At 40.9% G+C, this 144,179-nt stretch overlaps 2 protein-coding genes and 2 long non-coding RNA genes across 5 annotated transcripts; 2 read left to right on the top strand and 2 right to left on the bottom strand.

Annotated features, from left to right (window-relative positions):
- Positions 1-24,355: 24,355 nt before the first annotated feature.
- Positions 24,356-95,666, bottom strand: LOC121657923. The gene is made up of 5 exons (XR_006013791.1): positions 95,141-95,666; positions 89,161-89,351; positions 49,284-49,361; positions 27,896-27,986; positions 24,356-27,131 (listed from the first exon to the last, which is right to left on the bottom strand). It is a non-coding gene; the product is annotated as an uncharacterized LOC121657923 (long non-coding RNA).
- HTR2A (5-hydroxytryptamine receptor 2A) lies at positions 92,732-122,163 on the top strand. 2 transcript variants are annotated; one of them, XM_042014199.1, is made up of 4 exons: positions 92,732-93,380; positions 93,868-94,507; positions 98,558-98,758; positions 117,162-122,163. In XM_042014199.1, exons 2-4 carry the CDS (start codon positions 94,108-94,110, stop codon positions 117,974-117,976), a joined length of 1,416 nt encoding a protein of 471 aa, XP_041870133.1. In that variant the 5' UTR covers positions 92,732-93,380; positions 93,868-94,107; the 3' UTR covers positions 117,977-122,163. The 2 variants fall into 2 exon arrangements, with proteins under 2 accessions (XP_041870133.1, XP_041870134.1); XM_042014200.1 differs by lacking the exon at positions 93,868-94,507 and having other exon boundaries at positions 92,736-93,380.
- Positions 122,164-124,457: 2,294 nt separating this feature from the next.
- Positions 124,458-131,784, bottom strand: LOC121657952. Its single transcript, XR_006013804.1, has 3 exons — positions 130,162-131,784; positions 129,669-129,748; positions 124,458-124,869 (listed from the first exon to the last, which is right to left on the bottom strand). It is a non-coding gene; the product is annotated as an uncharacterized LOC121657952 (long non-coding RNA).
- Positions 131,785-131,824: 40 nt separating this feature from the next.
- Positions 131,825-142,731, top strand: ESD (esterase D). Its single transcript, XM_042014254.1, has 9 exons — positions 131,825-131,903; positions 133,340-133,415; positions 134,356-134,444; positions 135,991-136,089; positions 138,722-138,846; positions 139,187-139,306; positions 139,447-139,545; positions 141,276-141,443; positions 142,512-142,731. The coding sequence occupies exons 2-9, from the start codon at positions 133,348-133,350 to the stop codon at positions 142,590-142,592; spliced, it is 849 nt and encodes a 282-aa protein (XP_041870188.1). The 5' UTR covers positions 131,825-131,903; positions 133,340-133,347; the 3' UTR covers positions 142,593-142,731.
- The last annotated feature ends 1,448 nt before the right edge of the window (positions 142,732-144,179 follow it).

The raw sequence follows: 144,179 nt of genomic DNA, 5'->3' as shown, positions 1-144,179 counted from the left end.
ACCACTCTCTACTCCTCCCACCAGGGGCTGGCTGTGATTGTTGAAGAGGTCCCAGACATAGGAGCCCAGACTAGGACAGCCAAACAAAATTGAGTATATATTCCGAATGGTATTCATCGCCTCGCAGGTTATTATGCTATAGACATAATAAACCAATAAAGCAATTCTCATACCATTCCCTGGTTTTAACAGGAGTAATACAACAGGCAGGTAGTTCCCCATGTGAGGAAAAATATAGAGAGCAAGATACAGTACCCATGCAGACCAGCTGAGCACCATGGTGAATAGATTTCTGTTTATACAAAATTGTAATTCTGACTTTTTCTCAGAGCAGGCCCCACATTGGGCGCCAAATTATGTACTAGTTTGAAAACAAACCAGTGGGAGGCACTAAGTCAGAATAACAATTTAATGGAAATTAAAGAAAAAGGGGAAAAAAAAGGTAGAAGAAAACACTGTCAAACTGACAGAGTCAAGGTACAACCTGACACCCTGTTAGGCAGGGTGGTGGTAGCAGTCTGGTGGAATGGTGGCTGCAGTCCTCTGAAGCAGTGATCCTGTAGTAAAACAGTCTGCTCTTCCTCAGGAAGTCCAATGGTGGCTGTGTAGCTCCTGTCCTCTGGAAATCCAGTGGGAAGCCCGTCTCTGGTGTTCAGCCTCAGCTTATATCCACGATGGGATGCTTGGTTCCTCCCTCTGGGTGGAGCATCTCACAATGGGGTAATGAGTCATGAGGCAAAGTGTTGATTAGGCTCATTAACAGAAGATAGTCCGGAGGGAGTTATCTCTGAGTCAGGCGGCAGGACAATGATGGGCAATTAACAGAAAGATAGTCTGGGGGGAGGAGGCAAGGAAACACCGCCCCGCCTGATTTCAATGGCTGATGGGGATGGTAATAGAATACACTGCAACCCATGACACTCCTGTAGCATAAATGCCCGGCTCCTCTGTCAGGAGTAGCTGAGTAAGAGCTTAAGGAAATGGTGTAAAAGATGGAAACCACCTCCACAACAAGATACAATCAAAATTTAGGAGTAAGGTTCTTTCCAGAGGGCAGGGCAAAGGGCAATAGTCATAGGAGGCAAGCAAATTTGAAAGAAATGTTTTAGGATGAATGAGATGGAAAGTTTTCTGCATGTTGAGGAAAGATGTCCAGGGAAGTGTGAGAAGAAAGGGTAAGTGTAAATGAAGGGATAAGAAAAGTTCTGGGGTCACCAGTAAGGACTTGCCAGGAGAAGTGAATTTTAGCATTGTCTTAGGTACTCTATTCTGCCTTAGTGACTTATTACTCATGGGTTTGCAAGCTGCTTAACTTGACTACTATCCAGTTTTCCCCCTGCAGAGCAGAAAGAATCATAAAAGTTTTTTAAAAAGTGAATGGAGGGTGTTGCTAAATCTCATTCTGATTCAAAATCAAAGGGCAGTCCAAGGAAAAAGATTGTAGAGGATGGTAGAACCAGTCTATTAGATTGCTTGTCACAATTTAAAGGTCAGTCATGATGCTGGATTGTCAGAAGATTAGATCCTATACAGGACAAACTGAAATGATAAAATGACATTTTAAACTCCACCCAATGGAAATAGTGTCTTCTGTGAGCTGAGTGCCATCATTTCATTGTTGGCTTCATAAAAATTTCTTTCTTGGAGAAAGAAGTTAGGAGGGCTTGGATCAATGACTATGGCTCGAAAATCATATAAAGGCATAGCTGGTTTGCCCTTGAAGACCCAGTGGTGCAATGATAAAGTCAGTGGGTGGTATACTACTGATTTCCAAAAAAAAATTATCCTCTATGGTCTAAGGCAATGTCTGCATTTTACCAGATGATCTTGTAGATAGAGAGATCCAAACAATACTGATTAATCTCTTTCAAGTTGGGGTGAGTTTCCACTCCATGCTGACCCCTGTATCACCTTGGTCCTTGACCATATGGAAGGCTGATGAAGCAGTACCTCACAATTTTTTAACTCCTTTGAAACCAGGAGAGAAACAGGAAGTTTCAAAGGGAATTGGAAGAGAAAATACTAGATAAAGTCAAACTCTGAGATGTTTGAACTAAAGCATTTGTATCATACGTTTTGGGTGTGAATCCCTTACCTAAACATGAGATGCCTTAAGTACAACCCTGTCACTTAGCTGTTGGTAGTGAGGGCATGGACTTCCCTTAGGTATGGTGCCACATTTGCCAGTCCTGATAGAGGTTTCTGATGTTCTGTGAAACCTCAAAAGTCTCCAGGGCGTATGTGTGGACAACTGAGCAGAGCCCCTTAGGTCTGCAAAAGGAGGGGAATATGGATCTTTCAGTCTGGGGAAAAAAAAAGAAAACTAAAATGAAACTGCTTTTTGAAATCAGAATTATTTTTCTCTATTCATTTTCTCTGTCTTTTTCCAGAAAGAAATTGAAGATTTTTTCTTTTGGAGACAGCACAGTTTTACTCTGAAATAAAATGGTCATCAGGATTCAGAGTTAACAGCTAAACCAGAACATTTGTTTGTAAATTCAATGCATTTTTATTCTCAAATTTTAGACACCTAACCGGCACTTCTGGAATGTGAGTTATCCTCACACTGGCTCATTCACTAGGTACCTCTCTAGTAGTGCCTTTTCCTATTGTTTGATCATAAGACATGTACATGGGTGTAGACACCCATCTTATGGATGATTATTTTGGAGCAGAAGAGTTAAATCTGTGGGTTGGATTCCTTTTTTCTCCAACCATAAATATCTAAGGCAGAGCTATTTACTTCTGAATTAGTTACATTAGACTCCATTTGTGCTCCCTGGGGAGAAATAAGGACACAATTCATTTGACCTATTTTGTTCTAATGTCATTTGAGTAAGATAAATTTTGTCCTAGGTGTGCCTATTAAGGGAGGGTATGGTGATAAGAGCAGATATAAATGTCCCTGCTCTGGATACCTTAAAGTGTCACACTTTCAATGTGTTAATAGGTCTGCCTGTAGCCAGATTTCAGAGAATCATCAGGTCATTGGTAAGACGTGATTAACTGATAGTCTGGATGGTCTAAAGGGCAAGGTGATCACACATCAGCACTCACCATGGGCTGGCATTGGGCACAGCTAACTTCTATCTTCCCTTTGTGCCTCCCTGTGGCACGTCTGGCTTGGCAGAGGGAACAAAGGTGGGCAGAGGGCAGTGTCCACAGCAATGGACAGCTGCTGGAGGAAGGTAAACCTGCAGGTGACTGTGTCCCTGATCACAAAGGGTTTGATTAACATGGGAAGGATTCTCACCATTCACTCTCCCAGTTCCTACCAGCCAAACGGGAAGTGCTGTCCCCTCATGGCTGGCAATGATGTGCCTGGGACAGTGAAGTAATGGAAGGCCTCTGGCTTGTGAGAGAGGAGAAAGGAAGCAGGCATTCCTAATGTAGATCTGATGGCTGTGAAAAACCCACTCCAGAAGACTCTTTAGTCTGCCCCCAGTTCCTTCCCCTTTCAGTAGCTGTCCTGGAGATACCTTTTCAGCTCTCCTGACTCTGTTGTTTGTATAACTGCTGAAGATCAGAAACCTCCAACAGGGCAGCAGAAGTAATCATCCTTCACTGTTTTTTCCTTAATCAATTGCCATTTGTGCCTACAAGACTAAATTAACAACTCCAGCTGCCGGTGGATGCAAGCTGGAGAAAGTGCTGAGCACATGCAAGTTTTTAGACCTAAGCTGGAAACAGAGAATTTAGCCAGACATAGAAGATCTCTGCCTCACATAGGATACAGATAGTATTGATTTGGGTCTCCTTTCTATGTCTTTGCTCTATTTTTATTTGTGGGCCTTCTCACAAACAGAGCTCAAGAGAAAACTTATGAAAGTACTGGTCTGGAGCTTAAGGAAACACTTAGGGAAAAAATGAGGTTTTAGAGACCAGAATGGTAACACTTGTCATGGAATTGCCCAGGGAACAGCTCAATAAATGAAGTAAATTGACATAAAGTGTACAGTCTCAGTGGTGTATCTGTATAGATACAGTAAGTGACTAGTACTTAATTACTTCGTGTGTTTAAAAGGGAGTCTCTAACTATGAGAAAACTCCCCCTTAATCAAACTCTTTCCACTTTGAGATAAGCCAGGCCAACAGAGAAAGGCTTTTGGTGTTTATCAGCATTCCTATATAATATTTTTGCACTCCATTACCTATATCTAGCAATCAGAGATTTCAGATTGATTTCCTCAAACTCACACTTAGAAGAGAGCCTGCTTTGTTTCCAACTGGATCAGTCTCTTCCCCTGGGTCACTGTTGCTGCACAGGAACAGGGCAAGAACAAGAGCTGGTTTTCAGCTGAGAAGGGGAGACATTTTCTTTTTGGCAATGTCTAATTGGCAGGGTTAATTAAACTGTTAATTTAGGGTAGGCTGCTCTCCCCGGCCCCTGCCATGATTTTTTAAGTATGCGTCCCTGAAACTGCTCACTACACTATGATTGGCAGGAGTACCAGTTCTGGTGTGTGGGAATTGATTGGAACAGGGAGCAAAGGGAGAGCATGGCAAATGTGTGGACATTAGCCCAGAGCCATAGAATCACTTTGACTGGAAAGGACCCTTAAGATCATTGAGTCCAGCCATTAAACATGGTTTGCATTGCTTTCAAAGAAATATTATTAGAGATCTAAAAAATCTGAAATTCCAAATGCAGTTAGTGTTGCCATTCTCATTTATAATTTTCCATTCCTTTCATTATTTTAAAAATAATGGCCCAAGTATTAACACAGTAAGCTGCCAAGCCTTTCATTGACTCCTAGTCCTGTTCCACTAATCTCTCTTTCTCTCCCAAATTGCTCAGTGTGTAAGCAGAAAAATGTGCACACATCACTGTGAATGTTTCCTAGGCCACCCTGGGGGTTTACATGCACAGGGGGTTCTTGTGGGCTGCAGACCATCATGCTGTACTAGAGTTGGAAATTAAAATAAATTTACTTATAAAACATTAGAAATTGTATAGGTTAAAATTTGATTGTAACTTGCTTCCATCGTAGCATGAGTGGGCCCTGATCAAAACTTAGCACAGATGAACTTTAAATGAGTTCTCTTTGTTAGGAGGAACAGCTGAACAGGAGCGCAAACACAGAAAGAAGGATATCTCCAGATAAAAGTTGAGACACTGGGGGGCCTCAAGGCTGGCCCAAGCTGGAAGATAAGAACAGTAAATGGCCTGCCCATGTGGACATGAGAAAGAATCCACTGAGACCCCAGACCATAAATCTTCACTGGGCCAAGAGGCACATGCAGGGCATGAAAAGAGCATGTGAAGATTGGGAGAACAGACATTATAAAGGCCCAGAAGTTTCTTTGTTTGGGGTCCCTCTCCAAAGACAAACACCCTGAGCTGAATTAAACCAACTCACAGAACCTAGGGGCTGAACTCTTCTTTAACAAGCCAAGTATCCCTGAGTGGGAAGATGATTGGGGGTAAAATCAGAGAAAATTTTGGAAGTTATATTCATATTCTAGCAGAAGCTTTAAAAGTACAGAAATTATATAATGAAATGCAGTTCCTACACCATGGCTGGAATGCATTTGGCATGCTCAAAACCTCTTCCACAATGATACCCACCCCACACACACATAGTCTGCAACCTTAAGCACATGTTAAGAAGGATGAAATGGGTGTGGAGTTGAATGGACTGGAGACACAGCTGCCAGGCTCTGTTGAAAATGTTGCAGGGATGGGAACTTGATGGTACCAAGCAGCTGATAAACCACATAGCAGCTGTCAGATAATAGAGATAGGAGATACCTTGCTGCTGAACCAGCAGCTCTGGTGAAACCACTCTCCTTGGATGAACTTGGCTCATTATAAAATAATTGAAACACTAACACACAGCTCCATCCCAAAGTCACTCACCTTCAAGGTACGACCACCCCTCACTGGGCATGCACTCCATTATTTTATTGACTATATATTTAAGAGCAAAGTAAGAGAATTTTACACCAAGCAGCAACAAAGGCATGTGTGACTAGAGTCACTCAAGCTCCACCCAAATGTAAAGAAATAGTATAAAAGCAGGTTAAGAATAGGAAGAAGTTAGGAAAGACTCCACTCTAACTTCTGGGATCAGTCTAATGGACTGAACCTATGTCTCCCTCCATAGGGATGACTCTTGGGTGAGAACCCTATTCTGTGTGTGCTGAATGGTTATCTCGAGTTTTTTTTTTTGTTGGTGATTAGAGCTTGTCTGTGTATTGCTTTGAATGTGTTTTTGCAGTCAGTTACTATCAATGGCAACCTTTGACCCTTAACCTGTCCCAGTTTCGGTGTGTGCATTAATTAACAGTGTTACTCTGGAAACTATCAGGGTGAGTCCTTAAAGGGCGCTGCCAGTCACTGGCAGTGGATAAGGTACTCAGCTAAAAGTGTGGAGACCCAGGAGGGGGTTTGTCTTATGTTGTTGGTGTGTCCCAACCCTCCTCTCATGTGATGCCTCACTGACCTGGGTTAGTTAGCTCAGGTACTGTGCACTGCAGAGGACAAACTGCTCTCACTGGCCACATAACATCCACATTGTTGGAGTCTGCTGCTAAAAGTTCTATTTAATGGTACTAACTTTTATTAATCCTTCAAAGAGTTTTTTGGGAGTGAGGGGGAGGAAGGTTGCAGGAAGGGTCTGTAGGTACAGCTGGAAAAACTTTTGGAGATTGCCTGGAAGGAAAGGCTTGGTGGATTTTGCAACTGGCTCTCCTGAGCTCTTGGTTCATTGCATCAGAAGTAAACTCAGATAGAAAAGGGCTTTTCCAGTTCAATGGCTGCTGTGGAGAAGGCAAACATAACTTTTGGCTCTCATTTTAGTTCCCAAAGAACACAAAAGAGAGAAAGAAGAGCCTAAGGATTACCATGGGAAGAGATGACAAGTGACTCCCCCGTCACCAGGGCAAGTACAAGGCCAAAGGAAAGAAAACTCAAAACAACCCACATAAATTATCCCTATACACTTGTCCCTCAGCAACACCATACCATTTTGGCAGATTTTTTTTAAGCTTTCAATACCCATTAAATTTAGGATTCAAGTGGATCTTTTATAAAGAAGCTTATCTGAAAACTGATTTGGTGCACAAGCAGTTGGTTGGGATTCTGGGAGCATGTAGGAAACCTAACAGGAAATCTCTGTGCTAGAGAAATTAATGACAATGAGAGTACTGCCCAAGCAGGTATACACAAGCCTTTTTGCTTTCTCTGATTCATAAGGAGCATTTCCCCTCTCCCTGGTGGAAAAATATTTGCCAGCATTTCAATAAAATGTTCTTGTAGGCTGCTTTCATTAGTGGAGATGTAAGCAAACAAGGCAGTGGGTACTTTTAGCACACTGCTGGTGTATTTCCTTGAGGCACAGAGTGCTTGGCTAAAGTTACAGTGTGGTCCAAGACCTTCCAGCATACCCCTGTCTTTGAAATGACTGTATCCCAATGTGCATTCATTGCAAATCTTACCACTCCTACACTGATACTGAATTACTGCACTATATAAGCCAAAAGGTTCTTGAGTCTGTATACCTGAATGGAAAAAAAGAGTTTGATTACTTAGATTATCTTTGCCATGTCTGGTCCTGAAGGAAAATTGCCAGAAAAACAGATTGTCATCACAGTTTTTTTAAGGGTTTATAATATCTGTTTCACTTAACCATTTGGGATTTAGTAAAGTCATCTAAAGAAGAAAGATTCCACACTGTAGCACTGCACCAGATGGCACACAGGGTATTGGTAAGTGACACCATAAGAATGGTGTAACTGCTCATTTATTAAGCTCCACCCATATTTTGGAGGGGGGTCTTCAAGAGAGGCAGAACCTGATTAATTCAGATTGTCATTGATTGCCAGTGATTTAGGTTATTTATGTGCATTTACATTTAAAAAATAAAGAGATTGCAACAGGGTAACCATACAGCTTCCAAATTCAAGTTGAAAGGGTTTTATGGAGAGGCAATGTCATATATTGCACCAGCTTCTTCTGGGAAGAACAGTCTCACAGGTGTATGGGCTTTTATTCAAGCAAACTGCAAAACTCATACCCAAAAGCCTTTCTGGGTGTCACAAATGGTGTTGATGGGTCTGAGATATTATCACACCTTACCAACCAAGGAACAAAAGAACAGGCAGCTTTTCTGGAAGGCATGCAGGTGTACAAGTACTTACAGTCTTTTCCTTCAGGAGCAAATCTGATAATTTGGCCACTAAAACATAACCTTCAAATAGTCCCGTTAAAAAACTTTCTTATCAAGGTGAGAAGGTTAATATAAGTGCCAGGGAGAGGGCTTGAGAGCACTAGAAATACTCTTGAGGAGATAGAGCTCATCTTTGCCTCCACCTTGCCCTTAAAAGCTTTCAGCTTTGATGGATAATCAACATCCCACAAGATCCAAAGATACACAGTGCTTTGTGGCAGCTGCAGGACAAATCAAGTTTATTTTTTCTCATTCAAGCTGGAAGAGTATGACTTCCTCTTGTAAGAACAAGAAGCTTACAGAGGGGATGGCAGCAAAAGTCAATGGGAAATGGGGAAGTTAAGGAAAGGCCAAAACTCAGGAGAGTCACAGGAAGTTCAATGTAGAGCTCTGCTGATGAAAAGAACAGTACAAATAACTGGATATTTGGAAAGTTTCAGACAAAACAAGCATTGTTTTCAACAAAATTAGACTGTTTTTCAACTTGATAATTTTTATGAGCAGGTAGTCATTTTCTCCCTTTGAAACTCAGCAAACTCAAAAAAATAAAACTCTGGGACAACAAATTCAGTACAACTGTGTTATATATAATATTCCTAATCACCCACAATCCTCTGGAAATATTGCTATCATGGACTGCCAAAGACTATGTTAAGAGCATTTGATGATGAGGCATGGAAGCATTGGGATGCAAATTTAGCAAGCCCAAGGCTGCTTAACACTAGAGGATCAGCCAACAGGCCTGGTCCTGTCCGAACAAAACCTTACATTTTGTGGGGGTCGCTGTACTATACATAGGGAAGTGGATGGGGAAACTGATGTGGATTTCTCCTCCCATGGGAGAAGGCAAACCCATTCATAGGATTGTCTTTGCTCGAGCAAAGTTGTGGGTGTACTTGGTGGGTAATGTGGAAGGCTGGGGAGACCCAGTGTATACCTCAAGGAGATTTAAACTTGGGGAAAAAATAACTTGTGGTGCTAAGTTGCAAAAGAGTGTGACAGTGACCTGGGCTGGGCTGGTGTCGGTGCCCAATGAGCAAGTGTGCTGCTCCTCCTGTCCTGGGCACCCATCCTGATGGAATGGGCCCCAAGTCATGGCCTGTTTCTGAACATCTGGAGGGATGGAGGAAGCCCATGAAATGGGAGAATAATATCTATCCATGGAAGGATGGGGGATAGTAGTTAATGAATATGTATTAATATGTATATTGGGTATAAAGATAGTTTAAGAATGTAGTTTTAATTCTGTCTGGGTAAAAAGGGATTTCAGTAATGAGAAAATAAAAACAATGGAATATTTAGAAAAGACATAAAACTCTATGGGGTCTGAGTATGATGCAAATGGTAAGGGTGAAGTTTGTGTTGGGTCTGGCTGAGATGGAGTTTATTTTCCCTTAGCAGCCCTTGTGGTGCTGTGCTTTGCTTTGGTAGCTGGAAGGGTGTTGATAACACACCAGTGCTTTGGCTGCTGCTGAACAGGGCTGGCACAGCATCAGCACTGTGACCCCAACATCCCCTCAGCATTAGACTGGGGGTGGGCAAGATCCTGGGAGGGGACACATCTGGGCCAACTGACCCAAATTAACCGAAAGAATATTCCATACTATATGACGTCAGATCAGATATAAAAGCTAAGAAAAGGAGGAGGAAGCAGGTGAAGGCATTTGTCATTTACAATGTTTGTATTCCAGAACAACCATCACACATGCTGAAGCCCTGCTTCATGGGAAGTAGCCAGATATTGCTTGCTGATGGGAAGCTGAGAATAAAATTACTGGCTTTTTCTTTGCTGGTGCATGTGTAAACTTTCACTTTTGCTTTAATAAACTGCCTTATTTCAACCTACAAATTGTTTTCCATCTTATTTTCTCTCCCCCGTCCAGCTGGGAAGGGGGAGTGATAGAGAGGCTTTGTGGGTACCTGGCAGCCAGCCAAGGTCAACCCACCACACTTGCTGATGAATGTGTAAACAAAATGATAAGACCATGAAAAAAAAGAAGCACAAACTTTAAATTTGTTCCTTCATAATTTTCTTGTCTTTGGAGAAAGCAGCAACTTTTAAAGAATACTGGAAGAGAAAGACATGGATGATGAACTCCTACGGTATGTTAATCTCTCCTGACTCCCCAGCAGGTACAGTGATTTAAGTACAGATCTAGTCATTGTGATCACTGAAACTGTGGGTGAGAAAAGGGACAGCTATAAACTGACAGAAATGTTGTTCTTATCCTTGAAGTTATGGCTTTAGTAGGTTTGCTCAATGAGGAAGCCATCGCACACTGGTCTTTTGCAGTGTTCATTCAAAGCCGCACAGGTACTGCTGCAGCTGCAGAGCACCGGCCTCCTCGCCTTGCACGGCTGCTTTCCTACACGCCCACCTCTGCTCCCTGGGCTTATACATGCCCTGCTCATTTCTGTTAACACTGTTGAAGCACCATTTGCTTCCTGTCACGCCTGGACCACTTTGCTGCTTCTGGATTGTCTGCAAGCACATGACATGGCACCCTAATAGCACCTGGTTCGCTCCCTGCTGCTCCTTGTCCCTGTCCAGAGATACATGCACCTCATCCCCCTGAGGTCTGTCAATATGAAGTTCCAAAAGTTAAAGCTTTCTAGCAGCTCGCAACACTCACCCTCACCACTGTCACTGTCAGCATTGGGTGTGTGTGGTTCCTATTCACATGACGTATTTCCGGTCTGGAGACTGAGCAAAATAAAGAGCAGGCCCCCACTCCCCTGCAGATGAAGGGCAGATAGGTAAAGAAAGGAAGAAGCTGAGGGAAGTGAGATAAGGCCTGTGCAGCTAGAGCAAAATACACAGTCCTGTGAGCGGTAGAACAAATTAAAACTGAGCTCGTTGAGGATTTACATTTTGAGGAAAGTATTCCTATGCGAATGCTCTGGTTTCTAATCAGAGCTGAACTAACCCACCAGTCCTTTTTTTTCCTGAAATACCTAAAAGTACTTCTTCACTTAGGTGCCTATTTTCATGAGATATGGGGGAAATTAATATCCTTTGGAATTTCACTTCTCTTTCCCATGTGGCTGAAATCAGCCAATTCCTTCAAAACGTTACCAGGAAAAGGTAGAAATATATTGAGAACATCATTATGTACACCACATTTTCCATGGAAATTGGGCTAAAAAAAAGTGGATCTTTGCTGCATTTGGATATTTTTCTGTACGGAATCTGGCCCATGATATTTCAGAGTTCTCCTCTTGCCCAAAGACAAGGTTGTGCAAAGGAATGTGTAATTTTTCAAAGGCTTAATAAAACAGCATTGGAGGGTGTGGTGTGGGGGGTGTCCTGCAGAGTAAGTGCTCACGGAGGGACCACACCACCTATCCGAGCTTCTTTTCCACCTCACAGATCTGTGCCACTACTCACATCTACCCTCTTTTTATTGCCCATGGAGAACACATGCTTATCCTGCAGTTGTGAAACCTGAACACGCACCTTCCTCCCACATAACTGTGGTTAGTACAGCTCATCTGGTATTTACCTGCATGGTTTTATGCTCCCAAGGCCCATCTCACTAGGATAGTGATGCAGAAATGGAAGAACTGGCATATGCTTACTTTACAGAAACATAAATCACAGAATCGGTTAGGTTGGAAAAGACCCCTGAGATCATCGAGTCCAACCTGTGACTGACTGTAGGTACAAAAATGCTGTTAGCGAGGATTTTCTTGTTATTTTCTAAGTCCGTGAGAGACTTTTCTCTCTCACAGAAGAGGTAGCAGGGAATGTAAACAACCAGGCCACCTGCAACCTTGAAAAGTCTTCTTTATGGTATAGTAGAAAATATTTTGACAATGGATGTTTTAGGATTTTAGCCAATCACCCCCAAGGGGTGGCTGGTCCTTTGTCCAATTAGACTATGAAGAAAAAAGTCTATAAAAGAGTTTGTAAAATAATTAAATAAATCAATCTTGCTGCACAATTCCTGCCTGCTGGATCTTCTCCTCCTCCTCCTCCCTATGGCTGCGGGACATGGTGATATACCGTAGGAACCAGGCCTGCAGTAATAACCGACCACCCTGTCAACAAGACCATGGCACTGAGTGCCACGTCCAGTCTTTCCTTAAACACCTCCAGGGATGTTGTCTCCACCACCTCCCTGGGCAGCCCATTCTAATGTTTAATAATTCTTTCTGGGAAGAAATTCTATCTAATGTCCAAGGTAAACCTCCCCTGGCACAGATTGAGGCTTTGTCCTCTTGTCCTGTCACCAGTGGCATAGGAGAAGAGACCAACCCCGACCTGGCTCCACCCTCCCTTCAAGGAGTTGCAGAGAGCAGTAAGGTCCCCCTGAGCCTTCTCTTTGGCAGTCTAAACTATCCCAGCTCCCTCAGCTTCTCCCCATAGGACTTGTGCTCCAAACCCTTCCCCAGCTCTGTAACCCTTCTCTGGACATGCTCCAGCACCTCAGTGCCTCTGAAGTGAGGGGCCTGGAACTGAACACAGCACTTGAGATGTGGCCTCACCAGTGCTGAGTACAGGGGGACAATCACTTTCCTAGTCCTGCTATCTACAGTTTTTCTGATACTTTTAAGCACTGGTAGCAACTCTTTCTGTGTGGAACAATTCTCATAGTAAAAAGCCCGACAGCATGCTGGAGCATACTTAGTTTCATGAATTCTGGGGACCCAAGATATGATTGGGGTAATTTGAGAAATTCTTTCTTCTAAGGACTGGCTGAAAAGTTATTCCAAGAATAAATGCTCCCAAGATTTTATTCCAGGAATAAACTTCTCAGTCATATCCAGTAACAGGAAGCTGACTCCTCTTAGAAACTTACATTACACTATTGGGCAGAGAAAGCCAGTAAGGCTTTTGTGTCCACCCTAAAGTCCTCTCTGGGGTTAAGCAACAGTATTTTGGTTTCTGACAAGTCACATCTTTTGGGACGTTTCCTTTGTTGTTGAAGTCACAAATTAGAGTTTCCAAAAAACTTCAAGGAATACCTGGAGCAAAGTTGAAATCTGCTTTATAATGTTTCAGTGAGGATGCCATTCCCTACTAGTAATGTGAATCATACTCTGTGTGCAGTTGTGTGCATAGCCTGGACTGTGATCTTGCTGGTATGTGCCAACCTCAGAGTTACTGGCAAGAGACAAAATTATTGGGAGAGGGAGAATACGTGGGCAGTGAGTGGTGGGAAAAGGGAGTGAGAAAGATCTTTGAGCATGTTTCCCTTCATTCTTCATGTGGGAAATATGCCGTTTCCACATCCCATCTGCTTTTGCCAGGAATACATAAACTGTGTTTGATAGCAACAAGTACCTAGTAGTTGTGTTTTCATTTCACGCCCACATAAATGCCCATCAATAATAGGCATTTCTAAACATTTCACTGTACAGAGCTGGCATTGCAGAAAATGGTTACTAACATCAGTCAAGCATGTTTACATTCATTCACATGTCATAGGAAATCACAGTGGATGTGTCTGCACTGCAGGCAACTGCTCTGGAGCATGGAGGTACTACAGCTCAAGTCAAGTCCAGCTGAGACAGCAGTCCAGTGCCACTGCAAAGAGCTCAGTGCAAACAAGAAGTCATTAATAACACAGCTTGTCACTCTGAAGGGTGAACTGAGCTCAAAGTAGTGAAATAGAGTCACTGTGGTCTCTCCACAAGGCATTGCAGTGGAATCAATATGGGTTCTTGGCAGATAGAAACCACAGGGCTTGACACATTGGCCACTCCCGAAGTGGAGGCAGGGGAATTTTAGGGTTGGCTTTGCCTTGTTTAACCTTGAATCATTAACAGTGCAGTGTTTAGGCTCAGGTAATCGTCTGAGGCATGATTCACTTGCCTACATATAGTCATAAATTCTATGTTAAAAATCCTAAGGTATCCTCCTGCAGCCACTTTTAGGGAGTGTGAATCATTTGAGCAGATATGGTGCATCCCTCCAGTCAGTGAAGGCAGAAAGACATCTCTGATGTGGGAGTAATCCCTTGGTCGAATGGGTGTCTGAGGCACAAATCAGGGATGTGAACACAGGCATCCAGTGCTACCTGAGATGCCCCAAAGTAAACCTGAATTCTCACATAATTAGGTGCTCTAGGAAATCTCCAGTTTCCTAGAGAATTGAATTGTGTCCAGAGAGGAATGGGAGGAGTTTCTGCTTGCAGGTGCCTATTCTCTCACCAGCTGGAAAGGGAGACTAAACAACTGGTTTAGATGGGTTTTGGCCATCTGAAGTGGGTTGAGGTGAACCCCCAAGCATACGATAATGCAGAGTTCGAGAGCAGAGTAGTGTGAGTGCCAGAAACTGCATACTGTGTGTGCCACCATGGCAAACCACATCCTCAGCTCCACAGCTTCCTTTAGCCTTTGATCCCTTTGTTTAGCACCAGATACAGATGGCCAAAGAAGGCTCCTCACCCAGTGACTTCAATATCAGGGACAGCACTCTTGCCTTCAGTTACACACAAACACAGGGACAACTCGCCAAGATCAAAGTGTAAAGAAAGGGAGAACTGTGTTGGAAAAAATCCAGACATTTCACTAACGAGGCTATTCCTCCATTAATTGCATTAAGTTCTCTCAGGATTCATCTGTCAGGAGCAGAATTGGAGCTGAATGACTGTGTGTGACACAGAAGTTGCCAGCAAGTGAAATTACAGTTGGACCCATCCGGGCTCTGAAACTCTTCCCCATCAAACCATGCCATCAGCTGACCCATGGGGGACAACTTCACACCCAAGTAGGAGAGAGTAATGAGTCCTATAGCTCCTCTGCTACAGTTCTCAGGAGTATATGCACAATAGTTACTCATTTTTTATAATAATTCTGTTTATTTTATTGCTACCATACTAACACCTAACAGTTTGCCTGATGTCTACAATATACTCCTTCCTCCTGAAATCAGGTTATTAGTGCAGACCTGAGTGAAGTCTAAGGGTGAGATCCCAGCACTGTGCAACACAAAACTCCTTTTTTGTTGCCCTGTCAATGAATTTGGGACACATTTGATGGTGGAGGGACCAGTATCTGGTCTGATGGAAGAAAATACCAACGGCTCAGATTTCCCATGTTACCAGGAGAGTCAAGAGGAAAGGAAATAAAGGAGAGGAAAGGAAGCTTGGCAATAACAAAATGTATATTTCTCTATGAACTTGGATTGGACTGATTGTCATGTTGAATATCAGGAAAACACTGATGGTAGTGTCAAAACATAGTGATAATGGTAGTTTTGTTCAAGTGAAATAAGAAGGTCCCATCCTGAGTGTTTTGTGTCATTTCTACTCTTTGGAGGCTGTCTGCCAAAAGTTCCAATGCTCTAAGGTAAATTTTTATCACAGCAATGACATCTTGCCCAGTGTAAAGTAGATACAGTATTTGCATAAATTCCTAGCCTAAGCATCTTTTTTGTATTTCAGTGTACCACTCACCACCATAGCATTCCTCATTCAGAAATAGGGAAGACCCCTGCCTTTGTCTCTCCATGCCTAGAGCACATTAAAGCTCCTTTGGGATAAAGATCCTGCTGAAAGTCACTATGTTTTCACTATTTCATTATATATTCATCATGCCTAGTTATCCACAGTGCTTTGATGTATGTCAGGAGGCTGCATGGTATGTCCCTGTGATGGTACCTGTCAGAAACATCCGTTTCACAGCTGTCATATGGTATATGCCATCTGCTTAGACAGCTGGGCACTGAGCTTAACAAGAGCAAAGAAAAGGACAAGAAAAAGTCAGCAAGTTTTGGAGGAGAGACTGAGCTTAAAAGAATTTTCCCTTCTACACATAAGCATGATACAGGAATACAAAAATACAATTTTAGTCTCTCCACAAAAACTGCAGGTTATTCTTTCCTGCCTTAAAACATTCAATGTGTGCTTGTATCCACATCTCTTCAGTACATTGAAGATTACTGCAAGCAGTTAATCTACTCTTTATAAGTAGATCCAGTCAAGGAACTACTTCAATTTGCTGTTCAGTGGTAGGACTAAAGCAGTGGCACCAAAAAACACCTTAGAGAAAAGATATTGGTTGAAAGCGAGTAAATTCTGGGAAGAGCTAAGCATAAAATGCCAATTTCTTATGTCTCGGGTTACATAATGGCCCTTGGAAGGGGCTCAGCAAGTGTCAGGCGTATATGGAAATGACAGGGCAGAGCACTCAGGCTGCTTTCCATGACAACCAACAACAGCAGACTCCACTAGGATCAGCAGCAGGGCAGCAACGAGGCAGTTCAGGATCCACACAGAGTGTTGCATGTTGTTCATCCAAAGTGCTTCTCACTTGTTGTACACGCTTAAGGGAAGGGAACTTGGGGAGGTTTTTAAATTAAGATTTTATTTTAGAAGCAGCATTGGGTTGGAAGTGTTTTCTCCCTTCTGCTAGAAATCAATTAAAGTGAAGTCAACATAAAGAAAAAGAGCCCTGACAAAAATTTGAGAGTTCAAGACATAAATTTTAATTTTTAAGTTGGCTTAATTATTTTTACTTATACCATAGTGCAATTTGTTGAACTTCTGACAAAAAAAGTCTTTGTGATTTTTTTTTTTATGCCAGAAATGTGACATTGGAACTACAGAAAATCTTCCTGAACAATGAGGCTTTTGCCAAATCTGAATTTTCTGAAACAAAAAGAAAATTTTTTAACTAGCTTTACAAGGATCTTTTAAAGAAATACCAGCTCCTTATAGAAAAGAGGCCTCCAGTTTAGCCAGATCATAAATGACATCTGGCAGAGAGAACTGTCAAAATGTAGTTCACCTTAGGGGAAAACTGTCCAGATGCAGCGATATGTTTAATGACATCTGTTGTGCAAACCAGGATTACGAACTTAGATCTGTATCTGTTAATGGGTAAGACAAAAATTAAACTGAACTAAATGATAAGGAACAACTTAAGATTACAAGTTTAATTAAACAGGAGATAAATGGTTTTCCTCCTGAACAGTTGATTGAAAAGTGGGATCTGATCAGAACAAAAAAGAAATGTAAGCACATCAATATAAAGTATCTAGGAAAAATGTGCATTTGCAGCCCAAAAGCCATCTGTGTCTTGGGCTGCATCAAATGCAGTGTGGCCAGCAGGGCAAGGGAGGGGATTTTGCCCCTCTGCTCTGTCTTTGTGAGACCCCACCTGCAGAGCTGCATCCAGTTCTGGGGTCCCCAGCAGAGGAAGGACATGGACCTGATGGAGTGAATCCAGAGGACAGTAACAAATATGGTCAGAGGGCTCGAACACTTCTCCTACAAAAACAGGCTGAGAGAGTTGGGGTTGCTCAGCCCGGAGAAGAGAAGGCTCCAGGGAGACCTTAGAGCACTTTCCAGTACCTAAAGGGGGCTACAGAAGAGGCTTAAATTGAAAGAGGCTAGATTTATATTAGATATTAATAAGAAATTCTTTACTGTGAGAGTGGTGAGGCATCGGAACAGGTTGCCCAGAGAAGCTGTGGATGCCCCATCCCTGGAAGCATTCAAGGCCAGGTCAGATGGGGCTTTGAGCAACCTGGTCTATTAGAAAGTGGGGGGTTGGAATAAGATGATTGAGGTCCTTTCCAACAAAAACCGTTCTATAATCCTATGATCCTATGATTCTGTGAAACATTAAGTGACTCGAGAGAAAGGCATTACTGGTGCATTGTAAGGTGGATCAGTATGGATGTACCCTGATAGACCTCATTGGCACTATGATATTTGCCTAAAGCTTTGTGGACTGGCTCATACAAATGAAGGCCATAAGCACTACATGAAATTTTTGCTAGAGGCTGAGATAAATAACTACATTTTTTATGGTTTTAAGTTAAAAATCATAGCAATAAAAATCTGCTAGATCAGTCTATGAAAAAAGGAAAACACTAAAGCTGAGAGGACCCACATAGAAAGTGCAAAATTGAGAAAGAAGACAACTAGGCTTATTTATATGGCTTATTTACCCTTGTCTTTAATAATGGGTCAGATGAGAAGATGCATAATAGGAATGAATATTCAAAAAGAAAAATTCCAACAGACAAGGATTAAAAAAAGCATTGAAGTTCAGTGTCTGAAACTTTTGGAGCAGATTAATCTTCAGCCATGAAGTATTAGATTGTGAAATTACAAGTCCTGCAGCAAAGCTTTTCTAAATGATCCTATTCATCTCTGGCTAGTGCATTAGCATTAGAAATTAGAAAATACAGAACTTGTATTTTGAAAAGAGAAGAAGTACCCATGAAGTTACAGGACTATTAGCCATGTTTCCTATGTATGCAAGGTATTGGAACAAATTTCAAAAGGAAGACCACCTAACAAATTGGAGATAAGCAGAAAATGTGATACAATACAATCTGAATTGACAGCAATAGATTTTGGCAGATAAACTTGGTATCTTTCTGTGATATATTGGACTATGTTCAAATGAAGGAATGTGATAAATACAACCCAGCTGACCTTCTGCTAAGGCTCACACACATTCCAAGGACAAATTATTAATGCTTAAGGCAAAGACATGGGAAATTATTACGTTTAGTTTTAGAAAAACATCTGGCTCCAGGATAGGTAACAACAACTAACACTGAAGGAAGATGAAGCCAGCAAAATACAATGTGATCATGATCAGCCATTATGTCAATTGTTCACAATAACAGGGCACAAAAATAAATAATAATAATAATAATTAATGACACAAATCTGGGAGATGATGTTAACAGAGACGAAGGTTAGAATACCATATAGGAGAGACCTGATAATCTTGAGCAATGAAGCAATAAAAATCAGATTAAATTTAACATCCCAAGGTGCTAGGTCAGGCACACAGACACTAATAAAAGGATTTGCTGTAAGCTGGAGGCTGAACTGTGCCAGTGTGAGGAAAGGAGAAAGCCCAGACTGGAAATAATCATTCACAGTATGGCCATGAGTCATCAACATGATTCAGCCACACAAAGGTTGATGCAATTGTGTGACATATCAGGAATGATGTTTCCAGTACAGAGACAGATGAGAACAGTAAATCAATAAGGATTATACCTGGAGCATGACACAAACCCAGCCACTTACACTCTATATGGTCAGCCACCATAAATATCGATGGGGTAAGAGGATCTAAACAGACCTTGTTAGCCAAAGAAGAAAGAGGCAAAAAGGAGACCTGGAAATGCAGGCTGGAAATGAGTAATGCTCAAAGACGGTAAGGTACTGAAGAGACTTTCAAAAATCTGTCTGCTGCCCTTGGCAAAAAGGCTGTAAGGCACTGCCTGCAAGGGAAACTCCTAGAGGCAGAGTGCCAGGTAACAAACACAGGCAGAGTAAGATGTGCTTATTTTTGTTTAAAAGTGGATAGGATCTAGATTTTGAAGCTCTAATTCTCATCTCAGACACTTTTCTGTGAGCTTCCTCAGGGAGGGATCGTTAGCCAGTCATTCAGTCTTTTCAACTCCACTAGAAGTGAGTGGTTCAAGGATCATAGCTCAAAGTGGCTTTATGACATATGAGGGAGTTTGAAAGTTTTCCATTCTTACTCCAGGAAAGCCAAGTATCTCCCTTCTTGTTTATGCTTTGAGGATTAAACACTTCTCTTCTATGACCTGGCTCAATCTAACCAAATAATCTTGCTTCAGCCAGAGGCAGGGACAAACTGGACTTTGGAGCACTTGGAGTAGATTTTCCCTAGATTGAGGAAGGTTTTTGCTTGCAAAGTTTTCCTACAGATGCCATGCCCCTCCTCCTAGCTTCTCAGCAGAAAGTTTGACACGAAGTTGCCATTAAATTGCCAATAACTAATTTTATGTTGTGTTCCCTGGAATCATTTTTACTGATTTTGCTTTGCAAGGAGTACATTCTGAGGCTCATGAGTGACAATTCTTGTCACAAGGAGCAGATTTTTGATTAATTCTTTCTGCTCTAGATTAATTTGCGTGACAATCATTTGTGACAAAGATTAATCTTTCAAACAATTACTGTGACAATTTTCTACACAGAGACAAGCCATCACACTTCTGCTGCTTTACTCTGACCTTGTTTTGTGACTTTGGGAAAGTTATTGTTCTCTTAAGATTCATTTTATCTATCTAGACATCTATATAAGTCATCTGCAGAGTGTTTACTACTTGTCTCAGGACATGGGAACTTAATAAACTGTGAAATGATCGAATGGAAAAAGATGATTGGAAAACAATCTGGAATCTTCAATAAAAAAGGTAATAGCTGTAACTTCACAAATATTATCATGAAAAGCAAAACAAAACAAAAAAGAAAAAAAATTGACTGTATTTTTTCTGGAAGTTTTTTATTTGTTTGTTTCTAAGAACTGAGAGTGTTTTCATCAATTTTACAAATTTTAATGAAATCCACATTCAAAATTTCATAAAAAGAGTTAGTGAAGTGATCAAAGCTCTGCCTCTAGCAAATAAACAGTATTAATTACACTGAGCAAAATTAATCTGCTTTTTTTTTTTGGCAAAACTGCAATGCTGACTATGTAAACAACATTTTGAAAAAAATTTTCATTTAATTTTTTTTAACATCTCATAACCATTGGTCCACATAGTCACTTTCGAAGCCTGCAGATTCTCTTCTTTACATAAAAAACCCCAAAATAACCCCACTATATAGAGAGACGGGGTTATTCTTAGAAAGACACAGAAAGGGTGTGAGCAGCACGATGGAGAAGGCAATGTTTTCTGTTAACAGACTCTTGCTCTGTCCTCTGTTGATCATATTTGAATAAAAACCTGCTGTGCAGTTACCTTTCCTGTTCACATGCTGGTGGCCAGAGGGGCATCCAATTGCCTGCAACAGACACTGGCTCCACAGTACATTTCACAGAACAGCAAAGTGTTTGGGATTCTTCTCTAAAAACTACATCCACAGTGTTAAGGACTCTCTAGTGAGGACTGTCTCTTGCAGGCAAGGAACTTCCCACAGATTGTCTACATCTGAGTTTGTGAAGTTTTTTCTAAGAGGCAGATTTCATTAAACTGCAGGGTAGAGACTGAAGCTCAGACTAAAACAAGCTGAGAAGAACCTGAAGCAATCTTGCCCAACCCCAAGCCTCTCTTTAGGATGATCTTTGCCTCTCTCACTGAAGAGTTGCATCCAAAGGCTTGAAGGGGTGATGCCATGCCCTGGCTTTCAGGATGCCCCCACTGGTGTGTGCATCCTGAGCATGCAGGGATAAGCCACATTTTCTTCAGGGAATAAACTCCCATGCAAGAGCCTCATGATCAGGTTGTTTTTACCCCTAGGGAGGACCCAGATCCAGACATCCTGCATGAGCAGGTAGGGCTGATGACACCTCGACTGCAGACTACTGTTGGAAGGCTTGAACTGCAGGTCCCGTCCTAAGGAGTTCAGGGCTTCCAGTCCTGGATAGGGAGAGAAGGGTCCTAAATCAAACCAGGATCCATCCAACTGGTAGAGAGGCACCTGAATGCAGATGTTGAACTCGCCTCTCTGTGAATCTCAGTAGCTTCAGAGCTTACCTGAAATCTTTTATGGAGATGAGAGTCTTCTCTGGGAAGCCAGAGTTAGGGATAAATGTTCCATCCTCACAGGGACTTGTTAGCACTGCTTTCCTGCAGATTTTTACTGGAATAAGGCTATTACTCTCAGTAGTACAGTGTCACAAAGCTGGACAGGTACACCAGTGGACCACACTCTGAACAGCTCCAAAATATATGGTCAGTTTTGTGTTACCTGGTTGCACAGTCTCTTCCTGGCTTAAATATGCTCCTGCAGCTAATGGGACTGTGAGGAAGTCAGAAAAATCATGCCCAGTTACAAACCATGCAAATTTGGTAATAATAACAGAAAATATTGTGATTTGTGTGATACATCTGACACAAAAAAAGCCCGTATTTTCAACAAATCAGAGGTTACAAGCTGAAGGAAGCTATTTCTGTATCTCAGCTGAAAGTTAATGAGGCTCATGCAAAGTGTGAGCAAAGAAACGTGGTGGGAAATTAAAATCTTTCAAGAATCATTGTGTAGACATCTGGGTTTTCCAAAGTTCATTTACACTAAAGCTAATTTTCCAATGTAAAACCTTGGCAACTTTAAGCAGTAAAACATTTGATGCTGCTGATGTAAATAAGGCACTTAAAATTAAAGCTTTTCCTGTGAAATATTGTCTTAGTCCTTAATTCAGTTTAAAAAAACCAAGCAATGTATCTCACACATTTGAAATTCTGTAAAGCATTGTAAACTGCAGTTAAGCAGGAGACTGCAGATTAAATTATGGTTTGACAGGAAGCAGGTATGTGGGACATGATGGGAAGGAAGGAGGAATTTACTTCATGGAGAAATTTTGATGGGATGGGGTTACTGATGGAGCTCAAAAACCAGCCAGAAATAGCAGTGATCAGGGCACTGTGTCCACGGTGACTTTCAGACTCTTTGTGAGGCAGTCAGTGAAAGACAACTTCAAAGCTAAGCTGGATTGAAGTGAAATGATTCCAGAAAAGGAGAGAGGATTATCACTTCCACACTTTTAAGTAACAGTGACACACCTCTCGAATCTTGTATATGATCAGAACTTACATGCTTAAGACAACCAAAGCAGAACAGATAATGGAAATAGTTCGCTTAAAAGCTTTTCAGGGAAGCTGCTAGAGGTTACTTCACAATTAAAACATTTGTATGACCATGTCCTCACACATGCAGTGTTTATATGAGCAGTAGTTCATGTAGGATGGGTGCTGAATTAAGACTTTGGTCACACTGTACTACTTAACATAGACTCAGTGCCCTCACCAGCAGAAGAGACTGGTCGGTCATGCCATGGCTGACATCACTGCTTGGGTTCTTGGGCTGCTTCCCAGGAGGTGCTGATCTCAATTGTCAAGGAGTGTTAGAGTTTATATATGAAGCTGAGCTACATACACCCTGTATTGTCACAGTGAGGATACAAAGCCTGGGGCAAGGAACACACTTTGCCTTAGCTGTACTTCAAGCAGTATTGCTAAAGTCTGGCAGGTTTAGTTTTTCAAAACAAAGGCTATTTTCCTTTATAAAGGAGAATACTTAAAATATAAAGAGAAAGCTGAGATTGGCCAGACGTTTTAGCCTACTAATAAATCTTAGAGGATCTTCAGAGACCAGAAAAGAGAAATTTGACTTAACTGTCATCTAGAATATAGACAGAGCAAAAGTCACGCCTTTGTCATGCCATGCAGTCCTTCTTGCAGCTTGTCTGCTTTCACTTTGCAGTTGTTAAAATGTCCTTGTGTAGTTGTCAGCAATTGTACAGAGAAATAACTCCAGTCCCGTTGCAGTCCCTCAACACTAGACTATGACTTAGAAAACCAATTACTTCAAGGAAAAAGCTGTGGCTGTCCTAAGAGACACAAAACAAAGACCATGCTATGTCAGCCAGGCAGAATTTGCACAGCCCTGGTTTTCCTTGTTCAGCTGCTGGATGGGCAGTTTCTTAGGCTGCCCTTTGATTCCTTGACATTCTGAGGCTTTGAAAAGATATATGCCAAATTCAGAAGGAATTCATGAGAATAAGTCAAGATCACTGTCTATTAGGCCAGGTAATATCCCTGTGAAGAAGACCACTGTGGGAGACAGTACCCCCAGTGGATTCGTCCCATGGCAAATGCAGTTCCATTATGGCAGGACTTAGGACACGTTTAAGGTTGCCCCTAAGGCAGTGCCTAACCATTTGCTCTCCAAAGTGGCTCAGCTGTGCTTGATTTCTGCTTGCAGGGCTTGGAGCTAATATGTGCTTGGTAGATCCTGGGCAGCAAATCCACCAGCATCAGGCCCCATATTAGCTGTTCCTGGCCCTCTGACCTTTCCTTTCTTTTCTCTAGCATTCATAAATAAATAAAGACAAGCCCAAGGGAAAAGAGAACCAAGATAGAAACTGCTGAGCAGGATGACTCTACTTCAAAGGTAGTAAGGGAAAGCAGAATAGTCCTTTGTGACCTTAAAAGACACCATCATTCCTTCTCACGCTTCTCTTTCCTGTCTCCTCCATTGTCCATACTGATTCTCTGAGGACTCAAATGCTCTAGATCAAACCAAGGCAATATTCTGGCAAATAGAAAGATTAAAATAGAAGAAATCTGGTGTTTTTATTGTTGGTAGTGGTTTTTAGGCTTTTTGTGATTTGGCTCATTCTGTTGATCCAGTCTGTGGCACAGCCTCCATGCAATGCTACTGTGAAGAGGTTGGGGTTGATCTATATCCAATAAATTTGCCAGCAGGCAAATGTTCATGCAACTGTACCTTAAAGTTGTCTAAGCAATTAACATAATTAAGATAAATTCAGACCAGTACTTCCTTAGCTGCAAAAAGTTAGACTTAATTTTTCCTTTTGGAATCCTAGAACAGAAACACGCTGAAGAAAATCTTCTAGATTTTTTTCCCCAATTACATTATTTAGTCTAAAAAAAAAAAAAAAAAAAAGAAATAACTACAAAACCATCCCAGGAATCCTCATATTCAGATCATCTTAATGCTCATTTCAGACCTTTGTACTCATATTACTCTGTGGCCTTTGTAAGAAACGGCTGTAACTAAATTCTGTAAGAGATCTTATGAAAATAAAAGTGATTTTGCAAAACTAAAATCCCTAAGTAAGTTACTTTTACCCATTCCTTCTCAATCTCTCATAGGTTTCATTCACACACTTTCCTCTGTACTCATGAGTACCAAGACACCTGTAGCCAAGCAGTTTTGGACCATTTGTATGCAACAGGGAGGACAAAGATCATCAACAACTGTGGCCTCAACATGTATCTTGGGCTTTTGAATTGTCTTTTCTATCTTCTAGGAGTGGATGCTGTTTTGGACTTCTTGCCTTGTGATTTTGACTCACCCTTTGTAAATGTTAGGCAAAATTCCTGAATTTCACAACTTTTATTTTCTTAGCTTGATAAGCTGTAGTCCTGTTCTTTATCCACTTGTCAGCTTTAACTTTAGTTCAGTTTGTTCACATGAAACCACAGATACTGAGCTCAAGGGTGATTAACACATTCCTCTCCTTTTAAACTTTGCTCTGCTGTTTCTTCTGGTGCCTTTGCACACGTTTCCATTCTTACCATTCTTATTTTATTACAGATTTCTACAGTGCTAATGGAGTCACTCCTAACTTGGGACATTAGAATGGACAATTAATTACAGGCCCCCAGGATGACCAAATTAATGTGGTGATAACTGGGCAGAAGCCCACTGCTTTTTTTTGTTCAAGAACTATTAAAGAATGTATTGAACACGATGAAATACAAAGATGAATCTCATGCCTCACTTAGCACATTATCTTTTTTAACGTGCATACAACTATTCAGATAATTTGCCCTTGGTTAATGCTGTGAGTGCTGTTGTAGTCTCTTGAAAATGCATCCACACCTTCTGTACAGTATTTTCTAGTTCAGGCACACCACAGTCCTGCTCAGTTCTAGTGGAGGCAGATCCCTGCTGAAGCACTTGTGCACTCTGTTGTTCAGCCCTTTTCTGCATGATGTACAAGCAGGAGTCTCAAACAGCTCTTCTTAATCTCTGACAAAAATGCTTTCTCCTAACAGCAGGCTCATAAGCAAACAACAAAATGTCATTGTCAAAATGATTATAGTGGGATGACAGAATGCATCTCCATAGTAACGAGTGGGGTTAATGCCACCCCTTGCAGCATCACAGGCAGCCACATGAAAGTTTCTTTTCCTTTCTCAAAGAAGCACTCATGAAGATCTCAGTGGCCGCTCAACCCTGGGAGGTGGAGAGGCATCAAATGCCTCTTATGGCTCCTTAATGCCTGCCTGGAGTGGGTAGTCAGATGTAGTCACAGCTATGAGCAGCACCTGATGCTCCTTAAAACTGCTTTAAAGGAAGTAGCAGGACATAATAGTTCCCTCCATGAGCCCTCTTCTGTTCATCCTCAACAGAGCAAACACAGTCACATCCCCTGCAAAGTACACTTTGTATTTGCAGTCAGTTAATTTTAAATAATTCTGTGTTTCATTTTGGAAGTGAAATGTATTGAGTGGCCAGATGAGGATGTGGACAAGGACCTTTCCCTATCTCCCTAACCACATGTTTTATAACTAGCAACATTTTGACAGTTGCAGATCTGCTATGCTTCAGTAGCGTTGAAAACTACTAATTCCTTGAAATTCATGCAACATGAAGAGGCTAAAGTTTCAAGCCTTAGTTTAGCTGAGGTTAGAATTTTGCTCTTTTGGTGCTGTTTAAATCTGTTGTTGATCCCTCAGTTAGACTTTCAGCTAGTATAAAGCAGAGTAGCTTTAATGATTCCAGTACATCTGTGCCATTTTCTTCCCTCAGTACCTTGTCCTACTGTCTGTCTTGTTAGCTTTCTCTCAAGGCTCCTACGTCTACAAATGCTCCTTGCAGTTCCCATGACAAAGCTGGGAAATACATGCAGTTAGGAGGAAACATATCCCCAGCATGCACAAGCCTCCCCTCTGAACAGCACTACCAGCCTCCAGGTGGATATTCTGATCCCAAGACATACAAACAATTTCCATAAATGTCACTGCTGGGTACCTGACTCATTCCCCCAGGAACAAAGCAGACTTTCCAAAGTAAAGCCAGGATGATGCTGAAGACTGGGACAAATTTTCTGCTAAGTACTTTTCTTTGTGCTTTTCTGTCATTATATGTTGTAACTGCTGGAAAGAAAGTTGCTGCCTTGAGACTTGATTCTCCCTCACTTTGGTAGGTACCTGCTGGGGCTAATTCGTGTGAAGCCATGGCATTATGTACCTTGAAAAGATGGTATGCTCAGGTCTCCTTAGGCTCCCAGCTTTTCTGGAGAGTGTGTGAAGTAAAAGGATTAATGGGAGTCTGAGCTCTTAATATAACTCACATTCACAGTTTATGGCTTCTCCCCTGCAATACATTATTTCCTCCCTTTCCATGCAGTTTTTCAGGCAGAGAAGCCATGTGAAGAAGATTTACTTTTCTTTCAACATGAACTTTGCAGAAGTAAAAGCAGATCGTCTGTTCTGCATTTGCAGAAATGTTTTTTGATCTATGTCAGACATAGCTGTAAAAAATAATAGAATATATCTGAACAATAAAATGTACAAGCAACACCACATAGACACTTAACTCAGTGACAATACTACTAACAAATGTCTGATATTCCTAATCTGTATTTTAAGCAATGATATTATAAGGAGACAGTAAAATATCTATACAGAGAGATTTATATTTTTTAATATGGTCTATATTGATAACAGGCAGGTTTATTTTCTAGGCAGTGATTTTCACCTTAATAATTGTCTCATTTACTTTATGGCCATTTTATGACTGATAGTTTTGTGACTCCTATTACAGCACTGCTTCTGGATGTTAAACAATCTGATGTTCATGCCTTCACACCACTGTGAGTGCAGCTCATCATTTTCATTAGGAAAGCAGTAGTCTTAGAGATGGACCCTTTTACATTACTTCTACCCCAATTTCCTGATGGTAAAATTATATATGCTTATCTTGATTCTCTGCTTCTGTTTCTGCCCATTCACACTTACTGAACCTTACTGACTCACTTAACCTTGACTTAACCTCACTTATTGAACTGACAAATTTCTACCTAATTTGACAGCACGTTTGACATGTACAAGTATTAAGTTTTTCATATCTTCACGGACGTTGACAGCTGGATATGCGAGAATCATCACTTAGTAACGTCTCAGGGTACAAGATGAAGAATTCACATGTGATCCCTTCTGCCTGGAACCAGCTAACCAACCCACCAGTGCATGGTACCTCCAGCAGCATCACTGCAGTCATTGATTTTATACTCACCTCTCCATAAACCCAGAAACAGGCAAACTTGAAGAAGTGTTTGGGGTAATTGAAGTGGGAACTGGAGGAAATACAGGTGGGTCCGGGACGGCTGAAAAGGGAGACAAAGGAAAACAGAAAGGACATGAAAATGAAGGGAAGAATGAGAATATGGAAGCATTGTAGGGGCTGGCTGGAAGTTGGAAAGATGAGAAAGATGAGATCTATTGTTCTGGGTCTGATTAAGGATTTGGGGGAGACAGGATATTCCTGGGGAAAGGCACTTATAAAATGAAGCTGGAAAACTTATTGCAACCTTATTCATGTTATTAATCAGATTCTTCCCTTGAGTCTGCCTTTCCAGGAGGCAAAGTTTGAGGCTATGTGGAACAGATCCTGAGATCTTCCTTTCACAAAAAAACCTATTCTATTTGAAGCATTGTATTTCCTTTTTAAAGCTGTGATAGAACTGAACACTCAGGCTGGCTCCCATGGCTGGTCCAAGAATGCTGACTTTCACATAAACTTGGTATTGTAGTGCTTTGTTGGATTTTGTGCTTGTGAGTCAATGAAACAGTAATTTATCATCTGTTTTTGTTAACGTATATTAGTATACAAAGAAGAAAGAACAGAAATATTTTCAAGAGAAGGGAGAAAGCATATTGTGAAAGTAAAATGTAAAATTGCGGCCAGGCTAACCCTTGTTTGTGAGATTCTCCAAGGAAGCATTTTGTGCAAGCATGAAGTGTTCCCAGAGCAACACATCAGAAGCTTTTTAGGTGTTCTGAGTGATGGAGTTGCAGTGACATTTAAAAAACAGATGCATGGCAGATCATCTTTATACTGTTGACTTAGGAACTAAAAAACTTCCCAGAAAAGGTTCTGAACCAGAAGGGCTCAGAAAATTATTCGAAAAATTTAGTAGCAATAGATATGGTCTGAAAAAACATAATGAGTAAACATAGAAGACAGAAACATTAATTTAGACTAACTGTAATCTGTCACACCAATTATTAGTGCCTATACTCCCATTTTAGTAATATAATCACAATTCCTGAATAAATTTTTTTCTCCTAAACAAACACTTCATGTGGATCCACATAATTGTGTCATCTAATTATAAGTTTAGCTTCTCCAGGACCTCTTATTTGGTACTCTGTTCAATGGTAGAAGTGGGACACAACTTACAGAAACATATTGGAAGAGGAGAAGTAAAGGAAAGGCACAGAAAGAGATATCTTGCCTCAGTGGTATCAAAAAAATGAATTGACAGGAAGTGCTAGCAGACAACAACATAGGCCTGGCTTCTTATACATAGACCTTTATTCTCATCCAAAATTGCTTCAAGTAAATAAAATTTGAAGGACATGCTCTCAAGAAGTACACCTTTTACTTTTCAGCCATCTCTGTGTGATGTTTATTGGCCAATGTCCTCAGGGAGTTTTGAGGCAAGGCTGGAATGATACCAGCTCATTCCAGTCAGCCAGGCATAAAACTGCTCGAGAACTCTCTCCCCCAATTCTGAAAGAAGGATTTGGCTATCTGTGAGCTTAACCCAATTTTCCTGACAGGCTGAGAAAACAGAGAGGGCTTGGAGCCCTATGTTGCTGCACTTGGGAGCAGAACAAAGTGCACTGGTTTGGGTTTAGTTCAGGTTTGGCTACTTTTTGTGTGCTTTTCCACTGTTCCTTGATCTCCCTTCACCACTCCTAGGAGTTTTCTGTACCTCAGAGCCCCCAGATCTGACTGAACCTGACCTTAGGGGGCCTATGAGCCTAGTATCAGCTAGAATTTTAATCTGATGTACCCCACTGACACTGACAGTTTTGCTGGGGTTTTTTTTTGTTTGTTTGGTTTGATTTTTGTTTGTGTTTTCTTTCTGTTTTGTTTTGGTTTGGGGGTTTTTGGGTTTTTTTTGTTTGGTTTGGTTTGGTTTGAGGATTTTTTTGTTTGTTTGTTTGGGAGTTTTTTATTTGGGTTTTTTTGTTAAAATTTTTGTCTTTATTCTCAACTGAAGAGAAAAGAGCTGGATACACAAGCAGGTACTGAAGCACAGAAGAGAGGAAAAAAAGCATTAATTTCAGATTGTTCTTGAGCACTCTGTAAGTCCTATTTTGCATGTTAATGTGGGACTTTGGTGAAAAAAAAGCTTTGTGCTGCTCCTCAGCACTAGGAAAGTTCACCCATGTCTCTGTCACCTGCATGAACATCTCAAAGTGTCTTGAGAGTGGTCAGAAATATCTGGGTGAAAGGAAAAATTGTTGTTTCATGGCATTAGCAAAATAATCTCCCCATTTGTACAGTGTGTGTTTTGCACATAAATCAAAATGACCCTGTGCTGTGACAAATCTGGAACAGAAAGTTAAAGATGTCTGATAGTACTGCTACACCTAATTCCCCTCCAGATTTTGCAACTGTGGAAAGCTGGCTTCTGCTCTGTTCAGCTTGAGGATCATAGACTTCTGAGCTACCTCTTCCACTTCTTTCTCACCTTGTCTGACTTTCCATCAAGAAAAAACTTCCCTTATTACACCAGGGATATTCTGTGCAAACAACTCCTAATATTCACCTTATGTGTGTCCAGCAGTAAGTGCTTAGCAAGCTGTACTTAAACCCCTACAATGGCATGTATTATTAACCCTGTATTTTTTCAGAATTTTGGTATGCAGGTTTTCCCTCTACTTCTTCCTAATTTGCCTCTGAATGTGATCCAAAAAGGCTCAGAAACAGCTGAGCCACTTGGCTTCAGAATTTACTTTTTATCATGAGACCCTTCAGACCATGCAAAAAGAGGATTTATCACCAATCTACCTTACAAGTTTTTCAGAGCTCTGAAAATCATTTTTGAGGCATGTCTTTCTCACTTAGACAGAAAGAAGAAAATGTGGATGTTCTTCTAAACTAGAATTCACATTCAACGTGATAAATACACTTTGTGCTGGCATTATGCCATTTTAACATGTGGGATGCAAGTACTTTGCGGCTTAGGCAGACCACTGTGAAGAGGCTGATTCCCAGCCAGGGACACAGGAAAGCTGGTCTCAAAGGCTCCGTGCCTATACTTAGTGATGAATAGGAAATGAGATTCTCTAATCCATCCGTCTCTGATTTGGGTTACTTTCCATATTTCTAGTCACCTTGGGCATGTTTGAAGAGTGTTCATTATAATGAAATGTCCCACTTGCACTCACATGTATTACTTTGCAATAGAATTACAACAGTTAAGGACACCTGGTTATGCTCCTTAACAAGTCTTCTCAGCTCATCTGAATTTCTGCAAGCTGATCAACTGGTCTGAAGGTCATGTACATCAGTCTGTGACGCAACTTGTAAAGGGACAGCTGCAACTGTCAAATACTGAGATTATAGAAGTTTGTGGAACATTAGGGGATTTTTTTCTTCTCAAGGAGAGAAGGAAAAAAGCCTCTTAATCTCCTATTTCTAATGTAGGCTGGTGCTGGCACTCACTATTGAAATAAGCTAGAGACCCTCAGCAAATGCCTCATGTGAGTGAAATCAGGCTTCCTTCTGGCCCCATAGCCTGCCCAAAGACACCCTTGCTAGAAGTGACCTAAAGAGCTGCTGGAAGAAAGGGATCAGATATCTCTAACAGGGAAGTCTGTTGAGTTAGTAAACACCTCTGGTTAGGATAAAACTGTGAGGCCTTTATTATTGTTCTCTTGAAGATTCATGAGGAGACCTTCCATATATAATAAATGTGAATATTTTTTCTAAAGATATAGTAACTATTAAATATATTTGCACAGTAAAAGAAATAATGTCAAGCCACCAATACATATCATCTATTAATCTTGATTGCTTACATATCTGAAGTGCTTGCTTTTCCTTCTCCTGCCTTTGGTGCTAACATGTCTTCGTGCATTATTTCAGGTGACAGAGAATTACTGTAATTCTAAAAATAATTTATTATCTCCCAAGAGCAACGGTCATTTTAATTTGGAACAAATAAATGTCAAATAGTGGATGATGTACAGGATAATAATTCATGGGCAGCCAGCCAGAGGAGATAGCTGTAATTACATTCAAGTTCAGGATGACACAGACACCCGAAAGATGAAAATCTGAACGTTCTTAGGCAAGTTATCAGAGTTCATTTTGCTGCAGGATGTGCTGTTATCTGATCCCCTAATCCTGCCTGTGCCCTGAGCTCATCTCATGAAAGAAGAAAACCCACAGGAAGAGGGGTCCTACAGAAGTCCCTCTTATCTGAGAGCCCAGCAACCACCAGGCTAACTTTGTGGAAGGGACATGATTCATGCCCAGTGGAGCTGAAGCAGGTTCCAGCAGAAGAGAAGCTTCTTGGTGTCTATGGAAGCAAATTCATTAAGGAGAGAAGCATGAAGTGCTCAGGAGAACCAGAGCTCTTCCCTGGACAAAACTTGCTGGATAGTGTGGGACACATAAACACACCCTGTACTTCCACTGGTCTGCTTGTTTTTTAATCTGCAGCTTCACTCAGTTCACTAAGACACCCAACTGCAGTTTTGATAGACAGGTATTCAAGAGTCAGTGGAAAGCAAGGCTTCCTTGCAGCTGACAATCTTTGATTAAGCCAAATAATTCTCTTGGATTTGTTGACTGTATGTGGATTCATTGACTGTGTGCTCAGTGCAGGGGTCTAAACCCAGGCATTTTCAGTGCCACTTGGGATACACTCAGGTGTCTGAGACACCCCACTGGATCTGCCTCCTTATGACAGATATGGTAGAAGACCTTCATACCTTTGAATTTACCTTTGTAAAGCACGAATAATGTCAGGAAATAAGCTCTTGGTACCCAGGGCATAAAAAGCATTCTTAAAAAACATTAATTTTCTCTGATGTGCTATTCTCTTTTGCTCCTCCTTCTGCACAAGTATCTAATGCTTGTCAGTGCCACAGACCGTCTCCAGAACGAGACAGTTGATTTGCCTAATTCAAAAAGGTGAATGTTATGTCATATAGCCATGTTACTACAGCTGTAATAGATGCCTACGTCCTATTATTAGAGCTATGGAAGGGGATGAACTGGAAAATGCAGGCTAAGATAGGGCTTGCTCAGACATTTGGAGGCTTTTGGATTTGGGAAAAAATGAGCAGTTGTTTATTATATTACCTCATTATACAGAGAAATGCTATTTGTGAGGCTTATCTGAACATCCAGGATTTCTCACTATTTAAGGATGTTCTGGTCTAGATTTTCATTTGGCCCCATTCATAGCCACAACTTGAGCAACCTATTAATTTTAATGAGTAATTAACAGAAAAAAACCAGTAAAAAATAATCATCTGTACACATGTAATAACAGGAGATAATTCTTTAGGCGCAGAAGAAGCTTTTCAGTAAACCTGACGAAAAACTCACTTTCATATTGTGGAGGAAAATTAAGAATTTCTGGCTTAAGTGAAGCAAAATCCAACTTTCTGAGAACTTCGTAAGCACAGATTTTTTTCCTTTTATTAGAAGTATGTATATTACATGTTTGACCTATTGACAGGACAACAGAACTCTGCACATGAATAAGTAGAAAACTAGTAGAAAACTGCGAAGTACTAAGCAGATGTTCTGCTGACCTCTTCCCACTGGAATCTGCTAGCTGTGCTGCTTGGCTTATTCTCTCTTTCAGCCATCAATAAATCAGTATATCAAAAAGGTGGCAACAGAGGAAGCTTTTAACTAAGCAGTCAGAAATTTAATTGCAGAAGTTGGGATAGTTAAATGGAACCACATGTATTGCAGAAGGACTTAAACTTAATCCCTAACAAGTTTTTATAATGTTCATCATTATTTCCTTGGCATTCAGCACTTGATAATATGAAACTAGGAAAAAAGGATTTGGGATAAACAGGGAATGAATATCTTAATGCTGAAGTTCATTAGGCTAAGGAGTAATGTTCTAAAGAAATAGTATAAGTTTTATATTTTAATGACACAGAAAATGCCTAGACAGAACACCAGAAAAATGGAGACAAAAATTGAAGTTTCTTACCCAGGCACACCAAAAGAAAAGGAAACTTTCCACATGTGTGAACATGATAATCTAGTAAATTATTTTAATCCCTAAATCCTATGATACTCTTGTCAATAAAATAGTTGTCAATTAACCACGTGGCTAAAAGTTGTACTGGATATGTGCCTATCTGATGCCATGAATATTCACTATGTAGCCCTAGAAAGTATCACAATCTATCCTGCTTCTCTTCACCAATACTAAATAATCCCTGTAGTATTGTAAATGTGGAGGGGTTTTTACTACTTTGAGTTTCATGCTAATTTGTGTCATGCTCTTGATTCAGACCATATTAGCAGGAAATCTTTTAAATGTGCCCTGAGGGAACTAATCTGCTTTCGCATTGTGCGTTAGGTCGTACAGCCCCAAAAGCGTTCAAACCACAAAACCACCACATTAAGATTCAGTGCTGCATAAAATTGATTTTGTAGTCTGAAGCAAAGCTGGCCAAGGCTTCTAATCATGAAGGCATTTCTGAGGCTCTATCACCTGGCACACAAGCAATCCTAAGACGGTAAATTTAACAGGTATCATATTTGCATACTTGTCAGTTGTTGCCCTTCCGCTTTGCTCATTGAGCTTCAGCTGACTTGGCACATCTGCTTTTCCTCTTACTGCAAGCATTTTATCCAAGAGAGTGTCAAAGCTTGTGTTACTGAGGAAGACTCAGTGGGAATATTTTCGAGGTGCTGAGACCTAATAAAACATTTTTGAGAGTACCATCAGTTGGTTGCTAATTCAGGCAACTTTTATTATGAGTAAACAGATTACAACTTGAAGTTTGCTCTTTCAGTGTTAGACATTCCAGATTGAGACTGTGTGCTGGAGGACTGTGAAGACTATCAGACCACCATATTCAAAACGGTTTTCTTTCTCAGAGGAAGGATATCTTTGTTTGTTTCAAGGAGGCAAACCTTGCCTATGACTCATCTGTGTCTCCTCTCCCTCTATCCTATGAATTCAGGCACCTCATTAAGTGGAGAGGAGGAATTCTCATGCTGAGCAGAAAGGGATTTCAGGGCTAGGAAAGTTACTCTAAAAGTTGTTTTCTTGTCAGTCTTTTATCTTCTTCAACAATTACAGGGTATGGAAATAGCTCAGGACAGCACAAGAGAGGGATTTTAAATCCTGATGTTGCTATAGCTGCACAGAAGCCATCACTTTATGCAAACATTCCCTTTCAGTTGATTGAACTATGTACAGAGGCAAGTACATGGAATGTTGGTAAAAAAGTCAGAACTTGACCTAAAAAACTCTTATATTATTGGCCATGAGATAATATAAAGAGCTCCAGAATTCTCTTGCAATGAATTGCTAGATAACTGTCACAACACAATTAACATCTTACTTTTATTCATGCCAATTTTTCAAACCTGAATGTTTTTATTACTGACTTCAGGCTTGCAAAGCCTGTGTCCTGAGGTATAAGGAAATGAAAAAACTGTTAATAAAAAGGCAATAAATCCTCCTTGCTGAAGGAACACTCCCTTTCTGTATTTCCCTGAGCTGCAGCAGCAAGTCTCTTTCTCCCCTTTTGTACCAAGCCCAGTATTTAACTAGCAGCCTGCTACAGATCTTTCTGTGGTGTGGCATGAATTGGGGAGCCCTGAAAAATGGTCAAACCTCTGTCATGTCCTGTCTGCTTGTGCTCCTCTTTCCCCAGGAGGAACACAAGGTGAATTGTTCCTCCATTCTTCCTCTGCATCACCCCTCTGGTGATGAGGGGTGATGAGAATGAACCTCATCATGGTTTATAGAGAAAAGCATACAAGGTTTAAGCATAGGGTTGGACTCAGTACTAGAAGATGTACTCCTGAGATTTATAGTGATGAAGGTTGGAAGAGACCACCTGATCTAATGTGATCTATTTCCTGAGCCAGGAGCTTTGATACTGTTACCTCCATTCTAAGCTGGATCCCTTGGGACTGATTAAACACAGTCTTTGAGAAGGCCATCTCTCCTTGGCTGCAAAAAATGAAGCGACAGAGAATTTATCATCTCCTTTTTACCCCGTGGCTTATCAGCCTCCCTGCTAGAAGTTTGTGTCTAATTTCTGCTTTGAATTTGGCTTCACTTCCAGCCACTAGCTCTTGATGTGCCTTTCTCTGCTACATTAAAGAGCCATTCAGTAACTGGTATTTACTCCCCATGAAGGTTCTTACATGCTATAATCAAGCTGTCTTCTAATCTGTTTGATAAGATAAACAGATTGAGCTCTCACTGTTCTCTCTTTTTATTTCCCCTTCCAGACATCAAAACATATCTGTGGCTTATTTCTATATCCTTTGTAGTATTTCAACATCCCTTTTAAAATGTTGACATCAGGACTGTATACATTATTCCACATCAGTCCCAATAATGTCACACAGAAAGAAAAGGCAATTTCCTCCTCCTACTCACTATTCTGTTGTTTATACTGACAAGAATTGAATTAGCACTTTTTGCCTCTGTATCATACAGGAGCTCCTGCTACTCCATTTCCTCTTAGAAGACAATGCTATTTTCAGTCAGTGCTTTCCAGGGTACAGAAGACCTTTCTGCAAGAGTGGTTTGCACTGCCTGCTTTGAAATGAACAATTCTGTTTGTCTGGGATTTACCCAACCATACCAGCAGATGAACCTCTTTGTGGTTTTAGCAGTCCTGTTACTCTTGCCAGTATTTAGTGTTGCATCACTAGGGATTTTGTATTAGATTCCTAAAAAGGTGAGACTATTAAACACCATGAAATTTCTCACCGAACTCTACAGAAGCTCCTAGAAGTAGTCCTGTCTGATAAAGGCCCCCAATGACAATTTTTTCAAGGTCTTTGAGACAGACAAATATTAAGTTACTCATTATTTACTTTACTGATGCCCTAGAGAGCTCCTTTGCTCTTCACCCTGTTGTGTGATACTAAACTGAACAATTTGTGGAGGTCTGAATAATACCACACCTGTTCAATTGCCGCTGCCAGCAGAACTTGTAATCTCATAAAATAATGAGGACAGGGTTGTCTGAAAATAGCTAGATCCTTAAGGTATATTGACTGTCATTAATTACTTACATTCACTGTGTACTTATTCTTAGGTCAGCTGGTCTGCTACTTTGCCTGTAGCACATGTACTTAAATGGCTGTACAACTTTAAGGTCATTCCACTGAACATTTGAATATTGGCACAGGAGAAGCACTTTCAGGGTCTTGCACACTTCAACTGATATTGCAAGGTTTAGTGGGAAATTGCTCTGCTTACAAATGAAAAATATATTTATCATCTCTTGATTGCAAGTAGTGTAGGACTGACAGTTACAGGAATATATGTAATCTACATTCATTAATGTCCCAGTTTCAGATGGGATAGAATTTTCTTCCCAATACCTGTGTTTTGGATTTAACATGAGGACAACATTGATAACACACTGATGCTTTAGTTGTCACTAAGTATTGCTTACCCTAAGTCAAGAACTTTTTCAGTGTCTCATGCCCTGCCAGTCAGCAGGGGCACAAGAAGCTGTGCAGAAACATGGCCAGGACAGCTGACCCAAACTGGTCAAAGGGATATTGCATTCCATAGAACACCATGCCCAGTATATAAATTGGGGGCAGTCTGTCCACAGGGGCTGAACACTGCTGCAGGATGGGCTCAGCATTGGTCAGTGGGAGGTGAGCAATTGTATTGTGCATCCCTTGTTTCTCTTGGGTTTTAGTCTTTCTCTTTTTCCTTTCCATTAGTGGTGGTGTTGTTATTAATAACATTAATGTATTTCAATTAATAAACTGTTCTTATCTCAATGCACAGGTTTCAACTTTTTCTGTTTCTCCTCCTCATCCCACTGGGCAGGGAGGGAGAGTGAGTGAGCAGCTGTGTGACACTTAATTGCTGGCTGGGGTTAAATCTCAACAATTAAACAAGTCAATGCAACATCCTTCAGCAACACACAATTCATAATTCTAAGACCTCACTCTGCTCTTTCTGAACAGGGTCTGTAACACCTTTTTTAGCATCTTTGCATTTTCAGCACCATTATTAAAATTCCCATCTAGTATGTAATCTATACCAGTGCTAGGGCTTCTCTTGTTCCAAAAATATCAGTTCCTTGATACTGTCCTCTAACTCAGAGAGATATAGACATTTCCTGATGCCTACCACTTTTTATTGGTTGCATATTCTTGTGAGGTATTTCCTGGTTTAGCAGCGACATTCATGAAAACAAATTTCAGGACCCCACAGAACCTCATGATTGGACCTATTCTTTGAAGAAGGTGATGAATGATAGCACGTCACCTTTAAATATATACTAAAATTATCAGACAAGTACTAAAATCTGATGCCTCTCCATGCTTTGTGCAAGGAGCCACAGCAAATGCTGGGTAACTTAGTTTACCATCTTGTGACAGAGACTTTAGCTAATCTGCAACATGTTGCCACACAGAGCTTTTAGCATACGACAGGAGCTTAGACAACTGACTTAGGCATAGACATCTGAATTAAGGTGTTTTGGACATGGACAGCTAAATTAATGTGTCTTGATTTTGGAGTGAATCCCACGCTTCTGGTTCCTTCATGACAACCTGGAACTGAGCCTTTTCATTTTCTTCTTTCTTTCATTATATTCATTTTAGAATGTTGTCATCTCGTACTGAGTTAATTGCCAAGATAGGCTAATCCTCTGAGGCAAAAGTGATCTCTGTAGGCCCTTAAAACTTTTCAGTCTCATAGTGATGGTATGGTTTTTTTGCTTTCAGTTAAACCACTCATTCTCAACATGTTTTGAAGCATTTTAATACCTTACTTTTACCCTCAAGAGTAAAGAAGTCTTAATTTTACCCTTTTTTGTCTCTACTCAGCCATGCAGTAGCACTGCAGATGTTGAGGCAAAGTCCCATCCTTTAAAAATTCCATTCTGCCTTTGTACCACAGCATCAGATGTAGCTCAGAAAAAGACATCTATCATTAAAATAGAAGTCTGGGCTTCAGTCCATAAGGCCACTGATTTAGTAAAGATTTCTTTGACACAGTCTGACAATTCTTCAATTGTCAAACCATAATTTTCAAATTATATAACAACACGACTGAAGAAGGGTTAAATCTATATCCATTTGATCTTCTTGACGCTGAAAACATCTTTTCAGTTTCTCATACCAGGCCTCAATCTTGTGAGTGAGAATCTACTAATAACCCATTAGACAGTGCACTTTTTCTCTCATTAAACCTCCTTTTTTGGTGCTTTTTGTTCCCATTAGCAAGACAAGAACAAAGAGTTGAGCTTTGTACTTGATATGCCGTGAAGTGTCCTGTGCAGCCACTCGTATTTCCTGCAGATTTTGATCCCTGTGCCTTGAGACTGCCTTCATCCTCTTAACTCTCAAACAAGCTATGTCTTCTGTATGATGAGATATCTTGACCTAGACACCTATGCTGAGCTACAAGAGTGGAGATACCTATTTGAATTTTTTGTGCTTGGGTCCCCTCAACTCAGGACTGAGCTCTTGGAAGGTCGGGATATGAAGCTGAAAATAAAGTGGGACAAAGAATAAGGATAAGTTGGGAATATGATAACACAGATTGTGAGCAAGACCTGGTTTTGCAATTAGTATCCCTATTGCTATTGAGGGCTGAAAGTTTTGTGATCAACCAAAATATGTTGCAATACTGGGATCACATGCAATACAGCTGCATGTAAAAGTGGGCTGTCACCACCCAGATGAAATGTATACCCTGTTGTCTTACTGCGTTTTCATAAAACAAGGTATAACCCTAACTTTTCATTTACGAGCAGATTGACTGGTCATGTACATTGAATATGCCATGTGCACGGGAAAGAAATTTCAGCACAAGGCCCTGTAAGATGGCACCTGTTTCCAGCTCTTTCACGTAAACTTTCTACCTCTGAAAAATACACTTTGGCAATATAACTTCTACCTTGGCCTTGAGTAAAACTGCACTCATTTGTTATTCCCTAATCCTGCATTCCTCAGAATCAGTGGGACTAATGATTGGCAGAGTTTAATCCATAACTTTGTGTTCATACTTCAGTTACGCAGTTCTGAAATTATATTTTAATTCTATGCCATATCCATCAAGTAATTCTGCAGTAAACTACAGGTAAATCTCAACTGAGGGCTATTTCCAGTGAATCTCCCTAACAAAAATATTTATCCAGCAAGTTCCTCTTGACTCTAATGGAGAAGTCTCTGTTTCTCTGTCCCTAGGAGGCAAAGTACAAGTCAGAAAATGCATTTGAGGGGAAAAAAAAAAAAAAAAAGAGATCATAATCACTAAATGATTGGTTAAATAGATATATTTGACTATCTGTTCTTCATTTCTGTTTTATTATCTCCATAGTCATAAAAGAAAAGTTGTCAGTGTAGTCATCTAACCTTCCTTGCTACATTGACAAAAATGGTGATTCTGAGGCTTCAGCTGAGTCCACACTTGAATTTTGCTTCAAATGGCAAATTTACTTCATAATTAGAAGTGCTTCAAAATCCCCTTACCTTTATGATTGCGAAATAGGTTCTACATTCCCTATTGAAATGGATGGTAATTAGGAGAACTCTAAACCTCCCAATTACACAGAATCAAAGTTTACACTCTTGCTGGAGGAAACATGCCCACGTGCAAAGACACTGATTAACATAAAATCTCTGTCAAGTGTTTTTAATCTTTTATTCATTATTTGCAGGAGTCTGGTAAGTCAGACCTTAGAATTTTCATTTTCCATTCCAGGGGAAAAGGCAGACTTATTCTCTGCATTTCTCACCGAGATTGAGAATAGTTCTGATTTTTTCTCACTTGAGTCATATCAATCTTTGAGGATTAAAAATTAATGAAATTCTGATTGATAGTGTTTATACATGCCTACAAGTGAGCCTCATCACAACTATTTTTCACAGATTTAAGGCTAATAATGAATGATTCAAAGGTAACAATCATGACTTCTTACACCTCAGCCAGGGTGCCTGGGAGAAGGAAGGGACTCATCCTTGTGTTCTGCCCATTCTTCACCTTTCCTTCTTTTCTTCTATGCTGGAAAAACTGCTGTTTCTCTTTAATTCACCCCCTGCTAATTTTTTGTTATTTGCACTTACTTGTCTTTTCTACCCTTCATCCAGACCTGCTGCTGTAACGCTTCTCAGGCAACATGAAATTGTGAAAAATGGATTCATGCTGCTTCACACCTTTCAGCACAGTTTTTAAACAAGAGAGAAATCAAAACAAAAGCTCTTTTTCAAGTGAAAAAAATCTGGGTAAACTATTTACATTTCTTTCTTATCTTTTTATTGTTCATGCAGGTTCTTTCTCCTCTCTTAACTCCCTCTCTTGAATTTCTCCTTTCTATCCATAATAACTTATATTTAAAACTTAGGAAGATAAATTGCCCAAACTGTTGGGCTTGTTCATGGGAATGACTTTGCCAAAATAAACTATTTTTCAGCCATTTCAGAATACAAATTATTCAAGCCACATTTCAAGGCCTGGCCAAAATCCAGCAGGATGTTTATAAGAAAGTAGTCAGACAGATCCTCCGCTCTAAGCAAATTCCAGTAAAAGAGAAAAAGAGAAGTAAAAGAGTTATTTGAAAAAAAGGTACCTCCAGCAGCATCTCTATCATCCTTCCTGAGATCATTTCCTTATGCCATTTCCTCCCCAGAGAGTCATGGAGCGAAGACCTTCCCTCTCCAAACTCTTGAAGGTGGAAATACTGAAAAATCCACTCTTACTCCACAATGATGTATTGGGTTAATCATGTTGCAGTGATAAACTGTGACAGACATAAGCTCTTTGTCATAGTCCATTGCTATGTTGTAATATTTTCAACCTATTCTTAGGCTTCCTTGTGCTACTGATGCATTTTAATGTAAACTGTTCCTGTTTTAAAATTTATACTGCAGTTCTGGCCTGTATCATGGTGAGTGACACATGGTTCCAGGCTCTAACCTGAGAGAGTTTATAGTCTATGTATGAAAGAATTTATACTTCAGATTAAATATTTCAGCTGTAAATTCTGTCTCAGCGTCCTTCAGGCACCACATCGACACACAATTGTGTTCTCACCACCACTGTTCTCTAATTTCTTTGTGCTATAACCTTTTGAACAGAGTAGAGAGATGTGACAAACCACATCTTCTTATAAATAAATATAGCTGATGCTGTTGGATGGAATGAAACCTGTGCACCATGCTGTCTTTTTTAAGGGTTTTCTCCTGCAAAATTAAATTTCCTTATAAATTGCACAAATTTGGCATCAAGAAAAAAAGTCTAGAAATTTGGCTCTCCTGCTGCTTCCCTGAAGTGCTGAACGATTAGCTTTTCCTGTGGTGGCGAAAATAGTGTGTGAAAACTGGCTTAACTTTGTCAGGGAAACCCCTGAGCTGTTGAAAGAATCAAAGGAACCCTCCACAATCAAGGGAGTAAGCCATGGGCTCTGCAAGCAAGGACATCTCTTTCCAAAGGTAAAAGGAAAGCACCATAGTGCTCACCAGAGAAAGGAAGTTGCTGTGAGGATGCTCAGTAACTGTAACCAACTTCATTGCAGTCAGTGAACAAATCACACTGAAACCTTTTGTTGGGGCTGACAAGAAAGGGCTGAGGAATGAGTAACCAGGATCTGCTCTAACAGATAGCACAGACATTAGGCAGGGTCCCTGTCCCATTTCTCAGCATCTGAGAAGATGAAGCCCATTATCTCTGAGCACCCTTAGCAGACAGAGTTCCTCCACTCAAGCATTTGAAGCTTTCTGCAAACATGTGAAAGATGACACAGACAAAACTAAGGAAAGTGCAACAGAATGTGCTGTGTAAACAGCAATTGTATCCTGATCCTTTGAGAAGGCTTAGCAGAAGTCCATCTCATGCCTTTCACCTCTATCTTAATGATGTCTATGAGGCAAAGGTCCATGAGTGGTTTTGTGTTTTCTCTTCACTCATAGTTTTGATCAATTGTAGCAGCTATCCACATCCCTCTAAAGAGGACCTGGACCCTAAGAATCCTCTTCCCTGCTCCAGCATGAAAACACCACCTTCAAAACACTTCAGTATTTCACAGTTTTTGATTTAAAGTTTATCTAGCTCTTCTCCAGTGGTCTGCATCCTCCTCAATATCTCTCAGATCACAGAGAAGGCCTCAAACCACGAAATTTTGCCACAGAATAAAAAATCTTCTCTCAGTCCTTCTGGGCATCTGTCATGTGTCTGAAATATAACAGTGACTAGGGAAATTCTGAGTACAGAGCCTAAGCTGAAAAATCTCTCTATAGGAGTTCTCTTCCCTTTCGATCATGTGGGGAAGTACCACAGTGATCGTAAAGCAAATATTCAATTTGCATTGCCATCTACAATGCCAGTAATTAACTCAGTGGCTAATTTGTTGTTAGCTGCAACTGATGGATTCAAGATGAAACTTGTGCTTGTTTTGTAATGAGCTGGTCTTTGGTATACTTCCTTCTTGCACAGAATCTGAATAATTTTACACAAATGCCCATGTATATAAATTCCTTAAAGGGCAAAAATGAAATTTTGCATGCAGAGATATTCCCACATTTCATGAAATCTGACATGTTTCTATTGCAGCTTAAATTTCAAGTTATAACTATTATTGAATGCCATGGATCCTCTTTTCCTATTCCAGTAGAAAATTCTGAATGGCTTTGAAACACAGAAAGCAATGGAAGGGAACTCAGTTGCCATGAACAACCCAGAATTTGTCTCCTCTTATTAAAGAGCAAAAGTGGGTAGCAACAGGAATTTTAGAGGTCAGTAATACTCAGGGTCAGGAAGGGGCAAGACCTTCTAAACTTACAGGAGGAGGCTCTTGATCCAACTTTTCACAGTATGACATTTACTGGAGCATTGGTTTCCTCCTCTTTCCTATATACCCCTAAGATAATTTTATAAGCAGCCACATAATTTGAGCTGTACCAGCAACCTCCCCTCTGCCCGAGGTCAGAAGGAATCCAAGAGAGGGCTGAGTGGGTTCAACCAGAATTATTCCCAACAGCTTGTGGATCCAGCGGTTCAGATGTGCTGAGAAAACACAGAGAACAATTACATTTGTGCCAGAGTCTTGCATCCCATTGCAAGAGTGGGTCATGAGATGTTTTCTCTTTAAATGCCACTTGTGCCTTACAAATTAATTAATAGAGGAATTTGCTTGCACTCCAGTTGTTCTCTTCTTTACGTAAGTGACCTTAGAGGGTTGCATAACCCAGCACAACACTGTGATTCACTGCAATGCTCTACCATATTTAGTCTTATTAGCAGCTATTTGAGAAACGCTGCTGCTCACTCTGGAGAGACATCATTTATAGTGCTATATAAAGGTCTCTATATTTTTCCCTCATGAAAAGGATTACGGCAGCATTCTTATCTGTAATGCAATCCAGAATAGGAAAGACTCATTGATTTTTGAGGAGGCGTTTCCAATATGGTGACCTGTTCCGTACTTTCATTTGAAGTGTAATTATAGAACAAAATACTAGGATTGGAAGTGCATGTTGTAGAGGAAAAAATCAAATGCACATTTTTTCTTGACATTTACTGAGAAAGAATCCTTGCCTGTTTTCTAAATGTTAATGAACAGCACACACAAGAAGAATCAGGGCATTTCTTCACAGAGTTAAGTACCTACCACGCTTACACCAACTGCAATAACAGTATTCTGAAAAATAGGGCGAGGGCTGAATTTTTGCTCCTAATGTTAGCTCTTTTACTGGAGAGGAACAACCAGAAGACAGATCTGTACTGCATGAGCATTTTAACATCAAAGTCAAGGAATAAATCCCTTGTCACTTTGTCCTCCTGCACTATGACTGTCATTTTCTGGATTTTGACAGAGCTAGTTCTAGTCTTGTCAGTGCAAGTGGAAGAGGAAAAGAAACCTTGGTGCTAGTGTTAGTATGTATGCCAGAAACCCCATAACTTTTGGTGCTTTATCCTGTGCATTTGGGAGACCTTCTGTCTCCCAAAACTTGAGACAATTCATCAGATTTGACACGCTGCCAATTTTAACAGGAAATTAATTTTCTTGGAAAAAATAAACCTTTGATTCTGGTTAATCTTGATTTTTTATTTATGGGTAATGGCCATTTCCTGCCCCATCAGAGCAAATCTCAACCAGGCTCTACAGATTTTATCAGAAGCAATATAATTTTCATGCTGTGAGACATTAGGAAAATCCTGAGAAGTGAAGAACAAATTTCATATAAGGCACCTTCTACCAAAAGTAATATTCAAGGGCATTCCCAGGAAGAAGCCAGCATCTTTGGATATTTGGATCTTTTAAACTTTTTTCTTTTCCTGGAGAAAATGAAAAAAGGAGGTGCTTATATTGCATATGTATCTATATTGGATTCTTTTAAAATAAGTATTTTTATTCTTTATTATAAAGTTATGCCTTTTCTTCTGCAATATATCATGTACATAAAACCTAAAAGGCCACAGGAATTGCTTGGTAGTTTTATGAAGCTTTTAGAATGCAATACTTACATTTCACAATTATTAAATTTTTTGCATTTTTTCCTGTGTCACTGTTGTTTTTCTGAGACTTGTAGAAGAAAGAAGCTAAAAGAAAGGGGATTTCTTTTTTATGGGGTAGAGGATAAAAAAGGTGGATCAACTCCTAGCCATTTAAACTCAGGATTCATGTGCAGTAAAAGATTATGACAACTCTAGAGTAAAGACTTCAACAGTACTGTCAATACCACGAAGATCAATGATGCCACTGCGTGAAATGACAGAGAGATACCAAATACTGCTGGAGGACACACATACAAATACGTCTTGCCTTTTTTGGCCCCTCCATCTTTAAGGGCAATTTGCTTCTCAAAAGCAGATATTCTCAAATCAGCAGGACAACAGGGTTGTCACTGTCCCGATCACAGCTTTACAACCACCTCCACTGCAGCTATCACTCAGGAGATGTTGCCATGTGTTTCCACCCATCAGACAACTACCAGATCTCATCTTCAGAGTGTCATGAGCTTCCTGCAGTCAGAAGATTACAGTGTGATAGTAGGTCTAGATGAGTCAGCCCGGGGGCTATAGAGATGACAGATAGGATGGAACAGTGCTCAATCACGACCTTTCAGATCAGAGTCCTATGAAGCAACTTGCACTTGTTTTAACAGTTGTCATCTGTGAACATGTTGATTCTGTTCAGAGTCCAACACCCTCCTCCATCACAGTTTCCTGGTGCTGTCTGTCCAAAGTGGAGACAGAAACACCAAGGGATCGAGCAAACAGGACTGGACATAAGGAAGTACTTTATTACTAGGAAGATATCACAGAGCTGGAACAGATGCCTGAAGCAGTTGTACAAACTACACCCTTGGAGGTTTTTGGGATTTGTCTGGATGAAGCCAGCAGTGCTAATTCTGAATTGGTGTCCATCCTTTTTTTGAGTGGAAGGCACGGCTATATTACCTCCTGAGGTCGTTTTCATTTCTAAGCTTTTGTGAAATGTATCTTAGGTGTCCTGGAGGTAGCCAACACTTCTTTTCACACTCTCTAGTCTATAATGGAATTGAAGCTACTCCAAGAACTGATCACATGTTGCCCATCCAAACCTCGCAATTGGCCTAATGCTTTCAGGTAAAGAACAGAGATCACATCAGACTGCTGTGTGATTTTGGTGATGGACTTTTCTTTGCCCAGTGCTGTGACTACTTTATTTCAGCAAGGATTTACAACTGCTTTCTTCTTGCTACAGGTCTGCTGGTTTAGCAAAAACTTCTGTTGAATTTCACTGTTAATTCAGTCCCTTTTCCCACCTCCCTTAGACCTGCATATCAGATGGAGCAATTTACAAAGACAATGGAAAAGAAAATGACTGTGGGGTAGTAAAGAAAAGGCAGCTACAACAGCAAGTTGTAAACATACAGATTTAAACTGAGCTGAAAGAGTAGTTACCAGTGTCTTTTTGTCACACTGAAAAGGATGGAGCCCTGCAGAAACCTACCCCACTGATTATGTATTTTTTGTGGACTGTTAATTAACTGAAAATATATATAAATTTGCAGATAACATGAAGGAGAAAAGCGTATAAGAACTCTGGAGGACAGGTTCAAAATTAAAATTAATCTGGATAAACTGAAAAACAAAACAACCTAAAGCATGACATCTGAAGGGTAGAATTCTGCAAAGAGAAGAGCAAAGTGGTCCACTAAGGAAGACACTAAATGAATGAGTCCAAAATGGGAAATTATGTAGCAGGGAGAAGTACTACAGAGAATAATGGATAAGTAAGAAAAGAAGAGTCAACTGTGTGAACCTGCAGGGTAGAAAAGACAGCTCTATTTCTCTATTGACAGGGGAGATACACATGAGACACAGGAACTAATTATTCTGCTCTATTTGTAATGGAGTAAGCCACAGCTGGAATAGTAGGTCCAGCTGTGATCCTTGTACACTGAAGAAATGTAAAATTATTGAAGCCTACAAGAGGGATAAGACACTTAGAAAATATGATTTAGGAGGAAAGAATTGGGTTTATTGTAGGAATTTTTGATTATGCTAAAGATTGCTGTAGGGATGGTGATGACTCACTTTACTGTTTGCAATGTCTCCACCAAACAGCTACTGAAAAAGATTTAAGATCTGGTTCCTCCCCAAAACAGATGGATGGACTGCATGACATCTTTGATTTCCCTCCTCTACTCTTCCAGGACACAGTGAGTTGGACACAACTGCATTATCTTATAAGGAGTTATCTTGCTAATCCTCTTGGAAATCTCTTAGCCAGTTTTGTGGATAATTGTGTGAGAGCAGTGTGAATGAAGCAATTAAAACTGAGGACCAGAGGGCAAAGAAATACTGCCAGAAACTCCTGCTCAGATCAATTCTACTGTCTCTATTTAAATCCTTCTTCATCTGACACCTTGCACCAATATCCTGCTTCATCCCCAGGACACATATGTACTTCTGGGAACTGCTTCATTCAGGCTCTCCAACTCCCTTCTTCTCACACGCGCAGCACATCCTGCCACACACGCTCTGATATCTCCCCCAAAGAATTCTTTTGCAGAACCTAAAGTGGCCTCAGAAAAGTGGCATGTTCTTGGCAAAAGGTTTTCACCTTTTTGAATAAGACTTTATTGCTGGGTAGCCATGGGAACGTGGCTTCCTTCAACTCCAAGTCTGTATAAATGTGCATCTCATTGTTCTAGTTCATGAGCAATGAGTTATGATTTGAGAGGTAGCACAGAGGGAGAGAAACCTCTGGAAAAAGCTCTTACAGAAAAGATGTAATCTTAATACTTGCACGAACCTCATTGCTGTGTTCTTTCAGCAGAGATTTTATTGTATTTTATATTTTCAGTACTTGTCTTAAAATTTCCCCACCCCATGAGGAAGAAAAGCATTATATCTTTCTGCAGATTGGGATTTGGATTGGAAAACTGAGAAATATCCATGACTCAGAAAAGGATGGCAAGTCTCTCCAGCTGCAACACTCTGCCAGCATGTCCTACCCTGCCAGGGCCTACTGGTGATGTACATCCTTTCCACTGCATTGTGTAATTCTGATCCCATGTTAAATGTATTTCTTGATGTATTCTGTACAGTCTGCAAAGCCAAAAACTGGTCTGTGAGAAAGCATCATTGTCTAATGACTGTACCAGTGAAAAATAGAAAATAGCATCATCTATTGGCTGCTCCAGGTGTTGGAATCCTACACCCCTTTATATCCATCCCTGTGATTTAATTCTGACTTGCTATTACCCAAAATGGAGCCCTTTTTCTCTGAGTATTCCCCCTGCATGAACTTTTTTATGAGATTTCCTGAATAAGTTGGACCTTCACTGGGGGAACCTGACTGACTCCAAACATTGTGATGTGGATAAGTTTTGAAGTGTGACTTTGTCTCATTGATTTTGAGGTTTTACTTCTCCAAAGAGTTTGGTGTGTGCTGTACTGGTAATAGGCAGGCATATAGCTAATAAATAATGGCTATATTTGCTGCTTACAAGCTACAATTTCCTGGTAGCCTGTAATATTTAAATATAAACTAGCTTCTACTATTAATTACTGCTACTGTTGGTGTATATCTATACATATACACATACTTACTTTTCTGGCACAAGCTTTGAATAACTTTAGATATACATTTTCCTTATTAGTAGTAGCTATAATTGCTTTAATAATAATAATTTACAGCAATCTGTGATAAAGTTATTTTAGAAAATGAATCTTACATTTCCTTGTATGTTATGAAATCATGCAAACCCAGTGTCACAGCAACCCCTTAAGTCATGACTGTTGCCAAAAAGCAGGTCTACAGAAATTACTATCAATACCAACAGGCTTATAATTTTGACCTTTCTTGCTTTATTTTCTAACATGCATCAGAAAACGATGAATGACAACAGTGGAAAAAGTAAGGCATCATAAGAACACAGAGTACAGCCTGGTTACTGTCCCTACCAGTGGCTGTGACTCTCCTGATGAGTGTGACCATTTGATGCAGCATAGCCATTACAGAACTGGTTCCCAAGGCAGAATCTGAGGGGAAAATAAGTAGAAGAAATGTAAGTTGAGAGGTGGAGAGAACTTTTCTGAAAAGACAAGCAGATCTGGCAAAAAGCACCAAAATACTGTAGTTTCAAAACAGGCAGCAGCAGAGGAGAGGAAACTGAGGCAAATGAGAGACAGGAGAAAGCAGAAATTAAATAACTTTTCAAGGGCACATGAGTGGGGAGAACAAGGACCTTCAGACTAAAGTACCAAAAAGTAGGGTGGGCTGTTGTGATCATCGGCAGGAGGAACATTGCTGGTAGGGGACTGGGAAAATGCTGTCCTTCAGCCCTCCTCTTGTTCCCATCCTCATCCTAGCCTGGAAACAGCAGAAAAGTCTGAACCCCTGGGCCAGTGACTCATTTCATTGCACATAGCAATGCTGGTCAGTTACTGGAAAGACCTGTCCTCCTGAATCTCCACACCTACCTGGAGATTTGCATCAATATTACAGAACATGACGCACAAAGAACTTGTACATCTCTACAGCTGATGTCAAATAGCTGATTTCATCACTGTTAGATACACACCAAAACTAGCTGTTCCATCAATAGGGAGCAGCTTTTCTTCCTGGCCACTTTGGCTTCTTTCCCTGTCTATAGTGATATATTTGCACATGCTGGAGCTCACTATACTGTTCATGGGTTTTGATGTATGTCATAGGTTAGCAAGCATAGTCCCGGAAGGGACGTCCTTGCTAAGGGGTGCTTACAGTTTCCTCTGGGAACTGATAGAACCTACCAGCTGGCCAGTTTGAATATGGACAATTCTCTAAGCCACTTAAAGTTGTGACCACCTCTGTGATCCACATTTAAGAATAGGCAAACTCCCCCCCAAGCTCTCTCTCGTTTCCGGCGCTGGGACAGGTGGCTGCGGGCCCCGTGTGGGGGCCAGCGGGCCCGGCCAGGCCCTGCTTGGGCCAGGCCGGGCTGGGCCACGGCCATCCTGGAGCCGATGGACCTGTTCCAGCCGTGGAACCCCCCCCACTGCCTTGCCGTGGGCAGCCGGAGCGGCTTGGCTCTCCCCCCTCTCCACTGCGATAAGAAAAATTCAACATTCCAGCTGCAAAGCTTCAAGGCCGAGGTGAGATTAACCCTTTTATTGCTGTGAAGAGCTGAAAACCTGAGGGAAGAGAGAGAGGAGATGCTTAAAGCTGAAATTCTGTTGTGAAGCTATGATATATCAGAGTATCCTGTTGTAATTTCATGAAGATATGGGGGGTGGAGTGTTCAACTCGTGAGCAAAAGCACCTGCGCTGAGATAGGCAGATGCTGACGCAGCTGTAATTTCATGAGAAGTTTGGACAGGGAGAGATGAACCAGATGAGGACTTTTGCTCCAAATGGGAAAGGAGAAAACCTCAGTCCCTAGAGATGCTCCCAGAGATAGTCCTAATGATGAAGATGATGAAGACCCTTTGCTCCCAGGGAAGGAGAAGGGCCTCTGTTTTTGTTTCTGAACGGCTCAACCTTAAAATTGTACCCCAGAAAACTTCAAGAGAGGACCCTCGAAAGCAGTTGCGGGAAAAGCTGCAAGTCGGGGGAAAGGACTCACACGCAGGCAGAGAGACTCCTCTTCCTAAATGGACTGAACAATATTTGGAAGTGGGCGGCTGTCTCGTTGTGATAATGTTTTCATAGCATGAGCAAGAAGAGACTTCTCTTTCTAAATGGACTGAACAAGGTTATTATGGAAGTGGTAAACAGACTGAACATCTTAAGGGTTGTCTTTGAACATTGTCAGTGGGAGAAGGGAGGAAGGTGGGGGGAGGAGGAGAGTTCTGAAGGTGGTATAATTTTTTTTTTCCTTCTTTTAGGTCTGTTAATAAACTTCTTTATATTCTTTCAAGTTTGGTGCCTGTTTTGCATTTCTCCTAATTCTTATCTCACAGCAGATAAACAGTAATGAGTATTTTGGACCAAACCACTACACTAAATTGGTGTTTCCGCCCGGTTGTAAACCGAACCCGTGACAATGTAGTTTGGCAAATAGATAATTGCAACTTAGCATTTGTGCCCATTTGTTCAGAATCACTGTCTCACCAACAATGCAGTTTAAGGGCTTGCAAAAAATAAGGAAGTTGGTAAAACAGGCTTTGATTTCCAAGTTCTTCTGTCTGGATGAGAGGAGTCGAACTCTACTCATTCATGCATTCTGGTCTCAGTTGCACCATAGCCCTGTCTGCTGGGACATGTCCCAGGCTTTCCTCTTTTTCAGTGCAGTGTGGCTTATCCCACCGTACCACCAAGGTGAACCAGAGACTTGACAATGACATGCAGAAACCCACTCTTCTGACTATCAGAAAGGTAGCGATATACTTTTCAATCACACAAATCTCCTTTGATAAGTGCTCATTTTAATTCCCACTGATCTGATGCATAACCTAAGCACTTCCTGCAGTCCAGGCTAGTCCAGACAGAATAATATTTCCCCATGCTTTAAATGAGTTCGCCTGGAAGAGCTCATAATAAGGAAAAATACCCTGAGTTGCATTCACTGAGTGCCTTCAGCTGCTCTTTCTTCAAATTATGTCATCAAAACTAATGAAAAGTTGATCCAATTTCCCCTAGCTTCATCTCACTTCACTTCATCCCTGAATAGCACTAAATCATCAGCAGAAATTGGTTTAAGTATTAATGTTGCTGGAGGGAAAAACTGTTTTGCAGTGTTGTCGCACTGTATTTGTGGGGATAGGCATGACTGATGTGTGCGTGCCTGTCACAGGACAGCATTCCTGGCTCCTCCTCCAGGTCTGTGAGGTCCTGTCCCCTCATCCTCATTCACCCACTACAGGACTTCACAGTCACCACATAGCCCAGAATGTTAATCCAAGAAAAATCTTCAGAGCTCTTTCCGTCCACAATCCTGTCTCTCTATACACTCAGTGAGGGAGGGTTGTTGGGGCCCAAAACAAGGCACAAAACCCCAAAGATTTGAACATAACAACATCAACTTCTCTCCAGTCTTGCACTGTCAGAGTTTCCAGTTCTGCAGCCCTGGGGAAAACAAAAGTCTTAATATGTCTCTTGGGCTTAGATTTGGGAGTAGGCAGCTGTGTTTGGTGTTGTCACTACAGCAGTGGTTGTCAAAGCAGTCACAAAATGGTTGTTTCTAAAAGGTAAGAGCAAACGTTCCAAGGTAAGCCTTATGATATAAAATTGTCTGGTTAAATTTTTCTCTATGCACAGGGGAAGTTGATGGGGGGCACTAGCAGAAAATTGTTTTAAGGATGCCATATTGAAATGCTAGCAGCACACATATTTGCAAAAAACCACAAGTGCGTAACTAGATTTTGTGGACAAATTATGTAACTGTCTGCATTCTTGCTCAAACAGAGATTTCAATCATATACCTAAGCCCTGCTTTAAATTATTTGCATATGTATTTGTCTTTAGAGGCAGCCATACTACTGTGATAGGGAATATAAATTATGTTTTTAATTTTTATGGATTCCAGTTTCATTCAAATTGGACTTAGCTGCCTGCTCACATCTCAACAGATATAAATTTTGCTGGCAGGAATACACGCAGCTTAAAACTGTGTGATGTGAATTTGGCTTCTGCTTCTTTTTGCTCCTTGATTTTTAAAAAAACAATGACAACTCACAGGGTGATTATTAGACACATATCTGCATTAGTTATTAAGGTCAGCTTTGAAGGTATCTACAAGGACTCTCAGGTACATAACAAACCTTTTATCCACATTACAGCTATCTACACAATATTCCTTATCAAAGTGGAGCAGTAATACAGCTTTATCGAGGATGCCTTTTCCCTCCTTCTGGACAGGAGAGGAACTGAAAGAGGGGTGGGAAGGTAATTGATGCTGGTAGTCTCCTTGTGCTAAATATTCCCACAGGGAGGTAAATTCAAAAGGCCTACCAGAGGACAGCAAGGGAGACAAGGATAACCTACGTTCTGTCCCTCAGTGCACGGACTTTATGAGACTGGTCTGGATGGGTGAGGATAACCATGAGCCCACCGACAGGTGTCTGAGCCTGATCCTATTCTAGCCATAGGAAGGAAGAAGGAGTTTCCTTCCCTAGACAGAATGGGATTGCTGGTGAGGGGAGGACATCTGATCTGGCTTTGTGAGCACAAAAGAGACAGAAGCTTTTGTCCATGTAAGGACATTTCCTTTCAGCCCTTGCAAAGGGTGAATGCCCAATAATAGGAGAAAATAAATGATGGCGGGAGAGTAGAGCAAAGATCCAATCCTTAATGTGATTCTTGTTTTTCCTTCCCTGGAAAGCTCAGGCAGCTCCTACAGCTGGGGCATGAGTCATATACTGCACTTGCATTTACACTGTCATGTCTCTTCTAAGGGTGCTTTGCACCACTACTGTTCAGTAGTGGAACCTTAATCTCTCTGTTAAACCCAAGCCCGTGTGTTTCTGGCTCATAACCAAGATTTCTAAAAGCTGAAGAACTGACACTCATTAAGATGACTAGTCCCCCCAAAAAAGTTGTGAAAACAGGTTTACCCCTCAGCTCTCGGTATACTAGCTCAAGGAACTACTAGCATTTATTTACTGTTGCTGAATCCCTCTGAGAAAATTAGGTTATCACTTCATACAGATTAATTGGTTACTTTGCTTTGACCTACATGTCAGATTTCATACATTCTCATATACTTTACATCAGTGATTGTTTGAAGGAGGAAAGTACCGAAGATAACAGAGAAAGAAGAAGTGTATGTTCAACCTGACACACCTCAGTGCTGCTAGGATCCATAAATAGGCTGTTGATTTAAACAGAGCACTCAGCCAAGCTGAGCAGGACTTGGGCTACAGTCAAGTCAAACACAAAACCAAACTGCAAACCTATTCACTACCAGAGTCATAGTTACTTACCTTAGTATTAGACCCAAACCCCTTGCATGTGTCTTGTTAGGTAAATTTAAAACCACTTGTGATGTGACAGAAATTATAATTAATCAAATTATTTACTTTTTTTTTAAATTCAAACAACCATTCTTGCCTCTTGAAAGAAATAGGAAGTAGGGATTTAAATAAAGTACCACAATGCTGAATAACACCAGTTTGAGACATCATCACAGAAATTAGACTGCAATTTGGCAAAAGATCTTCCCATATTTTTCTTTGCAACATTTTGATTACAAGTGTTTTACAAGGCCAGTAGTGTTGCTCTCAAGGTGGAGAAGCCAAGTCACAGGTGAGTGAGATTCTAAAGGTACAGATAGGACGCCTGCTTGTGGAGTCAGCAGAGTGGACCAGTGATACTTGTTTGGAGCTCAGACTCGCCTGCTGTCTCTGGGACAGCTAGCAAATATGTCTGGCCCTTGAGCAGGATATGCAGGTGACGATGTATGAGAAATCCTCTGAAATTCCTGAAAGCCCCCCCGAAATTTTGCGCAGGTTTCAGATAGGATCAGCTGCAAACGCTCAGCTATCCAGTGGTGTGTGCCTTTGGGGCACCTCCGTAACCACGGGTCAGTGCAGGGGGTGGAAAGCCCCAGCTACGCACACAGACAGCTCAGTGTGGCAGAGTTTGACAGACAAGCCTGCTTGCACTGGGGAGCAGGGCACCGCACCCAGCGCTCCAGATGTGTCTCACCAGGGCTGAGTAGAAGGGATCACATATGTGGTAAGTTGCAGAACTGTCTTAAAAATCAGGTTCATCAAAAAAATCTCTGCAGTTCACAAAAATAGGAGGCATTTAAATAAATTCTGAACCCCGTATTTATAATTATACATGATTCAATTCATTTTTGCAGCACTGTATGTTTGGAATAAATACTTACAGGTTATTTATTTCAGAATGAAATTTTATACTGAATACCACAATATTATTATCATGAAACTGAAAGATCAATATTGCATTTCCTTCCTTTTTTGCACAAACAGAAATTCAAATGTAAATCCACTTAAAATTTAGTATGAAAGGTGACCACTGGGAAAGGAAAGCAGAAAAAAAAGAAAGCAAAACTTCTACATGATTTTCTTAATGTTTCTAAATCTCTAAATGATATTTGTCTGAATCATGGTCAGTCAATCTCACAGCAGATGGTGCCTGACAGTTTCAATCCTGTTCTGAACAGTATCTCCAAAAACATTCAGTCTTCCGTATTGTACAAAATCTAGAACACAGGGATATTTACTCCCAAATGCTTAGTTATCATCTCACTTTTGGCACATATAATATTTTTGAGACCACAGGGCAGAAATTAACAACCAAAGTTCATGGTCTTTCTGCACTATGAAACAAAGTAATTTTATTGAGTGTTTGTCTGCAGTAAAGGACCATAATGATTCTGAAAGCAACACCATAAATAACAGAGAGGTGGTAAACTAGTGTCAAGAGGGCTTCATTTTAGCCAAAAGTAGATCAATGTACTTAGAACTTTAATATTGATAAAAAGAAAAAATGAGACATCCGATTTTACTGGTTTTTAGCAGGTCAGAAGAGTAGAGTGTTCAAATTATTAGCTAGATAAAAGAGGTACACTTTGTAACATTGCAAACCACAGGAAAATAGATACTGATCTTCACATTAGCAGTGAACATAGTTTTCCTGAGCCACCATGTGAGCAAGCAGCTCACATCTCCAAGGAATGCTGTCAGCTGACGCAGCCGAGGAAGAGTCAGGCATATTCCCAGTTAGCTTATTCCTAATAAGAGGTTAAAGAGATCCTGCTAACATTGTACGTCATGGCAGATCTTAAAACTGGACGTAGATAATTAGCAGCTGATAATTTAATAGAGAGATTCCTGGGCAGTGCCTGGAAGTTCTCTAGGAGAGAGGCTCAGCTTACAGGTCATCCTATCAATCATTTTTACCCTAAAATAAAGGAGCAACAAGACTAAATAACCATGTGGAATGGGCATAATGGTGTTGATTTAACAGACTGCAATATGCCAGAAAGAAGCTGCTAATTATATCTATGGAATCCTATGAGATGGGAGATATTATAACACATTCTTAGTATCCAAAATCCTTTCATACACACTTGTTCAGAAATGGACATTCAAAGGTACATGAAGGCTCCCTAAGAAAAGCAGTCTTGGAAATCTAGTGTCATAAATATGCTCTAAGCAAACAAAATGAGAAATTATTAAACCTTCAATTAAGCCCTGTCAGATATATTATAATTACATGAAAGCAACAGCATGCAAGATGAATTGTTAAACAGCTAAGAGAAACAGTGGATAAAGAAAAATTATTTAATATAGAGTATTATGAAATTACTAATGTTTCAGTCAACAGTAATATGCCATGTATGAGATGGTCAGATGCTTTCCTGTCACTGGTAAGTGCTGTTTTTACTTTCATATTCCATACCCTGGGTTGCATAGTAATGCCAACAGACCACAGGAGGCCCTTAAAATGACCACAGACCCCTTTTCAAGAGGGTTGGTAGCCCTCACAAGACAGGATGACACATCCCATTCCTGTTAGGTTCTTTTTGCTTTTTAAAGCTGTTCCAATTTATCTCTGCAGTTTGCAGGAAGCTGTCAAAATTCAGCAGACAGAAAGCCCCCAGGCTAAAGAAATAATTTCTCCCATCAAACTCCATTTAACTTTGCTCGAGTTATAAAACGTTAAAAACCATAGGCTCCCCATTAAAGCTTGAAGACCTCAAGAAAAAATACTTCTGGCAAAGTGACAAGTTAAAAAAGAGGGAGGGAAGAGGATTTGTGCATTGGTTTATTGCACTGCCAAGCAGCACCAGTGGGTTCTGGCGGACACCAGACCATGGGAGCCTGTGCCAGGTCTGGCTGCTCTGGCCAAACCTCTCCTTACACCTACACATAGTCCCTTTGTATTGTGGCACATAAAGCAAAATCTGCTCAGTCCATCCAGCAGGGTCAGGAACATTTAACCAGCCTCTGAAGATATGGCATTGAGCACCAGCCTGGTGTCTGGGATGACAGTCTCCTCTGGCCAACAGCTGGCACAGCAGCTGGAACACTGGACCACTGTGCTAGCAAGGCTAAGTTCCACATGACAACCTGCTCCTGAGGAGGTGAAGGTTAAGGTTACAAAGATTTCTTTCAAGTTTTTTTCTTTAAAAAAAAAAAAAGTTAAATTTATAACCACCTGAATAATCTTGGTTCTCTAATTAATTCTCCACATCCATCATGATATAGTCTACTTTTATTCCTCTGTGCTATTTTTTCCCTTGTTGTGATCCAATTCATCCCACGTAGTGTAATGATATTCCTTGCAGAGGGGAAAGAATAGTGATAGCACATGCAGCCATGATATGATTTTCCCTTCATTTATTGTGGCTTTATAATGTGATGCTGATCATATCTTTTTCTCCCCACTACAACATACAAGAAATATTGGTGAACTGTTATGCATTTGATGAATTTCATTTTATCATTTCTGACCATTTTTTCCCTAACTTCTTCTTTGTGATGTGTCACAGTGTTATTTTGTTTAATTTAGTCTATAAACTTCCTTACAGTCAGAAAAACTATTGTGTCATTTAATCAATGCCCCTAGCACCATAAAAAATTTATTATTACATTTTTCTCACTACTGACATATTTAAAAATGTTGCAGCTATCTTAAGTGATGAGCTAACAGAATTTTTATTGTGAGATTAGTCCCCTCTTTGAGATTTTACTGATGGAAATTTTTGCTTCACAAAAATAATTTCTTTAAAAAAAATCTTAAAATTCACATTTCTGCCTTATAATTCCATGCCTTTGTTTCTATGTCTTTTTTAAGCACCTTCACCAGGCTCACTACTTATAATACACAAAACTTGGCAGGCACTAAATCTTTCAGTTAATCAGCATGTACACAAGTCAAAGCTTTAATTGAAGTTTAAAGCTTTTAATTTAGCTCCTCAAATATTTTCTCCCAAGTACCAGGCATTTTGACAGTGATGTTGCAGGGGCTCAGACACTGCTAAGTTCTAATGAACCATTAATCTGAGCTGTATAATTTAGCTTCAGAGCATAAAAAATCAGAATTCATCTACCACTGAGTACCACTGCAACCTGCAACAATGTTAAAAATGTAAAGGCAGATAGAAGATTTTTACAGGCAATTGCAAGATAGCTACTGAGCCCTTATTTGAAGAGATTTTCTTACCCTTTCCTTTCTTGTATCAGTGAAAGGAAGATTGCATCGATCATCCATGAAACCTGGCCATAAGGACAGAGTCATGTAACTATTGAATTTATTGAAATTAGTGAATTATTCGTGAAAGTATTGAAAATAGTGGTTTCAGAATAGAATTCAGCATCATAAAATGTAGCTTTTAAATGAAAATTTAAAAAAAGGTTGCAGAATCCCGCTCAGTGGAGATATTCAAGAACAGTTTGTATGCAATCCTGTGTAATGACCACTAGGATAAACAGGCAGGTTGGGCCAGAGGACTCACTGTGGTCCCTTCCCACCTGACCCATTCTGTGATTCTGTGAACACAACCACAGGACCTTCAAAAAGGAAATCTGTGTTGCTCTAATATGGCTCTGAAATGCACACTTGAAATCAAGAAATCACAGATAAGGCTTCATGTTTGAGAACGTTTAGAACATTGCATGGCATTTATATGCAAAACATTCCTTCACTTAACAGCTCAGGCAGTTTGCACAAAAGTGCAAAACCCCTAAAAAGACTAATGAAGAGCAACAGCTGCCCTACATGGATTTCAGATATTTTACTGCAAAGGTTTAGTGCACAGTGTGTACACAGCAGAGCTTTGAACCTGGGAATAGGCCCTTTTACTTGTAGAAGTGAAAGGTCCTCAGTAGATGTCTTACCAGAAACTGGGTATTTTTATCCAATTTCTTCAGCTTATGAGGACAGAAGGACTCCAGCCCCATTGAGCTCAGTACACTGAGTGTCAGCCTGCCCTTGGTTGATGAGGAAGCTGAAGCCAGGAAAAGTGATGGGCTCCCTTCACATTGAACCTCCAGGCAAAGCATTTTAGAGAAAACTGAGGTGGAAGATGACATAAAGAAGAAAAGTTTTAAAAGTGCCTCACAATTTTGCTGTCAAATCAAGAAACCCATTAAAAAGTTAGGAAGAGCTGAGGGAATTATTATTCCACGGGGACTTTGTACAACTGGAGTGGAACTGTCTGTTCCTGAAGATGGCTCTCATTCCTCCAAACCACACAGGTGTCTGAGGGGAGGGCCTGTGGGCAAGATCTCAAACATCAGTTTACATCTACAGAGCACACTTAAAGCCAAAGGATGTAGCACTTGTAAATTGTTTAAAAAAATGATTCCACCTGCCATAGGAGTGCAAAAAGCAAAGAACTGCAGCTGAATTTACAGCAAACATGTAACTTTTCATATCTGAAGAGGTCTTTATGCGCAATGTTCATCAAAAGCAGAGTTAACTACTGTCTGTATCACAAAAGGTGTTTATTATCCTAACATACAGTGGACTGGAGTGACTGATTATATCCAAGCAGGAATCTGCACATTGATTGCTCATTGATTTAGAAGTAGTCGATGACACTGCTTTGTCATGTGGATGATGACACAGTAGAGATTGTGATACAGCATTTTATCAATTAATCAAGATCCAGTTCTTAAGCTGAATCAGAGGAACAAGCATTCCTGGAATTAGTATAGAAGTGATTTTGCATGGTTCAGCAGAGAAAGCAATAGCTCCCATAAGACTTACTGTACTTTACAGAGACACATTTTCTTAATTGCTTGTAGGCATATAAATTATCATAATAAATTCCTAACATGAGACAAAAGAAAACTTTTGAAACATTTGATGCCATGATGGTTTTTTGCCTTTTCTTTTATACCCCTTTTATACATTTTTATAATTTCTGTATTCTTAGTGGGGGTTTTTGCCTACATTCTTGGACTTGTTTGTCAAGCTGAGAGACTCAACATTTTAGAAGCTTCATAGCTAGGGATCAGTGTGCCCCAGACCCCAAGGTCCTCTCCAGAACACATTCTATAAACTAAGATAGAACCATCCAGGGGAAGGTTCCTTGGGGAGGGGGGCTCACTTGAGCCTCTCATTGGGGAATTTTTGATAGATATGCTAATTAGTAAGACCTATAATGTTATACCAGATCTTTTGGGGGTGTGCATTGAGGTGTGCATTGAGGTGCATTCCACTTGGACGTGGTGCACCTAAGGATCCTTAAAATAAATACAAAGGTAAAATCCCTTTTTCCCTTCCAACCATGTTTGACTCTTGATTTTAAGACTAGGAAAAGGCATTACATTCAGCCAAAGAAAAGAAAACAGCCACCACAGCTCTCTACCATATATTGCATACCATTTTTTTAAGCAGGTCCCTCTAATTTGACAACAAAATTAATATTATTCCAAGTTTTCCATAAAATGATTTATTTTCATAAGACAACAACTTCAGGCATTCTTCTGTTGCAGTGGGGATACTGCAACACGCATATATCAAACCAGGAGTCCCGTGGAAAGGAAATATATATGGACAGACAGATTCTTGCTAGATGTTTCAGAGGTGTTTATTTCTCCAGCCGCATGGCCGGGGCTCAGCGGAGGAACTGTTCCAGTCACGGGACCAAGGGTCCTTCTGCCCGCGCAGGGAACACAAACCAACCAATGGGAACGAGGCTGAGCAGGGGCAGGGAAACCCCGTGTCTGTGCCCTCAGGGCCCCTCTCCCAGGGCTCCATGGCAGGGGAGGGACCCCAACACCTCACCCGTTTTATTTTAATAAAAGGAGAATGAAAACAACTGGATAAACATAACAAGAACAGTTTCAAAACAAAACAAGCCACCCTCCTGAGTCTTTAAATGTCCAAACAGATTCTGTGGAACATCTTAGGGCTGAAAGAAGGGAGACAGAATTCTCTGAGCATGCTTTGTGGGGAAACTGAGGCAGGAGAGGGTTTAACTTCTTCCCTCCCCCTTTTCATCCCCCACTCGGCATTGGAAAGGGATTTTTGGGGAAACAATTGGCAAAAGCATGGTTTTGTGAGGGAAACCATGGATGAAAAAACGGATTGGGAATACACTGGGGGTAATAGGACATAGGGTAAAAGGGAAAGGTGGGATTAGGAAAGGGAAACTGTAGGGGGGGCTTACAATGGAGATATTGTCTAACATGACTACGATTTTTTGCATATATACTGCCTTTCACAGAAACACCATCAGGCCCAGTGACCTGCGATGCTTGTAACCCTTTTCTACCTCGTATAATTTTGAATTCCACTACCTCTCCATCTCCCAAGCTTGGGATGCATTTTCCAGGGTTATTCTTTTTAATAGCAGTTCTATGCACGAATATGTCTTGCTGGTTGTCACACCTTGTTATAAAACCATAATTTTGCTTAACATTATACCATTTTACTATCCCTAAGGTCTTAGTTACTATGATCTTTTCCTTTTTCCGAGTGGCTGCTGTTTTCTGTCTCGCTGCGTCTTTGCTCTCTTTCGGTCGCTCCCGTGTTGGAATTGTCGGAGCTGCTGGTGCCTGCGCGGTCTTCCCGGGGTCACGTTCGGGGCTGCGCGGGCCGGGCCGGGCCGCACCGCTCAGTTCTCCGCGCGTCGCCTCCTCTGGTCGCAGCTTCGCTGCCGATGCCGGGCGCTGCACCCACGTCTCGGCCGGGCCCCCAAGCGATGACCCCCCTGTGCCCTGCTCCAGCGCGCGTCTCGGCTGGGCGCAGCTCCGCTCCACCGCTGCCGCCAGCCGCTGCCCGCGCGCCGCCCCTCTCGGTCGGGCGTTCACGGGGCTTGCTCCACCACTCACTGCACAGGACCAGGCGGTCACCGCCGGGTCCTGCCGCGCCTCGCTCCGCCACCGACACTGCGGCTCGCGTGGCTCCGCCTGCGCGCGGGAACTGCCTCGCTGCTGCTCGCAGAGCGCTCGGCGCACGTGGCCTGGGCCGCACGGTCCCTGCGCCAGGCTTCCCTTCGCCAGGACACAGCTGACATTGCTCAACAGTCTCGGTAACTAAATAATATTCACGAAAATATTCTTCCATCGGCATATATTTTGATGCCAGTATTAACTGTGTCCAAACGGTTTTCCAAAAGCCCTTGGTAAGAATTAAATCCCAAGAAACATAGAAAAAGTTCTTAAACAACCATGCCAGGAAGTGTTTCAGTTCTTTCTGAGCTTGAATCAAGCTAAAATTCACAAATCGTTGTTCAAGAATCATTTTAAGATAAATGTCCATATGCGGCTCTGAGAGCCAAGAGTCTTCCCACGGTTCCTCCATAGTTTAGATATGGAATAGCAAAGCAAAACCAAGAAGAGGAATCCAAAGTTTCCAGGGTTTACTCACACAAATCAGTCGCTTAGGGATCGGGGATCGTTCTGCTCACAAATCTCCACCATTTGTTGCAGTGGGGATCCTGCAACACGCATATATCAAACCAGGAGTCCCGTGGAAAGGAAATATATACGGACAGACAGATTCTTGCCAGATGTTTCAGAGATGTTTATTTCTCCAGCCGCATGGCCGGAGCTCTGCTGAGGAACTGTTCCAGTCACGGGACCCGAGGGTCCTTCTGCCCGCGCAGGGAACACAAACCAACCAATGGGAACGAGGCTGAGCAGGGGCAGGGAAGCCCCGTGTCTGTGCCCTCAGGGCCCCTCTCCCAGGGCTACACGGCGGGGGAGGGACCCCAACATTCTTCACAAAATATTAACTTGCCATTCAATTGAGAAAGATTTTAAAGCCAATGTAGGAAATGACACACCTTTTTCTATGGCCACTGATGATGCAAACCATGGATATACAAAAATGTTTATGATAAACTGTTCGTTACTGCACAATCAACATGGGAATATTCCATGATGTTCAAGACACCAATAAAACTGCAAGAAATACTTATAAATGTGAAGTATGTACTACAGTCAGCTAGCTTGAATTTGGTCATGCATCAGCTGTGACAACATTATGACTTTACTGATAATGATGACTTTGGGATACACATTTCTGCCCACAGGTAAGTGGAGAAGGATAACAAATGGCTTCTTGCCAATTGCCTTCATCTATACAATACAGAAAAGCATTCAAAAGATAAATCAACAGATAAACGTGTGGACTCTAAAGCAATAATTTTGACTTTTTTTTCTGGAATTCCAAATTTCAAAACTACTGAAGATCCTAAATTTGGTCAGTTTAAAGCAGCAAGGTAGGGTAACCTGCACCATGGCTCTTTCTGTGTCTTGTGATTGACAAAATATTAAAGTGGTTTTCTGTTAAGAGGAGTTCCTATCAAATGGTGGGAATTTCCACCTTGAAACTTTTAAGTTATTTAAAAATAATACATTTTGGGAAGAAGCAGACATATTTTTGGTGGCTTTTATTTCTCTCAAAAACTGACTACATCTTACAACCCTTCCAAAATTAGAATACTACGTATGTGCTGAAGTTTATGAACTCACTGAGAAGTAAAATGTAATAGAAACGCCATCAAGTTTGTTGGTCAACAATGCCATTCCTATTTAAAAGCATGACGTGACAAAACAGGTAAAAGCGGAAGTGAAACATTATTTAGAGACATAAAATCCATAAAAATTTCTGTTTGGATTCATGAACAACAGTATATTTTCTTAATCTATTCACTTGTTTAAAAAAATACAATTACTTTTTAAGGAAATCATAAGGATTCCTGAAAGGCTGAAACCTGACAAAAAGTTAGATCATAAAAAATATGTATGAAAAAAAATTGTGTACTGAACAATTCAGTAAGAGATTTATACATATTTCAAGAGTTTTATATTAGGAAATAGGTAATATTCTACCTTAAAATTCTGTTGTTTCAGTTTATTAAACCATATGGGTTAAAAACCACTTTATTATGTTCAGCTGAAGTATAGCCAGATTAGTTCTTCCAGTTTTGAGGGGGATTGTTTCAGTGAGCTCGTTTCTTTCTAGTTCTTAGATATCCATTTCATAAAGCTGTCTACTCTACTCTCTTCTTCCTCTTTACGTTCAGTAAATGCTTCATTAAAATATTTTCTGCATCAGAAACATTGCCTCTAGAGTCAACAACTTTTTAAAGAAACTCTATTTATTTACTTCCTCTCTGTAATGTATCCATGTTAGCTTTTCATTGCATATGGGGAAAAAGAGGAACTTTTGTGTTGACAGATTCCATACAATGTACTGACTGTTAGTGGAATGTGAAACATGCAGGCATAAAAGCAAACTAAATGAAAATGGCTCTTAACATCTGTGTTTATTTTGTAGCGCATGGTTTGAGAAAATGTGCATTCATTTCAAATAGCTGTACAAAAAATCATCTGTTTTTGTGCAACGTTTTAATCCACATTTACATGTATTGAGCTTTACATTTGCCAGTAACACTACAGTATAGTTACTGTTGACACTGTAATGGACACACAGCTGCAGCAAGGAGAGGATAAAGGAGTGGCATTTGTTGTAGAAAATAGGATAAAACCAGAAAATAGGATCATTTTCATTTTCTCCACTCCCCCTGCTCATCTTTCCTTTCATACATGTTAGCATACTTCTTGTCTATAAGCATAAAGACAACTGTGTGTATTTCTTTGAAATAAAAATAAATAAATAAATAAAAGAACCTGAACTTGGACTTCAAATATTAGTTCCCCCAAAGGTGTTTGCAAACTCCACTAATGTAAAAACTCCATCTCTGACTGCTTGGGACAGAGCCCAGTGCTGTGTGTCACGCACAAGGAGCATGGTCAGTTTGGTGTTGGGTGGCTTTTCTGCCTACCTCTCTGCAGATGCCACAGGATTCTAGCAAAAGTGGCAGGAAGAGCAAGCCATCCTTTATGAGGGACTTAACTTGATGGCAGACTCATGGCAATAGATTTTCCATAATGCCTTTCATGCAGCAAAACAGTTCTGGCACTACACCTCTTCTTTCAGCTGGGCTTTATTTTGTGAGATCCCTGACAGGGAGCAACATTATCCTCCTTGACAGAGCAAGATCCCCAAGGAGAACTCGAGTATATGCATGGAGGGAAGCCATTAGAACCCATATTTCAAAGCTCTCTACCTAAAGAGTGAGGGATTCTCTATTTGCAGTTGTATGCTTTTTTTCCCTCCCTGCAGAAAATGCGAAATACATTCCCAAAATCTGACAGCAGCTACAGCTGGAATTTACTCAGGTTTTCAGAGAGGCAGGTAGCAGATCTGTGACTTCACTTTAAGCTGAAGCCAAGTTCTGTCTCACATTTTCCTGTGCAGCTGTGATTTGGAAAAATAATACCTCCCAGCCTTGCAATGCAGGTTGTTGTTCTCCCTGCAGGTTTACAGAGATTGAACAGAGATAGTTGTTTCATTTAAAGGTTTCCAGCTAGTTGTACCCCAGACTAACCCCATTATAACTTAGGAAGTGCTGCTCAGCTGAAGAGTAATTAATAGGTAGGATGAAGGATGACGAACAGTCAAGGAAGTGATGGTGTAGATTAAGAGCTTGTAGCAGGTGTGAGAAGCCCAGTTAGTATCCAACAATAGAAAAACAACTATTAGCCTCACACTCAAAAGGAAAATGAAGACTACTTGCAACAGTGTGACTTACCATTCCCCAACCAAGACAAAAGAAGAGAAAAAGGGAATATAAACGTTGGCAGAGGAAAAGCAGCTGCTGAGGTAAGCACTCCCAGTCTCAAATGAAAAATTGGAAAAATTGTAAAAGTGGTCAGAACAAAGAACCTAAATCTGAATGCACACAGAGCCTGTGGCTTGGTACTCATGTACTCCTTGGCACTCCATATACCCCAAGTACCCACTGCTGGACAACAGAGTAGTCAGGTGATATTAGAAAGGAGTACTTACCACTGCTTAGTTTTGTACAATTTTGTTTGTTCCCAGTAAGTTTCTCCATTAGATTTGTACTGTCTCTACCTTCCCTGCCAACTGTTTGATTACTTGCTGCCTGGGTTTATGCCTTCAACCACAGCCGCAGCAGCGAAGCAGAGAAAAAGGGGTGAAGGACAAAAAGAGGAACAGCTTAGGTGAGGGCAGAGTTTCTTTCTAAAAGGAAAAGTTGTAGGTGAGAAAACAGTAATTGTAGAACAGTGTTCAGTCAGTGGAGTGTAGTTTTAAGTGCAAATTAAAGCTCAGAGGAAAGTGTAACTCTGAAAGTGGGCTTGATGCCAATTAAATAGAAATGCAGCCTGAAACTCTCTGCAGAAGAAACAACGATTCCACAGCTCTGTCACTAAAGTCTGTTTCCTTCACTAGGAGATGCCTTTCCCATTAAAAAAGACACATTGCCTTGTTCTCGTCTCAAAATAACTCAAAAATTTCTTCCTTTGGTTATGACTGTTCAGTTCCTTGTCATGGCAGGAAACCAAGTTAAACTGATGAGTTGCTGTTGTAATTTTCTGGAGTCAATTTGAGGCTCATGCAAGCTCATCAGGGAGAAAGATATAGAGTTCCATGGGGTATTAGCACTGACTCGGTGTGTATTATCCCCTCTTCTCCACACCTATCCCAAAATAGTGCCAGAAACAAGCCAAGAACACTGCCAGTATCTACTACTATTGAACTTACTACTTCGATTTCTCAAGCAATTTACAAATGATTGAAATGTTGTTAACAGCTTCAAAATCCAGCCTCCAAAATTATTGCTGCCACTTTTGACCAAAAGTGTCCTAAATATAACTTGTTTTCTTCTATGAAAACTATGATTAGGAGACTCAGTGAGCCCTATAATTTTAAAATTACGCCACAATTATTTCTCTCTGTTTGCTACTTTGCAGCTTTTACTGTTTCCTGTGGCATGAATCTCCATTCCCTGTACAGGGACTTTGTTACGGCTTTGTCTTTTAAGACCCTGACTGGAGACTGCACCAGGATATACAGCCAGGTAGAACCAGGGAGCAGCTTGTAAAGAGAACATTTGTTGGTACCTCTGTCACTGTCTCTGTTAACAAAGGAAGAACATTACGGGAAAAAAAATAGAATCAGGAGGTTACAGCAGGTTAGAAACGGACTAGCACATGGTACTGCAAGAAACTTCAACTGTGTGATGTACAAACAGGGGCTTCATAAGTGGCAAAGGATGAAATTTTTCTGTCCTGCACAGCTCTGCTGAGAACCTGTCTGCAGTACAAATTTGCAAAAATATCATGAAGATCACAGAAAAGAGTAACACTGTTTCTGAGAGCTTTAGAAAACAGACTGATGAGAAATGATTTTCAAGAATTTTGTTGCTTCTATCTAGAATAGAGAGACTTAAAGAAAAAGAGAAACAGAGGTCAAATGTTTTCTACATCTTCCAAAATAAACAGTTTTCATAAAGGACTGCAATCAATGGTTTCATTTTGCACCGGGCATGGAAGGGAAGGTTCTTTGCCACAGAAGATAAATAATCAAATATAAGAGAAAAACACCTGCTGAAACACAGATACCAGGAATATATGGCACTTTCAAAGCAGTGCCAAGGACATGCACTTAATCTTCCCCAGAGAAGGGAGGTGGCTAAAAGGACTTCTTCAAGACCCTTACAGCATTAGTATTTACTTTAGTTCACATACTCACATGTGCACAACATAAATTCTACACTCTCAACTTCCAGAGTATCTCACCAAGTTGCCCCCACAGCCAATTGAAAAATGTTACTGTCATCACCAGAAGCTCCTAGAGAGATTTCATTCATCAAATATCTGTTGGTATTAGCTGCCAAGTAGACAGCTGTCCTAGTAGTGAAGTCCTCCCTTTCATGGCTCCTCTTCTTTTGCTGGTAATGTTTCGTGCTAGTCTAGTACAGATTGCATATAATCACTTCTCTCTCCTCATTTCTGCTTATAGCAATTTGCTGTCTTCATAGAACTCAAGCACCTTTTGTTTTATTTTATACTGTATATAATATAAGTATGTTATTTCTATAAACCATATGTTAAGCTGATTCTTACAATGGAACAGCTGCCTTGGATTTGGTGGGCTGGTCCAAAGAGCTCTCAAGAGCACTTACTCTAAAATCACTGGAGCAGGTTTGTATTCTTCTGACAGAGGACGCAGTGAATGTTCAGCAAGCACATACCTACTCATGGTGTGATATGAACCAGGTGTTAAGAGGAAAACAGGATGGACATCTGAATGGGGAGGTGTTGTTTCAGTGACTGAGATTTTACTGAAAATAAATGATTTTTAAGCAGGAGGTATTGATTGCTGCTTCACTCCCAGCCTAGATTTTAACAAAATTTTGTCACATGCACAGTATTTTCTGCCTTAGCCTTCTAACTAAAAATAAGATTAAATGAAAAAATAATGTGTAATGTGCTCCTAATGATTTATCCTGTAAAACTGTGGTACCCAAACTTGGCTGCAATCTATAGTCATCATCTGAAACCCCTTATCACCTATAGTGTTCACACACAAGTTATAGTCCTTCTAATCTCATAAATCTTAATTAGCTTTAGCTCTGATGCCTTAGAGTCTCTGATTAAGGAGATCATAGCATCTCACTTTGCTGCAGGATCCCTCAAGAAGCAAAGTAGAGCATTTGGAGGATAGTCTGATATAAAGTTAATAACCTACAAGCATTATGTTCAGACCTGATATCCTTGATTAAGAAAATTACTGTTGTACCATTTGGAAGTTCCTAAGAAATAATAGGACAGATAAAAGTAAAACATTTAAAAATGAAAGTGGTCATTTAGCAATGTAGTTCTGATGACTACCTTTAAGAAAAAATCATATCACAAATATATTTTATATTGGTGTAGTTCACCATAGAGAAATTTGGGTGCTGGTACCTGAACTATACACTTACTGGTTTTAACTGGAAGAGTGCTGAAGGGTTTACTGCATTGCTGGTGTGACTTGTTGCGTGCAACCTGGGGAACCCACTTTTCCTTGGTCTTCCTTTATCTAATGCTGCTTTTAAAGATACAAAAGACAGTTGCTTCTCACATTTTACAATTTGTGCCATTAAAGACAATGATCTGCCATACTCTATGCTTTCTTCTCTTCTGTTCTAGGCTTGCCCTTTTTTAACCCCAATCTTTATGGCACAGCTACCAGTTTGCTTTGTATTTCCTGCTGGCAAAACCTTGTGCTTTTTTTTCACCTATGCAGACTTACTTTGCTCCTTAGATAGGACTTAAAGCTTAACTTAACTTAAAGCTAGACTGTTTGCCACGTCTTTCTGCACTGAGGCAAACCGTCCAGAATGATTTAGTGTTCTTGCAGACACGTAGGGGGCCATATACACAAATAATGATGTGCAACACATTGAGCTGGTTTTAAAAGTACCCTTTCCATAGGAAGTGTTCACCAAAGATTCAAGAACCAATGTAGTTTGCCTCATATAAAGCAAAACCTACAATGCATGGTTTCTTTGCCATCACCTTCCTCACTTACTTGTTTTTCTTCACTCCCTCTCCCTTTCTTTCTGCTGGAAAGAAGTAGGAAAAAGAATGAATAGGAAGCAGTGGAGTGAATGGGGCAATTTGTCAAATTTTCCTCCTTCTAAAGGGTCTCATTCTCTGTTTTCTTGCTCTTCCTTCCTCTGTCTATAACAAGCACTGTTTTAAAATAGTAAGGAAGAAAGTAAAAGAAGTCCTGAATTTTTTCTTTCTAATCTTCCCTCTCCCTTACCACTAGGAAGAGGAAAAAACTAATGAGATGCACATAAGAAAAAAGGGATTTTCCATATTTTCAAGACAATCTACTCCAAAATCCTCCCAAATTATATTGGTTTATTCAATTCTGATCATGGATATCTGGAAGGTGACAAGATACAGCGGTTTTCTTTAAAGTAAAGTGAGCAACTTGAGATGTTATTTTATGCCTGAAGTTTGACTTTGATATTCATTAAAGGTATTCACCTTCCAAAGGTGACAGAGAAACAGCAGCTGTGGACAGTTTAGTCACAGCTGAATCTGCAGTAATGCCTTCTGCAGGAATCCCCCTATCTTACATATTCATGGAGTTTTTACCCTCTGCCTGTCTCTCTTCTCAAATTCAATTTGCCTTCAGCCCTTTGAAGCCTGACACATCTCCCCAGGGAGTTTGCCTCTGTGTTTCAGAGGGATATTTGGCTTCCCTACATGCAGAGACATTGCGTCTTGTCTGCTGAATCAGTAGATGCTCAGATCTGTGTGTGTGGATTTGTTGTGCATTCAGTGGTTGCTCTGTGAAAGCTTCCAAAGCCATGGAAGAGTAAGGATCAACAAAGTTGATCTTCAACTCATTCAACTCAGTCCATCTTCAGGAGAGCAGGGCAGAAATTCAACCTCATTGCTCTCGGGATGGGCGGCTAACACAGACACCTGCTTGTGGCCACATCACAAAGCAGGAAATATTCTGTCAATGGGGCCCCACACAGCTCCTGCCATCCTTTTCCCCATGAAACCTGCATCTGTGCCAGACACCCATGGTACCAGACAAGCACGTGATGGAGACCTGCAGCTCAAAACCACGGAGCTCTGAGCTCTGGGTATTTATGGCCCCCACTGATGCAGCATCTCCAGTGTTGGGCAGTGCAGGTGTCAGGCACAACACACAGCTCGGTGGGTGATAGAGGAAGGTTTGTGCTGCCGGCCTAAAGGCGTTTTGAGGTGACATCTGTACTTTCCCCCAGGACTTCCCACGGGATGGCATCTGCTCTCTCCCTGCCAAAACACAGGCATATGTTATGTTAGCCAGTGTCAGCAAACTGCATGGTGATGGCCACATTTATCCTTACACAAGCAGAGGACTTTATCACAGTGAATTACTACAGTACTAAACCAAATGTAATTAATTGGTTAAACCCCTCTTAAGAATTAGATCTTAGTTTCTATTTGTCTTCTTTCTTGGAGAAAAAATTAGAAAATTAATGCTATTTCTTTAGCTGTGACAGAAAACAGAACTGAGAAAATTATTCTGGAAGTTGAGAGGTTTTCCTTTCTTATAATGTTATAGCATACTTTCTCAAACTGAAAATGTTACAGTGAAAATGCAATGTACTTCTGCTTGCTCTGCTATAAAGAACAGTAATTCCTCCCCAGAGAGGACATCAGCACTCCAAGAACTTTTGCTGTCCTAGATACAAGATTTCAGCTATCACCTGGCAGCAGTGATATATTCAGGAATATATTCAGGAATCTTTGCTAGAAGGGAGAGAAAAGAGCAAACACCTACAACTCCCATGAGATGGTCTTAACATATGTTGCAAGGAATTAATAAGTGATTTGATCCCTCAGCTTCTATGCTCCAGGTGAGTTGGCTGTGGTTTCCAAGAACTAGTGGGACTGCATATCTGGAGGGATGGTTTTTTATTTACATTTATTTTCAAGTTTATTAGTCTCAGGCATTTTTCCAACAACCTACCTTAGACCAATACCAAGGGGAATATCTTCTGCTCAGTAAATACCACCTGGTTCCAGCCACTAGGACATAAGACTGGGGTCTAAGGCTTAGCAGGTCAGAGAGGAACAGCCACCCACTAACCCCACCACTAGTGCAGCATTTCTTGGGAGTGGAGCAGCAGCAGGCAAGTCTGAGGTCCTTTTGGGCCTGGTGACAGTCAGAGAAATGGCTGCAGTTACCTGCCAGCTCTTCCAAGCTGCGTCTAGCACAGCTTTGAACATCACCTGGACCTGTGATCTGACCATTCAGTGAGTGAATTCATTTCTTTATGAGTCAGAATTGATCAACTGCCCTACAGGTACAAAAGCTGGTATAATTATCTTTCAGCTGAGCTCTAGAGTAAAACTTCAATCACAGAAATAGAGATTTCATAGTGTCTTCATAAGTGTCCTGGCATTGATCAGTGTCTGCGCCTCCGGTAGCTTCCTTTTGTATGCATGAATTTCTAACTTAAGTTTCTCATAGAATGCAAGATTGGGGTCTTATTCTTTTATGGTCTCTTAGGACAGAAGATTACTTCAGTTCCAAAGGCAAAGGAAGAAATGCTTTACAAAGAAAGGGTAGAAAGTCCCCCAAGCCACTTATTCCAAGTTTGGCACTGAGAAATGTTTTTCATATATATATATGAAATATATATATATATTTATGCAGTATGTGCAAACGTACTACACACAGGATGCAGTAAGAAGTAGGGTACTAATTTGGTATGCAACTAGGAAATGCCAAATTAAGTTTGCAAAACTTCATCAAGTTCAATGTTTGAAAAGACTTGACTTACTTATTCATTAAATTCTAGTCCAGCCTGTTGGTCAGACTTTAGTTACCTGTTTTCTTTAAGCAAAATGTACTCAGTGATTAGACAAGGAATTGTTATTTTGTTTTCACTGCAATTTCCCAACTTTACCAAAACTGTCTTCTCTCAGATACTATTCTCAGTCATATTCTACATACTTATGCATGTTATTTTGTAAAACTTATTCAACAAGGAAGGGTTCCCTCTATAAGAGTATAAAATAAAAAATAAAAACCCCAAGCCAAACCAACTCAACCTCTCTTATACCCTTTGATTTCACCAGTACCTTGGTTATGACCTTTGCGCTGACTCTGTGTATGATTCAAAGAGCGTCCATAACAGCCCAGCTGGTGTGTAAACAACTGCTAAAAGTTAGTGTAGCAAAAAACTATGGAAGGATCAGGTGCTGCACAGTAAGTGTGCTCTTAACTTCAAGGGGCATTAGAATTGCTCAGGATTATGCAAAGGGTGAATCAGCATAAAGTAGGTAAGATTATTTTTGTTTTCACCAACACTTGAAGCTCTAAATTAGGTTGAGTACAGCTAATTATAGGATAGTTCTTGAAATAAGGAACAACATACTGTTGCACAGGGGTGCCCATATTTATTATCACCTCCTGACAGAGGTTTAAAAGGTCTGCTCATAAAACGTTTTCTAGTTTTCAGTAAAAAAAAAAAAAAATTCATTGTTTCTTATCAGTCTATTCAATTTATCTCTGGCAAAAAATTCTATTTATTTTCCCCAACTTGTGTCTGTTTTAGCCATCACAGTAATTGGTAAGCAATTTCCCTGTCTTTATCCTGATCTATGAGATTTTCCAAACAATTTTCTCTCCCTGTCCTGGTCAGGAGGGGGAAAAATTGCACAGCTGGACTTGGGGAACTTGACATGTAGCCAACAGAATGTCCGCTGGAATGATGCTGTCTCATCTCAGAAGTGTGTGAGGTGATTATCAACCATACACCTGCTCAGAAGCAATTAATCCCTGCAGGTGATGACCAAGGTGATCATGCAAGTACTTGCAAGAATAGATGAACCCGTCAAGGAACTACATGGAAATAGTAAAGTTATCATTTATTCTGAGCTGAGCACTCAATTCCCAGCTTACCTCAAAGGCAGAAACTCTGTTTCAGTTCACCCTTTATTCAATAAAAGTTATTTTGCTTTTCTGTCAAGTGCAGCAAATTATTTAAACCTCAACTTTAGTGGAAGGGCAATTTAATTAATTCACAGAGTTATTCTTTTAATTGGATTTGGGTGAATCAACTTTTCTGAAACTCAGAAAAGGGGGTTATTGGCTTGACTTCACAGATGCTATTCTTACATTTCAGCTAGCACCAGAAGCAAGGTTATTTCTCTCTGAGGATGTCATTCTGAGGCAGTGGCATCCACTGCATTTTTATTATCTTGCTAATATAAAAATTCAAGAAAATTGAATGTTAGAATCAAACTCTCTCCTTCCAGATGCATTTTTAAATGATGGAAATATTAATTAGACTGACACCAAATTGATCATCAGGCTATATCCTTAACTGTCAAGAAAAGAAGTCAATTAAAGCAGTAAACATTCACATTTTGGTGATGAAATATTCTTATCAACTTCATCGTGCAACTGTGGTGATTGATCCACCTGAGCTCAGGCTGGTAGTTGACACTGAAGTAATGTCCACACAAGTGTTGTCAGTTCCCCTTTGCTGTATTAAGTAAATTCAGTAAAACAGTGAATAACAATCAGACTAGTCTACACTAAAATAACAGTAAGTTCTTCCTGTATTCTAGCAGGACTAGGTGGTTGAGGACATATTACAAAACTAGGACTGAAGCAAATAAAAAACTCTCAATAACAACCTTCTAACCTAAACCCACCATGTCTTGAGATGCAAGACATGCAAGAGATGCATTCTATCAATAAGATATGCCAAGGGAAGGATTTTTCTTTATCTTTTTTAGTAGCAGTGAATTCTTGAGCCATTAGGAAGCACGGATTTATTACAGCCTCAGTTCCAAATAATAGGAGCTTCTGGATGGGGCCGTAATGTAAAAAATGCTCCTGCTTTCACTCCCCTTTCCTTCCCAGTGCACAGACAGGAATGGGCAGGGTGTTTGTGTTTATCTATCATGTGTAAGCCTCATCTGAGTCTGAAACTGAGCACATGGTCCCCGATGGCCCCAGGGATGGTGTGAAACAAGAATAAGACACAGTTCTTTCCTCCAGAAGTTTCTAAGACCAATAAGACAATAAACACTGTAAAAGGAAACAGAATGTAGAGAGGTGAAATAATGCCACCCTGCCTACCCACTGCCAGAGCTGAAACTCTGCTTCTTGAAACCATTCAAGACATTTTTGCACCTGCTTCTACAGGATCAGCAGTGAACAGTGTCAGAGAAAGTCCCTCACAAGTGGGACATTCAGTGTTACCAAAGAGACAGCATATCTTAACTTCTTTAAAAAATGTAAAAAACCCAACCCCACAATAACATAAAGATTCTCTAACAGCAATATAAGACAAAGCTGGAATTCAGGTAAGGCAATGAATTCACATTCTATGGCTGCCCTTATAAACACCAAGGTAGGTGTTGACATTTAATTTTCTCGCATTTATATTCCTAAGAGAAATTGTACATTCAGTTTACACAGATTTATTGCCTTTAATTGCTTAGCAGCTCTTTGTATAATATTTAAAAGGTCAAAAAAAGTTTTGAATACATATTGTGAGGTCCTGAGTCCCTGTGAATTACAATTACAAAGCTTTTCCTCTAAAACAAAGAGCAGTCTAGATGTGAATGTGCACAAAAGAAATGGCTTCAGAGGTGGGAAGAAGAGGTAAGGGCTGTTTTAAGACATGTGCACAAAAGCACATTTATGGAGGTAAATGCTGTTTTCTCTGAGGGTAGAAATATGGGTGCACAATTGCATCTGAGTTCTTCAGGTGTGAGTTTCTCATTGTCATTCCTAAGCAAAGACCCCGTACGGGAAGGGAGCTTGTGCTTCTGTTCCTAGGGAAGTCTGATAAAATCATCCACTCCCAAACACTGGGACTTAAGGAATGTTTTCCATTCATACTTTGTATTACTGGGAAAATTAAGGGCCTTATTAAACAAAACTTTTCAGCAGAAAGGTTTGCTCTCTTTCAAATGCTTTCAAATTCTGAGGAAGAAACCCTTTCTTTTTCTTAATCAGACAGATATTCCTTTTTTCCAATGAAACATCAGTATTTTTTAAAGAACACTTCTTTTCCAAAGAGTTCTAGTAGATATCTTGTGCCAGTGACTAATTATGTAACTGATGATCATTTAGAGGTCAACATACGATCTTGTGTAGTATAGGTTAGCTCTGCTGAAGTCCAACAAGCCATGGTCAGGCAGCAAATTTTCCAAGATACTGTGAAGCCTGTACCACTGCACCACACCATCCTCTCTCTGTTCATGCCAGCCTCTTAACCTGCAATGATTAATCTACTGAGCCTTATACATCTCCTTCCCCATTCAGATCAGGGCTGCATGCACCACTGGCCATGTGAGCACGGGCAGGAGTGTATTCCTTCTTCTAAATTCCTTTGCACATTTCCCACTTGCAAAAGGCCTGAACAGCTTATGAGCTGCCCACTGTGGCTAGATAGGAAATTGCTTCAATCAAACAATTTCCCACTCTCCGATGATGATGTGTACTGCGACTTCAGTGCAGGACTCCCACTGCTAATTTAGCTTAATATGAACGTGCAACACCACAAAATCATTTGGCAACAGCAGTGTTAGGATTCCAACCAGAGCTGTTGCCATGACATGAAGGGGAGTTTAATCTTCTAAACAAGGGAATGATGTTTTAGCTGGAAATGCTATAGACTGTGAAGAATATAATCTGAAAATAAGGATATGGAATTTTTCAAACTACAGCAAGGATGTTACCAAACCAGTATGAAATTACACTGATCGTACTGTAGTTTTTTGTAAATCCTACCTCAATACTTAATTCAGTACCTTTATTTTGAATTCAGCTTTTCATCTGATTTTGATGGAAAAAGAAATGTCAGAAAATGGCATTCTCTGTGCTTCCTCAGACCTCTGAACAAAATTCACTGGGACTGTACAGGCGGAAAATACAGCAGCACTTAAGGTTTTGTTGCCATCTTCTAGACTACCATATTAAAGCTGGATGCTAGAAATTAGAAAAAAACTTCTCCAGACATTGAATCTAATTCAACACAAATCACTTACTGTCATCTGCTTGTTTTCTAAAATCCTTATTCACAAGGTTCCCTGAAAGGGAAGGAGGTAAGATGATGAAAGAAAATTGTCTCTTTGCTCCAATCAGTTTTTAGTCTACCATTTTCCTTGCTTAGACTTTGCTACTTTCATTTATTCTGTGTAGAGTTCTACAAATGCTTCATGTCTCTGTTGTCCCTTGTTGTACACCTCCACTAACAATCCAATAAATTGAATCTCTCCTGTTGAGTTAAGCCCCTACACTTGTTGGGGTTTGTTTGAGACCTGACATGTTCTGTTTCCATTGTATAATAACACTAAATCGTGTATGTCTGCAGAGAGATAACCCATCTTCAATCCACAGAGCTTCACCAGGTGGGAATGAAAACCAAACAGGACACTCCAACCAAACCTGGGTGAAAAAACTCTACCAGCCCTCAAATCTACATATGATTCCGACCTGCTTTCATTTTTACTAAAGGGCATCTTTGGGGCACCAGCCTTTTACACAGATGAAATTTAAAGATCTATCTAGAAATTTCATTCCCAACTACACTATGCTGGATTTGCTTAGCAAAAAAAAAAAAAAAAAAAAAAAAAAAAAAAAAAAAAAAAAAAAAAATATATATATATATATATATATATATATATATATCTCACTGTACATTTGCATCAAATATTCATTAATGATAAGCTAGGCAGCACCTCTCCACTCACAGTAAGTCCTCATCAGATTTCATCCACTCAACCTGTCCTCTCTCAGGGCATGTTTGCTGCTTTATCACTGCTATTTCTCAATGCCTCATGTCCTCCACAACAGGTCTTCAACAGCAGCACTGCCATCCCCACATGGCTTCCAGAGTGGGCCACTGCTTGGCCAATACCACTGTGGGGAGAGGAAGAGATGGTATCTCTCTTTGCAACAATGCTGTAGCCAAAGCAGGTCACAGCTGAAGGTCTTGCCTTTTCCTAGCCTGGCTTCTGTTTGCTGTTCTGCCATCCTTCAGATCAGGCTAGCTAGAGTGAAGAGACTGGGAATTCTAAATTCTTCAGCAGACCACCTAAAGTGATAACCTTCCCTTTAAGCAAGAAAGTGTTCTGTTTAATTATCAGAGCTCTGTAGCTTGACCAGCTGCTTCTGCAGACAGAAGATTTATTCATCTTAAGTGATAAAAGAGACTTGCTTTTCAAACCAAAAGAGGATTTTTAAAATTTTATTTAAGACAAAGCCTAAACTATTAAGCCGTTCCAGTGTGGGTGTAAAATATAGTACCAGATCTAGTACAATATTTCACAAATAAATCTGAGAAGCTGAGACATGGGACTCCTTGCAATTTCAGATCAGTTTTTGAAAGCAATTTCTCAAGGCTCTTCTGTGGCAGGGAGTACACGTACTCAGAAAAGCAGCATGATGAGTGAACAAAGGAGTTGAACAAAAGCTAGGGTAGCCAAATATACAGACTTCTGCAATGAAAACACATCCAGTAACCTATAAAACATACTTGATAGGGCTGAAATCAGCAGGTGCAACAAATATAGATAACAACCTACCACAGACCAGGCACCCCATGGGCATAATCTGCCCTGTAAGTCTGCCCAAGCATAGGTTCTTTTTTTTTTTCCCCCCTCCCCCCAGAAGTCAACAATAATTCAACATTTCTTGAGGTTCTGGGAAATAAGCTGTCAGAATTACACTTGGGGACAGTCCTACTTTGTTTTGCTCATTTATTTTTATGTGTAGGACTGGGTAAGCACCTACAAATATTGTCCTGCCCGGAGCAGGAAGGTGGGTAGTTGCTGGTTCAGCAGCTTGGCTGCTGAATTGCTTCACACAAAGGAGCTGCCCTTGCTCCTGTGCTCAAGCAGGCACGCAGTTAACGCTTATGCAAATGCCTGTCCATATACCATGGAGCCTCCAGCTGGACTCTGTGCAAAATAAGATTCCTTGCAGTGTCTGAAACCCTGCCCAAGCACACACAGCTGGAACAAGGGATGGTGGCACCACTATGGCTAATGAATGCAGGCTACCAAATAAGCAAGGAGCTTCTGACCTCAAACACATTTGGGAAATCCTACCACTGTGCTTTGGGAAATTATATTCACTTTTTGCCCTGGATGCTTATGGGTGTGGCAGTGTCAAAGACTTAAAATGGGAAGGGTCAAGTTTGCTTAACCCTTGAATACTCGTTTGTTGGAGACTGTTTCCGGCAGGAAAATCTGGATTGCACATTTAAAGGAAGAAAACCAGAAATGTGGCTAAAATCCTATGAGTAATAGGGCAGCTTTAGAAATGTGTAAAAACTGCTTCAAAACAGAACAAAACAAAGCAATCATTATTTTTGCACTCCAGTCCGTTCCTAGTGGGTTGTTTACAAAACCCAGTAGGTTTCTTGATGCTTCTCTGGCTGTAACCTGCTGGGATATTCCTGTGACCCCCTTCAGCACCACAGAGCTAAACCCAAAACCAAATGGCATATAAGGCTTCCTCATGCTAACTGCATCAGTGAGTATTTTTTAGAACATCTGTCATCCACCAGGAGGAACAGGCAGGATTCATGAAGATGAGGTGGTTTGCACAATTTATCCAAATATTGTAGATCCAACTTCATTCCATGCACACTCCTGGGCTTCTCCTCCAGAGGCTTAATATAACAAAATTGCCCAATCAAAATTTATAAAGAAATGACATTTATTATGTGACCGAAATACCGGTTTCAAAAGCCACGATGGAGAAAAGCAGCACCGAGCCCGGGGTCGGAGCTGGGTGAACACTCATAGATCTGATCTCTATCGCATCAGACCTCCCAAGTTCGCGAATGCTGCTTTGGCTGGTCCCTTCTTATACAGTTTTTGGGTAGAGTCCAAATTAATTCTATTCTTCTCATATTCATGAAGTTTTCTTGTCCCGGAGTTGGGCTGCACAAAGCCTTTCCTGGGTCTGATGAATTGTCCATCCTGGGTGATGAGTGGGCTATTTCTGCTGATGGATGGGCCATCTCTGGTTCCTGGAATAGTTATTCTTAGTTCCTGGAATGTCTGATTCCTTATCAGATGCGATGTAGATATCAGAGTGTGGTGATCAAGTCGTCATGGTGCAAATGTCCCGGTGATAAGATCCAACCCCACCTAGGTGGAATCCTCACTTATTGTGAAAGAAATACTTTTAGTGTTGTGAAATTTTTCTCTCAGCCAGGCTGGTGCAGGGATTTAGAAACTCGGTCTCTGTAGGGTCTAATTACATTCCAGTTTTATATATAATAGCACGAATTACATACTTTATTTATAACAGGCTTGTTTCTGTAATAGCACAATACTCCCCTTCCAGTGCTATAAACTAAAAGAGGAATTCTTAAATAGAGATTTCCCTTAGGGTTCAGAGTCCTCTAGCTCCCCTGAGGGGAGTTTTATCAAACTCATTAAAGCTCATACCTCTGGCAATCTTCTTTGTAACAGTGCCACATCAAGTTATGCCAAGCATATGCTGGAAGACTTTTCTATCTTAACATCTGTTCACTCTGCTACTTCTTACTATGCCACATTATCCTATATCAAGCCCTAGTCTCAGTACAGAAGAATTTCCCAGATCATTAACTGTCTTTCAAGTTAAAAATCCAGCTTTCCCATGTTCTTTGCTGCATCAGGAGGATTCCTTTCTCACCCTTCACACCCAGCAGGTGATTAAGTCAGCTGACAGTGACACATGAGCACTTCTTTTTCCCCCCCACCATCCCATAGCTGCCACTAATGCATCACTTCCTGCTACCTGCTTCGCCTCTTCAGTTCAGCCTTCCAATGTAATCATTGCTCTTCCTTCTTCAGCTGCCCTGCTCAAAAACACCTATTTTCCACTGATCCCCAGTCCTCCAAAGCATTTGTCTTGCTTTATCCCCCTCACCTGTCACACAATCTCCTCCCATGCCTTACTTTTCCCAAACCTTTTTAACAGAGATGGGGTTAATGATGAAATGAAACAGCCGAGAAATGGGAAGGGCAAAAGCTTGTCATTCACTTCCTCTTTTTTTTTTCTTCCCTTCTTTTTAAGGGAAAAAATCCAAACACAATTTAAAGGACTGAATATGGCTGAAATTACTCTGGAGGGGACAATCTGTTCCAGTTCAGAAGGTGGTGGGATGAGAGTCCAAGCAAAAGCAAATTGTCTATCTCCTATTGTAAAATGGAAGAAGGACAGTATTAATTGTCTCCCATTCTGTATGCAACGGTTTGGCAAACTTGTCCTGGCTGCTGTATTACCATCAAAGCTGAAATGCAGACATATGCCCAGTGAGAAACTGTAAAAGCAGAGCAGCAAAAAGGATGCGGGGGCTGCAGGAGGAAAGATTTAAAAGGGTAACTATGAATACAACTGGGCTTAAACGCATCTGCAAAAGAAAAGGGACAGCGATTTTCTTATCAATATTTGAAGGGCCTGCACACCAAGGGGAGTTACCTCCTCCAGAAGAAAGGATGCAATTAGGAACAGTGGATGAACTCACAAGGTGAATTTAAACTGCCCATTGTGAGGGGGAGAAAACAAAACCTTTTTACAAAGAAAGATATTTTAGGAAGCAGGCATCCCATTGCCTGGAGTGTGGAGAACTGATCCAACAGAAGCACATTGCTTGCCTCAGTCCTACACTGCCAGGGGCACACAGTAGCTGACCTAACGGGGTTTTTACATCTCTTCACTCCATGTTCTGGATTAAATGACCACAAACTCAGTATTTGTATGTATTTATTAAAACAGTTTACAACTGTACTCCCAAGACAGAGAGAGCTGGGGTTGTTCAGCCTGGAGAGGAGACCTTATAGCACATTTCAGTACCTAAAGGGGGCTACAGGAGAGCTGGAGAGGGACTTTTTACAATGATATGTAGCAATAGGACAAAGGCTTGGAACTGAAAGAGGGTAGGTTTGGGTTAGATATTAGGAAGAAATTCTTTCCTGTGAGTGTTATGAGGCACTGACACAGGTTGCCCAGGGAAATTGGGGATGTCCCATCCCTGGCAGTGCTCAAGGCCAGGCTGGATGAGGCTTTGAGCAACCTGGTTTAACAGAAGGTGTCCCTGCCCATGATTGTCAGTACATGATCTTAAAGGCCCCTTCCAACCTAAACCATTCTATGGTTCTATGGCTGATTCTTTGCTCTGTGTCCCAGAGCCTGGCATCACTTCACCTTCCTCTGTTGCCAGCACAAGTGCTGCTTCAATTATCAACGAAGGAGTGGGTTTTTTAAAGCTTTTCTTATCCCAATATATTAAATCTGTCTTGGAGTTGTACTACTGTGTAATTAAATTTAATGCATTTGAGTTGGAGACACAAATAAGATGGATGCTGTAGTAGCAGTGTAATGATGGGATTTTTCTCCATCTGATGACACACACCAGAGCGTTTCCAATTTTCAAATTTTGACTCTAATGGTTCATTCCTGTTCTTTAGCAGAGGGGAATGTGTGAGACAGAGACACAGGGTGCAAGCACTGAGCTGCTTGTTTTGTTCAGTGTATGTGAACCCAGATCAATAGCTCACACCAGAAGCTGGGTGGGGGGGACATTCAGAAAGCAGATTTTAGGTGGTAATTTGCTATTTGGTTTGGACAGGGTTTACAGATCTCCCTTGCCAGCACACACGGATGTTACGGGAACTTGGAAAAACATATCTAAACATCTAAAGAGCAGCAGTAGGATGGGGAAATTAGGAGTCCTGTCCCAGACAGCTGCAGGCAGAAGGTTCACCATTCTTCAGCTTCATGTTTGCGTTTTTCTGGAGCTCAGGAAATTTCCAGTCTGGACAGTAAGGTGGGTAGCACTGACTTACTTATTTTGGAGAACCACCTACAAGTCCCAGTAAATAATGTGCCCCCAAGCCAGGAAGAGTGCAGCCCATAAAATAGGATCTGGATGACATCTTTTTAGATTCACTGAGATAGTTCATGCATTTTGACTCAGGAACATCTGCCCCACATTTTCCAGATTATGTTTTGTGGGAGCTCAGTTTTCCCACACTTCACATAAATGAAAAATCAGTGAATTCACAGTGAGGAGAAAGAAGTTCTTGCTCTTACAGAGTCTTCCTTTATTTGTCTCGGATCAGGCCATTTTCTTTGTTCACGTATCACCAGCACAGGATAAGTCAAGCCAGATGCACCAGTTCAGCAGCCTGATATTTAAGCACATATTTACAGGAAAAAGGTATTCCCTGAGCAGCTTTTGACTCAGGACTCAGACTCTGCCAGGTTGGCAGGGCCCAGGGGTTTCAGCCATTATACAGGGCCACAATACAAGGCTCGTCTCCTGTCAGCCATTTGGGTGGATGCCCGATTTATTTTCAGAGGCAAATTTCTGGCTTGAATCTTGCATTTTAATGCCATGTATTAAATTAAACACTACACAGAGAGCATCAAGGAAGCAATTCAGCTCTCTTGTGATGTACTGATTCCACTTACCATGTGCCAGGTATGTCTCATTTCCTTGAAATTTTCAAACACCACCGAACATTTTGATTTCTGTTCCCCTCTTGGTGGGCTTCTTGGGCACAAGGTATAAAGCACAAATGGCAGAAGTATCCTCCTTACAGCAGAAGTGCCTCTTCAAAGTCAACGTGTTTTAGGCACTTCTGTCATTTTCACTCCTAAAATGCCCTTCACACAACTCCTGACTTCAGTAAACAGTGTGTTGCTAAGAAGTGAGTTGTGCTCATAATAACTCTATGAGGCAACCAGGAAAGGAGATGCATTTTTCCCACCATCTTTTCTCCCTTGGATTGTGCAATCCCTAAATGCCCTATAAATAAAACCAGACACGTATAAACATGCAGGCTCCAACTTCTGCCAAGCAGTCCGTGATGAGACTTCCAGCGGCACCCACAGCCGGCCTCTGCAACCCCGAGATCACAAATCCATGTTCTGAATTTGCTCCTCATTATAACCTGTGCAACTAATCATGACTTCTTGCCCACACACAGTTTCTACTGAAAGCACACCTGTCCATTCCAAGCCTTCCTCTACAAAGACAGGTTCTTCAGTTTTCTCTCAGACTGTCATGGGATTTCCATTGTTCCAGGTATTAAAAGTCAGTCTCAGTCAGGAGAGTACAATGGCACATTGCCTCGGGAAATGGCAGTAAGAAGATCACTAAGGACCAGATTCTAGACCTGGCAAAGATAAGCAGTTTTCCTCCTGGAAACACGCTGGAGTGAAAACAGGAGATTTTCCATTTACATTGATTTACCAGTGGTTTGAAGTGACACTATACTCCCTTGCCAAGCCCTCCTTTCCTTAGCACAAACAGGGACATGGGTCTAAGTTACTTGGAGCACTTTTTCTTCTACAGCATGCCTGACAAATATATGGAAACAAAACAGTCTAAGAAATACTGAAGAATAAATGGGCATTTAAATTAGTACTTGATAGTGTATGAAAGCCAAGAACACATTAAAATTTTAAAGAGAGCCCTACAGGACCATGAAGACTTTTTTGGAGGTTTTTTTTTTGCAAGTGTTTGCATTTGAAGTAACAAACTTCAGACCATGGATGTGGGAAAGAGTCATTCCTGGGCTTATGAGGGAGATTTTGTCAAAGATTCATCTGACTCTGCATGCCTGATACCTGACTCATGAATCTGCACATCAGACCATGAGAGATCTTCCTTCCCTCCCCTTTCTTTCCTTCATTCATCAAACACCAAATCCTTCTCTATCTTCCTAGACACCCTTCACTTTATGTTCTGCAGGTCCTTCCACTTTGCAGCAGTCCTTGCTCCTGGTATCTCTTCACCTTATCAAATTGCATGTCCACTTTTCACATCTGCATTTTGAAGCGCCTTCCTTTTTGCCCCTGACTCTCTTGCCATGTGAGAGCTGTGGCACAGGTCCCAGTTAGTCACTGCCTGCATGTCCCAGCAACTGCTGTCCGGGCTTTCCAGGATGCCTCCCACCCTTCCTGTGGGCAGCCCAAGGGTGGTCATGAGTCCTCCCTGCCCTTGCAGCCATAGAACTGGCAATCTTGAAGAAGCCTTTCCTTGATGGTATCTCACAAGGGACAGCTGCCAGGGCGCCACAATGTTCTAGCAGCCATCCTCATGGGGAAAATGTACACTTTGGGAAGTACTCTGATCCACATTAATCCTAGTGCTGTGCCTAGACACACATATCTTCCTTGCTCTGGGTCATGCCAGCACATCTCTCAGGACTTTCTCACAGATGACCAGGGCAGAGCAGCAGCTAACTGGGATTTATTGGTGTGCATTAACTCAGAGATCCTGCATGTATTACAGAAGGCTGCAGTGCCCTATAATGTATTAACAGACACTATAAAAACTTGTGGCTGGAAGAAAGGGGATAACTTTCACCATTCAGCACTTTCATACTCTTAATGGTAATGACTGTTCCCTCATTCCTGCCTCTCACCAGGAGCTCTCAAGGAAGCATCATTAAGAAGCCACATTCCAGTACAAGAAAGACATCAGGCTCAGTTCATTTAAAAGACATATTTCAATAAAGCTAATTTAACATTCAGATCAGAGATGCCCTCAGGGATTCTTGTGCCTGTCCTCCATGGCTCTAACACATAGCTGTAGCCCATGTTTGCACAATATGAGTGTGTAAGATCTGGACATGTCCAGTGAGTGTGGATTTTCCTAAAAGACTCTTAATATAAGTCAGCCTTTTATTGCACTCCACAATACAGTGGTGTTCTGACATATGTTAGAATGATATAAATTACATTACATAAAGCAATCAGTTTTTCACTTGCAGTCCAATTTACAGTACTTGCTTTCCTGGTGGAAATTGATAGTAAACTTGATACTTGGATCCTCAGTGGACTCAAAAATGAGTTGGAAGAAAATTAAATTCAAAATGTTTACAGAGATATCAAACCTCACCGGAAAAATATTTTATATTTTAGCAGTATTCCACTTGTTTCTTTAAGTGATTCAGTGCTTTAAGTAAATATTTTTGATTGCCTTAATTGTTCTAAAGAAAAACATTTGGATTCCAGTGATGTTTAGGAGCTAGAATACAGATAAAACAGTGTCTATTAAACTAGGTAAATAATAACAGCTCCTTTTACCAATCAAGTTGTTGGGTTTTGTGACCTCTCTAGGACCTTCACAGCAGTATTTTGCAGGCTCTGAAGAGAGTACCTGTTCACATGTTGTGTCTAAAAAAGAAGGTGGGAATTAGCTGCATCACTAAGCAAAAAGGACACTACCTATCCTCCAGAACATTTTAATTATAGGAAAATCATTCTGTGAGAAACACGGTATTTAAAATACTGGAAGTTACAGCAAAATATCAGCACATTCTCTTGAGTCAACTAGTTCAGACAGCACAGTGTCTAGATGTAAAAGACAATTTACATATCTGGAGGCAACATAATTCTTATACTGTATTTTGTACATCTGTCTTGGCTTCCACTGTTTTAAGAACCAGACACTACTATGAAGATACAATCAATAGCAGGACATGTGAATTGCCACCTTACATGAAATGAGTAGAGGGTGGGATCCAGCTCAGCAGCCCAATGAATGACAGGCCCCAATTCCACTGCCACAGAATCAGTGGAAGCAATCACCTTTCCATGGAGGGAACTGTTTCTCTATGCACCTGCAATTTAGGTGCACATCTCTCTTACACAGGAAAACTGGATCCCAGCACGTAATGCCAACCAACACTCCTGGCAAGCCATAGTCACAATATCATGACTGATATTTAAGGGTTCCATCACCCATTGTGTCTGTGTTACTCGTTTGCACCTCCTTGCCAGCCCACATTGCCCAAACAACCTTGATTTAATGCTGGACTGTTATGCATAAAGACAACGACTTTGCTTATCTCACACAAAATTAGACCTACTGGGGACTGTCCTTTACAGAACTCTTGCTTACACCCCTTAAAGCTTTTCTAATGGGGTAAATATAACTAAACAAAACCTGATAGCAAAAATCTTAAGTTTGCCAATGAGGAATAATTGCATATTTCTAGAAAGATAGCACATATTCAATAATAGTCATTCATGCACTGCATAATGTTTTCAACTTGGATGGTTATAAATTACATACTGTAACTTAATAACTCTGAAAAATATGCTATCCTGGGAATAACAGAGGAAAAACATAAAAGCAGTCACCTGCCAGATGTAATAAAGAGTTGCAACAAATATCAGCTATATTAATTTGTATATTTTTTTTATTTTTAATAAGCTACACTCCAGGGCTGGAGCTGTTTGATTCTGACAAATGTATAGAAAGCAAACATTTCTTAATCATCACTTTTGTGGTGCTCACTTATTTCACAGCTCTGTGGTACTGTCTGCCATACACTGGTGAACCCATGAGCCTCTGGGAAGTATAAATATATATGAGTTAATCCCTGCCACCACGAATGCTGCAAATCCAGAAGAGATGACCCACATCTTTGGATTCAAAATTGATTTATTTTCTATTAAATGCTTCCCCATCCATCAATGTCGAAGTGTAAATATAGGAAGGTCCTTATGGATTCATTTTATTCTTGTGTTTCTGCTTATATGCTACTAGAGAAATAAGAGTAAAAAAGTAGCCCAGAGAAATATGGCCAAATCATTGTCTGGAACACAAAAAAAATTGAAATTTCTTTTGTCTTCCTTTTGTTTTTCCTTTTCTTTGTACTAATAATCAATGTGATGGAAGTTTTCTGAGTAGGGGAAAGGAAGAAAGGGTGAAGTGCCCCCACCATCTTCTGCAGTGTCAATCACCCAGTAAAAGGCTTTTAAGCTGTAAGATTCTCCAGAGATGATGCTGTCTTGGCAGAAAGTTCCCACAAAGTCACCTTTGCAGTATGGTGTATGGTTTGGGTCACCCCGTTAAGAAGATGCTATTTCACTGGGTAACAGGAGGTGAGACAGGCTTTGCATGATGACCAGTGTTAATTGTGGGCAGCAAGTGCATCTTTAAGCAGTAGCTGAAGCAAATCAAGCGGAAAATGCTCACTACTGCTTAGAAATGTAAACTGAGGGGAAAAAAAATAGTGGAAGAGAATCAGGTATTAATGCACGGAATATAGAGCTTTATATCATGGGCTTTGCAGTGATGTGTGTCAGGATGCAATAAAACTTTACCTATGGAAAAAACTGGCCAAATTGTAACTCAGGTGACCAGAACACAACATAATATTGTCTCAGAGCAAGCCAACCTATCAGCTTACTCCTAGCAGATCTGAAATGAAAATATTCAAAGCCAAAGAAGTTTTAATAAATCAAAAGTCTGCAGATGCCTCTGGTGGTATGAAAGGTCATTGTTAGGTACATAAATAGTTAATGTTTACAGCTGAGAGCAAGACATGGAGAAGAACCTTTCCCTTCAGGTTTCACTAAAACAAAGCATAGATTTTTAGAGAGGCTTCTTTAATAAGGATGCAGAGTTCCTCCTTAAAGCATCAGAGGCCATTCATTGTTACAGCACAAAAGCTTAGGGACACTCCCCAACAGTTCAGCCTCTGGTGGGAAATTAAGTTTCCACAAAATCAACTTTCTATTCAAGGAAAAAATCAATTTTACCCAAAGCATTCAGGTTTCCTTTGGGAAAATCCAAACAAAATATTTTCTTTGCTACATGGGCTTGACCCAAACCAAATGTTTCAGTTTATTTTTCAGCTGAACAAGAATATTTTATTACAACCCAGTTCAACTTGAAACCACCTCTGGGTGTGCTGTCATGGTGGATACAAATTGCCCAGGAGAATCTGGGAATAAGACAATTTGCATCCCAGCCAGTTAGCTGGCTCATATGAAAATATTATTAATTCAACAATATTAAAATACCATATTTAGAACAACAAGACTGAAGCAAAATATTTGGACACTTCCAAACAGAAGTCCTTTGTAACTTTTCCTCCCATTAAAAAATGTTGATATGGAGAACTAAATGTTTAAACAGTTAAAATCGCACATGAGAAAAATCATGAATTCTGACTAATTTCCAGCCAACTAATCAGTCCATCAGTTTATGCCACAGTAATTCCATTGAGCTCCACTGGAATGGCACAACCTAAAGGGGTTGAAGTTACAGTGTTACCTATCTGACCTCAGTACATGCGTTTAGGCAAATAAAAGATGTGCCTTAAGGTGCTGTGGGCTCTTTCTCACATTTAACTTCCCCTTGGCACTGTAAGTATGCAGAGGAACTTGTAGATCCTGAAATAATAACATGGTTAGAAAGGATAACACCCTATAAATCCTCAGGAATATGGCACATCTTTCCAAAATTCATCGATGAATGAGACAATCAGGTTTTTAAAATTAAGATATTAATTCAGCTTCACCTGGGATCGAACAGAGATTGAAACTAGCATTGGTGTGTGGGATAGACATGAAAATGTAGAGAGCTTCAGTTACATATCTATAGGTATATTTTCTTGCAGTTTAGGAATTACAGTTAAACTGAGTTTTTCCAGCTTTCCCTTCAGCCTCAACTTCGAGTATTCAGTTGTCATTCGAAAGCAATCCAGAGTAAAGCAATACAGACAGCTAGTTTCACAGCAAAGACCCTACAACACCACACCAGTTACTCACCTCAGGTTTACAGTGATCAGGACACAGGGCTCTGGTGCTGCAACACCCAGCTTGCTCTGGATCATCACCTGTGAACAGCAAGGTTGAGGGATACTGCTCCAGCACGGTTTTGAGAAGGCTCATGTCGAGCTGTTCTCACCTCACTGCAATGGCATGGGTCTAGAAGGCCAAGAGGTCTGGAATGAGCTCAACTGCATCAAAAAGAGAGCAGGGATTTTTAGTTATTAGTTCTGGTTTGTAATTGCTAGCCTCTGATTCACGTCCAACAGCCCTGATGAATGCAAACAGAGACACCAAACTGTAGTAGTCTTGACCACAACACAAATTATTCACATTCCACTTGTCTTACTTTTAGATATCAAAGTGATTGATTAACATCTGCAGTTACTAATACATTTACTGATTACAAAATGCATTCAGAGCACCAGAGAGCAATGGCACACTGAGAAATCGGGGATTTTTACACCTGAAACAATCCTGAGAGCACCAAATTTGAATTATGTAAACTAGGTTCTTAACATCTCTTCTTTCAGATAAAAACTGTTGAAAAGCAGCATTTCTAGGAAGTGTTTATGAGCACCATGCCAAGCATAAAAACCCTTCCCAACTTCCCAAGAGAACAGAATAATGTCCTACAAAAAAATTCCAAGCATAGCTAAGGAACAGGAGAGGGGCTGTCATGAATTTGATATGTTGGTGCCTTCCATAAATTAAAAACCAATATATAGTCTGTTCCCATACCAGCTGTGTTTCTAGAGGCTGTTTTCTGTCTACCACAGACCACGTTATTGCCACTTTAAGCTAAGATTTCACTTAATTTACATAGGCTGGGACAGACCACAGCTGTCTGCTTTCAGCCTGGGATTGCAGCTCTGCTGCTACTGACTTGCAAGCTCATTTGTTTAAAATGGAAGACCAGGGGACCTACAGTTTTCCAGAGCTTCCCACGTTTAGGAAAAGCAATGGTCAAGGCTGGTTTAGACATGACTGATCGCCATACTGAAGTCTCAAGGTAGAGCTCATGCTTCGTTTTGCAAAGGGATGAGAGTCCTGGTACCTTCCTTTTGCTGGGCTCTGCAAATGAAGATTGAACACTTTTTTTGCTTGATACTTGCAATGATACTATGTGGAAGGAAAACAATTTTCAGGTTTTTGGGAGGAGGTGGGACAAGTGACTTTTGCAGTCAAAATAAAATAAAAATCCTGAGATAAATAATAATAAACTCGTCATTATTTGCACATCCAACACACTTTGCTAGAAGATAAAAGATAATGGATTTATTTCTGATATATCAACCTACACAAAAGTGGTTTCTGATTTATCTATGCTTCATGTGCAAACCTTAAAAAGCTTTTCATACACCTGTGCGTCAACTTTACATATGCCAAATTGCTTTCTGGGAGGACAGTTTATTTTTCAGAAGGCACTCAGATCTTGGGGTAGACACTCATGTGTCTACAGCTACACTGGAGTAAACAGTGCAGTCCTTATATGAAGAGCTTATGACTGTAGCTGCAAATGTCTTAGGCAAGGCAACATTCAGCTGGCTTGCAATTCACTTTTATGTTCCTGATGTCCAGAGTAGAGATGCAGTTTTAAATGAGTCATGGTACACCCCCAACCATAGTGTTTGTCAAAGTCCAACACAGCCAAGTTTGGAAGAAATTAACTTCTGTAGCTGGTATGCAAATATGACTGTAAGTCAATTATCTTACTTCATAAAAAGTGAACAGCCAGCATTCACTGATCTCTCCTGCAGGGCAGTGGACTCTTTGCCAGGGTCTTCACTTTGAGTAGTAGCTCTCAAGGTTACTCCCCAAAGTTGAGAAATTCCTTGACTCAACAGATTCTCAGTAAGTGCTTATTATAATTTTAAACTCTGATAGCTAAGTGACACAAAGGATTGATTGTGCACATATAATCCTTGAGACATAAACCGTTGACTAAGTCTGGGACTAAGTTTGGAATTAGGCACACGTACACTCCCTTCTGAGAAGGAGCTTAGAACACAAGGAGGTCTTTTCTGAACTTCATGACTCAACTGGAGAGTCTCCTTCCCTGCCTGTTTTGTCTGACCCTGTCCTCTATGCCATAAATAATCAAGTGCACCTTGTCATCGGATCTTATTAAACCTGTCACATTTGCCATCAAACTTTCCAAAACCACTGGGTTATATCAATAAACATATTGCTACTTCTTTCTTAGGAGTGACATCCATGACACACCCTTGACTACTACATTATAGCTGTCAGAGCCCAGAGCCAGCCTTCCAGGAGAACAACAGGACACCTGGGTTCCTCACAAAGGTTGTATGTAGCCCTAGCCAAGGGGTCTTGTGCCCTGTTTTGCACAGTAGCTGCATTCAGCAGGAATGGAGCCCACCCCCCGCATCAGATATGCACTCTCATGTTCATGGGGATGGCTCCCAAACCCTCTGGAGCATGGATGCCAAATTCACTTGGTGAACACAGTAACAAATTTGGTTATCGTATGAAAGGAGAGGGGAAAGAGCCTCTTCTGGCTCCTCAATGAGACTGCCAGGGCTGAAACATTTCTTGCTAAACTCAGCATTATCACCTTTTTTTTGCCATCAGTTGTCTGGTGGTCTTCTGGCCTCACCTACGGGATTGCAAAACTTTAGTTCTAGGATGACATACTTCCAGGTCCCACATGGGCATGAGTGGGAGCTACTGCCTTGTCTGCCTGGTCTTGCTGGGTTCATCTGGGAGTAAAACTGGCTCCAAAGAACTTTACTGTGAAAGACTTTCTGTAACTGTGCCCCACTGATTTGAATGGGCTTCAGTGTGTGCTCTGAGACTCACTTTGGTAAGGTTTTTGTCCATGAAGAGATCAGCACACGTCAGCTGAGCTGTAGTAACGCTCCATGTGTTTGAAGCTCCCTGGGATCTGCAGCAGGGTTGACAGTGCTGCACACAGAGCTGAGCTATGGGAGCAGCCTGCAGCTCTCAAGGGCCTGCCAGGACCCACAGGTGCATGGCGACACTGGCACCTCTCTGAGCTCTTACTGTAAACTGCCTGAGCCTGCCTGTATAAAGCCATTGCCCTCGGCATGGGGGAAATCTGCAATATATTTCAGGATGCTCAGGGGAGCAGCAGACCCACTCAGCTGAAATTTTGACAGCTGTAAGTCTCAGAAAATCTGGGAGCAGGTTTTGTGTTAGGTGGCAAGTTGAAGAGTTGGCTATTTCTTCATGCGTGTCCTGGCAGCAGAAGTATAAGGCAGAAGCAGTGTCAGGCTGTTTTGTTTCCCCTTTGCTGTGTACACACTTTGCTTTACTGAACTGCTTCATGTGGGACACCTGCTTGGGACAGGCTGCTGGAGTTAGCTGATACATTCAGCCCCTGACAAATGAGTATGACATCAGAGTGACTTCAATTTTTTATAAATATCTATTGCCAATTTGATTCACATGTCAGCACAGACCTGGAGTTAAAACTGAACGGGACTGAATATTACGCCTGCCTTTTAAGGCTGGTGGAATTTCCCCTCTATACAGAAAAAACTTCTCACGTATTTCACTAATATCTACCATCACAAGCCTTAGATTTTGTCTCTCTCAAACCTGTGTCCTTTAAATCCCTGTAATTGCGTGCAGCTGTTTGTGAGCCGTCCGCTGCAAATTGAAAGCGTGCATTGAAAAAGCCCCCAAGCAGAGAACCTCTGAAATACGCGCTGAAAAAGCTGCTGGTTTACCAAAAAGACCCTCTCTGCTCTGCCCTACCCTCTCCTGCCCTCCTCTGCTGTCGCTACCTCGCAGTTTATGACATCCAGATAGTGGGAGGTCTGACAATCCGAACAAGGCAGCAAGCAAGAAATTCCATTCCTGTTGCAACCAGTAATTCCTCCGCGGAGCCTGCTTTTTCGTGAGTGTGTGCGCGTGCTTTCTTTTGTGTCCCTTCAAGAAGGGCTCTGAGATTATTACTGCTTTAAATATAGCTTGCCCTGGGGCGGGGAAATGCACAAGGAAAGAGCCGGCAAGCAGCCTATCTCTCAGAAGAAAAGAGCAAGCCTCGCAGCACAGGAACTAGCGTCACTCAAGTGTGCAGTTTAGAAGTCAAAAAACTATTTCAAATACCACCATTCTGGAGGAGACTGAAGAAAAAGGATACAAAACTGGCGAAACACAGTGAAGAACATGGTAAACCAGGGTGCAAAGTGCATCTAATTGCAGTTTGAAAGTGGGCTCTGAAGTGCAATGTAAGTCTTCCTTAAATTGTATTCTTTTATAATAGTATCTAGCTGTTTAATTTCCATTCTGAAGCCATGCTGGGCCAAAAGGTACAATTAGCTACAAAAATCAGCATGGAGCAGAATTTGTAATCTCTGATATGAGGCTGAAAATGATACTGAAATACAACAGAAGACAGAGACTATCAGCCATATTATGGAAGATGCACTATAAATAAGAGCATATCTAATTATTTCAAAAGAAAGATGCTGGATGGAATCATTAATCAACTTTCTTTATAGAGACACGAGAGCTCTGCTGTTTAATACAGCAAGCTCTTTTAATACTGCTGTGTTTAAAATTGTGTGATTACAGTTACCAATAGCAATAAGATGTAGCTCCAGAGGGGAGTCCTAGTGGTTGCAAAAGTTTTATTGCTTTTATTTCTCCAACATTTTTGCTCTCTGAAGCCTCAAGTCCACATTCTGTATCCTACAGACTGGTTTTACTTTTCAGCTGGATTTTCAATATATGCCAACACTGGACTGCCTATGGAACTGAAAACAAAACACTTCAGCTTTCGGAGTAATTCTGGTATGTTTTCCTACATCACACTAGTGGCAAAAATACAGTTGACAAAAGATTGTGCTCCCTCAACTTCTGGCATGAAGAGCTGAGGAATATAATGCCCAATGGTGACAAAGGGTGATAATTTCCTGCTTTTCACAATTCATCTCTGTGGTTTTGGACTTAGCAATGGATATTCTTTGTGATGGAGAGAGCTCTGTGAACCCAACTGCAAACTCCTTCATACAAATAAATCATGAGAGAAGACTCTACAGAAATGCTTATGATGCTGGAGAAATTAATATATCACATCTCTGCAACTTGACTGTGAACTCTGACAACCTAACCAATCTTTCAGGTGAAAGTAACATGAGCTCACTGTGCTGCCCTTCACAGAAAAACTGGCCGGCTTTGCTGACAATGATAGTGATTATTTTAACCATTGCTGGAAATATTCTTGTCATCATGGCTGTTTCACTGGAGAAAAAACTACAGAATGCCACTAACTATTTTCTAATGTCACTTGCAATAGCTGATATGCTGCTGGGTTTCCTTGTCATGCCTGTGTCGATGTTAACCATACTGTATGGTGAGTATTAGCTGTATAACCTACTGTATGTATTGACAAGCCTTAAACATTGCATGCAATAACATCCTGTTGTTATTATGATTTCATTCTCTTACCACAGAAAATTGTTATCTCTCCATATAAGTAGAAATATATGTTACTGGTTAAGGGATGGAACAGGTGAAGTACTTGAATCTTTTCCTACTGTATATTTCCAGCTGCAGGCATTTTAAACACAGTCCAGAACATTAGTTTATTACTCAGTTGTCAGATGAATTGTCTCAAAGTATATGAAGATGCTTTGTTCTTTCTGTTGCTTTCAGTTTTTTTCCCTGGCTCATAATTTTCATATTCCTAATGAGAATATAGGGTTCTGCCAGTTACTTTGCTCTGCAAATATGCACTGAAGCACTAATTACTACTTTTAGATTCAAAGTAGGCAGCCCCCTTAATTATTTTTAATGAAGTAATACAAATGTAAACAATTTTCTTATCACCAATACCCTGCTTAGACATCGACTTAGTAGCAAATGCTGGAATAAATATTGCAGGAGTTAAGAAATGGATGGGCATTAATTCTGCCTGTTTAGTAACATCTACAAATGCAAAACTATCATTTCTTAAGAGAAGTTATTTAAGTTAATAATGACTCACAGTTCATGCCCTTGCAGGTGATTACTAGCAGATCTTTCTTCTCATTTTCACCAAAATCATTTGCAGTCCAGCTCACTTAGGAAAAAGCAGCACCCTATGTGTTCAGCACCAATTTTGTCAGGCTGTTAGTATCCCTAAACTTCAGAAATGAGTCTTCCAGTGACGTAACTGAATTGCTACAGTTCAAAGAGAAGCTAGACACAGTCAGGAGGAAAGTGAGATTCTTTGGAGAGATTTCTACTACTTCACTATTTTGGGACTTGAGGTCCAAACATGAGCCTGTGACTTAAGGGAGATTTAATCGAGAAAGCTGGAAGTTTATTTTCCGTTTTCAGTATCTCTACACAGAGATCTCTACTGATCGCCCTCAGTAGCATTTGCAAACTGCGTTTGGCATCAGTGATGGTGCAATACTGTGATTTACCGCATCAGTGTGCGATTACCTGTGGCGGGAGAAACAGAGTGAAAACAGAAATTGTCCGATGGGTGAGATTTAAGTCGTGCGTGATTCCCTGAGACAAGCAACAGGGACTCCTGCTGGCCAGGCTCTGCTGCCGAGGGAAGAGACGCCCGAAATGCGCGTCTCGGGAGGGATTTGGGGGCTGGGGCGCTGGATGCCTTTCCCGCACGGAGGGAAGCCGGAGCCCTCGTCCCGGGAAAAGGCTGCGCCGCCCGCCTTGGCGACGGCCGAAGCACAGGAGCCGCAGGACACCTGAAGGCATAGGGGAGGGGCTGTGTCGGCTTTGCCTTCTCTCTCCCTGCTTTTCCTCTTGCAAGACCAGGAATGGAAGCAGCACAGCTTGGGGTGAAAAATCACCTGGTGGCACACACAGGTAGCAGGAGAACCATCGTGGTGTGGTGCACCATCAATCTCCAGGATGATCAGCAACGGCATGGAGGGAAACCTTCCCTTCCACAGAAGCATTTTCATGGCCTCAGCTGCTCAACTTCAGCCATATCACCTGTGTTGACAGTCTTGAGCCCAAACTGGAGGCCTTTGCACACACGTGCTCTGCTGGGACATCTCCAGTGCTGTGGAACAAGTGTGCTCCGCCACCCCTTCTGCAGCCCCTTGAAGGGGGTATGGTGATTATTTTGCTCAAATGAGAGATGATTTTCTTGGGAGCTTTACAGCTACTGTGGGCAATTCTGGTTCAGGTGTCCAGCCATGCCAGTCATGTGCCTGTCCCAGTCTTCATCTTTTGGGATGGGCAGGGTTCTCCATCAACCCAGCAGCTCCAGACTCTGCTGGAAAAGGCAGCACCCAGTAAGGCCTGCCAAGGTGGACGTGTCTACAGAGCAGAAAACTTCCTGGAAGATGTTGTCTACACGCTTCCTAAGGGTGCACCTTATTGCATCTAGAGTTTTCTCCTCTCATGTACTTCCCCCTTTTTTGAATCTCTAGTCTCTAAGGAAGTTTATCTGGCAGATGCTGTTTTATCCCTGCCCCATCCTGGTTTATAGCAAAGACAAAAAGTCCAGAAGGATATGACAAATGTGTTTCCAAAGGTCACTGAAGCAAGAGAACAGATGTATATTGTCAAGTGTAAAAATACTTTAACAGTTTTTCCTGTGTAAACTGGCCTGGCCTGACAGAGAGATGCTACTGGCAAGTCATGCCCCTGAAAGCCAGCCATCACATAAGACACTCCAGGGACCAGATTTTCCAGTAGAAGACCAGAAAACGTGATAAAATACATCCAGAAATGCTGTATGGCTTTTCAGGATCCGTTCATATTACAGCAACCCAAGAACACCAAGAAATAGGTCTCCTCAAGGCTCACTGAGACTAAATTTAATTAGGCACAGACCTACCTCCTCTGCCTCTCCCTCCATTCCTGCTGTTGCAAATCTTGTATTGTATCTCCAAAGGAGACAGGCACTCCCCAAACTACTAGCATATTCTCACAATACAAGCTTTGGCATTGGCCCATGCCACACCATCATGGGCAGCTTGGGTAATATGCTCTAAATTAAATCACTACAAATAAGGACCCTGATAATGGCAAAACTTGCTCCAAGGGAGCTATTAGTGGTTCCCTGAAGGAATAGAGGGGCTTTTGAATGGGGGTCCTGCAGGGCTCCGCTTAGCCTGGGTCTGCTGTGTACAACTTCTAACAACTTGTATAGTGTGTGGAGTGAGAGATTACACAGTTTTCCAAAAGCACCAAGCTGGGAGAGCACCCAGAGAGACAGGATGAGAATCATCAACAAGAATCTGGACCCCTGAAGAGAAAGTCTGAAACCAACAAATAACATTCAATGAGGATAAGTGCAAAGGGAAAGAAGCAAACCAACTTCTGCTGGGGAAATTTGTCCAGGCTTCAAGGATGCTGAACAAGATCTGGCTACCAAAACATGCTAAACGTGCTTCACTAGGATGATACTTTCATACAAAAGGCACTTACCATTCCAGGTTGCATAAGCAAAGACATTCCCCTTAAGATCCATGAAGAAATCTTGTATTTCACTTAGCAGTCAGGAGGCCTTTGCAAGAGTACCAAGTCCTGTTTTAGTCACTGAATGGTATACAAGATGCAGATAAATTAAACAGATTCCAGGGCAGAGAAAGAAGTTTTAAAAGTTTTAAAATCATGATCTGTAAGAAAAAGATAAAGTACTCGGATTCTCTTAGACTGGAAGCCAAAAAAATAAACACAAAATTTGGCAAGACATGATAGCTATCTCCCAACAGTTTCAAGAGAAAAAAGTACTCAATTAATCTTCATAGGTAGAGGGAAGAACAATGAATAAGTAAGGACTTAATTTGCAAAGAAGCTGTAGGTTGGATATTGGTAAACACTAATGCATCTGCTTTGGATTGCATTCCCTGGAGGACCCTATCAATATTTGTTGACAGAGGGAATATCCTTATTTAGGTATGTGGTAGAGGCCTAAAGACAGGTGAGATAAATATCACTGGTATGCAACAAAATCTCTTTTTTCTTTAGCTGCCATTAAATCTAAACTTTTACTTTCAGAAATAAGGCAGCTTTGCATATCAGCAGGTGTTGATAATGCAGTAATTACGTGGATAAAAAGTCCTGAAAGAAAATTGAGAACTTGTAAGTTTACAATGACAAAATTGCTTCTCTTTCCATAGATTTGCTGCCAGAAATGTTTAATTATAGCATCAAGCATTAGCATTATACAAATAGAATTAAAAAGAAAAAACATATGCTGCCTGTAGCCTGGGAAAGAAGCAGAGTTAACCCCAAAAGCTACAGTTAGAAGGCTGCAAGCAAACAAAAATGTTTTCTAAAAACAGTGTCAGGCAGTTTCTAAATGTATCATTTAGAATGTATCACTACTCAGTACTTACTACTATCCTCCTAGAAAGATGTAGGGACTAAGACATGTGTCACAACAAAAGATATATGCCACATCTTTAACTGATGCTAGCTTTCTCTTGTGCAGGATACGAATGGCCTCTACCTAGAAAGCTCTGCGCCATTTGGATCTACTTGGATGTGCTCTTCTCCACCGCGTCCATCATGCACCTCTGTGCCATCTCACTGGATCGCTACATCGCCATCCGAAACCCCATCCACCACAGCCGCTTTAACTCAAGAACTAAGGCTTTTGCCAAAATAATTGCTGTTTGGACCATATCAGTTGGTAAGTGAGGCAATATTTCAGCATGTAATTGCAGATTTCCAGCTTTTGAGAGGATTTGAAATACATACTGCAGTCTAAAACTTTATTCTCTGCCTGCAGTATTTTGCTTTCCACACTCTTAAGAACTGCTGTAATGTAGTAATTATGCGATGGCAATGGGAAATGGAGGAGAACTGAGCAGCACTGAAAGAACATACATCAGTGATAGCATAACTGCATTCAAGTTTATTTTAAAGATATGATTTCCCATATTGATTATCCATCATTACCTAAATATCTGAAAAGAAAAAAAATTATCAACTGAAAAAAGCATTTCCCTGTTTTATGAAGTCAGTTGTTCCCAATATCTTATTAGGATAGTTTGCTTAGAGGCTTTTCTCAGGGGCAGATCTTCTCTGTCTTTCTCAGTGTCTATGATGTGGAATTTATGCATTCTGTTTAGGAGATAGCAGATACTGTGTACAGTGTTAATTGAGGGGAGTCTCTCCAGAGGACAGTTCAGAGTTACAGTCTAAAATAGGTGTTCTGAATGACCCAGTACATGAATCTCTTTTTGCACTGGAAAAACCCAGAGCCTCAAAACTAGGCATGGAAACACTGATCGTTCATTCCCATGGTGGCAGCATGTCCAGAGCAGTCTTATGGCATGGGATTTGGAAGAGTTTGGTGTCTAATGCCATCACGGATTTCCTCACACACCTGGGGCGGGAGGTTCTCAAATGCTTTGAAAACACGGGTCCCTTTCAGCACTTACAGTTTTGTAGACCCTTGAGCATTGGCAATTCACTTATTCAGAGGCAGGAGAAATTCACTCTTTTGCCCTGGAAGAGATGTGAGCTGTCAGCAGTCAAAGGTAATTAGCTCCTTCCCTGGCTAATACAAATTATTGCAAGTGGTTACTGTGATACCTTACCACTCTTCCCAGAGGAGGGAAAGGAGATGATGCCTAACAGGCTGCCAGCCTGGCACTCTAAATTGTCTCCTGGCCTCCCTCTTGATCCCGGCCCAAAGTCTGAGAAAAAGCAGTCTAGGATTGCTAGGATTTAAAATAGCTGCATCTTCTGCTGCACAGGAAGAAATTGTGGGAGTCTTCACTCAACAGGAGGACAGTTCTGCATCCTCCATGACCTGATGAGGTTCAACAGCCTCTGGCTCTTGAGTGCATTCAGCTGATCAGATGTCTAGCACAGGCCAGGTGAATCCCACCCTAAAAATACCTAGCTCTCAACTATAAAGGAAGCCTATAGCAATTGAGATGTAGATGTCTTCATTTAGATTCGATTAATCATATCTTGTCTCTTCTACAGTCACATTTTTTTAATCCAGTAGAAAACATATTACCTACTCTGTCCAATTACCTACTCTTTTCCAATTTTTGACATTGCTAAGTGCAAGTATTTCCAGTGCATTTCTCTATATAACATAAATAAGTCAAACATTACTTTAAAATGTTCATACTGTGTTTGTCTGCACTTGTGTGTGGTGCCTTGTGCTTAGTGTGTGTGAAATTACTGTCCTTTTCAAATACCAATTCACAGAATGATCAGAATGACCATTCCAGGGGCAAACCAGTAGTCCACCCTGCTCAGCATCTTTTCTCAGAGAGGGGCTTACTGACACAGTATCTGAATTAGCTCACTATTAAAAGGAATCCAGAAAAAAAAAAAGTGTTATTTTAGCTCTATTACTTAGAACATGGTTTATGTCCTGTAGCAGGAGGGTTTATTTCTTCGATAGCTTAGTATTTTGTTTCAAAAGTTATGGCTTTTCTTTGCAGTAATAACTAACAACATATCCATTGTAAAGACACCTTTTCTTCTCTCTGGAGAAACTTTTTTCTAACAGTGATGAGTCACAGATGTTACTTATTATTATGGCAAGTGATAGCAACGTGGTCCCTATTTATATAACACTGAAAAATACAACTCCTTATTTTATTGGAAACCACTCAAGTGTGGCATGAGTGAAGAGGACAGAGTCCTGCTTTACTGCAGCCAGATAAGGACATGTGTAAGGGAAGAGTGGATGTCAGGAAAACAGGAAGGGTTATAGGGTAAACTCCATCTCACTTACACATTACATGTCACCAAAACAGTGAGAAGGTTAAATAGGTATAGATGAACGTAGGCAAGCACACTTCAGTGGGCAGGAATGAAGTGGTACTCAGCTGGTTCCTAGTCTCATGGAAGCAAGGGGCATGGGGAGACCAGCTGAAGGAAGACTGGTTGGTTTCCAGCCTGGCAACAAGCTATGGCAAATGGGATGTGCTCCAGAGGACAGATAAGAAAGCAATCACATAGGAAGCTATAGGAAACAGATGAGCCAGTCACTGCCAGGCTGGACTAAGTTTGCCCTGTGCCATATCACTGTATTAATAAAGAAAAATGCCACTATTATGAGAAATCTTGACAGGTCCCAGATCACCCATGCAACCTGCTGTCAGTCAGTCATCAACCCTTATCCTCTTGATCTGCCACCATCCAGCTAAGAATATGTAGGAAATGGGTTTCTGAAGGTGTTTTCTGTATCACTTACTAACAGGAAAAGCTTTCTGAACAAAGAGGTGCTCCATGTATCATTTAGCAGCCTCCAAGCTCTCAGTGCTACTTAGACTGACAGGGCTATAAATTATTTAACTCTTTGCATTTTCACATAACTATAGATGAGAACTCTCACTGGGATGAGTGAGGGAGGTGAGGATGGTGAGACACTGGCATAGGTTGCCCAGAAAAGCTATGGATGCGCCATCTCTGGAAGTGCTCAAGGCCAGGCTGGATGCAGCTCTGAGCAACCTGGTCTAGTGGAAGGCGTCCCTACCTGTGTCAGGGGAGTTGGAATGAGATTATCTTGAAGGTCCTTTCCAATCCAATCCATTCCATGATATGTGGCACTGGCAGAGCTGGTGTTGGGTATAACACACCCTCCACAGCACATGGTGTGGCTACCCTCTCACTGACAGATTCAGATCCAAGGTTTTGCTCTCCAACCTCAGATAGATATCCTTTGACTATCCCATGCTGGTGCCCTGTGAACTCTCCTGATGTATGAGATGGAGGGTTGTAGGTTACTGACGGGTTCGGTCGGGATGGTCGGTGACGGAGACGAGAGATCTCTATAGTCTGATCTTGGGACACAGGCGGTTTATTGCAAACGGCGTGGGTATAGGGGCACTGCTCAGAGCTGCCAGACTCAGCTCTGAGCAGGCCCAAGAGAGCAAGAGAGTAAGCGGGCGAGAGAGAGAGAGAGAGAGTGTAAGAGCAAGAGTGGAAGTGGAAGCAAGAGAGAGAGAATGGAAGTGTCTGAAGTCCTGGTTACAATACAATAAATCATCTTCTGTACTGAATATTCTAATTGTCACTAACCAATCTAACACAAGATACAAATCCTATAGCATTTACATACAGCCTATAAGAGTTCTTATATTACCATAGAGTGTTACATCTTAACTTCTAAAAACTACTCTTTGGACCCCTTCTGCTGAGCTAGTAGGGTCTGCTCTGACCCTTGGACCTGCCTGCAAGCAGAGGGTATTGTTCCATCAAGAGGGGATTACCTTCAGTCGGCCATACCATTGTTTTCCAGTTGTTCAGTAACTAAGACTTGGTATTTCAAAAGTGGCTTTCATTTCGATGTTGCCTGTAGTTTTCATATTCCCAAAATCTTTTGTCAAGCAATCATATTTATAAGGCTTTCCTGTTTCATCTTCCCCAACAGAGGGTAAAAAAGCAAGAGAAAGAAATTAAAGTTGTTATGTTCCCCTGTGGAGAGGTTCATTTTAGCAGAGGAAGAGGGGAGAAACAGCCAAAAGTTGTGTGTTGGCGGCACATTTAATCAGTTGCACTGACCATGCAAAGAGCTCAGGCTGAACTGAGCAGCACTGATGAGCATACAGGGCTGTCGGATGCTGCCTTCTACCACCCTCAGTATGGAAACAAACCATTTAATCCTACCACTTGTCTTTCAACCGTCTGTCTTTCAACCCATTCTTTTTCTACTAGAGGATCCTTCTTCTATTGCCATTAGAATTTAATTTCACTAACAGCCTTTGACAAAACAGTAATTTCAGAACTTTCTGGAAATCCAGGAACATTATATCTGCTGGATTACCCTTATCCACCTGCTCACTGACTCCTGCAAATAGTTCTAGCTAATTTGTGGGGCCTGAAGAAGCTCATCTAGTGCTTCCCAACCCACCTAGATTATAGCTTCTAGTGTACCTAATTAATTACACTTTTGTTCACTAAATTTGTAATTTTCCTTTTATTCACTAAATACACAGATATATTCAGTGCATTTTAAGCAAAGGCAGTCAGTGATCTTCCTTCCATTGGCTTCAGTGATAAATGAAGCATTTAAAAAACAGCAGAAGAAAAGCACAGATAGTTTAATTTACTTGACTTCTGAAATCTTGATTTTCTCAGTTAGAAAAAAAAAATTGTGCTAACATTTGTTTTTGCATTTAGTGGAAGAAGAGCATTTAGCCAGCAGCCTTTGTTTCACTAGACCATGTAATGCCACAGGCAATTGGTTTAAAATAGATTCTAATTACTGTAACAGATTTTAATCGTGTCTTTAATTCTTAAATCATCCAGTACGCACAGTGGCTAGATAATTAGATTATTTGTAGCTGTTGAAGGCAAAAGCTCATTAAACACTGAAAATTATTTCATTTGTTTTAAAGCACAGAGGTGATTATTGAGAACAGGTGTAAAAAGCCAAAGCATTTCCCCCTGCTAGAAAAAAAGTAGAATTTTGAATAGAACTGGAATCTATAGAAATGTAAATAGAGCCTATACTGAAAAATACATGTAAAATACCTTTGAGTCCTAAGTGGGCCTAATATCATTCCCTCCTTGAAAAGGTAACATAAAAGAATTACAGGCATGAATGTTAAGTCCTTACATATAACATCCCTCAGTTCTTATTTCTCTCTATTCCTCTGTTAATGGTCTAAGTAAGGTGAAATCTGATGAAGCCCAAGCTGAGTTTTCTCTTATCATTTCTCACTCAGCCTACACATCTATTCACTGCCTTCAGGCAGTCTCTGCAGTCTCCAGTCACTAACAACTTAGATTTATTCAATACTTTTCATGCAGGAAAAAAACCCCAACATGGATCTGGATGAAGCTGGTAAAATACCTCCCACCACATAACTCTAAAATTTTGCCATTGATTTTGAGGCTTCAAAAATGAGAAATAACTGTAAGATATGAAGCAACGCTCTCCAAAGTACAGGGTGAAGTTAGCTCCAGGTGTACAAATCAAACCCAGCGCAATTGAGCCCCCAGATAATTTGGCAGTGTGACATTTTATGCTGGCACAGAGGCTTACACCTCCTTCACAGGCAGCCTGCAATTTCTCTGCACGACTTCTTGCTGCCTCACAGCATATGAAGGGAAGCAGCAGGGATTGGGAGAGTTCAACCACTAGTACCTCTGGATTGTGTTTTGCTGACAGCTTTGGCCTCCTTAGGCTGAGTCTTCTTTCTGTAAAGGACAAATTTCATTCGAAAATCCCTTTGCAGTTTTCAAAAGGCATAAACAGCTAATCAACTGCAGGCTGGAAGTCCCTGTCCTAAATCTACTACATATCCATATCTTCCTGATATTTTGCCATTTCAATCAAGTCTAATTTAGGGATGCCTTCACATAGGAAAAGACAATTTGTTGTAACCTGGAATATACAGCCAAAATACATAAAATTGCAAATAATTATATGCTGAACTGTACTCTGACAATATAGATTTAAAGCTTAGCACCTATATTTGGAAGTGCTGGACTGGAGCTAAACTTGAAATATCTACTATACTACCCTCTTTCCCATCTACTTATTCACTCTGCTTCCATTTCTTCTTTTGAAGATTTGACTTTGCATTCTTAGCAGTTTTTATAATCATTTCCCCAGGGAACATTTTTTAAATTTTTATCATACTCATGAAACCATCTCTCAGAGAGTGAACATACTGTTTGCTCACTCCAGCTGCAGGATCTCAGGAGCAAACATTATAGGTTTTGTGTTTGGGCAATCCTGGGACCTTTACCATTTGTGGATGTAGATGCCACCATAAAAATAAAATGAAGTTGTAAAAAATTGTTGCACAACATATTTTGGAGGAATTTGCATCAATTGTAATGAAGGGTGTTGGCATGAAATTTCATTAATAAAGTACTAGAGCTTCAGAAGCATCTCAGAAATAGAATCTTCATTGTATTTCTTCATAGAGACACAATGTATGAGGTTTAGTAGTCAGCAACAATTATGTCAGTAAAAAGTTCATTGCCATACTAATGACTCCTACAGTAGTGACAATTAATGAGAAAGCAAGCCCTTCACGTACAGGTTGTCTGGGGGGAGGTAATGCTCAGTTCCATGGGAAAGAAACATTCAGCGCTGTGATGCACATTTCTGAGTTGACTAGCGCATGTATTCTGGTTATGAGCCATTACTTAAGATGGTTCTGAGAAAAAGATATAAATATCCTATTTACTTCGATGTAAATTATCCCCATATTTCCCATGTAATAGAACTCTTTGATTGACTTGTTCTTCCCAGAAGAGTGAACGCATCTATCAGACCATCAGCTTACCACACATATCTCCCTCCCATAACTGTAAAGGTTCAAAAACCTTGCATTTTGAACTTGTATATGTTCTTTCATCTGACAAGGAGGTGTTACTAACATAATACTTTTCTTTATGGAAGAAGGTCCTTAAAGGAATGTTAATGATTGATCTGCTTTCTAAATTCTCCAAATTTGGAAACACAGAGATAAAGAAATGGGACATGGGCATGTGTCCACAGGGACACATTTGCAAACCAGAGACACTGAGCAACCCGACACTCATCTGGGTGGGGGAGAACACATTATACCAGTAAATAAGTATCATCAGAGGAAGAATAATTATTATGTATTATGTTCTTTGGGTAATTACAACAGGATGAGATGAAGGGTTTTGCCTATGAAAAAGGCACACATCCATTTTGGGAGCACTTCTTTTGCAAGAAGCATTCTGCCTTACAGGTAAAAAAAGGAATGAGGAGTGGTCATAACATTAATGTGTGACATTTCTTTCTGCTTTGGCTTTCTTTTTAAAGGCAAATTATAAACAATAAAGCTGTATTTTTAATAGCACAGCAATGTGGAAAGAACCTGGTTAGTCAAGGTGCTGATGAAAGAAATTTCTGTCTTTCTTTTTAAACCTGTCTTTGTTTTGAAGACCATAAGGACCGTGTCCTTCTTCCTCTTGAAGCTACCAGTGAAGAACCCTTAAGTTCATTTGAACCAGGCCTGTCGTGTTATCAGGTTTTTTTGAATGAATAGGTAACTGTTGGTCAGTGCCAATATGACATATAATCAGCCAATCTCTCTTCATAGGGTACATCAGAGTAAATGGAATATTTTAAGGAAAAAGGCAGTAACAGCACAGTGCCTATTGTAAGTTACTACCCCCTCTCTGAAAGGCTGTATTTTTAGCCATCCATGTTCCCAGCACAGAGTACAATACAGACAAGTACTCAGAATGGATTCCCCATGCAGAGGGGGAAGGACAAGCCTGGGTCCTGTCACAGGATACCCTTTTCTACAGAAAGTGCAGTGTGAGGTGTTGCAAAGTGCAGAAAGGACTTGTTCACAAGCCTGCTCTAATCTTTCTCCAGTAGGTCTCTACAACAATGCATGCTCAAAAGAGGATCCCATATTCACCAAGAAATTACTTGAGCATCTCTAGTCAGAGGAGCTGGATTTCAGCATGGAAAATGCCAAATGCAACACAAATGAGAACAAAAGAAGTGTACAAGGAATTATGTTGGGATTTATAAACTGTACAATAGTCTGTACACTGTAACTGCATTTAATCACCTTCTAAATTAAAAATGGTGCTGTTAAAGTAGCACTGGGTTGCATAAAAGAAAAATGCCAAGAAAAGAGAAAATTTCATTCATTTTAAAATTATACATAACAATAACACAAGTTCCTTTATTTATTAAATTTGACTTAAGCCAGATGTTGTGTTTTATGACATTAAGAAAGTTTCATGTACCACAGAATTCTTCAAAATTGAATCCTCATATTTATCTTTATCAGCAGGAACATTGCAAACTATTGAACACTCAGGCTGCAATTAACTTTCCCCACACATTATCTGGTCTGTGCCATTGGCATCCCTTCTAAGCAGAAGCTCAGCTAATAAAAGTCAGGGATTTTGTCAGAACTGCAAAAACATACTCCTAATTACCTGAAACAAACTTAGAAACACCTGTCAGGTGATTTTGCCTATGATGTTCTCCAGGGTCATTGATGGAAAATAGCTTGTTGAGCTCCTGTGATATCCTGAAAGCAGTCTGTGGCATCGTGATAAAGGCTCTCTTTTCTGCCTGATCAAAATTGGAATCTGTGTATTTCACAGTATTCAATCCTGCCTTTATGTTGGAAATAAATCACACCCCACAAGACTTATTTCCTTTTGGCAGAACACAGCCCTTGTTACGACTTTTTGTATTTGATCTGAGTTTTGAAATGTCAAATTGACTGCTATTGCCAGGACCATAGACTGAGCTGAACTGTGAGTATCCTGAGAGAAAAACTGTGTGATTTTAGGTCCCAGGTGCACTGAGTGAGCAGTGCAAATTTCTCCCTACAAGCACAGAAGTACTAGAAATTTTGGACTGAAAGTTCCCCAGTTAAATCCAGCCCTGCCTTGCATACCACTGCAGGACATGAAGAGGTCACCCCTGCATTTCCTGTTGCAAGGACAGTTCATGTATTTATTTTTCATTTTCAAGGTGCTTTGTGCCATTTAACAGAAAGATAAGCCTAGGGATTGTGCTGTAGCACCCACATAGACACCAGTAGATGGGAAATATGGACAGATATGATCCCTTTTTATCTCTTCTTCAACGTTATTATCTTGTAAATGCGACCAGGACATTGACTGGTTTAACAGGGTTCAGTCAGGGTGAAGGGCATTAGCTGCAGGGTGGACAGTGAAACATAAAACACAGGATCCTGACTCATCATCTTCAGACCTGTGCAGGTCTCTAAGATGCTTCTCATTCTGTTTTTCCTTCCAAATTATCCATCACATCAGGACATCTATCCCAATAGCTGTCCAGCCACTGCTGCAGTCTCCTTGTATAACTAGTAAGAAGCTGACCATTTGCTTATTAAGCAGCTTCTGCAAGCAACCACAAAAGGAAGCATGGACAAACAATTGGGATATGGTCTGAGGTCTAGAAAATCCAGAAGAATTACAGTTTTTGTTATCTGTGCCCTTCAGATGGAGTGTGAAATTACTGTAAAAAAAAAAAAAGTAATAATTAAAAAAATTATCTGATAGCTACATTCAGTCTCCTTTTAAACTACACAATGAGGCCAAGTAGCACTGCTGAAGAAATCTCAGAGATACTAACAGAAATCCCTATTCAGTTCAGTGAAGGATTGAGGCAGAGTTAAGTAAATTATCAGCATTCAACAAATCACACCACGTAATAATTAAAAGACAGAGATATAAAAACTGGGATATTAGGGGATCTTGTCACTTAGACTGCTCTAGGAGGCATCACATTGTTTTCTTATATGGTATGGAATATCTAAGATCTTTCCCCAATTTCTAGCTTATTGCTGCTATAAGTATTTTTTTAAGCATTACTGTGTATGTAGCATGTATAGCACATAATAAATTAGCTCTGAGGATGGTTTAGAAGCTTCATAGCTAAAAAGACAAACTGATAACATCTGATCTAGGAAGATCCTGTAAAAAAAGTATGGTATTCCCTTCTTCTCAAAGCACCATTATCACCAAATCTGCCCTGCTAGGGGCCTGAACAGCGAACATTGCGGGGCCATCTGACTTGGGATACAGAAAGGTCCTATGCTAAAAGGAGGGGATATCACAGGTGGCTGAAGTTGATCCTACACAGAGGCTCTTTTCCTTTGCAAATTAACATACTCACCTAGGCCAGTGACAACACTAAATTTGTAACTTCTTTTGAGTAGAAATTAAACCATTGCTACTGGAAACTTAAAAACACCGATGCAATATAAACAACATTAATTGAGAACACAGAAAGAAAAAGGGCATTTGACCTACTCTGCTGCATTTTGCTGAGCCACAGAAGTAGCAGCCTTAAATAGAATGAGGAGAACCTTGTCCCTCTGTGCAGAGATAGGCTGGAGACCTGTGGAACCCCTTGCAAATTTTCAGACTAAATATTAAGCTCTTTATTGTAAGGCCAGTCACTTTTCATCACCTCTAATCACCATGGATGAAGGGGTAGATACACAGCTGTCATCAGCCTATGTCCCCTGGAGGAGAACATCAAGCCCAGCTCCCTTCCAGTTCCCAGAATTGTAGCTGCTGTCCACCTTGGGCTCTGCTCAGCCAGCATCCTGGGGCCAAGCTGCTTCCTCAGCTTCCTGTCCACATTTAGCCAGACACCGCCTTACAGTTCACTCTTTCCAGGCTCGGGGACAGTCCTACGTCTCAATCTCACCAAAGACCAGAATGCAAGAGGAGTAATTTCATCTCAGATATGATGTGGCAATGTGGTGCCAAAACAACGCCAAATCACTCCCATAAATGTTTCTTCTTCCCATCTTTAAGGATGGGCTAAGTTTTTACATGGGAACACAGAGACGGTGTTTTCTCATGTGAACAAGTTGGCTCTACGTGGCACGATAGCACGCTCCTTACTGGACATCAGGTTGAGTGGGTTTCTCTGGAGAAAGAAAAGGAATTTTAGACTCTCTATTATTGACTTTTAACCTCCTAGACATTGCAGAGCTAAACAGCTTTGTCCAGCCTTCTGCTACAAAAGAAGACCCAGATATCTTCTTGTCTCCCTCTTCTTCCCTGTAGATGCATTTGGACTGACTTGTATTTACACACTAATCTACACAAGGCAAAGACATTTACTTTTTGTCTAAATGTTGGCACACTTACTGAGTCTAGGGTTGGGGTCTTCTGACATCTTTCTCCACGTTTAACATCATTAAAATACTCATAATCAGATCACAAGGTCTAACCAAGCACAGCAAAAAGGAGTTTCATCAAATCCATGGCAAAGAATATGGCATGTGGTACATATTATTTTGTTCTTTAGACATATTGTAAAAAATTTTATTTCCTGGGCAGTTTGGTATTTCCTACTTATTTAGGAAAAGTTGTGTGCCTTTAGTAGATATAAATGCTATAGTAAATTAGCAGCAGATTGACTGCAAGTACGTGCCATCTAAAATAATATTTCTGTATGAATTGATAAAGTCTTTCAATTTTCTGAGGTTTCCACATATTCCCTCTGTTTTCTGGCCCTAGAAGTGAAGGTTTTACCTGTGGGTGTCCCTTACAGAAAGTGTGCTAAGTCTAAGCAAGAACACTTTTACTCTACAAAGACAGAATCACTTCAGAGCTTCAGCCAAAATGAGGCAATGTGCAGTCACAGGTCAAGGACATCATTACCTGGGAATAACTACAAGCATATTAAGAAATAAATTTTAAAAAATAATATTCAAATGAGATATAACTACTACCTTTGGGATGTGTGGCTGCCTCTCTGCTTATGAAAAACAGACCAGACAGCAGAGTTTTGTCCAGCAATTTCTTACCCCTTGGAGACCTCCCGCTTGGAGGCCACCCATTGCAGTCAGCAGACAGTGAAGGCAGCCTGTGCCAACCTGTGCTACCACCAAATTTAGAGGGTTTGGTTGCAAAAGCAAAACTTCCTCTTTGAGCTCATTCAGTTGAAACCACCAGTGCCCAAAGCCATTGCTCCCTACTACACACATGAATGGCATCATCTGAAATCCCCAGTTCCTAAGTCCTTTTTCAAAATAAATTTCTTCAGGACATTTATAAATCTTTCTTTATTTTTTTCTAGCTGTTTGATAAGTGCAGACTTCTATATTCCTCTGCTACTCCCTTTAGTGACTGGGTAACCATCTTAGAAGGATAACAGCTTCTCTCAATTGGAGATCTCTGTGAGAAGCCAATAAACATCTTGGAAGAAGCCTCTGCCCAAATCAAAAATAATGTCACTAGCTGGAAAGCAAAGACTGTATGGGGGAAGAGGCTCCACTGGAAATTGCTATGCAAAATTGTATCTTCCTCAAATACTCAGAAAGCCTGAAAAATCCAACAAAAAAATGAGAAGAACCAGAGCATAAACAAGTCTTGCAGCGTAACTAAGAGAATTTGAGGAGTGCATAGGCAGGAAAAACACTTAAAGCCAAAAGCAAAGAAACTGCTTCCTGCTGTTGGACTCTTGCTGCCTTTAGGAAATAGGGCTGTGTGCACATTTTGAGGAAAGCAGAAAGCAACTCCATCAGGGCCCTCTCATAACTCAGCTCACTCTGGAGCCCACAGTTTCTAATCAGTTGGGTCAAAAAGGGGCACCTGTCCTTCATTTCTTGCACTGTCCTCCCTGTAATTCTCCTCTAACCCTGTTAATATTTTATTATCACAGTTCTACAAATTAATTTGGAGAGACATATCTCTGTTCTTGTTGAGAAATAGGCTTCAGGACTGAGGACATAAATGAGAAACATATTAGGAAACACAGACTTCTCTGATTTTGTTTTTCTAAAGTGAAATAGATTATTTATGGTACAAATTATCATTTACCATACTTTTCTCACATAAAAAGAAGCAAATGTATCTCCTACTAGGCTAAAAGATATGTTTCCTTAGAGATTTTCTGAGCTGTCAAGAACAAAGCCATTTCAAAATTAATAGAATAATCTGTTATCTGGCACCCCCCTATGTGACATAAATTTAAATTAGTTTTCCTTTCAGTTGTATTAAATAGAACATGTGTGACCAAATAAAGTGTTCCAAGGGAAAGATACAGAAAACCAGCTCCATGTGTGCCCTTGAATAAAAAACCAAATATGGTCTATCAGCAGTTATAAGGAGAATGCCTGGACCCACTCTGATTCCATTCCTGTGAGTACAGCCTCTTGGGATGCAGAAAGGAGACTATGTTCCTCCAGCACTGTGACTAACTTAGCTCTTGAGGAAATCCATTTGAAAACAAATCTTATGTGGGGATTTGTGACAGAAAGCTCCTCATCCACTTCTGCCTCCGCCAACACATGTACTTTCCACTAGGGAAGAATTCTGTGCTGGTCTCACTCGTGAGGAGAAATTCTAGAGCAGGACTTTGGGGACATTGCCACGCTAACTAAGGAAGGTGGAAGCTTTTTAACATTCATGCTAGCTAGATGCACCCTCAGATGGTGATTCCCAATCCACATGGAGGTTTTCAACATCCCCTCTTCCCAGATGGAAATTTCTGCTTCTGCACTGCCACCCATCAGCAACCTGCACATATTGGAAATATGGCTGGCACTACTCTGGCAGCAACAAAATTACAACAGTGAAAGGTTTGTCATGACTGGAAAGGAGTCGATGGGGGAATAACATTTTCAGGTGCACGCAGAGAGCAGCTAAGTGTTTGCAGGTCTTGGGAAATGATGATGTAATGACAAAACAATGAAATGTAGTGATGTAACAACCATAATGGTGAGTGTCAAATGCCAAGCAGAGACATGAAGTCAGACTGAGCAACTCCTCTGCAGATGTTTAAGTTGAAGTAACTGTTGCTAAACTCCAGCTCATCATATAAGATCCAGACACATTTTCATCCTTGATATTCAGAGGGGCACATGGTCCATGGTCCCCCTGCCACAAGTGGCTCACTGTGGCTTGTGTTCCTTGAGCAAACAAACACCTACACAGGGCACCATTCCCAAAGGAATAAATTTTCTTTATTAAGAAATTAAATTAGGTAAATTAAGTCAAAAATATTGAAAATAATGTGATCGCAGTGTGCAACAAGGAGATTTTTATACAACACGAAACTGAGAGTACACACTGTATGCCTTGGGATGTAGCAGGTGAGTATACATGGGCATCTGTTTGCTGTTTGAATGTGTAGATGTACCAAAAGAGGACATTTTCTGAGTACAAATAGGCACCAGATAACAGCGTGGGCTTTTCTAAAGATATTAGACAATATGGCCACATTGCACTGCTTGAAGGATACACTTGCCTTCTCAAGCAGCAATCCTTTCAGAGGTCCGCAGTGTCACAGCACATCTTTGTGCAGTAGCCCATGAGCTGGCCCATGACCCGGTATGTTTGAATCCATGTGACTACTAAAACCTGAGATGGGGAGGGGTTTTTGTTTTCCATGAGAAGGTGATAAAAGGTGCCAAATTTTGTTGAGAAACTGTAATGACATTTCTAAAAGGTAGCTCCTAACCCTTGGACATTTATTAAGGCACAGAGTAATGCTCACTTGTATTAAACACAACTGAAACGGATAGACGCGAGGCAAAAGCACGTGACTGAGTTTCTGCTTGAAGGAGACTTCACAGAAGAAATCCTGACCTTATCAATTCACTCCCCCCTTCTTGTCTTCACCCCAAGCAACCCAAGTGTACCACCCTGAACGCACATTGTAAATTATGGTTTTGATTTATTGATAGTCTCAGCAGCTCAAGGCAGCTGCAAACCCAGTTTACCTGTCCACTTAAAGTGGTTTTATAGCTGTTGTACACCTCTGAAGCCAGCAATGTGTACCACTATATCAACCCTTGTCAATTTCACCAGGCTTTCTGAGAGAACAAGAAGAAGGATGCCATTGTTTTACTTCTTAACCTTTGGTGTTTTCAAGAGCATTTTGTCATTCTGAAACTCTGCCCAAATGCTTGAGGTTTAATGCAGAATTTATTGTTCATCTTTATTGTTTGGGCTCTGTTGTGCGGTTTATTAAAATCCACAGTTTGAAACAGCCACGTGCGTATAAATCAAGCCATATAAATAAACCACCTTGTACCAGAGGAACATAATATTTAGGGCTTGTTCACAAGGGAAAACGTTCTAAGTGGGAATGTCAACTGGAAATGGAGTGGCTAATGTACCTTTAGTGCTCGAATGGATGCTCCTATTCTGTGCTGAATGCTTCCTTGTGCCTCAGTTTAGTTCTTTTAAAATCCAAGGAAGATAAACCATAAAAAAGCCCTCAGGAGATACCAAGATTTTTTCCAGACTGACCTTGAGCTAGTGGGAGCATGGAATGGGCAGGGTGTGGAATAGCTGTTCTGTTACAGCCCTTCCAGGTTGTTTCCTCCAGATCTACTGTTTGCACATGCTTCATTTCCCAAACACCTGTTTGTCCCTCCCTGGTAGCTCTGCATGATCCTTTCTTGTGAAGCTGATTTTCTTCTTATGATGTTTGAATGCACAGGCACCATCTGTGTCTTCTTAAACATCCAGTCACCAAGAGCAGGGAGCTGGAAAGCAAGGACAAGTAAACCAGCGAGGAATTATACATCTGAATCATCCAGGTGAAATAGATCATTCAGCTTCAACTTTTAAAGAATTAATTCAGTCAGCTGCAATAATGGTAATGCAACCATAGACCAGGACTTTTTGTTACAGGACAAATGTGGTCTTGACCAAACGTGACATGTGGGTGATACTCTTGGCCATATGTGATGCTTCCTAAAAATCCCATCAAAATAGTGGATGTGAGTTGCACATGGAAGCTCCTTTACTTACAGTTTAAGCATGACTGCCTTTGAATTTGGTCCCTCTGCCTCATGGAATTTGCCATACTTATGCTGCAGAAGCCAACTGCTGAGGGGAGAAAAACCCCATTCCTTCCAGGAGGGGAGCAGTAAATTTAGCCCCTGTAGAGATAAGAAAAGAGAAAATTGGGCTGGACGTTAACTTATTCCATGCAAGAATGCCACAATATCATTTGTGGGATGCCCTGCATCAGCTGAACTGGGGTTACACAAAAAGCAGTTTACAGTTGTCAGTGTTCTCTGCCACCAAAGTGTGTTATCTCTGCTGTGTTCAAACTGTATACAGGCCACTTCCCTATGGCTGTAGGGGAAAGATGCCTTGAATGGTCACTCAGAAAAACTGACATGACTAGCAGTGCCTGCTACAGCTCTGCTGGGTATAGCACTTCTGTGCACGTTAAAGGAATGACAAAGAAATGTGGGAACTTCTGCTACATGCTGAAGCCCATTTCCATTTTTTAAAGCCAGAAATCTGGATTTGGATGCCAGTCTCCAGAAGCTGCTAAGAACAAAACAAAGCAGTTGGGGAATTGCTCCTCTTGTTTCAGGTGAGAAGCTGTAACAGACTTTGGCCCTTTACTTGAAAAAGCCTGCAGTTATGCTAAAATTTTCCTCTTTCTAGTGCTGCTGCCTTTACTCCCATGCCTCCTCAAGCAGCTGAACCATAAGCTAGTAATGAAAGGCATCTTTTTACTCCGTCAATACCATTGTTTATTTTATCTCTGCAGCTCACACTAGGTCTTTGAATGAAATGAAAAAACAGCCTTGCTGTTATCAGCACAGGGCAGAAGCAGACGGGAAACTTGTGGTATTGCTCTGACTAATGCTGTGTCTTTGTGCAGCTGAAGTATAACGCTGGGAGGTGCTGGATGCCCTCGGCACCCCTTCAACTCATCCAAAAAAAGAAAAGGAACTTCCAAGCATTCCTCATTTCCCTGGAGTTGTTCAGCACCCCAGATTACTCAGCCACAGCTGGACAGCCTGGTTTCTCATGGCGACCTCTTCCTCTGTGTTGTCAGTGAGACTGACTTGGACCTTTATAGCCAGCAGCTTTTCTGGAGTCACTGGAGGTTTCTGTTAGCTCAACTAAGGAGTTTCCACACACTGCATGAGTTTGCATCTCACTCACTGGCTTCTCTTAGCCCAAGCATTTAGAGCTTCTGCAGGAGAAACAGAAAGGGTAATACCACAGGCTCTCCACCAGCTTCTGCCCTGGGATGATAAGAACAGCACTTTTCTAAACCGGCTTGAGGCAATGCCATGGCTCAGTTCAAAGCTGCAAAGACAAAATAAGCTGCAGCGTTCTTAGAAAAAGATCTTTGTAGAAGCTCCAGAACAAAAAGAATGAAGCACTTGAACAGAATAATAATCTAATATTATTATTACCATGATTATTATTGTTTGGTATTGAGCCTGTACTCCACAGCCTTCCTCTGGGACTGGAGCTGTTATGCTGGGTACTGGATATGTGTGAAATGAACAGACAGGCGATGCTTTTAAAGGGCTCCCAGTTAAGGCAGCAGGCGGGAACAAGGGAAAGAAAGAGAGACAGAGGAAGGTACCATTGAAATGCTGATGTTTCAGGACTCATCTGTGAACCAGTAAGGACATTCTTGGGCATACACTGAACAAAGTAGGGCACAGCATCCTCCTCACATCATAAGAAATTCTTCTCTAGTCAATGTTTTTATTTCTCATAAGCCAAATACAGAAACTGGGATTTCTGTTCAAAAATGCAAATGGGACTGAAGCTCCCAGATTATGCTAACTTTCCACAGGAGTCAGACACCTTGCTGCTTTTATCCAAACAGAGCTGCATTATCACCCCCTGCTTCACTCCACTTTTGCTATCTTTGCAGCACATCATCTCTTTCATTGTCTGAATATTGCCTCTCTTGGAGAGACAGCATCCATTTGGAGGGGAAGAGACAAATGCTGAAAAAAAACCCAAAACCAACAACCAAAGAAATAGCAGCTGTTTGATTTTACCCAGACTGTAGCAGCATTTGCAGAAATCCCTGAGGAAATGGCTGAGTAGGGTTGAATCAGACATAGCAGTCCAAGGAGAATGGACTTTGTCACCTTGCCTTGCCATTCATGACAAGGCAAAGACGCAGCACATGCTCCAGGGGAAGACAAAGTTTGCATGGCTGTGCACAGAGAAGGCAACCTCTAGCAGCTGGAAATACAGTGAAAGGACCTTTGTGGTCCTGTAGGGTAAACCACATCTCAGGCTGCCTCATATCAGTGTCTCTCAGTGCTTAATTTTTTCCCATTGTTCATCTGGCCCTTGCCACATGGGAAGTTGGGTTTTGTTAGCATTTAGCCTGTGTTGATTATATGGAGATTACAGCAAGAAAAGACACAATGAAAGATTACTCTTAGGCCTCTGATAAAAAATTATCTTTCCTCCTAAAATTAGTATTTCCCAGTCTAATTGGAACCCAGAACACTTTAAATCCTCTAATGAAAAACAGTCCAAGATCACTCTTACGCCACTCCAGAAAAGAAATACATAGTGTCATCTTGGTCATAGTTCATAAAAGCTTTTGCCAAGGTGGCAGGGACCAAGGAGTGAGTCTGGAGATCATTACAAGGGGCCCAAGATCCAAGAACACATGATTTTGTGGCTATCAGGTGTCATAGGACAGTTGGAAGGAAGCAAATGGGTTCTAGCTGTGGCTGAGGTAATGTGTATAGCTATGATCACCTCAGCCACAGGTAGAACACAGGTGGATGTTTGTTTTTTTCTTGGAGGCTGGAAGTGTTTTTCATTATTGTGTTTAACCTCTTCTTTCTCTCACCCACCTTCAGGTATCTCCATGCCTATACCCGTCTTTGGACTACAAGATGACTCCAAAGTATTTAAGAAAGACATTTTTAAGAAAGACATCTGCTTACTTGCAGATGAAAATTTTGTTCTAGTAGGCTCCTTTGTGGCATTCTTCATCCCTCTAACCATCATGGTAGTCACTTACTTTTTAACTATCAAGTCGCTGCAGAAGGAAGCTATGCTATGCGTGAATGACGTTGGCCCTAAGACCAAGTTTGCTTCATTCAGCTTCCTTCCTCAGAGTTCCCTGTCCTCAGAGAAACTCTTTCAGCGCTCCTTGAACAGAGATGCAGGGACTTCAGGGAGGAGAACCATGCAATCCATCAGCAATGAGCAGAAGGCTTCCAAGGTTCTTGGCATTGTGTTCTTTCTGTTTGTTGTGATGTGGTGCCCGTTTTTCATCACCAATGTGATGGCCGTTATTTGCAAGGAGTCATGCAAAGAAGAGGTCATTGGAGGACTTCTTAACGTTTTTGTTTGGATTGGCTACCTTTCTTCGGCTGTCAACCCACTCGTCTATACATTGTTCAACAAAACCTACCGCTCAGCTTTCTCTCGCTACATTCAGTGTCGCTACAAGGAGGAGAAGAAACCTTTCCAGCTGATTCTAGTGAACACTATCCCAGCACTTGCATATGATTCCAGCCAGCTTCAGCTAGCACAAATGAAGAGTTTGAAAAAAGAGGCCAAAATGATGGCTAAGGATTACTCGACAGTCACGATAGGAACACATCGTTTAGATGGTACCTCCAAGGGAAGTATTGGCCCAGGGAACGAAAAGGTTAGTGGTGTGTGATGGTCAGCAGCTGCCATGACAACCACTGTGCGTGTGCTGAAAATTTCACCTGCTGTGAGAAGCTCTGATAGCTTAGGAAAATCAGCTGTGTTCAAGAGACCTTCCAATAACATCATATACTACTCACATTATCCTGTGGATGAAAAGCAGGGTTCAAATGGTATCAAATGTGCAATTTTTTTCATACAGTACTTTGGCTGCTTTAAGCACAGGCTTTATTAAACTTATTTTTTTAATATTCTAAAGGATATATTTCTTAAAGAAAAAAATGCAATTTCTGGTATTACAATACGGGCTGTGAAGAAACCTACGCATTTCTTTTCTCTTTGCAAATGAAAGCTAAGCTGTCCTTTGATGTTCTTGCAGAGTAGGCTCCAGCTAGTTTGTGTTGCTACAATTGAGTTTTGTTATTAACTGAATGAGCACTTTATGGAATTGTAAATAAAATGATGGTTAATTTCCTAATATATATTTAAAATAAATCTTAAAGTATTAAACAAAATCTATTAAAACTGCTATAGATTAAATATATGGACATTTTGTTAACTGTTTTTATGCTACCTTTTCTTCCTCAGTAACCATTCTGAAATGTCCCTGGGCTTTTCTGCCATTTGTTCTGTATTTCAAATAAGCAATCTTCAAAGGTAAATTATACTTGAATAATCCTCTGTTTCCACCACCACTTGTAATCTTTATTTCAAGACTTGTAGTTTCTTTCCATTCAAAAATTTCATGTGTTCAGCTTCAAAATTGAAAGTAATGTTTTCAAAATTATTGGTCTTAATTCCCTGTTCCCTCCCACTGGTGCTGACAGGGAGGTGAAGCGAGAGAAAAGTGGAAAACCAGGCATAACATTGCTAAATAATTTCAGCACCAATTCCAAATCCATGACTCTGTTCAATTCCAATGAAGTCTGATTTAAGCAATGTCAGAGGAAGTATTGCATGAGTAAAGCCTTTAGTAAAGGGCTGAAGCAGATCCACTCTCATCATTTCTCTTTGGTTAAAAAAGGCCATTTTAGAAGAATGTTCTGGTTTTGTTTTAGGGCTTGTAAAGCCAGAATGATTAGAAAACTGTTAGTTGCTAAAAATTGTTTTCCCTGGTTTTGCTGTATTGCTGTTAAGGCAGATTGCTCAGGAATGGTCAGAAGATTGCACTACTAGGACTCAGCCTTAATGAAATATGTATGGGCAAATGGGGCTCACTTGAAAAATAATAGGACCTATAAACAACACTGCATTTCACATGCATAGATCCAAGGGCAGAATACATTGCACAAAGAACACAAGATATATTGCTTGACAGACATGCCTAGTCATGAAACTCTTTTCTTTCAGGCATCATAGCCAATGTCATCAAGGCCAGTGGGACTTGGCTGAAGAGGAGAAATATGAATGTTGCATTCACCTGCAAGTCTTAAATCCAATCATTTGATTCATTCCATGAATTTTGCAGCCATAATCTCATCAGAACCAGGATGTATTCCAGTTTCTCTGGAAAAAACATGGCCCGTCCAGAAGCAAAACTCCAATGCCTTTATCAGTCCTTCTACTGAAGCTGTTCAGTTTTTACAGAGCAATTAAATTTCCACTAAGTCAAAGAAAGAGAGAGACAGAGAGAACCTGAATCTTATTCTAGCCTACCAGGTGGGACTCTTTGGAGGAAGAAGGCCTTTAGCTTAAGATACTGATCTATGGCAGACAGGACTTAAAAGTTGGCTGGGTATTCGACTGATTTCCAAAAAACTGATTTATTGTCATATATATGTTGTATAACTAAATCCGCTAGTTATATGAGTCCTTTCTTCTGACAGGATAGATAGGAGCCACCATGACACAGAAGCTCTGTGTGCACATGATGACACTGACTCACCCCACAGACCTCAGCCTCCATGTCTGGGTCAAAGTGGCATGCTGTAGCCCTATCTGCAGTGATGATGCCATACATGTCATCTTTCACCTCGCAGACATTCACGGTTTTCCCCCCAACACTGATCATTTAAGATCAACTGATAAATCAAGTGGAATAAATGCTGTGCTCACCAGGTGCTTTATATGGCCTCTCTGGCACCAGGTACACTTGATCACCACAGCCAAACTGAACAGCTTCAGCAGAAAGAAAAATGAACTCGCTGCTCCTACCTCCCTATGCACACATCCTGCTCCCACACAGCACTGTGTGAGGGGTGCCACACTGGCAAAGAAGGGATTCCAGAGGGAATCAGCTAAATGCAGTTGAGCATGAGGACAACCATAGTAGTAGGTGGGAACAGTGACTTTCCATTGTTTCCTGCAAAGTTTGATATAGACCCTAAATCTGGTACTTTGAACTAAGGACAATGTCCACCTTGTATCCCACAGGCCAGAAGTCCAGATGTCTCCACTCCACAACTGGGGTGATGGTTTTGAGGATTCACTCTTGGAAACATGTACCTCAGGGAATAAGTAGGCAGTAATAAAAGCACAGGTCTTTTGTGAGGAGAGGTCTGAGGCTCAAGATCTGCCACCAAACCAGATTGCCTTCATATGATGAATATTGACAGGGGACTGAAGGTCTCTAAACCTGCATGTGAGGGGAAAGGAAACAAAGAAGCTTTCACCAGTGGAGGGAATCACCACATTTTTTGCCATTTATGCCTGACTTGATGCAAGTTTCTCTGGCCTTGCAAGAGAAAGAAGTAGGTGGGACAGACAGCTTGGGTCTTATCACCCATTTGTGCCAGGGAGCAGAGCCCACCTGCATACTCCATGATGTATATAGCACCCTGCACTTCTCTGGAGCTCAATTCCTCCCAAATCTCCTGAGGGTCCGGTTGCTGCTCTGCACAGTCTCCTTCACCAGCTTGCAGCTGATAAACTGTTACTGAACATTTCACATTCAGTGCTTATGCTCTCCACTTACGGTCTGCATTTTGCCCACGTGGCAGAGCAGATCAGCCCTCTGTTTCTCTTCCATTTCACCTTCTGTTCCTCTTTCACAATCTCAAATTGCTCAGGTTGCAAATACTGACAGGGAATGTTTCACTACAATCACAGAGGGTTTCAATTACTGGTTTGAAGTTGCATTACAACATGACTCTGAACAATATTTTTTTCCCAGCTTATTAAAACAAAATCTATGTTTTGGACATAAGAGACTTGACAGCATTTTATTAACTGACAGCTGGAGAGAACATAACACTTAGTTTTTGCTTAGAACCAGGGAAAACTGATGCCTGACATTTTGATTCTGGAGCACTCAGATAGATGGTTTTATTGAGTGATCAGCAGCTTTTGCCTAAGAAGCGTCTCAAGGCCAAGAATGCACAGCAGATAAAGACCAATATCTCCAGCTCTTTATGGACATTTTTGACAGCTTAGCAAGGCCTGATTCTGCCACCTTGCATCAAAATATTAATAGATTTTTGTGCAGTTTGTCTTAGTGAGGATGACAGAGTCAGGATACGAATTTGTTCTAGTCACCATGCCAAATCTGCTAGAGGTTGTTCATCAGTAGATAGCAATTAGTGGACTCATTATACTGCAGACAGATGACAAAGTTCAGCTGTTTTAAACTAGGATTTACAGCACTTGGCCCATGCTTAGCATGAACACCATGGTTTAATATGACCGGCTTCAGAGCAACACTTCCATCTTCCAAAAAAATGTGTTTTCATTATGCATCAGACTGGAATGGAATTTTTTGTAATTTTTCAGGTTAAAAAAAGAAAAGAAGACATTCATACAGGCTGGTTCTGAGGTTAGGGCCTTCTCATACTTCACAGGAAAAGCATGCTGAGTCAGTCTGTCAAATCTACATCCAACAAAAACACTTCATTTGAAAAAACTTTTCAGCTTCAATTTTTCAAGTAGATTGACATTTTATTACTGTTAAGACTGCATCTGAAAAATGTCCAAAGACATGAGGCTCACCATGTATCTCCTAAGCTGGTGTGCATCCTTTATACAATTCAGGGTAAAAATTCCTATGTATCTATCCCATTCAGTCAACCAAGCACTGTACTTATGTAATTATTGCCAGACTGTGAGATGCATTCTATTTTGAATACCTATATGTTTGCTTATGTAAATACATAGAGAAAAAAAAATTGCTGTATTTTGTAATGTTAATGTAAAATGGTGTTTCAATGCATTACTGTTTTGTCTGATCGCACTGCTAGTAAAGCAGATTAAAATATTCAAATGCCATCAGTTGTTTTATAAACTGAAGGTTTGTCTTAAGAAGCTAATTTGGTTTGGTTTTATTTCTCCCATAAATATTCAGTACAACGTCTGCTGAAGGCTAAAGTAATTTTAAATATTTTGCTGGACAAAAAGAAAGAGCATGTTGCAGAATTTAACTATCTCAGTAAACTGGTCCAAAATGAGCCATTGTAATTATTCTCTTTTTCTAAGGACAGCCATCTTTCTACTGAAGAAGTAGTCTTGGGTAAGTACATACAACTTAATACATTTCGGTCTCAGAAACAGTGTACTTGCAGTAGTAGAAAGCCAATTAAATAAATTTCACTAAGAAGTAGAACTATAAGATTAAAATGAATAAGCTGTATTGGTTTGCACGGCAAGGTTTTATTAGTGGGCAAGCCACAGGAATGGGATCTGTGAGAAGCCGCCAGAAGTTTTGCCCATATCTGACAGATCCGATGTCAGCCGGCTCCAGGATGGATGAACCTCTGGCCAAGGCCGAGCCCAGCAGCAGCCATGATGGTGCCAATGGGAGAACAGACTTAAGAAGTGGGGAAAAGCTGCACCATTGCAGCCAGAGAGAGGAGTGAGACTACGTGAGAGGAACAGCCCTGCAGACACCAAGGCCAGTGGAGAAGGAGGGGCAGGAGGTGCTCCAGGCACCAGAGCAGATTCCCCTGCAGCCCCTGGTGCAGCCCATGGAGAGGCAGCTGTGCCCCTGCAGCCCATGGGGATCCATGGGAGAGCATGTGTCCCCCTGCAACCCGTGGAGAACTCCACACTGGAGCAGGTGAATGCCCAAGGAGGCTGTGAGCCCGTGGGAAGCCCGTGCTGGAGCAGGCTCCTGGCAGCACCTGTGGGAAGCCAGTGGAGAGAGGAGCCCCTCTGGAGCAGGTTTGCTGGCAGGACTCATGACCCACAATGGAGCAGTTCATGAAGAACTGCAGCCCGAGGGAAGGATGTATGCTGGAGAAGTTCACGAAGGACTGTCTCCAGTGGGAGAGACCACACTCTGGAGCAGGGGAAGAGGAGTCCTCTCCCTGAGGAGGAAGGGACAGCAGAAACCACGTGTAATGACTAACCACAGCTCCCATTCCCCATCCCTCTGTGCCACTGCAGTGAAAGCAGAGAAAATCGGGAGTGAAGCTAAGCCTAAGAAGAAGGGAGAGGGGTGGAGGGGTAAAGCTGCCTTAAGATTTAGCTTTTATATCTCATTAGCCTACTCTGATTTGATTGGAAATAAATTAAACTAATTTCCCCAAAGTAAGACTGTTTCTCTCATGACAGTAATTGGTGACTGATCTCTTCCTCCCCTTATCTCGACCCATGAACCTTTCCTTGCATTTCCCCTGCCCAGCCTGGCTGAGAAGAGGAGTGGGATTTTGGTGGGCACCTGGTGTCCGGCCTGGTTCAGCCCACCTCCAGAGCAGCACAAACAGCGTTGCACAGCTATAGAGACACAAATAACCCCCGGGTCACAGAACCACAGTGCCATCTATTGCCAGTATTTTCTTTCACAAAGAACATTGAAATAAGAACCCCAAGTGGATTTTAATAGTTTTCGTTTTCTCTGTCTTGAAACCAAAATTTATTCCTCCAACTGGTCTTGCAGCATACAAGCTCTTGTTTGCAATGGCAATGCATATCAAAGCAGTACAGTTGTTAATAAGTAATCCCTTCAAAACCTTGCTCCAATCTTAAGATTTCATCAACCTTTATAATGTGTAGAAAAAAGCATACAAAGCTGTATTTTTCAGAAGCTATCAGACACAGGCAATCAGATTATTTTACCTGCAAATATGTGACATACCACAGGGTGAAACGTACCAGATAAGATCCCTGAATTGCAAATCCACTCAGTTTTACCTCAGTACTACTAGACCTCTGTAGGTAGGCTCCAGCGTACCTTAATTTCTTATGTTCTTTGGAAAACTCCTTTCCAGAATACCTGTTTCTACATAATTTGCACTGATCATTGAAAGATAATACATTTAGTTTAACAATATGGCACTTCAAGACATAAAAGCAAAGATATTTGGAAAAGAAGATACTAAGTTTCATTTATGGATGTATTCTCTGAAGGGAGTCAGCATTGTATATGCATCAACAAAGTCCCTTGTCAAAGGCTAAAAAAACCTCAGAAGTAAAGACAGTTTCTTGTCAGTATCATCAGTTGTCACCGTGGAGGTAGGACACCTTCTCTTCCATAAATATTTCGGCATTTGCAATTGACATAAAAAAACCTCAAGGAGTTTATTTGCAAATTCTTAGGTCACAATTCACTGACAATAAAAATATTAGCATTTTATGAGCTCACTTTTATTCTTCCTGTTATATGATAAGTGTTCTGTACCAGTAGAAGAGATTGAGAGTCTCAGAATCCTTAAACACTTCTTCACAGCTCTCAGGAACCCAGCAGTAAAAATTATATTCCTGCAACCACACAACTGCCGCAGGAAATGGAAGCAAAGAAATCAGTAGTTAAAATGATGGTTGCTGAGTTTCCAAGCAAATTTACAACATATTGGTTCTGTAAAGTCTCTGATGCTGAATAATTTGAAATGACAAAGATGTTTGGCTGATCCATGTCTCTTTGCAGAAAAAGCAAAAAGTGTGCAAGTTGAAAAATTATTTCATGGAGTCATTTAGACTGGGAACTGCTGGTGACTCCTACTTAAATGTCCAGGCCTAAGTCAGTTGAGCCAGCTCCTAGAAGCAATAGAGAAAGAAAGGCAACCTAAAATTAGTATTTTAAGCAAGTGGAAAGAATTACCCTTTGGAATTGCCTACTGAAGAAAATCCCAGTCTTCAAATCCCACAAGTATAAAGTATCTCCATTCAAAACTAACAGCAGATGTAATGTAGACACATAACTTTGCTTTTCAAAATTAAATACTTGGGGCTTCTGGGGCTAAGGCTAAGCCCCAAGAGATAGGCATAAGAAATAAATTTCCTCCTGTAATGGGAGTATTATCAGTCACATTGGGGATCCTTGAGGAAAAACAGCTTCTCTGCTGAATGGGTCTTTTGAGGAATAACCACCTGGGAGAAGGTAAAAAGATTGAGCTGTGTCATCTTCTGATCTGCCCCAGAAGCCAGTGGCTGATGAAACAGGAGCACACTCTGACATATTAAGTGAGGTTTCACCTTACAGATCTACATCTAAGGATAAAAATGGGGAAAGACGCATGTTAAACAGATTACTGCAATCACTGTCAGACTACATTCACTTTTATTTATTCTTACAATTGTTTTCAGGAAGAGACAACTATTGCTGGGGACTTATTTGCTGATGGGCAACTGAGGTACAGTGAGATAAAATCAGCAAAAGAAGCCACTGAGTGAGCTAGGAACAGAACACAGAACTTAAAAGACATGGATGAAGGTCCCCTTCCTATAAGCAAAGAGATTTCCAAGCACATCTGGAAATCTCCAGTTCCTATTGACCCATGAAAAAAAAATTTCTAGCAATGCACAGTTATTGCAATTGAGGTTTATGTGTTTGAAATGAGTCAGGTTTACTTACTTCAGGTTTGTAGAACCAGAAAAAATATGTTTCAAAAGTAGTTTATAAAGGCACTTCCTGAGATGAAGTACAGCACTTGTGAGACCTTGAATGATCCAAAGAAAGACAGATTATCCTAAAAGTCCTAAATAAATATCCTAAAATTTGATACTTGCCATGAGAAAAAAATGGTAGCCATTTGGGAAGCAGCACACAGGACCTGAAAATTAATCCAAGGCAGGATACCTACTTTAGAAAATTTTTGAAAGAAATGGAACTATTCAGGGTCAAACAAAGGTGGAAAATCTCAGGATTCAGAAGCAGACTAGTCCAACAGTTACTCCACCAAAATATTTAGAATTTCTGCCTACAACTATGCATAAAACAAAGGATGAAGTTTCCACAGAAGCATAATCATCATGGCTGCACTCTGGAAGTCAACATTTCTGTTCTCCACATTAAAAGTGTAGAAAATATTTTTCCCCCCTTTTTGTCTTGTAGACAGTGAACAGTTCAAGTCAGCAGGTTTGCTTCAATAGATTTTTCTACAGTGCTTTGCACTGTGGACCTGGTCACTGTCAATGGCAATAAGCTCTTTCCTTTTTTTTCAATGAGCCCTATTATCCATAGTCCCTTCCTTATTGCAACTTAGATTTTTTTTTCCAGAACTCCAGAATATGTTTCTAAACTGAAGTCCCTTCTTTTCACAAAGATCTATTAGCCTTCTGTCTCTATCTTTGTTACTGCAGGGAGTAATATAAACTGGCTTTTTCTTACCTACATATCTCAGACTGTACTCCATCTCATCACCCACGTCATTAATAAAGACACTAAACAGTCCTGTCCCTCGTATTGATCCCTGAGGGGTGTCACTCTGACAGCTGGACTCTGGACTGCTGATCAATACTCTCCAAGCCCAGCAATCCGGCCAATATTCCACTCACCTCATTATCCACTAATCAAGCTCATATTTCTCCAATCTTGTTAAAAGGAGACAAGGAGACTATTAGAAGTTCTTTCAAAGCTCCTGTGAAAGTATACAACTTCCACTGCTCCTGCTTTGTCCATTGAAGCAGAATTCTCTTCAGAAGGTAATTAGACTGGTTGGGTGTGCTGTGCTCTTGGTAAATCCATGTTGGCTATTCCTAACCACCTTCTTGTTCTTTTTATACCTGCAAATGGCTTCCAGGAGGATCTGCTCCATTACTTTCCTGGGAATGATGGTAAGGCTGACCTGCCTGTCATTTGCTTGATCTTTTAGACACTAATTTAGACACTTTTAGACACTAATTATTGCTAAATAATCCCTATATTAGTGACTGAAAACTCATTCCATTCAAGATTCGTTCTTTTTTTAAACTTTCAGAAGACTTACCTTTTCTTAAAATTCAGATCAATTAAGTTTTTCGCCAATTGTCTTTGGGCAATATAAGCACCCACTTTTACTTTTTCATCTTAAAAGATGTTTGGAACCTTCCGACTCTTTCATTGCCTGTACTTCCTATGTGAATCTTAGATATTATTGAAAAAATATTCTTTCTCCTGGGGATCATGCCAGTTGTTCCAAAAGCCATGTAGGCATGTTACCATATTCATTTTGACAGCAATAAATTACTGCCTTTTCCTCAGCCTTTCTAAAAGCCATGCTCTTTAAAATAATATTTTATTTGAATTTTGCATGACTCTCTGTCTTACCTCATTATAGGTAACAGATTTAAATAGTCCTCACAGGAAGAATTTATGATACACATGAAGATTCTTTCTGCTACTTTGACCCTAATTTTGACAAATGTCTTCAAGTCCGTGGCCTGAACTGTCCACCAAGACCAAGAAAGAAAGTCTACTGTACATGTATTACTTCAAGGCTCATGTAGGGATCAAGGAATGCTAGTTGGTGTTGCTGATCTTAACTTATTCCAAAAGACCTAAAGAAAAGCCTGTCTCCCTTGGAAAGACAACCACAAGCCTAAACAAATGGCATTTATGCCTCCACCTCTCCTTGCAGATCCCATTAATAAGATAAGCCCTAATGTTCTACTATGCTATTTATTGGCTTAAATTGAATTTCAATTTGTCCTTTGGCATTTGCTAAATCAGATCTTCACCATTACATTTCTGTCAGCCAATATCTTTCCTTAGCTGCAATTATACATCTAAGTTTACTTGAATATCTGAATTCAAAATACCAGCCTCAAGGGCTCAGTAAATACATGTATGTGGAAAAATTTCTCAAACAAGCAGACTCTTCATAAGTTCACAATTAATCTGTACTAGAAAGAAATAGAAAACAAAGACATAACACAAATATGTGCAGTTAATTTACTATGAAAAAACAAGACTGCTTCATTTTTAATTGTAACACATTAAGAGGAAAATACTTTCCATCAGAATTATCAGGAGCATATTCCTCACTAGATTTAACATCAGTTGTAATGTGCTTAATTTTCCATTTTTCTGAAGTGATAGGAAAGTATTATTAATATTTCTTACATTATTCTAATAAAAGAAGGATGATTGGGTTTTTTTCCCTTGGAAAAGTTGTAAGTGCTTTAACTGCTCCAGGGACAAAGAATTTTTCAAAAAACATTACTTTTTCTATTTTCTTATCACAAGTTATTTGTTTCTGCAACTGCAGAATATATATATGTGTATATATTTTCCACAGCCTCTCTACAAAGAAGATTTATGAACATGCTCAGCCTCACAGCAGCTCAGAGTTATTGAGGCCATTCCTGACCACCAGGGCAGTGCTGCAGAAGCACCAATCCAAGATAAAGCCAAGTGAAAGAGGAGCCACGGGAGCTATGTCACTTGGATTACAGTGCAAGCAAGACAAAAGGACAATGCTGTGTCCCTGGAAAGACCTAGGGACTCAAATGACACATTAACTCCCTAATGAGCAAAAAGGAAATAATGAAATCAACAAATGGAGCAAAGCAGAAAAAATCCTCAATGTACACAGATTAAGTGAGGGTGTAAAAGAAAGAAAGAAAAGAAATTCAGATCTAACTTCTACCTAGGAATAAAAGGTAAGATAGATGGATGTAGCAGGAAGGAAAAATAATAAAGATAATCAATAACAATACAGTGGCAGAAAATCCTCCCTTTCCCTGTGCAAACTTTCTCCCTTGAAAAGCTAAAGACTTGAAACAGGTTGTGTCAATACAGCCAGCATGAAATATACTGAGGGATCATACTGTTGCCAGCATATATGTTTCTCGAAAATGACTGACAGCCTGCCATAAGACATTTTAAGACAGTTTAGATAAATATCACATTAGAAGTATAAAAGACTAAATTATAAACAATTGCTATAGAGAATACTGGAAAAGTTCTTTATGGAAAAGAAGAGCATACAAATAATCTCCTGGCAAAGTCAACAGTGAAGTGTAAATTCAGAACTCTGTATAACCAAAGTGAAGATGAGATCACAGAAAAAGCTGAGAAAAAATGACTGTAAAGCAGAGAAAGTATGTTGGAATAGCATGTGCTATACTGGAATACAACAATAAAGTAATACATAAAGCAAGAGTACATAAGCCAAAAGATTTTCCAAAGTGAGTATACGTCATTCTTTTCTTTTAATATCCTCACGTTTACTGGTTGTCCTGCTGTACCACATGAGAAGCCTTTTAATGATGAAGGAAAGGAAGCCCACTTCACATCTGGTATTTTTTAGAGAATTTGAAGTGATAGGCAGAATGCTAACAAAATGGATTCACAGGTGAGAACTGCAGACACTGTCTTAAAGGATACAGAAATGGAATTAAGGTTAAACAAATGTGCATAACCAAAGATACTAGAAAGATCTATACCACAGCACAGAAGAGACTGCACTAGCTTGGCTCCCTCTGCCTTACACTGTTCTTAACTCTACCCTGGTGTGTCAGCTCTGTGCCATGAAAACAGCTCTCTGGAGGGCTGAAACATAGCCCTCACATCATTTACCCATGCATTTATGTTAAGTCTTTTTTGATTGAAAAGACATAAAAATAATGCTTACATCTTGACATCATGGAGATGTGAGGATGCCAGGGAAACTCATCAGCAGGCTCTTAGGTGAATCCTTCTAAATATATCACTCTGAAATGGGAGTAAATAGGGCAGAGGTTATCAAATGGACTTGGATAGGAAGAGCAGGAACACATCAAAATCTTTTCAGTATCACTGCCTGAGTGGTTTCATACTGACAATAGATAAATAGATAAAAACAATTGCAGATACCAGAGAAAATGAGCTGTGTGTAACAACAACTGTGTGTATATATAAGAGAGAAAACAGACTGGATACAGTTCAGCTCAAATAAATAACTATCTTGCTAGTGAGAGACATTTAAGAGAGCTACAAAATGCACACATAGAGATGGAAGGAACTGCCTGAAGAGTACTTGAGAAATACTAGTGAAGAAACACAATTTAATTTGATTAATGGCAACTGAAACACAGCTTGAAAAAGAGAAGTTGAGACAAGGAAATTTAAACAGCTCAGAGACAGACCATTTGTACCAACTACATCCAAGTACAGAGGCAGGATAGGAAAGCTGCTCTGGAAGACAGGATGCAAGGCCCAGGTCCAGGGTCCAGCAGCTGCAGTCCAAATAGAAGGTAACAGGGGGACAAAATTGTCAGTACTGTGCGTTGCTAGAATTAGGGATCAAAAATAGAAAAGGAATTACTGTCACATTGGAAAAGTCAAGACTGCAAAATGTTACAGGCAAAACCAGTCCCTGCCAATGCAGTACATGGTACAAGGCTACAAAGTAGGAGGGAGCTTTGCTGAGGACATTTTTTTGACGGCATGTTTAACTGCAAATTAATAAAGAAAGAAATAAATAATAAAAGAACAGCACAAAGTGGGATAATTTGGGTTATGAATAAAATTGAAACACTGCCAAGTATCTTCTTTACTTTGTGATCTTGCAGGTGAGGTGTCAAACACGTCCACTAGAATTCAGGTTTATTATAAAATCAGCAGTCTGTCTGGCGGCAGCTGCCATGAAGAACTCTGAAATCCTGAGGGGAGGTAAAACATTTGGAATGCAATGATGCAGTGGTCCCAGCTCAGGCCACTTCAGCAACTTTCTTCCGCCTTGAAGTGGTTGAGGGACAATGACATGAACAGAAATGCTGCTTTGAATAGTTCACTATTATTGGATTCCCTGGATTCACTTTCTATTTCATTCTTCATCTTTTACTGCTCCAGATTTTTTTCTTCTGAGCCAGGAGGGCCACCTCTGCAGCATGGGGGTTTGGAGGTGCCCAGGGCACAGCTGCCCCCACTTCACTTCTGGTCCAAAGCGCTGAGGTGGGAGCAGCACCACTGTTGTCCCAAAATAGGTTCTTTTACACCGTGTGCAAGAGGCCAATCCACACACAAAGTCCAGGCATTTATTTACAGTTCTATGCAAAAAGGGGTGCTGGGCAGGGAATCCTCAAGGCCAGCACGATGACTACCAAAACTCTTCACTATTTATACATTTTAGTTAACAAAGGCATCAGTGTTCATTGGCTACAAGTTACCTAGTTCTCTTATTGATTAGTGTTCTGTCTTCTATTGCGTAGTGATTGTCTCGCTTCTCCTGCTAATTAGGTTGTACGCTTAGTTTTTCTCTTGAGTCAGTGGGTTGCCAGTTGATGGTCACAATCTCCCCATCAGAATTATCTTCTACCCAATTAGAGCTGATTTCAGCACAGTTAATGAGTTTTCTTGGTTATTTTCTTCCCTGCCCTAGGAGTTCTGCCAAATGTCCTTGCGGCCCATGAATTCTGCATTCTTTGTGCCCACTATCAGCAGCACATCACTCTCCCCTTCTTGGGTGAAGGTTCTTCACCCAAGCTTTGCTAACCCATCCCTAGGTCTGAGACCACTAAAGCATGTCGAACCCTAAAATTTATCAAGGCAATTCTACCGTCAAGCAATTAAGTCTTTGTAACACCTGACCATCAATTAGAGTTCGTTCGCTGCTGTTTCACAGATTAAATCTCCTTTCTGATTAGGCTTCAAAGTATATAAAGATCAAGCATCACAGAGCAACCTTCCTTAAGAAAATGTTTACATATTTAACATTTTGCAACCCCGCGGCGCCCGCAGGCCCCACTCCCTCCACGCTGAGGCCGCGGCCGGGCAGAGCCATGGCGGCTGGGGGCGGTACGGGCCAGCCCCGGGGCGGCGGGAGGAGCCGCCTCCGCGCCACGGCCGCCCCTTGCCCCGCGCCGCCCGGCCCCAGCCCTCCGCCGCGGTAAGGGAGCGGGCACGGGAGCGGGAACGGGAACGGGCCGGGCCGAGCTGAGAGCGTGGGGAGGCGGTGGCGGAAGGCCCGGCCGGAGGGGAGGGATCGCCGCCTGCAAGGGCGGGCGGGTGGAAATGGAGGCACAGGAGCGCGCTGTGGCGCAGCGGGCAGGACTGGCCGTGTGGAAAGGGGCGCTCCGAGCCGGGCCGGGCCGGGCCTTGCTGCTGGGCTGCTGGGCGGGCGTCCCTCGGCCCCAGCCCCGCGGGGGCGGCAGGAGGCAGCGATGAAGCCCCGCGGGCTCTCCGTGGTGCGGGGTTCTTCTTTCCCGCTGCCCCATAGCACCGCGCAGGTGTGAGGGGTGGAACGTTCTCGTTTTGATATTTGTTACCTGGTCTGATGGTACCTGAGTTCCCCTCAGGATTTTCTTGTGTGCCGGGGACAGGACCCGAGGGAATGGCCTGAAGCTGTGTCAGAGCGGGTTTAGTTTGGATATCAGGAACAGGTTCTTCACCCAGAGGGTGTTTGGGCACTGGAACAGGCTCCCCAGGGAAGTGGTCACAGCACCAAGTCTGGCACAGTGCAAGAAGTGCTTGGACAACGCTGTCAGGCACATGGTGTGATACTTGGGGATGTCGTGTGCAGGGCCAGGAGATGGACTCGATGATCCTTGGGGGTCTCTTCGAACTCAGAATATTCTATGATTCTGTGACTCTGCAGACTGTTCGCCTTTCTGCTGTCTGCTTGGCCTTACTGCTCCTGTGCACGCTGACAGCGTCCACTTTTGTGTCAGCCTTCCCGAGTTTCCTTAGCACATTTGCTACACTTGTACCACCAGCTTTCTAAAACTCCCAGGACTCTCCTTTGCTTGTATTTCATGCTGTTTGCCATGGAAATAAGCCTTCTGCTCCTCTGTTTCTGCTGTCCCACAGACTGTTAGAACATGGTAATTAATTTCCATCAAAGCTGAGAACAAGGCTTAGTATTATGGTAGTTAGTGGCTGGATACTGTCGCACACAGAGAAGGAAAGGTGGGACAGGTTTCTCTCCTGCATGGTAATTGTGGAGGTAACAGCCTGGCACGGGGAGCTCCAGGTTAACCACAGCACATGGGAATGCTTGTTTGGTAGCCAAAGAGCAAGCCACAGTTAGTGCTGAGGTAAAGGTCATTGGAGATGTGGGTCTGTAGGAAAGCAGGCAGGCTTTGCCCATTCTGCTCACAAGAGTTCAGCCTCCCCTGTCCCTTTTCTGTGGGGAAATAGAAAGTTAATGAAAGATCAGAAAGCATGTGCAGGAAATTCTTCTGAAAAACTATAACACTAAGCAAAGATATTTCAAGTTGTATTCAACTGTTCTGTTTTCAAAAAGTCTAAGACCAGGAGTGTTTTATTTTCAAATATAACTTTCTCCTTTCTCCTTTTTTTTTTTTTTTTTTTTTTTTTCCCCAGTTAAAATCATGGCACTGAAACAGGTTTCCAGCAACAAATGCTTTGAGGGTTTCCAGAAGGTGTTTGAACACGACAGGTAAACACCACTAAAACAACTGAGATGTTTAGCTTGGGGCAGTGAATCCATACTGTCATTGCTGTCAGTGTTTTCAGTCTGCAGGGAAATAGCATGTTCTCACTAATATCCATATTTTGGTTAGGAATAATGTCTGCTGCTGCTTTGGCTGTGCTCTTGAATTTCTGTGTTAATGTTTAACATGATCCAGTATATTAATGCGGCAGATCTGAGGTGGGAAGCCAGTATTTTTACCTTTGAAAATGAAGCTCCGTTACTTTCAGTTGTCCTGTTTGCAGCACAGAGAACCACTGTGTGTGCAAAGTTCCACTCACTCTACTGGATATCTCACTGCTGTGCACTCTGGAAAAGTGCTGTGAGCAGACAGACTCAATAAATATATTTTTGTTTGATGAAGGTGAACAGAAAAATAAGCTTTTAAAAAAAATTTTGATCCAAATAAAATCATTAGTTTTGCTTAGATAAGAGTTTATTGATCATTTTAGGCTTTAGTATTAATTGAGCAACTAATTGGTCTGTAGACTTAGCAGATTGAAAACCTTCTCTGGCATGTGTGGTGCATTGTATGTTGTGCAAGTCATGTGGATGTGTTCTTCAGTAAAAATTACTTTGCAATTTAATAGATAAAGCGCAAGATAAATATTGCTGGGATTCAAAATTCAGTTTTCAACCTGTTCCCGGTTAGCAGCACTGTGAAAATGTGTTTTATTTGTGGGTCTCTGTTTTAAGTATATTCAGAACAAAGTTGGAAAGTTAGCTATTGACAATTCTAGAGTCTGAGTTTAAAATTCGATCTTCCCTTCTTTTAACTTAGTTGTTACAATTCACTGACTAGATCTCCTTTTGAATGAAATGCAGTGATCCACTGATTCCTTTTTTTAATGTTAGTGACCTTGTTAATTAAGTAGTGGTGATAACAAGAAGTATTTTATTAATACAGTGCAGAGCTAAAATGCAAAATGAAATTTGGAATCTACTTGCCTCCGAAAGCGGAAACTGGAAAGTGTCCTGTGCTTTATTGGCTCTCGGGTAAGTAACATGAGTCTTAGTAACTTAAAAAATACAATCTTCAACATGTTTAAACTACTGCACTACCGTTACTGAAAACCTAATGTAGAGGTACTGCAGTGGCAGCTCCTGAATTCTACAGAAACTCTTCTTCTGGAAGGTGGATTTAGTCTGAGCGTACTGTGATAAATCAGGATGCAGCTTGGGGGTAGCCTACCAGATTGTGTTGTAAAATGCTCAGTGTTCGAAGTGTTCTGCCCTTTTGTTCGAAAATGTTCATACCTTTTGTTCCAAAGCCTATATATAAAGGTTCTCCTGTAAGGCCTTGCCATTGGAACACCTCTTGCTTTCCTTTGTTTATGACAGACTGCTTCAGCTAACAGGGTAGGGATGTGAAATAGAGCCCATGGAAGCCAGCACATTTGTCCTGTGGACTCCACCTTATTCCGAGTACTATTTTGCAGGAAGCAATGGGTGAACTTGAAAAGAGAGGTGCTGTCAGCTGCCTTAGCACAAGCAGGTCTAGTGTGAGGCAAACCTGTGGGATACATAAGGGCCATGGCCTTTTTTGTGCAGAGGTTTTGAAGAGGTTTGTGCAGCAGGAATGAAGTTTTTTATCCACAATTAATAATTAAATCCTTTTTTTTTTTCTTTTATTGAAAATAAAAAGCAGAAACTCTGTTTTGTAATTCTAGGAGTTGCTTTATTGAGATTTGTGTTTAGAAAGTTGGAGACCAGACTGTTAGTGTGGAGACTTGAGCTGCTTGAATGTATTCATTTCACAAAACAGCTGGTAGGTCTGATTTGTATCATGAGAGTGGACTGGGTAAAAAAGTTTATCCTTGAAGTTAGGCACATCAGAATTGTCTGAAGAGCTCTAAGCCATGCAGCACATTTATTTTATTGAATGTAAACCATGTTGTTTTGGGCAGCATATCAGTCAAATTAGGTTACTGGCAACTTGTCCTCAGAGAAAACTAGAATCATTAACTGCTGTCAAATTGCACAGTGAAGAAGAATTAAAATATTGGTGTGAAGTGTAATTTATTTGTAATTGGACTTTATTTGGACCTGCTGCTATACAAAAGGCACGTATTGCTGTGGGTTTTGGAGTCAGAGTGCTTATGGGCCCTTTATCCTGTCTAAAGTATGTAGAATTTGTCAGACCCCATGTGTGATTCTGTAATGCAAACAGCTGAGATGACAGTAGAAGGAAAAATGTAGTTGCAGGGTTAGGTGAAGTTAGCAGTGTCAGCCTCAGCAAATGCCTGTGGTCAGTGGGTTTAAATGCACAATAGCTGAGGGCACTGCACACTGTGTGAGCTGGTGCTCCAGGGGATACAGGGTACACATGGATCTGGTTTTGATCACGTGTTAGTGTGACTAGATGGGACAGAGCAACTGTGTTCCTGTGAATTGTTAAGTATTGTTGAGCCTAGTGAAAACATTTTCCATGTTTATGGAGATAGGAATTCCTCTTGCTTTTCAAGACATTTTCTGTCAAAAGGAGCTTTGAAACCAGTATGCCGTGAGCAATGGGTAACCAGCAGTATTTGTGTTTCCCTAGGGTTAACCTGCACAGAACAGAATTTCATAACGAAGGCTGGGTTTCAACAAGCAGCAGCTGAGCACGGCCTTATTGTAGTGGCACCAGACACAAGCCCACGTAAGTGTAACGAGACACATGGTAACAGTCATTGCCCTGAAGTGCACTCTCTGTCCCCAGAGAATGGGGTGCTGCAGTGTGCTGAAAAATGTGTTGCCCCCCTGAGTCAGAATTTGACCTCACCTCTGCATCTTGCATTGTTCACAAGATTACATTGTGTATGCTCTTAATAACGGGGTAGTGAGGGTTTGACATTTGAAACTCTCTTATTGTGGCACTAAAACTAGAACAAAGGGGCTCTAGAGTTCAGCACAGATGAGGAGAGGGAGGAAAAGAGAAACAAGAAATGTGTGTTATTAGAATTCTTGCTGACATTTTGCAGCTTGCTGGGACCCTATAAAACCTGCAGAACTGTGTTGCCACACAAAGCTGCAGTGCTTGCTCTTTATTGTATTCTGTCTTCTAAAGCCAATTAAATACATGTCTTCAGAGGATTGACAATACTTGGAAAAGCAAACCAGAAACCCTTCTCCCCTGCAGCTACAATAGACTAGTGATGAATGGATTTTTTAAATGATGTGCTGTTCTTTAAGGCTGAGCTTATGGTGTGGGAAACCTGAAAATGGTGGATCTGCAGTTATTGGAAATACTGTTATTTGGGGATTCACTCTTTTATGTTTTGTATTTGTTGGACTCTGCCACAGTCTCATGAGTGCTGTAAACAAAGGTGGCAGCCTTCTAATATTTCCAAAGCTTTAGTGGGTCACATCTGACTACAGGCAATATGGGGGAAAAGCGGTGTTCTTTCCGTAAAGTATTTTTTGCATCTAGGTTCAGAAGTTGTGTCAGGTCCAAGAACATAAATACATGTTTCTAATAAAGAAGAGGGACAGAAGAGCAAAACTTGTGTATGAATGAGCTTTGCACTTAGTTGTTGCTATTTGCTGCAGGCTAGAGATGGGCAGCTAACCTTTGTGTTACTCACATTGGGTAATTATACTGGAACTTGCTTTTGGTGCTGAGTTTTCTCTATCAATGTGTAAATGCCTTTGAATAGGTCATTGATTTGTCCATTTTCTTTTAAATCCCTCGTGGCAGCTTCTCTCTTGCCTTTCAGTCTAAAAATTGATAAGGATTGCTCTGCTATTTAGATGAATTTTGGTATGTGCTTCATATTATACTCTTAAACTTTAGCTCACAGACCCCAAATGTTCTTAAGTCTCTTTGAGTTGTCTGGAGAAACAAATGAAAAGCAATTCAAATATAATCATGAGCTGAGAGGTATTGAAAATGCTTACATGTGTTTTTCAATTGTGTAGTTATGACTGCATGAGAATTACTTTCCAGAACCCAGGAGATGTATGTGGATGGGGAAAAAGACTGCATGAAATCATTTAATATTTGTCATTACAGACTCTGTAAGGCCTTGATAGATTTTACTTTTCCTTCTTCAAAGGGGTTTGTTTTTCCAGACAGGTATACTGAGCAATATTATGCAGATTCCTTTTCAGATTTCTTTTTTTCAAGGCTTCCTGTAAGTTTTTTTTAGCATTTAATGAGCATTGCCTTCATTGCATGGCAGGACTTTCTGAGTTTTTGTCCATCTCCAAGGTATTGTAGTTTTTACATCCAACATGTTGTTTAAGCACCCCTGTGATTGCTGGACTGTTAAGTTACAAAATCACTCAGTGTTCAAGGACATGTCACTGGAGCAAAGTCAACTTTGATCCTTGTACAAATCTGGTTTCACATGGTGGCACGGTGGCAGCCATCTGCACAAATTGTGAGGGACTGTTGAGTTACACATGGGTTTGTAATATAATCTGACAGGGGTAAAAGGCTATATAATTTTCGATTGCAGAAACTAGGAAATAATGGCCTCTTTCTCCAAAACATTCCTATCACCTGTACCTTGAAATATTACATTCTGTTCTGCAAACCAGGCTGGTAAATCACAGACTAATCAAAGGGAGGACTGGATGGGATGTACTGACTTAAGAACTCATCTGCAAATTTAGTTTGAAAGTGTAGCCTTGGAAAAGAGGATACAATCCTGCAGTTATTCAAAGAAGAAATTATTTAGGTTTCATGGAGAATTATAGGCGGGAGCAATGAAATGAATTGTGGAAAAGGTAGAGGTATAGACTTGTGAAATTATAGGAACAGTGAATGATATTCTTCTGGAAAATCTTAAAAAGGGAGGTGTAGCAGGCATTATTTAAAGCACATAAACTGGCTTGGATACACCATTTGGTGATACATGGTTCTGTCATTCTGGGGGAAAAGGAAATTTTCTTCTGTTTCTGTTTCTCACATAGCTTCTTGTACTTGATCGGATGAGGTCTAATGGCTGAAATAAGATGGTAGCACCAATTAACAAGTGCCAACTTTTGGTTAAGTCCCTGGGTGAATTGGACAAAGCTTTTCAGAAGTAATTTAGGAGACGTGTATGCTATATTTATTTATGAAGAGATACCGACACTATTTAGAAATTGGATATATCTGTAGGTATTATGTGACATTTTGAAGTGTTGAAATACACTTGAAAACATTGTACTAATGAATGAAAATCCAAATTGTCTTCTAGTTGAAGGGGCAGAGATGTGATTGAGAGACTTGTGTCCTGAGTCTGATTTGTATGGCAGGTTCTCCAATTCTGAACCTGTAGTAAAGGTAAGATTTTTCATGCTAGGTGGCTGCAATATTGAAGGAGAAGATGAAAGCTGGGATTTTGGCACCGGTGCTGGTTTTTATGTGGATGCCACTGAAGATCCTTGGAAAACAAACTATAGGATGTATTCCTACATAAAGGATGAGGTAACTTTTCTGCTGGGTTCTCCTGCTGTTGCTGGGTAAGATAAAGGGGTGTGGCTCAGTCATAGGAAATTCCCACATCTTGTGTTACAAGGTTATGGTAGATTTCTATAGAGATACTTTGAGTTATCAAAGTATTTTCACTTATTGTCAGCTGAACTTTTGATACCACATTCCTCTGCAAATTGCATTCAGGGCATGATCACAGATGTCAGGCTAGAACCAGAGATGTGCCTTTGGTTTCAGTGGCATTAAAAGGCATTAGTTGGTTAGTTGTGTGCTTTTTTTCTTAAACATACTCAAGTTGCTTTAACGTTTTATTACACTCTTCTTTCCTTTACAGCTGCCTAAACTAATAAATGCCAATTTTCCAACTGACCCTGAACGGATGTCTATTTTTGGGCATTCCATGGGAGGTCATGGAGCTCTTATTCTTGCTCTGAAGAATCCTGGAAAGTACAAAGTAAGATGAAGTATAGCTTGTATGAGGTATACTAATGCCTATATAGATTTCTATAGATGTGACCGAAGAAAGCATAAATAGTTTCAGTTGCTGCAGTTCATTGTTACATAGTATTTTTTTCCTGTTGTCTTTCTGAACAGTCTGTATCAGCATTTGCTCCTATCTGCAACCCAATTCAGTGTCAGTGGGGGAAGAAGGCCCTTGGTGGATATCTGGGACCAGATACAAGCAAATGGGAGGTATGTGTTGCAGCTGCAGTTCTTTAGTAACAGATGAATGAGTGATCTGCAAATACATCACAGCAGGAGCCTGGAAAAAAACTCTGGAGTGCCCATGAGATAGTACTGTTGTTTTACTGCACCCCCAAGCAGAGAAGAGCATTGTTTCTGGCAGGAGTGACATGCTGGTGCCTTATGGTGCTTATGAAAATGCAATGAGGTACAAGTCTCTCATCAAATCAGCTACATTTCTCTCAGTTCTATGAAGATTTAAAAGTCTGGGCTAAGAAGAATTAGGAGCAGTGTATTTTTGTAGTAGCCTGAAGAGAGAGACTGCTGCAAACTGTTCAGACTGATGAGCCTTGTGACATTTTTCAGGGGCAGCCAGTGGGAGGCCTTCAAAAGGAGCCTGTTGGATACTTGGAAATCAGTGTATTTCAGTACAGCATTAAACTAGGCAAAGTTAGGTTTTAGCTCCAGGGCCCTAATTTTAAGCTATCAGTAGTTGTATATGAATGGCTAAGATACAAAAATGTTTGTCTGCATGGTTGCTGCATTATTTGGGCAGCCCTTCAGTATTTTCAATCTCAACTTAAACATTGCACTGTATTTCTAGAATTAAGTTAGAAGGGATTGTAGTGACTATGTACTCGGATTTCCTTGTAAATAAGCACAAGCTGCAGTTCAATCCCCTGTAAATTGGATTAAAGTATGTCTGATTAAAACTTTACAGGATTGGAGAGTACTCTCTGCTTTCATAATCGTTAATAGAGTAGTTTGTGTACTTAGAAACCACCAGTTAAACTTGCTTAGACTTTATGTAATGGATTTGTTGTGAAACAAAACAAAACAACACCCCAAAACCCTGTTTTCTGTCCCCTTGTTTTGGAGCTCTTCTGCAAACCTAGTCCAGTAGATCAACAGCAATCATCAGGAACAGACTTAGAGATGTCTTTGGCACAGATATACAACCTCTGATCTCTGTATTTTGGCTTAAAATTGCCATGTAAATATGTTCAGGATCATTTGATGGCCACAGTGCTGGGCTGAGCCCAAGCTCCCATTTCCATCATAGTGTCATTTCTGGATCTGGTGGCATCCTGGAAGGATGGCTCTGATACCTTGGTGTAGGGCTTTGGATTTTGCTGTCTATTGGTGACTTCACAGCCTTAAACACTTCACTGTCTTTTTAAAGGAGTTCATTATTTTGAGTATGTAACACATACAGCACCCCATGGGTAACATGTTCCCCATCAGAGTTATTTTTTGATATGTGTATGTTTAGAGTCTTTAATTTCTGTTTCTCAGTTGCACCAAGTTTTCTTGGTAAAATTGTCACCGTAACCTTCAGGTTAAATGCCTTCCCATGAGCACAGTTGCATTACACTGGTGTTTTGATTTTTAGCTGCCAAGTTTCTTCAGCAGGACCTAGTTCCTGCACAAGGGTGTGAATTAGTACTGACTATATTGCTGTTCTTCCATTCTGTAGGGCAGCCCTGGGCTGGATGTTCTGTTTGGTCAAACTGCCAACTTGGTAATTACCTAGCTCATACAATTTGCCTTTTATAAAGCAATGGGTATTATTTATCAGTTGCCTGGAATTTCCCTAGATTTTTGCTCTTCCAGGTGCAACTTGGTGTCCTGCTCTACACTGCCCAGGACTCTCTCTGTGCTCTTCTTTTCCTGTGGTCGATGAACTGAAACCAGTTGAACGTGTTTAACTGAATGTCATTTCTCTTTTATTTTTGCAGGCATATGATGCTACCCAGCTTGTCAAGTCCTACTCGGGCTCTCGCCTCGACATCTTGATTGACCAAGGCAAAGAGGACCAGTTCCTGTCTGCGGGCCAGTTACTGCCTGATAATTTCATCGCTGCCTGCACCGAGCGGAAAATCCCAGTAGTCTTCAGACTGCAGCAGGCAAGTTGCTTCTGCAGTCCTTGGTTGGTGGATTCTTGTTTGTGATTTTTGGTTGTATGCAGCAGGCAGTGAGGAGAGTGTCTGTAAGGGGGCAGGCATGCTCCCACTGCGGGTCTGTCCCTGGCCATGTGAGGAGGAGGGTGAGAAGTGACACTTTCCCGTCGCGCTGGCCATCAAGGTACACACATCACCCGCCCGATTCAGCCGTGCTTCACCACTAGGTGCCGTCGTGCTTCCAGCTTGGACAGGCTGAGCCCTTCATGGGGACTCAGGCTGCCGGTGCTCGGCTGAATACACAGCATTAATCATTTTTAATGAGTGTTGTAGTCACTGTACAGCCAAAGTGACAGATGGCCTTTTGCTGCATCCCTTGTCTGTGCTGTGGGTTTTGTGTTTACCATAAAACTTCGCAATTTAGTTTGCATGTGTTTGTGTAAGTTAGGGAAGGGGTGGAACTGCTTGACATTGTAGATTCATGTAAAGACCCACGTGGAGGGATTGCTCTTACCTGCAGTGCAGTGACCCAGAACAACACTGTCCTCACTGGAGTCTTTGTAAGCCACTGGCAACTTCCACCCAGACCCAATGGGGAGCCCAGTGGTGGAGAGTGAAGGATTGTCCTCTCTGGTTTATCATAAACCTTGCACCTAAAGATAGAGTTAGTGCTGATGAAGAGGGGTCAGAGGGTGATATTGCAGCACAGTGATGGAGCAGTAACTCAGACCTGGGCTGTGTTCTCTTTATGCCCTCCCTGTGCTTTACCAGAACAGTACCTGTGAGGGCAAGTGTTCTCTCAGATTGCATCTCCCTCTGCAGCTGACCCTTGCTGTTACCCACCTCTAGCTTACAGGCCTAGATTTGGGCAGCTTAAGGTACTTTATTTAGCTTCCTGGTGCTCATCTATACTTAAGCTGTTACATATCCCTTGCCATTTTTATATATATTCCAGGTATTTCTTAAAATGGATAAAACCAGGAGAGTGATTACCTTTCCTTTAAGAGAGCTTAGTGTGATTGCTTTACGATGAACTGTATGTTCTCTGCTGATTTCTTTAATGTTCTTTTCTAGGGTTACGATCACAGCTATTTTTTCATTGCTTCATTTATTAATGACCACATCAAACACCATGCAAAATACCTCAATGCTTGAATCATTTGGATGCTGCCTGGCCAATATGAATCAAGAGATAGAGGTGAACTAAACAAAAATCATTTGCTGAAGTAATGCTTGTAAAATGGAGCTCTTCTGATTGTACTGCTAAGAAAAATAAAAGTCCCACTTAATTTGATGTGTGTGCTTTAGACTAAGTATTGGGAATGTTCTTGCATGCTTGGAAAACTCTTGATGCCATGAAGTTACATCTGCTGCATTTTGGGTCAAAATGTAAGCCAGCAGATGAGTGAGTTTCAGACCATGAGTGTGGGTGTGTATGTGGCACCTCCAGATAGCTTCTAGTGCAACTGTGCCGAGACTGTGATTAACAACAGCGTGCCCCTGCAGCTAATTAATCACTGGGGTTTACTTCATACTTTAATGGTGAAGGAAGTTGTTAGTGGCACAACTAATCAAGCTGCTTCATTAATCTGAAGTGGTAGGTGTATTTTTCCTTGGCCTGTGTGAATACCTTCCAAGGACCAAGTCCGGTGGAGAATGCAGACAAACGCCTGCTGTGCACAGTAGTTTACTGTCCTCTGTGTTATCAAGCAAATGATCTGGAGTATTTAATGGATGATACTTACAGAAAAGACCTCTTAAAAACCATGTGAAGGAAGCAGTCTGTAGTAAAAAGGATTTTTTTCTCCACTTGCCTTTGATTCTTAAGTGTGAAAGGCTTGTACTGTGTTTCTTAGATGTGACAGGACTGAGAAGAAACTGCTAAATAGATCTGAAAAAATCATTGCTGAAATCAAGTGTGCTTATTTTACAAAAGATGGCAGAATTTAGTCCTGACGGTTGTAGATCTAAAATAGCTCCTGGTGGTATAATCCTGCCAGCTACTTTGGACAAGAACACAGATTGTTTCAGTGAGCTGCAAGTAAACTCAGCTCTCTCATGGTTCAGCTGGACCTGAATCATTGCCCAAACCTTGACTCACTCTTGCCAGAGGAAATACTATGATAGTTGTAGGATGGGTTGCCTTTTTTAAGCAATGATGAATGCTCTCCTGTGTCTCTGACTCCTGCTAGATTCTAGGTTTACAGGGAAGCTGGTGCTGGTGCCAGCCTTAAATTATGCATTGACTTTTATCCATCTTGCATCTATTTATTTATTAAGTAAGCTCTGAAGGCTGGGAAGATACAACTGTGTGCGTTGCAAGAGTTCTCCACAAGGAAATTATTGCAGAAAGATCCTCTGCTTCCAAAATCCCCTATCAGATGTGAAGAAGTACAGCCCATAGAGTCACCTCTTCACAAAGGTTAAGACACTCCATTAGAGAAATTGGAATCTAGGAGAATCTGTACTTGAATGACTTCAGAAACCTGCATGGGAAAGAGAAGGCTGGATGCTGTGACCTGCTCCTTGTTTCTGCAGTCAAGGATAGAACAAAGCAGCTGAGCAGAGCCCTGGCACACTGGGTTATCCCCAGGGCTGAAGGCATTCACACAAATTACTGTGTTTACTGCTTGGATCCTATCAAGGAATCTTCAGGTTTTGTTTGCTAAAGCAGAAGCCTGCAGAACAATCTCTCCAGGAGGAGAAAAAGCTGCCCTGTAGAGAGAAGTGTAAGCAGTGAAA

The sequence above is a fragment of the Corvus kubaryi genome, unplaced genomic scaffold (genome assembly GCF_017639235.1).
Source record: "Corvus kubaryi isolate FWS band 111438036 unplaced genomic scaffold, C.kubaryi_AGA036_p1.0 split1-65, whole genome shotgun sequence".
NCBI lineage: Eukaryota > Metazoa > Chordata > Aves > Passeriformes > Corvidae > Corvus > Corvus kubaryi.
This window is presented reverse-complemented; position numbering and strand designations above follow the sequence as displayed.

Coding starts and splice junctions, on each gene's coding strand:
- HTR2A (XM_042014199.1), top strand. CDS start 94,108: ATGGATATTCTTTGTGATGGAGAGAGCTCTGTGAACCCAACTGCAAAC. Junction 94,508..98,557: donor GATGTTAACCATACTGTATG/GTGAGTATTAGC, acceptor TCTCTTGTGCAG/GATACGAATGGCCTCTACCT. Junction 98,759..117,161: donor TGTTTGGACCATATCAGTTG/GTAAGTGAGGCA, acceptor ACCCACCTTCAG/GTATCTCCATGCCTATACCC.
- ESD (XM_042014254.1), top strand. CDS start 133,348: ATGGCACTGAAACAGGTTTCCAGCAACAAATGCTTTGAGGGTTTCCAG. Junction 138,847..139,186: donor ATTCCTACATAAAGGATGAG/GTAACTTTTCTG, acceptor TTTCCTTTACAG/CTGCCTAAACTAATAAATGC. Junction 139,546..141,275: donor CAGATACAAGCAAATGGGAG/GTATGTGTTGCA, acceptor TTATTTTTGCAG/GCATATGATGCTACCCAGCT.